Below are 144,179 nucleotides of genomic sequence, written 5' to 3' on the forward strand. Positions count from 1 at the left end.
TCCCCTAATGAGTGTATGCCTTGCTCTTCCCATATAGGGAATCTTATAGGACGTTTTCCCATTAAGAGTGCATTGTTATTGAATATGGGAGTGTGATTATGCCATTTTTGAGGGTTATATTATATATTGAGGGTTGAGATACGTTAGCGGATAACATATACCATAATATTAGTCACTCTTCTTTTGGTACGAGAATTCGAGGTGTAGCCATAGTCGTCAGACGTAAATTAAATATCGAATTAAAAGGGGTATGGTCGGATGCTGAGGGGCGTATAACTATAGCTAGGATTGTACATAATAACAGGAAAATAGCGTTGGCAGCGGTATATGCCCCAAATTTGTACGAAGTGGGTTTCTTCACTTCACTAACCGATGAAATGTTAAACCATCCCGAGTACTCATTTATAATAGGTGCGGATTTTAATGCCATTTGGAATCCAAGGATGGACAAATCTTATCTTGCCTTTTCCAGCGAACAAAAAAATTCATCTAAAGCATTAAAAGATTGGTCAAAGACTACAGGGGTAATTGATTTATGGCGTTCACTTAATCCCACGACCCAAAAGTACTCCTGTCGATCGGCGAGACACAACACATTATCCAGAATTGATTACGTCTTTGCATCCCCGAGACTATTTGATAAATATGAAGTGGAAATGATACCCAATGCGCTTTCAGATCACTGTTATTTAATCCTAAAAGCAACATTTGGTATACTATCTTCCCGGGCCCCAAGATGGCGTTTTAATACTATGCTGCTTAACAACAAGGAATTCATTACACAACTCAAAGAAGCTCTCACAGTATTCCTACGGGAGAATGCAAACGCGGTGCAAGACCCCAGAATAATATGGATGTCGGTAAGGTATGATCAAGGATTTCACGGATAGATTTTCCTCCATATTGCGCAAAAATCAATGCACAAAACTGTCTGAAATGGAAACGCTTTACTCAACGTTATTTAATTCTTTAAAATACAACAACTCAACTAGACTAGAAAATCAAGTTAACGTTCTAAAAACAGAGATCAATGCAATATACAGACAAAAATCGGAAATGCAAATACGCAGCACAAGACAACAGCAGTATTTCCAAGGTTCTAAACATAGTCACCTATTAGCCATGCGATTAAGAATTAATGCAAAATTTGCAGATATAACTGCCATTAGAAAACAACAAGTACTTGTAACAGACCCCAAAATAATAAACGATACATTCAAAGAATTCTACTCCGACTTGTATAATTCAGAAACAACCTTTGATCAAAACAAATTGGACACATATCTTAATCAAATTATTCTCCCTAAACTTTCGGAGGACGACGCTAAACAGTTAGAAGCACCGATCACATTAGAAGAACTCAAGAAGGCCATATCCGGAATGAAAAATGGTAAGGCTCCGGGAAGAGACGGTATCCCATCAGAAATGTACCTTTCTTGTTGGGACATATTTGGACCCTTATTACTAAATATGATCTTATACTCAGTCAAAGAGGGGAGCTTCCATAAACACCACAATATCGCACTCATTTCAGTCCTTCTCAAAAAAGACAAAGACCCCACCGAGTGCGGTAGTTACAGACCTTTAAGCCTCCTCGGAACCGATGTCAAACTGTACTCTAAGGTATTAGCCATCAGATTGCAAAAGCATACGACGTCTTTAGTTCATCCGGACCAAACTGGCTTCATAAGAGGTCGCCTGATCAATGATAACATAAGACGAATACTGCACGTACTAGATGCAGACAAAGAGGACACCACACCTAAGGCGATGCTATCCCTGGATGCTATGAAAGCATTTGACAGGCTGGAATGGTCGTTTCTATGGGCAGTATTAGAAAGGATGGTGTTACAAAGGGTCAGATTAAACCGAATATATGTATTTACTGATTGATATATATTGCATAATATTTGTATATCGTTTTGATATCCCTTGTATATTCTTTGTACATATACACTGAATATCCCTTTAGTCTACTACAGCCCATAATAGTTCATTCTCTCATTGGACAAGAACCTGGCGCCAGCAGACAGGCCCCTTGAGTCAAGTTCAATAGTGCCGACGAACATGTCCCAACTAGCCCCGGTTCCGCGTAGGAATACGGCTACCGAAATACGAATGGTACTATTTGTTCACCGTGCATATAAATAGGGCGCAAGAAATGTAGAATCTCTCTTAGTCCCTTGTCCCGTTCAGTCTCGTTCAGTTCCAGTTATCCAAGTGACGTCTCTCCCCACTACGCAACGTGGGCAGAGTAGGGCTCGCATCGCCCCAAGATAGAGTCTCGTGTTATCCTACTACGTTTGTTTAACGTATCGTTCGCTCCCTACTAGTAAAAGCCTTCATTACGAGTCAAAGACCACGTGAAGTGGGTAATTGTGTGTCTACATAGAGCACTTATTGCCGCGTGCTAATAAGGATAGTAACGTCAAGTTCAACCGTGCACCACGGAGGATACCTACACCGGTGATTGCAGAGCCACCTTCCGGCAGGATTATTGCTTTTGACTGTGGCTGCTGGAGCAGAGAACCGCCTACCCCACTGCTGTGGGATCTACACCTGCCCGTGAGGACATCACTCGAGCCCGTCTCTGTCGGAGCAGAGACTCCACGGCTTCATCTGCGGCGCGCACCCTAGGATTACAGCTGCTGCTTTCCCCGCTGACACAGGGGTGATATCGCCTCCGTGGACCCTTGACTTTGTATAGAGCATTGCCTCCCCCTGCTGGCTTACAACCGGTAGTACCCCCCTTTCAGTATCTCCAGTATCTCTCCTGAGTACCATAGATAATTACTAATATTCATTATTGATTTGCCTATGCACATTCTATTTGCCTTATAAGCGCAATTAAAGTAATGTAATAATACCCTTTTGATGTAATAAATATTCTAAACGAGTATTTGTGTGGAAACCGTGTTATTGTGGAGAAGTTCTCATCATATACTTGTGTACAGTAAGGCCAGTAATGTACATAATACGGTAGTGGTTTAATGATACCAATACTTGATTAATACAGTCAGGGAATTGTACCCCTCAGTTACAGATGGTGTTAGGAAAAGGATTCATTGATATGATTAAAGTATTATACAAGGACCCATCGGCCATGATTACAACAGGCACATTCATCTCCGAAATCTTTCCGGTATCACGCTCAGCCAGACAGGGTTGCCCTCTTAGTCCCGGACTATTCAATCTATCATTAGAGCCTTTAGCACAATATATAAGACAATCCCAATACATAGAACCAATCGTAATCAAGGGCACACAACATAAAATTAGTTTATATGCGGACGACGTAATATTGTTCATGCAAAACCCCAACACCACATTGCCGCATCTACTCAAGTTGATAGAGAACTTTGGTGATTTATCGGGATTTAAAATAAATTGGCCGAAGTCGGCTTTCCTTCCACTTAACATCCATGCAAAAAAAGACACAACCCTCCCAGGTGCGATACCCATGGTAAAACATTTTAGATGCTTGGGTGTGGAAATATTTCCCACCATAAGACAAACGGTGAAGCACAATTACACAAAAATACAGAACAAAATCAAAGACGACCTGGACAGGTGGGCAAAACTTAAAAACTCAGTACAGGCAAGGGTATCAATAGTTAAGATGGATGTATTACCAAGAATCAACTTCATCAGCTCAATGCTACCGTTACCCCCTCCAGAGGGCTACTGGAAAAGATTACACTCCTCCACATACAAATTTATTTGGAATAACAAACCACCTCGCATAAAAAGATCCACCGCACAGAGAAATAAAGCAGACGGTGGCATGGCAGTTCCAGATTTTTTACAATATTTTAAGGCTTTCACATTAAGACCATTGACAATATGGTTTGATCCCCAGGCTTTGGTATCTTGGAGAGAATTGGAAGAAAACATAGTAGCCCCACAGAGACTGAAGGACATAGCACACACTAAACTTCCAATCAAGCACTGTGAGCGGAAATTTGGCCCCATAATTACCCATGCAATCAGAACATGGCGGGAAACACAAAAAAAATATCCTAACCCTCAAAAATGAGTAGAAGTTCTTAAGGATCTTCTGACTGACTTGGAACTTCCTTAGGCGCCTGAGGAAGTAGAGGCGTTGTCGTGCCTTCTTCACAACACTGTCAATGTGTGTGGTCCATGTCAAGTCCTCGGATATGTGGACTCCTAGATACTTTTTAGGAGTCCATAAATACACACCAAAAGGGGCTATAGAAGGGGACATGGGGTGGGATTCTTGCTTGGTCAAGCAAAAAGGTGAAATGGTGAGGTTATGGAACCGCCTGGTCCAGCTGCCAAATGGCAGGGTGACTAAAAAGATTTTTAATTGGGACAGAGCACACGGTCATCCCTGGTCAAGAGAGATGTCTATGATTTTTTCTTCTACTGACTTGAGTATGATTTTTATGGACAATTTGCAGTGTAAGGTTCACATAATTAAAACAAAATTATCAACAATCCATCAGGATAAGTGGAAGGTGGAGATTTTGAAAAAACCTAAACTTAGAAAATATATTGCAATTAAAAATGAGTATTTTACTGAACCTTATGTAATGTTAAACTTAAAGAGAAGACGGAGGTCTCTGTGTGCCCAGTTGAGGTCTGGCACCCTGCCATTGGCTGTGGAAGTGGGTAGATTCTAGGGTAAACCTGAGGAGGAGCGGTTGTGTGTTCTGTGTGATCTGGGAGTGGTGGAGGATGAATATAATTTTGTTTTTTATTGCCCTTTGTACACCACTTTGAGGAGGGCTTTATTTGAAAAAATTCAAATTGTAAACCCAGATTTGTTTTGGCAGTCTGAGAGCTGTATGTTGACTTGTTTTTTTGTGGAGGACATCTTCGGTTTTGCAGGATTTTTGGAGAAGGCATGGCACCTGAGACAAAACACACTGTATCCTATATAATTGTATTTGAATTCACCTTGTTTTTCTGTTTATTTACATTGAGTACAGCTTGTGTTATATTACGTTTTATTGTATTTTCTTGTATTTTTCTTTTTTTTTATGGCCATCTTGGTCTATGTCATTTGTTAAGTAATTGGTAAAGTATATTATTATATACTTATTGTTATGTGTCTTGTAAGCCCATATGGGCTGGGCATACATCTGTATGTAAGACACGAAAATAAAAAATATCAAATCAAAATCAATCAAAATCAAATCAAATCCTAGGTACTTGAAACTGTTCACTCTCTCAATTGGTGCCCCGTCGATGCTGAGGGGGCTGTAGTCCCTGACCCCCGACCTCCTGAAGTCCACAATCATCTCTTTTGTTTTGCTGACGTTCAGGGAGAGGCAGTTCTCCTGACACCACTGCGACAGATTCTCTACCTCTTCCAGGTAGGCCCTCTCGTCATTGGCAGAGATCAGGCCCACCACTACTGTGTCATCAGCAAATTTGATGATTGTGTTGTTGTTCCGCTGTGCCACACAGTCATGTGTGTACAGGGAGTAGAGGAGGGGACTCAGAACACAGCCCTGGGGGGCCCCTATGTTGAGCGTGATGGATGAGGAGGTGCAGTTGCCTGCTCTTAGCACCTGGGGTCTACCCGTCAGGAAGTCCAAGACCCACTGGCAGAGGTCATAGTTCAAGCCCAGGTCCCTGAGCTTGGCTATGAGTTTGGAGGGGACTATGGTATTGAATGCTGAGCTGTAGTCGATGAACAACATTCTCACATAGTTCCCCTGCCTCTTGTCCAGGTGTGATGCTGCTGTGTGCAGCACATGGGCTATGGCGTCCTCCGTGGACCTGTTGGGGCGGTATGCAAATTGCAGGGGGTCCAGGTTGATGGGGAGGGAGGAACAGATGTAGCCCTTCACTAGCTTCTCAAAGCACTTCATGGCTATTGAGGTGAGAGCTACAAGGCGGTAGTCGTTGAGGCAAGCGGGCGTAGATTTTTTGGGTACAGGGATGATGGTGGACTTCTTCAGACAGGTGGGGATGACAGCCTGTTCTAAGGACAGGTTAAATATGTCAGTGAATACCGGGGCCAGTTGGTCGGCACAGACTTTTAGGACACGGCCGGGGATGCCGTCCGGTCCTGTTGCCTTCCTGATATTCACTTTTTTTTTTTTTTTAAACTTTGGCCATTCCCCTGGCTCTTTTATGTGTTTATCACATTTATACTGGTCAAGGATGACCGACAGAAACAGGCTGAAAGGGTTCAGATGGGGGGGAAGACACTCTGGGAAAGGCACGGCTGCAGTCGGGATTCGAACTCGCTAAGCCCCAGATCCGTGACGAGCACGGTTGTCCACGGCGCTGAAATAGCGCTTGCGGTACGTGGTGAGCTACTGGAGCTCCCCCGATATTCACTTTCTTAAAGGTCCTCCTCACCTCATGTTCTGTTATTCTGAACACTGAATCTCCATCAGCAGCGCCCCCCCCCCTCCATTGCAGTGGTTTGTAGGCTGGTGTGTGGTGTTGTTATTCACAGCCTCAAACCTCGCATAGAAGGTATTGAGATCATTTGCTAAGGAGATGTCACTGTTCAGTTTGAGGGAGGTGCCTTTGTAATCTGTCATTGTTCTGAGGCCCTGCCACATACCTCTAGAGTCAGCCTGTTCAAACTGAAGTTCAACTTTATCCCTATAACGCCGTTTTGCCTCTATTACTGCTCTCCTGACGTTGTATCTCGCCGTCTTGTGTTCATTCATGTTGCCTGTCACAAGCCCGGCGTTGTAGGCTGAGGTGCGCACTTTCAGAGCCTCACGGACGGATTTATCTACCCAGGGCTTTGGGTAAATTCTAATTGTGGTAGAGGGGATTGTTTCTTCTACCAGAGTACAGACAAAGTCAAGCACCGTTTCAGTGTATTCGTTAATATTGGCTGTGTTATCACGGAACACACTCCAGTTAACCGTCTGTAGTGTGATAGTGAAAGGGTTAACCGTCTGTAGTGTGGTAGTGAAAAGGTTAACCGTCTGTAGTGTGGTTGTGACAGGGTTAACCCTTTGTCGTGTGGCAGTGATAAAGGGTTAAAGGTAGAATTTAGTTATTGTTAGTTTTTGTCTGATGTGTGGGTTGGATTTCAGTGGGTATAGGGGAGTTGTGGCCACACCTCAGGCTCTGAGAGGTGTGGAGAAATCACAGTATAATAAGTTACTAAACTCTAACCCACACGTGAGACCAAAACAGAAAAGTAAACAAAGCACAATACCAAGCAAGACTCTTTTGCCTAGAGGTCGCTGTTTGACAGCATTACAGATTATACCTTTAACAATGAATGGAATTGCAATAATCTCATGTCAATCTAATGTATTTGTATATATTTAACCCTTTCACTAGCACACTACCAAATGGTTAACCCTTTCACTGCGACAACACAGGTTAACCCTTTGACTGCCACACTACACAAGGTTAACCCTTTCACCATCTGTAGTAAATGGTGGCTGCTTTTTTATATAGCGCTTTTATCCAAAGCGCTTTACAATTTGTTACTCACATTTTACCCATTCACTCACACATTCACACACCGACGGCGGAGGCAACCATACAAGGTGCCAACCTGCTCATCGGGAGCAATTAGGGGTTAAGTGCCTTGCTCAAGGACACATCGACACGTTGCCCGGGAGGAGCGGGAATCGAACCGGGAACTTCCGGATTGCCAGACGACTGCTCTACCTACCGAGCCACTGTCGCCATGTGTGGTAGTGAAAGGTTAACCTTCTGTAGTGTGGTAGTGAAAGGGTTAAATCTGTTGGTAGTCCATTGACATATTTAAAACATACAGTTTCATTTGTGGGATACTGTACCTCCAGCTGTGGCATAGGTTTTGGAAGGTGTTCAAGGCACTGCAGCATCTGGTCAAGAATATCAGCTCCTTCATGAATACAGCACACAGGTCACACCGTCAGCTGCATGGCTGCTTTACAAACTGTGTTCAACATTTTAAATGTAGATGAAGGATGGACCATATTCACAGGAGGCAAAATGGCCGCTGTGTTAATAATATGGTCAATTAACTGGGCGCTAAGGTATGAGGTATGGATTCATTTTAACCCACAGCTCCACTGAGCCTTCCGTTTTGTTTCTTCATGGCCAAATATTTTTATTTTATATTTTCCGTGGAACCTGAGGTGTTCACATGGAAACACACACACAGCAACAAACAATACATCTCTTTCACTATGACAATGCGCCAGCCCCACCATGTGTTTAAAAAATAAATAAATAAATTTAAATATAAAACTTATAAAACTTAGAAACTACATGCCATTACTATAATGCATATAATACATATAATCCAATATGTGATTGCTCCGTCCTCTGTTCCACTGTGTTTTCGCGTTCAATGTTAAATTATTGTGCAAGCTTATATACACACTACAGACAGTACTTAAATAACTAATTTGGAACTTACCCTTGTGTTTGCTATTTTATTGAAATAATGTTTTTAAATTGCAGGAAATTACAGCAAATGTTTTTCTTTATTGCACATTTGTTTGCCTCCCGCCCCGGACAGTTGAGACTCAGCACCATCTTGTTTGAAAATCCTGGGAAAAGTCCTGTCATGTATTGAGCTGAGGAACCACTAACACCTGATATTAAATGATAATTTGTCCTCTAAACTTCACAAACCTTGAGCCTGGAAAGTGTCCGTCTCCTCTGGGCTGCAGTCTCTGCTGAGCTGCTCCTGGAACTTCAACACAGAGGATAATAACATCACAGGAGAAATACCTGCACACATGTATGTATAGGCAATGTAGATCATTAGTAACTACACACACCACTGTCTTCTTGTAATCTCGTGTGAGATGGACCACATAGTGGCATGACACATAAATCATTAATGTATTATATACAAGATAAATGACATAATAACTACCCATCATCCGCTGTTGTGACATTTCATAAAGCTGACAAATATTATTTTTATAATCTAATGCACAATAAGTTTCCCCTACCTGATGCACCTGTGCCCTGATGATGAGGTCCAGCTGGCCACACAAACACAACATCTCCAACCCCACCTGCTCCGGGCTCAGCTGGATGGGCATCAGAGGTCTCTTCACCTGCAGCTCAACTGACCACAGATCAGTAAAGAACATGTTAATAATTTTTATTTATTTTTTAAATCGCGTGGTTTGTCGGGGGGGGGGGGGACTCGTTTCACTATCGCTCATCCCTGGCTTGAATCGCCTGATCTATGGAAGGTGTGCTTTCGACATGATCTGTGACATGATGCGATCGATGAGTGGCTGGAGAGGACCGTATAGTCTAAACATAATATACCTGTGCACTCGTCCAGTTAAATTCAGTTTCAGATATAAGACATTGTGCATGACATCATCGTACCGCATGAGGAAAAATATAAATAATTAGGTCACCGGACTTACCTTTAAATATGTCGTGATAAACGCACGGATGACGGAGCGGCTCAGAGATGCTGACTGCCATGATATCGGTGATCTGGTGGCTTTGAATGATCGCGCAATTCTGATTATCTGGACAAAATGCATACAAACATATAAAGAGCAGAGGCGATCGTCTCGAATATATCACAATGTGATCAGATTTGTTAATTTATTTTAGAAATACTTTTTTAGGTATCCGAGAGGAAATGTTTTGCCTAGCGCAAGTCAAGTGGCAGGCTACATTCAAGAGTAAAACGTTCATACGGGACATGTGAGGTAGGCGGTAGCCTATCATTCTTCATACCAGTGGAGGCTGCTGACCAAATTTTTAGGTGAAGCACAAATTATTATATTATATTATATTATATATTAAATAATATTTTTAAAACATCCCCCACTGTGTGTCAGTGGTCAGTGGACACAGATGAAAACATATTAACATTAGGTGACAGCGGACCTGACCAGATGAAAACATATTAGGTGACAGCGCACCTGACCAGATGAAATCATATTAGGTGACAGCGCACCTGATCAGATCAAAACATTTTAGGTGACAGCGCACCTGACCAGATCAAAACATATTAGGTGAAGGTGACAAGGAAGCCACAGACTCATACCCCCCCGACACTCAACTAACCGCCTCGGACAGTCCTTCATACCAGTGGCCATCAGGCTCCACAACAGTGGGCAGCGACTGCTGCCAGACATCGACCTAGAACTAATAGGAACCCAAGTAGGACAATAACACTACCTTATGCATACTGCACCTTATGTGGATACTGTGATACTGTGAATAATGAATAATGTATATTTCAGTTAGTTAGATAGTAAATTATATTGACCTATTTGTTTACACTGCTTGTGTTGTTTTCACTACCTGTACCCCACCCTTCCCCCATGCTGCTATGATGCCTGAATTTCCCCAAGGGGATCAATAAAGGAATATCTTATCTTATCTTAAAAGGAAAGATGAAATTACCTACCTGGGTTCCATCCTATAGAGGCAAATCTTTCCTGTGACAAAATGGGATCCAATGTAATAAAACTAAGTCAACCAACGAACTAGATTCCTGTACCGGATCTCCTCTCTGGTAAACAAGAATACCTTGAAGACTCTAACAGGAGCACTCATTCAAGGGTACTACGACTATGCTTGCACCTCATGGTACCAAAGCACCTCAAAGGCACTAAAAACAAGATTACAAACATCACAAAACAAACTGGTCAGACTACTGCTTGACCTTACTCCTAAAACCCACCTCACCCCTGTCCACTTTGACAACCTAGGATGGCTTAGAGTAGACGACAGAGTACAGCAACTTGCAATGGGCCTGGTCTACAAGATACACTACACCACTAAGATATCCATGTGCATGTCGAAATACTTCCCAAATGTCAGTGAATACCACGACCACAACACCAGAGGGAGTTCCACAAATCATGTTCAACCCAGATAAAATAATAATAAAAAAAAAAAAAAAAAAAAACGTTTTTTTTTAATAAAAGAAAATAGTCATAACTTAGAAATTAGATTGCATAGGTCTATGAATCGATATCGCGATTCTGTTTCAATTAATTGCCCAGCCCTACAGTGTGTACAGTAAGTTAGCTTGGTGATTATCATTGTGATGTAGGCTAAGCTGCCTAGCTACTGTTAGCATACAAGCACTGTAGCCTACTTACTTTTTCATCCACAACGTTTTTTCTGATCCAGATGCATAAATCCACTTCTTCATGTTGCTCAGTTGCTGGTTTATACTTCGGTCCTAATGTTGGCGCAAAGTTTAATTTAGCCTGACTTGTTATAGCTGTACAGCTTACTAACTACTAAACAACAACTTTCTCATAGTCTCAACTTTCACATAGTCAAAATGGGTCCAGCTGCATGTGAGGAGGATAGGTTTAGCTCGGGCCAATCTCAAGTTTCTCAAGTTTCTTTATTAGTTGTCATACAGAAGTACAGAATACTTTTATACAAAATGCTTCTTTATGTTACATTTTGTATAAAAGTATTCTGTACTTCTGTATGACAACTAATAAAGAAACTTGAGATTGGCCCGAGCTAAACCTATCCTCCTCACATGCAGCTGGACCCATTTTGACTTTGCAATGCAGAAATCTCTGATTGGATTTGCAAGGCTGCCAATCATATTCAACCTCCGTGTATTGGATGTCAAGGGCTGTCAATCAATCAATCCTCCATTCAATGGCAAGAGTTTAACTGCACAGACCGTTCTTAGATGAAGTTAATAGCCTATTTTGATTCGCTGTTATTTATTATTTATTTAACAATGGGTCACACCTGTGAAGTTTTCTTCACGAATAATTACTGCAGGCAATACTGCAGTGCAGGCCTGCTCAGAGCTGTCAATTTTGGCCATTTTTGAAGAAAAAAAAATTCACTGGCATTTTTTTTACAGAGGAAAACATTTATAATAAAAAAAAAATAATAATAATTTAAAAAAAAATATATATATAGTTTTTTTTTTTTATATATATATAGGTATATGTAAATTAATAATTATGAATTATGAGTGAATTTGTGTTTTACGTGTTGTCATAGAGAAACCTCCACTGCTTCATACGCAGTGCTAAAGTACAACATGTTGACCAAAGTAGACCAAGAATATAATATATAAACTTTTTTTAATGTGTCAAGAGACCTTGAAGGAAAACGCATCAGTTTACGCCCTTTACATTTTGTCTTCTTGAACGCCTCCCTTTACATTTTGTCTTCTTGAACGCCTCCCTTTACATTTTGTCTTCTTGAACGCCTCCCTTTACATTTGGTCTTCTTGAACGCCTCCCTTTACATTTTGTCTTCTTGAACGCCTCCCTGATCGAAGGCTACCCAACATTCAGCATGATGATGTCATCGTCTGGATGAGAGGCCCAGAGAAGCTAGTGATGGGACTGGGAGGATACTGTCCGCATCATCTGCTGTAGGCTGTTATTCCAGGACTCCATTCGAGAAAAGTATTCTTTTATCGCCACTGTTTAGCCTAATGCTTTATCCTCGCTCCTCTCACCTCCCATCAAATAGACCATTTAGCAAAACCTGTACAAGAACAACCTCAGTATGCCAGGTCATGGTTTAGGCTTTGTTTATTAAATAGTAATCAAAGACGGACAAGAGGCATCAGTCTTTCCCCTGGGACCCAGAAGCAGTTATAATAAAATACAGCTGGCTTATAAAGTTTGTCACAGTTTTACAGTATTCAAAGTGACAGTTGGAACTAAAAAGGTTTGAGGTCTTGAACATAGTAAAGGGAAGAAGACATTTAAATAGTGTGCTAAGAAAGAATATATCTCCATTACCGTAAGAGTATCAATCTGCGCGTTATAAAAAAGAATGTGAAGACAATCTCTAGCAAAAAAAATCAAACTCATTCAACTGTGTAGGATTCTTTTTCAACACTCAAAATATACAACAATGTACATCTCTTCTTGGTAAACAACCATTATTTTCAATTAGTCCATCCTTTGTCTTCGCAGTGCACCTGAAGGGGAAGAAAAATATTTTCGCATTGTTTCGCATCGAACGCCCCCGTTCAAGATACACCTCCATGACATCAACTGTTTACTTGAGTCAGAAGATAGCTTTTTATCAAGAATAAACATTGTGTTTTACAATTCTGCATAATTCACTCCCTTTTAGAACAGGAAACTGTACATCGACTTCGAAGTCCATTGGTTGAAGCAGAGAGGATATATGTTGCATTTTTGACATCTCGGAACCACAGTTAATTGTGTCCTTATTCCACTCGACTCCGGGGTGGGACCCCTCCTCTGTTTCAGAGTGGAAACGGCTCCGGGGTGGGACCCCTCCTCTGTTTCAGAGTGGAAACGGCCCAGTGAGAGAGTTCCAGTACCAACTGAAGAAAATGCGGCTGCTACTGACGACCACCAGGGGGCAGGGTGAGGCTGGCCATCAGCTCGTGAACGGAGGCAAATATAGTACACTCGCCTGAGGAGACAAAACACACGGCTATTGTCAAAAGACAATCTGACATCCTAAAAATGCATAAATGAAAAATCAAATAATGTTCTCATCAGCCTTCAGAGCCTTCTCTGTTGCCGCGCCCACCCTCTGGAACTCCCTCCCCCCCAAACATCCGCAATGCTACATCCCTGGACTCATTCAAATCTCAACTAATATCTCACCTCTTCACCAAATGTATTAATGACTCTGCTTGATTTCCCTCTTTTGCCTTTTTTACTTAATTGTTCCTCTGATCTCCTTCCCCTTAGTCCCACTGTTGAGCGCCTTGGGTCTCATGAAAGGCGCTATATAAATCTAAGAAATTATTATTATTATTATCAGATTTCCTGTTTAGCGGTGCTGTCTACACCCCCCCTGTGTGTGTGGGAGTGATGACAGCATTAGCAAGGAATCTGCAGCTTTCAACAAGTTACATTTAAGACCTTTTTAATACCACAAAACCGAATACCAATTTCACGACCATACTAGCAAACAATTTGAATAAAAATAGCGACACTAAACCACTAAACTGGTGGCTGCACTTGCGCGCCAATTTAAATTCTCATGCGTTCCATACAAGCTCTCACCAGACCGCACCGAGCTCCCGGTAGTCCCGCAAAAAACTAACTACTTGAATACAAAAACATTTAATATATTTCATATTATTTCATCTCCCGACTGCTGCCAACCCCCCCAAAGAAATACCTGTGCAAATGAAATTTAAGACTTTTTAATACCTTTGACGGCCTTACATTGAGAATTAGGAATACCTTTTAAGACCTTTTAATAGCCCTGCAGATACCCCGACTCGTGCCCTCTGTGTGTGGATGCAGCGTGTCTCACCCTGTCTGGCAGGCTGCAGCTCGCTGAACCTCTTGAGGATGTTGGACACCATGAGGGCCGCGGCCCCCGACGAGCTCTGCTGTCTGGGGATGTCGGCCTGCTGCGTGAGGCCCGTGGCCATGTCGTACACGATGGGCACGATGATGCTGACGGGCTCCTGGGGCGCGGGCATCCGCTGAGTGAGCTGGAGCTGTGGGCGGGGGGAGACGGAGAGAGGACACGGTCAGAGAGGATGTGGTCAGAGAGGACAGTCAGAGAGGACACGGTCAGAGAGGACACGGTTAGAGAGGATGTGGTCAGAGAGGACAGTCAGAGAGGACACGGTCAGAGAGGACACGGTTAGAGAGGATGTGGTCAGAGAGGACAGTCAGAGAGGACACGGTCAGAGAGGATGTGGTCAGAGAGGACAGTCAGAGAGGACACGGTCAGAGAGGATGTGGTCAGAGAGGACAGTCAGAGAGGACACGGTCAGAGAGGACACGGTTAGAGAGGATGTGGTCAGAGAGGATGTGGTCAGAGAGGATGTGGTCAGAGAGGACACGGTCAGAGGACACGGTTAGAGAGGATGTGATCAGAGAGGACACGGTTAGAGAGGACAGTCAGAGAGGATGTGGTCAGAGAGGACACGGTCAGAGAGGACACGGTCAGAGAGGACACGGTCAGAGAGGACACGGTTAGAGAGGACAGTCAGAGAGGATGTGGTTAGAGAGGATGTGGTCAGAGAGGACACGGTCAGAGAGGACACGGTTAGAGAGGATGTGGTTAGAGAGGATGTGGTTAGAGAGGATGTGGTTAGAGAGGATGTGGTTAGAGAGGACACGGTCAGAGAGGACACGGTCAGAGAGGACACGGTTAGAGAGGATGTGGTTAGAGAGGATGTGGTCAGAGGACAGTCAGAGAGGATGTGGTCAGAGAGGACAGTCAGAGAGGACACGGTTAGAGAGGACAGTCAGAGAGGACACAGTCAGAGAGGATGTGGTTAGAGAGGACAGTCAGAGAGGACACGGTCAGAGAGGATGTGGTTAGAGAGGATGTGGTTAGAGAGGATGTGGTCAGAGAGGATGTGGTTAGAGAGGATGTGGTCAGAGAGGACACGGTTAGAGAGGATGTGGTTAGAGAGGATGTGGTCAGAGAGGATGTGGTTAGAGAGGATGTGGTCAGAGAGGACACGGTTAGAGAGGACACGGTTAGAGAGGATGTGGTTAGAGAGGATGTGGTTAGAGAGGACAGTCAGAGAGGATGTGGTCAGAGAGGACACGGTTAGAGAGGATGTGGTTAGAGAGGATGTGGTCAGAGAGGATGTGGTTAGAGAGGATGTGGTTAGAGAGGACACGGTCAGAGAGGACACGGTCAGAGAGGATGTGGTTAGAGAGGACAGTCAGAGAGGACACGGTCAGAGAGGATGTGGTTAGAGAGGATGTGGTTAGAGAGGATGTGGTCAGAGAGGATGTGGTTAGAGAGGATGTGGTCAGAGAGGACACGGTTAGAGAGGATGTGGTTAGAGAGGATGTGGTTAGAGAGGATGTGGTTAGAGAGGACACGGTTAGAGAGGACAGTCAGAGAGGATGTGGTTAGAGAGGACACGGTTAGAGAGGATGTGGTTAGAGAGGATGTGGTCAGAGAGGACACGGTTAGAGGACAGTCAGAGAGGATGTGGTTAGAGAGGACAGTCAGAGAGGACACGGTTAGAGAGGACACGGTCAGAGAGGATGTGGTTAGAGAGGACAGTCAGAGAGGACACGGTCAGAGAGGATGTGGTTAGAGAGGATGTGGTCAGAGAGGACACGGTCAGAGAGGATGTGGTTAGAGAGGACAGTCAGAGAGGACACGATCAGAGAGGACACAGTCAGAGAGGATGTGGTTAGAGAGGACAGTCAGAGAGGACACGGTCAGAGAGGATGTGGTTAGAGAGGACACGGTCAGAGAGGATGTGGTTAGAGAGGATGTGGTTAGAGAGGATGTGGTTAGAGAGGACACGGTTAGAGAGGATGTGGTTAGAGAGGATGTGGTCAGAGAGGATGTGGTCAGAGAGGACACGGTTAGAGAGGACACGGTCAGAGAGGACGGTTAGAGAGGACACGGCTAGAGAGGACAGTCAGAGAGGACACGGTTAGAGAGGATGTGGTTAGAGAGGACACGGTCAGAGGACACGGTTAGAGAGGATGTGGTTAGAGAGGATGTGGTCAGAGAGGACACGGTTAGAGAGGATGTGGTTAGAGAGGATGTGGTTAGAGAGGATGTGGTTAGAGAGGATGTGGTTAGAGAGGACACGGTCAGAGAGGACACGGTCAGAGAGGACACGGTTAGAGAGGATGTGGTTAGAGAGGATGTGGTCAGAGGACAGTCAGAGAGGATGTGGTCAGAGAGGACAGTCAGAGAGGACACGGTTAGAGAGGATGTGGTTAGAGAGGACACGGTCAGAGAGGATGTGGTCAGAGAGGACACGGTTAGAGAGGACAGTCAGAGAGGACACAGTCAGAGAGGACAGTCAGAGAGGACACAGTCAGAGAGGATGTGGTTAGAGAGGACAGTCAGAGAGGACACGGTCAGAGAGGATGTGGTTAGAGAGGATGTGGTTAGAGAGGATGTGGTTAGAGAGGATGTGGTCAGAGAGGATGTGGTTAGAGAGGATGTGGTCAGAGAGGACACGGTTAGAGAGGATGTGGTTAGAGAGGATGTGGTCAGAGAGGACACGGTTAGAGAGGATGTGGTTAGAGAGGATGTGGTTAGAGAGGACACGGTTAGAGAGGATGTGGTTAGAGAGGATGTGGTCAGAGAGGACAGTCAGAGAGGACACGGTCAGAGGACACGGTTAGAGAGGATGTGGTTAGAGAGGACACGGTTAGAGGACAGTCAGAGAGGATGTGGTTAGAGAGGACAGTCAGAGAGGACACGGTTAGAGAGGACACGGTCAGAGAGGATGTGGTTAGAGAGGACAGTCAGAGAGGACACGGTCAGAGAGGATGTGGTTAGAGAGGATGTGGTCAGAGAGGACACGGTCAGAGAGGATGTGGTTAGAGAGGACAGTCAGAGAGGACACGGTCAGAGAGGACACAGTCAGAGAGGATGTGGTTAGAGAGGACAGTCAGAGAGGACACGGTCAGAGAGGACACGGTCAGAGAGGATGTGGTTAGAGAGGATGTGGTTAGAGAGGATGTGGTTAGAGAGGATGTGGTTAGAGAGGATGTGGTTAGAGAGGATGTGGTCAGAGAGGATGTGGTCAGAGAGGACACGGTTAGAGAGGACACGGTCAGAGAGGACGGTTAGAGAGGACACGGTTAGAGAGGACAGTCAGAGAGGACACGGTCAGAGAGGACGGTTAGAGAGGATGTGGTTAGAGAGGACACGGTTAGAGAGGACACGGTTAGAGAGGACGGTTAGAGAGGACACGGTTAGAGAGGACAGTCAGAGAGGACACGGTTAGAGAGGATGTGGTTAGAGAGGATGTGGTCAGAGAGGATGTGGTCAGAGAGGATGTGGTTAGAGAGGATGTGGTCAGAGAGGATGTGGTCAGAGAGGATGTGGTTAGAGAGGATGTGGTTAGAGAGGATGTGGTCAGAGAGGATGTGGTCAGAGAGGATGTGGTTAGAGAGGATGTGGTTAGAGAGGACACGGTCAGAGAGGACACGGTTAGAGAGGATGTGGTCAGAGAGGATGTGGTTAGAGAGGACACGGTCAGAGAGGACACGGTCAGAGAGGATGTGGTTAGAGAGGATGTGGTTAGAGAGGACACGGTCAGAGAGGATGTGGTCAGAGAGGATGTGGTTAGAGAGGACACGGTCAGAGAGGATGTGGTCAGAGAGGATGTGGTTAGAGAGGACACAGTCAGAGAGGACACGGTTAGAGAGGATGTGGTCAGAGAGGATGTGGTCAGAGAGGATGTGGTCAGAGAGGACACGGTTAGAGAGGATGTGGTCAGAGAGGATGTGGTTAGAGAGGACACGGTTAGAGAGGATGTGGTCAGAGAGGACACGGTCAGAGAGGATGTGGTTAGAGAGGATGTGGTCAGAGAGGACACGGTCAGAGAGGACACGGTTAGAGAGGATGTGGTTAGAGAGGATGTGGTTAGAGAGGATGTGGTCAGAGAGGATGTGGTTAGAGAGGACACGGTTAGAGAGGATGTGGTTAGAGAGGATGTGGTTAGAGAGGATGTGGTTAGAGAGGACACGGTTAGAGAGGATGTGGTTAGAGAGGATGTGGTTAGAGAGGATGTGGTTAGAGAGGATGTGGTTAGAGAGGACACGGTCAGAGAGGATGTGGTTAGAGAGGATGTGGTCAGAGAGGACACGGTTAGAGAGGACGCGGTTAGAGAGGACACGGTTAGAGAGGACAGTCAGAGAGGACACAGTCAGAGAGGATGTGGTTAGAGAGGACAGTTAGAGAGGACACGGTCAGAGAGGACACGGCAGGGTTCGAAATTAACGGGGGCTTGGGGCAAAATGCCCTCGAAAATTGACCAAATGCCCTCGAAAATCAGTTAAGGGGGGCAAAAAAAGCCCCAGACAGTTTACTAATTATATATATAATTATATATATGCTCTACAGTGCGAGCATTTCCCTCGTATTGCCCCTAATAATATGTGTGTGTGCAAACCGGAAAAATCATTTACTTGCAGTGTGCGAGACAGACGAGTGATTGTGAAGATTACAAAACAGCTCCGCTGTTAATAGTTCAGATTGAAACTGGACTGAAATTCAGTTTTTGGGTGGAATGTTTGTTCCAAGGAGGAGGGAGGCGGGGCCCGCTGCGTGTTACAGGCACTTGAGAGGTGCTGCGAACACAGAGAGAGCGCTCTGCTCTCATCAAGCATTACACTGCTATCTTAACGTTAGCAAGCTAAGCATCTGCATAGCGCGACCTGTGTAACGTTAAGTAACTTGTGTTCGGCGGGGAAAGACCATTCCATTTGTAACACAACTCCAAAAGAATAACATCCAAATCCGATCCCGATGCGCATTTCCTTCATTCCACAGCGCTGAGCGCGCAACGTATTTCATTGATCGATCTGGCCAGAGCCTATACTCAAACATTGCGTGTGTGGGGTTTTTCATCAATTTGAAACAAGCCTCTTGACTGTTGGAATTAGGGATTAAGGGTTAAAAATAAAATATCTAATAATATTATTCAATATTAGACATTCATTGATCCAGAGGCAACCGGTTATTATATCAAGACAACAACACAACTTGCCCTCACTCAGGGACAATAATATTTAATCTATTTAGATAGAGTATGTATGTATTATTTACAGATAATTGAAGGTACCTCAAAACATGAAACCAAGCCATGATGTCACACATCGTGTGCGTGTGTGTGTGTTACTTGAACAATTGTCACTGTGCTCCTAAATTTCTGTGTGCTCCTAAATTTGTATTTAGATTTTATTTATTAACATTTTATTTAGGAGCACATGTGCTCCTTGGGAAAAAGGTTAGCGTAGAGCCCTATATATGGAGACATTAACATTACGTTATCAAACATAGGGACGAAGACTGTAAAAAAAAGCGTCAAGAATGTTTTATAATCTTTATGTTAATTTTCATTATAAAAATGTTGTGCCCCCGAAATACAAAAAAAGCCCCCGAAAAGCAATTAACACTTTGACTGCCAGGGGGCGTCTTTAGACGTCTTTGCTGGCCATGCTAAAGTTGCCGGGGGACGCTGTACGTCGTCTTTATATCAATATTTCAAAAATCTGCGATCGGATTCATAATGTCCCTCCGCTGGCCTGAGACACAAGTGTGATCTCCTCTCAATCCTCTAGCGGTTCAAGACCGCCATCTGGTGGCCGATCGGCAGATCGAAACCGGATGTCAACCTTTAACCCGGTAGGACTCACTCCATATGGGGTCCGGGCACTCGCTAATGTTAGAGAGACTCCGTCTTCACACAGTGAACATCGATCGCTGCAAATAACTCGAAAAAACAACATGATTTGGACGTATATATTATTATACAACCTGGAAATGGACCGACTATTTCAACATCCCATAATGGAAAACTGTCTACCCCACGCTGATCGCCCAGCGGCCCGCGGAGACTGGGGTGAGTTTTAGCGTGTAATATTACCGTGTTCGACACTAACTGCTATGATGAACATTTGACCCACATTAGATGATTGGTATAACGCTGCCCACGGAATTATAAACGCCCCCTCGCCCATCCGGTCAACATCAGATGACGTGTAGTAACTTCTAGAAGTACGTCTAGTTGGAATTTTTTATATCGCGCTGATTGCCATCAAACTGTATTTCATCATCAATATAATGCATTTGGGGCTATATATCACGTTCTGGAGAAAGCTGCAGAAAGAGATGAAAACATACTTATACATTAGACCATACTTTACTATGAATATGTGAATGAAAAAGTTTAACGTTGCTACACAATGAACAATACATATAGGACTTTGAATGGGCCCTAATAATGGCAATGTAGCAATAGAATTTAAAAAGTTATAGCCCTGCAAAGAAGGGGACTTTCTCCATAGACAAATAGCGCTGGCAATCTATGGTATATCATTAATTTAACCTTAGGCAACCAAAGTGTTAAGGGGGGCAAAAAAAGCCCTTGAATTTTTTTTTTAATTTCTAACCCTGGGACACGGTTAGAGAGGACACGGTTAGAGAGGACACGGTTAGAGAGGACACGGTCAGAGAGGACAGTGAGAGAGGACACAGTTAGAGAGGACAGTCAGAGAGGACACAGTCAGAGGATGTGGTTAGAGAGGACAGTTAGAGAGGACACGGTCAGAGAGGACACGGTTAGAGGACACGGTTAGAGAGGACACGGTCAGAGAGGATGTGGTTAGAGAGGATGTGGTTAGAGAGGACACGGTTAGAGAGGATGTGGTCAGAGAGGACACGGTTAGAGAGGATGTGGTTAGAGAGGACACGGTTAGAGAGGATGTGGTTAGAGAGGATGTGGTTAGAGAGGACACGGTTAGTGTAACTGAGGGGTACAATTCCCTGACTGTATTGAGAGTATGGTATTATTAAACCACTACTTAGTTATGTACTTTAATTACTGGCCATACAGTACATGATATATCTGGTGAACACCCACACAAGAATACGGCAATGACAAAGAAAGTTCTGGTTAGAGGTATTTATTATTATTAGAGCAGCAACGGTAGGTTACAGATTGAGAATTATAATTGCGCTTGTAAGGCGAAGAACACTTAAAGTAGGTCAAGAGCGTAAGTCCATGAGAATAGTAAGATGGGTATAACTGACACCACCTGTAGCATAGTAATTGCATAAGGCACACTCGTAGTCAGCTGGAGACACTAGGGGGTTCCCTCCGGTTGTAAGCCGGCAGGGTAGAGGAATGTTCGGGAGCAAAGTCTGGATCAACGCGGAATAACGAGGCTCCAGATACAGGAGCCAGTGCAGTACTCCCTTGGTCCTTAGACAAAGCAACAGCTATAATCCAGTATGCACGACAGCATGGATGAAAGCTAGCCAGCCTCTGGTCCTAGAGGCGAGCTCGAGGGTGCTCCTCACAGGGGTAGATCCCACACGACAGTGGGGTAGACAGTTCTCTGCTCCAGCAGCCACGGTACCAAAGCAATATAATCCAGCCGGAAAAGGCTCTGCATTCGCCGGTGTAGGTTCTCCGGTGTACATATCCAACGGTTCTCGTCTAGGACTCCTCGGGTGGTGGCGCGAGTTTAGGCCGCCCAGCCTGGATGAGTGCACTAGCTATAGGTACGACGAACCGGTGGTAATGCTGGTCACTGTAGAACGGTAGCCGCACGATACACTATAAATAATAGACTATTACTTCACAATAGAATAAGTCGAACTCGACGATACGGCGTTAAACTCTGACACTTTAGCTATATATTCGCATGCGGTGCTCAAGGCTCTATTCAGGGGCAAAGAGGCCCACTTCACGGCACGTTGTATCGTGGTGAAGGCTTCAACGTTTAGGATACTCTACTGCTGTATCCACCTGCGACGTATTTATACGTAAGGTGAATAATCTAGTGCCAACCTCAGTTCTGTCTCGTATTACTGCGCAAACCTGGACATGTTGAGACATGCCTTGGCGTTGTCTTTGAACTTGCCATTGGGGGTATGGCCGTTGGCGCCTAGGGGTCGCTGTCCAATAGGAGAACGAGTATTATGGTCTGGTTTGTACCTAGGTAAAGGGATATTCCGTGTATATATACAAAGAATATACAAGGGATATCAAACGATATACAAATATTATACATGGGATCTCAAGCAATAAATATATATATTCGGTTTAATCTGACCCTTTGTAACAGTTAGAGAGGACACGGTTAGAGAGGATGTGGTTAGAGAGGATGTGGTTAGAGAGGACACGGTTAGAGAGGATGTGGTTAGAGAGGATGTGGTTAGAGAGGACACGGTTAGAGAGGACACAGTCAGAGAGGACACGGTCAGAGAGGATGTGGTCAGAGAGGACAGTCAGAGAGGACACAGTCAGAGAGGATGTGGTTAGAGAGGACAGTCAGAGAGGACACGGTCAGAGAGGACACGGTTAGAGAGGATGTGGTTAGAGAGGACACGGTCAGAGAGGACACGGTTAGAGAGGATGTGGTTAGAGAGGACACGGTCAGAGAGGATGTGGTTAGAGAGGATGTGGTCAGAGAGGATGTGGTTAGAGAGGATGTGGTTAGAGAGGATGTGGTTAGAGAGGATGTGGTTAGAGAGGATGTGGTCAGAGAGGATGTGGTTAGAGAGGATGTGGTTAGAGAGGATGTGGTTAGAGAGGATGTGGTTAGAGAGGATGTGGTCAGAGAGGACACGGTTAGAGAGGACACGGTTAGAGAGGATGTGGTTAGAGAGGATGTGGTCAGAGAGGACACGGTTAGAGAGGACACGGTTAGAGAGGATGTGGTTAGAGAGGATGTGGTTAGAGAGGATGTGGTCAGAGAGGACACGGTCAGAGAGGATGTGGTTAGAGAGGATGTGGTCAGAGAGGACACGGTTAGAGAGGACACGGTCAGAGGGGATGTGGTTAGAGAGGATGTGGTTAGAGAGGACACGGTTAGAGAGGACACAGTCAGAGAGGACACGGTTAGAGAGGATGTGGTTAGAGAGGATGTGGTTAGAGAGGACACAGTCAGAGAGGACACGGTTAGAGAGGATGTGGTTAGAGAGGATGTGGTCAGAGAGGACACGGTCAGAGAGGACACGGTTAGAGAGGACACGGTCAGAGAGGATGTGGTTAGAGAGGATGTGGTCAGAGAGGACACGGTTAGAGAGGATGTGGTTAGAGAGGACACGGTCAGAGAGGATGTGGTTAGAGAGGATGTGGTCAGAGAGGATGTGGTTAGAGAGGATGTGGTTAGAGAGGATGTGGTTAGAGAGGATGTGGTTAGAGAGGATGTGGTCAGAGAGGATGTGGTTAGAGAGGATGTGGTTAGAGAGGATGTGGTTAGAGAGGATGTGGTTAGAGAGGACACGGTTAGAGAGGACGTGGTTAGAGAGGATGTGGTTAGAGAGGATGTGGTTAGAGAGGACACGGTTAGAGAGGACACGGTTAGAGAGGATGTGGTTAGAGAGGATGTGGTTAGAGAGGATGTGGTTAGAGAGGATGTGGTTAGAGAGGATGTGGTTAGAGAGGACACGGTTAGAGAGGATGTGGTTAGAGAGGACGTGGTCAGAGAGGACACGGTCAGAGAGGACAGTCAGAGAGGACACAGTCAGAGAGGACAGTCAGAGAGGACACGGTCAGAGAGGACAGTCAGAGAGGACGCGGTTAGAGAGGACACGGTTAGAGAGGACACGGTTAGAGAGGACGCGGTTAGAGAGGACGCGGTTAGAGAGGACACGGTTAGAGAGGACACGGTCAGAGAGGACACGGTTAGAGAGGACACGGTTAGAGAGGACACGGTTAGAGTAAGTAATAGTAAGTAATTTAGGACCTGCTCCGAGGTCATCAATTTGCACACATGCGATGCATGCATGCAATTCGTATCTGCGATTAACCCATCCCGTCGTCCTTCCCCCCCAAGGGCAGCCGGGAGCAGACAGGCGTCAACGTGAGCCGTGCCAGGGGACCAATCCAAGTGCTCCTGTCCGTCTTCGTCAAGGACGCCACAGCGTTAGCGATCTTGTTGTTGTGCATGTTTTTCCATTGGGTTTATCTTATCGGGGGGGAAACCCTTGCGAGCACGGGGAGAACATGCAAACTCCACACAGAAAGGCCTGGGAGATACCCCACCTGGGTAACTGGCATCATGGAAACCTGGTCCCCAAGCGGGAATCGAACCCTGAACCTTCTTGCTGTGAGGCGACAGTGTTAACCACTACACCACCGTGTGAGAGGACACGGTTAGAGAGGACACGGTCAGAGAGGACACGGTCAGAGAGGACACGGTCAGAGAGGACACGGTCAGAGAGGACACGGTCAGGTCACACACTCATCATCACTTTCATTTTTGAGCTCCAAGCCTTGACATTTAGCCTTTATCTTATTTTCATACCAGCGCTCGTTTCCCTGTGCTTTTTCTTTTGTTGTTGTTGTTCTTAGCTCTATTTTATTTAAACTTTTCAAAAATGTTCTTATGTACCTTAGTTGCTATTGCATGTACATAATGTGTTTTATTGTGTGTGTGAGAGAGAGATAGAGAGAGAGAGGGGGGGGGTGAGAGAGATGAGGAAGGGGCAAGAGAGAAAGAGAGCTGGGAGAGTGTGTGTGTGTGTGTGTGAGAGAGAGGGGGGGGGGGCGGGGTGTGAGTCCTCAGCCCTTGTGTGGGTGAATGTACGTATGTTCCTAACGTTTTCTTTCCCCTATTATTTCATGCACACTTTATTCATTGTTTTAAATGATTATTTTCTTTAAAGTTATTTTGTGCATCACTGTTTTGAATTTGATGCAGATTTGCAATGCATGAGGGTCATCCTTTTGTGTTAAATGGCTGCATAAAGCAAGCATTTGGTGACTCTCGTGTTGATAAGAGTATTAAAACTTGGAACTTGAAAAAGATCCGTTTAAGGTAGATAAAAAATTAATAAAAATAAAATGCGATTAATTTGCGATTAATCGCAAGTTAACTATGGACAATCATGCGATTAATCAGATTAAATATTTTAATCAATTGACAGCACTATTAGCAACACTATATTATCTCAGACATCCAAGTTGGGGGATCCCCCTTTGAACAGATCTGAGGTTTCTCTCCTCCACATCGCTTGTGGTGCTTTTTTCCCCTATTGCTAGGTTTTTAGTGAGTTGTTCCTCATCTTCATTGGGGAATGTCTGGGAGTGTCGCATATTTAGATTTTATGGTGGTTTTTTGTATTTGATATATTGCAATGTTTCTTCTTGACTTGTTCAAGAAGACTTGTACAGCCCATGGGGGCATTACCTTGTGATTTCGGGCTTTACAAATACACTCAATTTGATTTGATTTGATCACAGCGCTTTGACACGAGTCGTGCGACTGGAGCCACTGACGGGAGGTCGTTTGGTCGGGTTTTACTACAGGTACCGTGTTGCTGCACAAATAATGTGACCATGTCAGTTCCATGAGATGTCCAACATTCTAAAAGATCAGCTGGTATAGGTATATTCTGTATAAGGCCATTATTGGTGATCTCCCACCCTACATCACTTTATTGCAGGATTGGAGCTCTGGACCTGAGTTGTATTAAAATAGTTACATTTGTTTCATTGTTGCTTCACCAAGCAGGTCTAATAATGACAACGATGTGTGTTATATTATGATATGTGTGTAGTGTTCTGATAACGACTATTGGTGAAGCAATGTCGAGATTCATTTGGGTTAGGCAGCGGGAGCTAGATTTGCGAGAAGCATGCAACTGCAGAGCCGCAGAGCTGACAGTTGTGCCCGCACAGTGCAATACTCCAATTCAGCCATTCGCAATTTAGCCGTTGGGTGGGGGGCGCTGCTGAGCGGGCCTGTGACCGGACCTGAGAGCGCCGAAAAAAATACTCCGGATCCATTGAGGCAACCGAAAGCAGTGTGGATTATCTGTTTCGAGGTCCAACGTTGGATCAATAAACGCGATCGATATTTGGAATGGCGATCAGGAATTGGAATAATCTTTTTGCAGAACATCTGATCTGAGGTAAGGAATCTATTTTACCAGTTTTGGGGTAATCAGATGTTTTTTTCACATATTTCACAACGTGCGTGTGTGTGCGTGTATGACGTTAGCGCTGACCAGGTCATGGATAATAAAATGTTCAGCCCGCTTCTCTAGCGTGCATAAGTACACATATACTATCGATAATCTAGCGTTTATTTGAAAACTATTCATAAATAGGCCGAAAAATTACAACATGTTTTGTGTATTCCAGTAAATGGCTATTTTCGCGGATTTTTCTGGAATCACTAGAAATCTTCAAAACTATACTCATATTCAAAACAGTATAAAACGGAAATGTACTGATGAAAGAACAATCCGTTTCGTACATGTTGACTGCAAGCAAGTCATTGATAAGCGACGGGCGTATTAGACACATAGCCATAATTTAAGATATAGTTTATGCGTTCGCAATAGACCTATCTCAAACCCTGCCCCTTTTCTTGATCCTCCAATCACAACTGTTGCTTACCTCGAACAAACAAAGTTTGTCAAAGTTTGTCCGAGGTAAGCAACAGTTGTGATTGGAGGATCAAGAAAAGGGGCAGGGTTTGAGATAGGTCTATTGTGCTCACCCTCTCATTGACTGGAGTGGTGGCATACAAGCGATAAATAGCGCACCCCCTGCCGGCACACAATGTGTTAAGGTTCCTAGAGTTTTCACTGAATTAGGAAAAAGTGCTTTTAGCTTCTGTGCCCCAGAAACATAGAATGTTTTGCAATGCCCTTTAAAACTAAACTCATTAGGATCTATTGGTCAGTTAAAATCTTTAATAGCAAACCACTTCACCACAGTTTGTTTTTAATTATTTTAAATGTTAAATTGATTGACTTTCTGTCTATATGTTCTTTTTGTATTTATTATGTGTTGTATTTATTATGTGTTGTATTTCTCAACGTCATTGTAAATAAGAACTTGCTCTCAATGATCCTTCCAGATTAAATAAAGATTGAATGAATGTATAGAATCGAGGTCCTGCGAGAGGGAAAAGTCTAGTCTCAACGTTTCCTTGACAAAGATGAGGAAAGTCCGCGCCCACAGGACATGGCCAGCCACGGCAGCACGGGGACCAGGGTTGTATTTAAGTGACTGAAACGCTGAGAACGCTGGTCCCAGTCAGCACTGCAGTGGCTGTTCACTTCTGCATCGGTGACCAAACCCTCGTTATATAAGAACCCTGCATATAATCCCCCAGGTACACAGCAACAGCCCTGGAGGAGTAGGGATTTTTTTAAAGGATAAACTCAAGTAAGGATTCCGGCATCAACATGGATTGCGACAAAAATCTTCATGAATGGCTCTGGTTGTGCTAAGGAGGTAGATGGTGCTGGTCAGTGACGAGCTGTACTTACAAAGAAGAGCATCTTGGACTTGAGCACGACGGCGATGGTTCCGGGAGGGGCGATGGGAGGAGCGCTGGGGGGGATGGTGAGACAGAACTGGACATTCCACTTGAGCTGGCCAGCCTGGTCAGGGAACTGTCACGGGGAGAAAAGAGTAACGTCAGAGACACACCTCGCATTTGATCAACGTTCAGAACCTCAGCTTTAGGCCAGGAGACACACTCACCAGTTCCAGCTTCATGATGCGCACGCAGTCCCTGAGGATGTTTGTGGGAGCCCCTAATAGCTTAGTGAAGGCATTCAGAGTGTTGTACTTGAAGGGAGGACCTGCCACCTAGTGGTGAGAGGAACACAGAGAGACATGTTAAAGACATAATGGTGTGTGTGTGTGTGTGTGTGTGTGTGTGTGTGTGTGTGTGTGTGTGTGTAAATGGACTGCATCTATATAGCAGCTTTTATCCAAAGCTTTACAACTTATGACTCACATTCACCCGTTCACTCACACATTCACACACAGAGGGCAGAGGCGACCATGCAAGGTGCCGACCTGCTCATCGGGAGCAGTTAGAGGTTAAGTGTCTTGCTCAAGGACACTTTGACAAGCTGCCGGGAGGACCCGGTGTGTGTGTGTGTGTGTGTGTGTGGGCGGTGGACCTACCCGAGTCTCAAAGAACTTCTCCAGAACTTGGAGCTCCTCCTGGGACCAGGGCCCTGCGTTCTCTGGGGTGACCTTGAGCTGTAGCGTCTGGTAGTTCTTTGGGTTGAGAGCCACGCGACACTTCAGCACCTCCGTCTTGAACATGATCACGCCCGGCTCGTTGGAGTTCACTAAGGACAACTGGAGGAGCGGAGGAGAGGAGCAGGAGGAGGAGGAGAGGAGCAGTAGGGGAGGAGGAGCAGGAGGAGAGGAGAGGAGGAGGAGGACAGAAGAGACCGTTTAGGAGGTGGGGATCTCTGAGATTTATTGATCTCCATTGAGTTTGGGCCGTGTGTTATAGAGAGAGACAGACGGTCAAAGAGACTCATGCTATAGTCTACCCATATAACTCTGTATGATAGCATGTACAATAGTGCTGTATATAAGTCTATATACATTTATATTTACAGCATATATATATATATATATATATATATATATATATATATATATATATATCCATATCCTTCCTACATATAATCTTACTTATACACCTGCATATAACCCATATAACTCTGTATGATAGCATGTACAATAATGCTGTATATACAATCTATATAAATGTATATTATATATATATATATATATATATATGGATTATATATATCCATATCTGTCTGAATATACCTGCATATAATCCTTCTATATACCTACTCATACACATGCATATAACACATAACTCTATGATATATTATAAAAAAAATTATTTTACTGTATGTCTATCTATCCGTCTGTACATACTTGCATATAATCTTTTTTACATATCTGTATATGGCCATATCTATTATCTGTACATATCCCTTACCTACTCTTACTAATTACGCTGCTGGCCAGTATGACTTACTACCAGTGTCTTTATAACTGTATCGCTGTACATATTAATACTACAACTCTACATACATCTGATTAGCACTATACTCAGTAGTACACATTTATATATCTTATACACAGTTTAATCACCTGTACATTGTATATTACTATTGTACTTTACTGTTACATTTGCACTCTGGTCGGATGCCAAACTTCTTCTTGTTGTACTGTACTTGTGTATAAAGCTTTAATGTAATCTAATCATATCACTAGTGAGACAGGTGAGTTGTTGTCTAGTGAGACAAGTGAGTTGTTGTCTTGTGAGACAGGTGAGTTGTTGTCTTGTGAGACAGGTGAGTTGTTGTCTTGTGAGACAGGTGAGTTGTTGTCTAGTGAGACAGGTGAGTTGTTGTCTAGTGTGTCAGGTGAGTTGTAGAGGTGCGTTGTTGTCTAGTGAGACAGGTGAGGTGTTGTCTAGTTAGACAGGGGAGTTGTTGTCTAGTGAGACAGGGGAGTTGTTGTCTAGTGAGACAGGTGAGGTGTTGTCTAGTGAGACAGGTGAGTTGTTGTCTAGTGAGACAGGTGAGGTGTTGTCTAGTGAGAGGTGCGTTGTTGTCTAGTTAGACAGGTGAGTTGTTGTCTAGTTAGACAGGGGAGTTGTTGTCTAGTGAGACAGGGGAGTTGTTGTCTAGTGAGACAGGTGAGTTGTTGTCTAGTGAGACAGGTGAGTTGTTGTCTAGTGAGACAGTTGAGTTGTTGTCTAGTGTGACAGTTGAGTTGTTGTCTAGTGAGACAGGTGAGTTGTTGTCTAGTGAGACAGGTGAGTTGTTGTCTAGTGAGACAGGTGAGTTGTTGTCTAGTGAGACAGGTGAGTTGTTGTCTAGTGTGACAGGTGAGTTGTTGTCTAGTGAGACAGGTGAGTTGTTGTCTAGTGATACAGGTGAGTTGTTGTCTAGTGAGACAGGTGAGTTGTTGTCTAGTGAGACAGGAGAGTTGTTGTCTAGTGAGACAGGTGAGTTGTTGTCTAGTGAGACAGGTGAGTTGTCTAGGGAGACAGGGGAGTTGTTGTCTAGTGAGACAGGTGAGTTGTTGTCTAGTGAGACAGGAGAGTTGTTGTCTAGTGAGACAGGTGAGTTGTTGTCTAGTGAGACAGGTGAGTTGTTGTCTAGGGAGACAGGTGAGTTGTTGTCTAGGGAGACAGGTGAGTTGTCTAGGGAGACAGGGGAGTTGTTGTCTAGTGAGACAGGTGAGTTGTTGTCTAGTGAGACAGGGGAGTTGTTGTCTAGTGAGACAGGTGAGTTGTTGTCTAGTGTGACAGGTGAGTTGTTGTCTAGTGTGACAGGTGAGGTGTTGTCTAGTGAGAGGTGCATTGTTGTCTAGTGCAGGGGTTCCCAAACTTTTCAGGCCAGGGCCCAGAAAATAAGGCGTCAGAGAGCCGCGGCCCAATGCACATCGTCTGGCTTTTTTTTTCTTTTTCTTTTGCCAGGCGACCGATTTTTTAAGCCAAATATCACTTCAATCCTATTAAGTTAGTTCAAGTTAGTTATTCATTTATATGTGCTATTTATGAGAGGGCTAACTTGTTGCAAAATAATAATGATAATAATAATAGCTTCATTAAAATACTATTGTTGCTTCGGTTGTTTTCAGCGTTTTATGTGCATAATCTGTTATTTAGTTTGAAATGTTCGTTGAAATAAGTAGATTTTTCGTTTTTGTTTATTTATTAAGTTAACACTTTGGTTGCCTAAGGTTAAATTAATGATATACCATAGATTGCCAGCGCTATTTGTCTATGGAGAAAGTCCCCTTCTTTGCAGGGCTATAACTTTTTAAATTCTATTGCTACATTGCCATTATTAGGGCCCATTCAAAGTCCTATATGTATTGTTCATTGTGTAGCAACGTTAAACTTTTTCATTCACATATTCATAGTAAAGTATGGTCTAATGTATAAGTATGTTTTCATCTCTTTCTGCAGCTTTCTCCAGAACGTGATATATAGCCCCAAATGCATTATATTGATGATGAAATACAGTTTGATGGCAATCAGCGCGATATAAAAAATTCCAACTAGACGTACTTCTAGAAGTTACTACACGTCATCTGATGTTGACCGGATGGGCGAGGGGGCGTTTATAATTCCGTGGGCAGCGTTATACCAATCATCTAATGTGGGTCAAATGTTGATAATATCAGTTATTATCGAAGGCGGTAACGTTACACGCTGAAACTCACCCCAGTCTCCGCGCGCCGTTGGGCGATCATCGTCGAGTAGAAATTTTATCATTATGGGATATATTATTACCCGGTCCATCTCCAGCTTGTATAATGGTATATACGTCCAAATCATGTTGTTTATCGAGTTATTGGCAATCGATCGCTATGTAGTGTGACGAGCTAGAGTGCCGGAAGCTATACCGAGTGCCTGGAAGTAATAGGGCCGACCAGCAAAACCTCTACAGCGCTTCCTGTTAAGCAGTTGCGCCGATCGGCCACCAGATGGCGCTCCTGAACCGCCAGAGAGCTCAGTGGGTCCTGCTGGAGGATCTCAGGCCAGCGGAGGGGGATTATGAATCCGATCGCAGATTTTTGAAATATTGATATAAGGACGCTGTACAGCGTCCCCCGGCAACTTTAGCATGGCCAGCAAAGACGTGAGAAGACGTCTCATGGCAGTCAAAGTGTTAATATAAAACCATATAGTCACATTTTAGAATACAATAGAATATAATTTTAGAATACAACTAGAAACACTGTCCTGGCCTGCTTCTAAGTTCAGTGGCCTGACAAAAAAAAAAAAAAAAAAAAAAAAAAAATTTAAATCATCTCGCGGCCCACCTGTGGCTGCTCGCGGCCCACCTTTGGGTCGCGACCCCGACTTTGGGAACCACTGGTCTAGTGAGACAGGTGAGTTGTTGTCTAGTGAGACAGGTGAGTTGTTGTCTAGTTAGACAGAGGAGTTGTTGTCTAGTGTGACAGGTGAGGTGTTGTCTAGTGTGACAGGTGAGTTGTTGTCTAGTGAGACAGGTGAGTTGTTGTCTAGTGAGAGGTGCGTTGTTGTCTAGTTAGACAGGTGAGTTGTTGTCTAGTTAGACAGGGGAGTTGTTGTCTAGTGAGACAGGTGAGTTGTTGTCTAGTGTGACAGGTGAGTTGTTGTCTAGTGAGAGGTGCGTTGTTGTCTAGTGAGACAGGTGAGTTGTTGTCTAGTTAGACAGGGGAGTTGTTGTCTAGTGAGACAGGGGAGTTGTTGTCTAGTGAGACAGGGGAGTTGTTGTCTAGTGAGACAGGGGAGTTGTTGTCTAGGGAGACAGGTGAGTTGTTGTCTAGGGAGACAGGTGAGTTGTTGTCTAGTGTGACAGGTGAGTTGTTGTCTAGTGAGACAGGTGAGTTGTTGTCTAGTGAGACAGGTGAGTTGTTGTCTAGTGTGACAGGTGAGGTGTTGTCTAGTGAGACAGGTGAGGTGTTGTCTAGTGAGAGAGGTGCGTTGTTGTCTAGTGTGACAGGTGAGGTGTTGTCTAGTGAGACAGGTGAGTTGTTGTCTAGTGAGACAGGTGAGTTGTTGTCTAGTGAGACAGGTGAGGTGTTGTCTAGTGAGAGGTGCGTTGTTGTCTAGTTAGACAGGAGAGTTGTTGTCTAGTGAGACAGGTGAGGTGTTGTCTAGTTAGACAGGGGAGTTGTTGTCTAGTGAGACAGGAGAGTTGTTGTCTAGTGAGAGAGGTGCGTTGTTGTCTAGTTAGACAGGTGAGTTGTTGTCTAGTGAGACAGGTGAGTTGTTGTCTAGTGAGACAGGTGAGGTGTTGTCTAGTGAGAGGTGCGTTGTTGTCTAGTTAGACAGGTGAGTTGTTGTCTAGTTAGACAGGGGAGTTGTTGTCTAGTGTGACAGGTGAGTTGTTGTCTAGTGAGACAGGGGAGTTGTTGTCTAGTGAGAGGTGCGTTGTTGTCTAGTTAGACAGGTGAGTTGTTGTCTAGTTAGACAGGTGAGTTGTTGTCTAGTGAGACAGGGGAGTTGTTGTCTAGTGAGACAGGTGAGTTGTTGTCTAGTGAGACAGGGGAGTTGTTGTCTAGTGAGAGGTGCGTTGTTGTCTAGTTAGACAGGTGAGTTGTTGTCTAGTTAGACAGGGGAGTTGTTGTCTAGTGAGACAGGGGAGTTGTTGTCTAGTGAGACAGGGGAGTTGTTGTCTAGTGAGACAGGTGAGTTGTTGTCTAGTGAGACAGTTGAGTTGTTGTCTAGTGAGACAGGGGGGTTGTTGTCTAGTGAGACAGGTGAGTTGTTGTCTTGTGAGACAGGTGAGTTGTTGTCTAGTGTGACAGGTGAGTTGTTGTCTAGTGAGACAGGTGAGTTGTTGTCTAGTGAGACAGGTGAGTTGTTGTCTAGTGACAGGTGAGTTGTTGTCTAGTGTGACAGGTGAGTTGTTGTCTAGTGTGACAGGTGAGTTGTTGTCTAGTGAGAGAGGTGAGTTGTTGTCTAGTGAGAGAGGTGAGTTGTTGTCTAGTGAGACAGGGGAGTTGTTGTCTAGTGAGACAGGTGAGTTGTTGTCTAGTGAGACAGGAGAGTTGTTGTCTAGTGAGACAGGCGAGTTGTTGTCTAGTGAGACAGGTGAGTTGTTGTCTAGTGTGACAGGTGAGTTGTTGTCTAGTGATACAGGTGAGTTGTTGTCTAGTGAGACAGGTGAGTTGTTGTCTAGTGAGAGAGGTGAGTTGTTGTCTAGTGAGACAGGTGAGTTGTTGTCTAGTGAGACAGGTGAGGTGTTGTCTAGTGAGACAGGAGAGTTGTTGTCTAGTGAGACAGGTGAGGTGTTGTCTAGTTAGACAGGTGAGGTGTTGTCTAGTGAGACAGGTGAGTTGTTGTCTAGTGTGACAGGTGAGGTGTCTAGGGAGACAGGGGAGTTGTTGTCTAGTGAGACAGGTGAGTTGTTGTCTAGTGAGACAGGAGAGTTGTTGTCTAGTGAGACAGGTGAGTTGTTGTCTAGTGAGACAGGTGAGTTGTTGTCTAGTGACAGGTGAGTTGTTGTCTAGTGATACAGGTGAGTTGTTGTCTAGTGAGACAGGAGAGTTGTTGTCTAGTGAGACAGGTGAGTTGTTGTCTAGTGAGAGAGGTGAGTTGTTGTCTAGTGAGACAGGTGAGTTGTTGTCTAGTGAGACAGGTGAGGTGTTGTCTAGTGAGACAGGAGAGTTGTTGTCTAGTGAGACAGGTGAGGTGTTGTCTAGTTAGACAGGTGCGGTGTTGTCTAGTGAGACAGGAGATTTGTTGTCTAGTGAGAGAGGTGCGTTGTTGTCTAGTGTGACAGGTGAGGTGTCTAGGGAGACAGGAGAGTTGTTGTCTAGTGAGACAGGTGAGTTGTTGTCTAGTGAGACAGGAGAGTTGTTGTCTAGTGAGACAGGTGAGTTGTTGTCTAGTGAGACAGGTGAGTTGTCTAGGGAGACAGGTGAGTTGTTGTCTAGTGAGACAGGTGAGTTGTTGTCTAGTGAGACAGGGGAGTTGTTGTCTAGTGAGACAGGTGAGTTGTTGTCTAGTGAGACAGGGGAGTTGTTGTCTAGTGAGAGGTGCGTTGTTGTCTAGTTAGACAGGTGAGTTGTTGTCTAGTTAGACAGGTGAGTTGTTGTCTAGTGAGACAGGGGAGTTGTTGTCTAGTGAGACAGGTGAGTTGTTGTCTAGTGAGACAGGGGAGTTGTTGTCTAGTGAGAGGTGCGTTGTTGTCTAGTTAGACAGGTGAGTTGTTGTCTAGTTAGACAGGGGAGTTGTTGTCTAGTGAGACAGGGGAGTTGTTGTCTAGTGAGACAGGGGAGTTGTTGTCTAGTGAGACAGGTGAGTTGTTGTCTAGTGAGACAGTTGAGTTGTTGTCTAGTGAGACAGGGGGGTTGTTGTCTAGTGAGACAGGGGGGTTGTTGTCTAGTGAGACAGGTGAGTTGTTGTCTTGTGAGACAGGTGAGTTGTTGTCTAGTGTGACAGGTGAGTTGTTGTCTAGTGAGACAGGTGAGTTGTTGTCTAGTGAGACAGGTGAGTTGTTGTCTAGTGACAGGTGAGTTGTTGTCTAGTGTGACAGGTGAGTTGTTGTCTAGTGTGACAGGTGAGTTGTTGTCTAGTGAGACAGGTGAGTTGTTGTCTAGTGAGAGAGGTGAGTTGTTGTCTAGTGAGACAGGGGAGTTGTTGTCTAGTGAGACAGGTGAGTTGTTGTCTAGTGAGACAGGAGAGTTGTTGTCTAGTGAGACAGGCGAGTTGTTGTCTAGTGAGACAGGTGAGTTGTTGTCTAGTGTGACAGGTGAGTTGTTGTCTAGTGATACAGGTGAGTTGTTGTCTAGTGAGACAGGTGAGTTGTTGTCTAGTGAGAGAGGTGAGTTGTTGTCTAGTGAGACAGGTGAGTTGTTGTCTAGTGAGACAGGTGAGGTGTTGTCTAGTGAGACAGGAGAGTTGTTGTCTAGTGAGACAGGTGAGGTGTTGTCTAGTTAGACAGGTGAGGTGTTGTCTAGTGAGACAGGAGAGTTGTTGTCTAGTGAGAGAGGTGCGTTGTTGTCTAGTGTGACAGGTGAGGTGTTGTCTAGTGAGACAGGTGAGTTGTTGTCTAGTGAGACAGGTGAGGTGTTGTCTAGTGAGACAGGGGAGTTGTTGTCTAGTGAGACAGGGGAGTTGTTGTCTAGTGAGACAGGTGAGTTGTTGTCTAGTGAGACAGTTGAGTTGTTGTCTAGTGTGACAGGTGAGTTGTTGTCTAGTGAGACAGGTGAGTTGTTGTCTAGTGAGACAGGTGAGTTGTTGTCTAGTGAGACAGGTGAGTTGTTGTCTAGTGAGACAGGTGAGTTGTTGTCTAGTGACATGTGAGTTGTTGTCTAGAGTGACAGGTGAGTTGTTGTCTAGTGTGACAGGTGAGTTGTTGTCTAGTGAGACAGGTGAGTTGTTGTCTAGTGAGAGAGGTGAGTTGTTGTCTAGTGTGACAGGTGAGTTGTTGTCTAGTGTGACAGGTGAGTTGTTGTCTAGTGAGACAGGTGAGTTGTTGTCTAGTGAGAGAGGTGAGTTGTTGTCTAGTGAGACAGGGGAGTTGTTGTCTAGTGAGACAGGTGAGTTGTTGTCTAGTGAGACAGGAGAGTTGTTGTCTAGTGAGACAGGCGAGTTGTCGTCTAGTGAGACAAGTGAGTTGTTGTCTTGTGAGACAGGTGAGTTGTTGTCTTGTGAGACAGGTGAGTTGTTGTCTTGTGAGACAGGTGAGTTGTTGTCTAGTGAGACAGGTGAGTTGTTGTCTAGTGTGACAGGTGAGTTGTTGTCTAGTGTGTCAGGTGAGTTGTAGAGGTGCGTTGTTGTCTAGTGAGACAGGTGAGGTGTTGTCTAGTTAGACAGGGGAGTTGTTGTCTAGTGAGACAGGGGAGTTGTTGTCTAGTGAGACAGGTGAGGTGTTGTCTAGTGAGACAGGTGAGTTGTTGTCTAGTGAGACAGGTGAGGTGTTGTCTAGTGAGAGGTGCGTTGTTGTCTAGTTAGACAGGTGAGTTGTTGTCTAGTTAGACAGGGGAGTTGTTGTCTAGTGAGACAGGTGAGTTGTTGTCTAGTGAGACAGGTGAGTTGTTGTCTAGTGAGACAGTTGAGTTGTTGTCTAGTGTGACAGTTGAGTTGTTGTCTAGTGAGACAGGTGAGTTGTTGTCTAGTGAGACAGGTGAGTTGTTGTCTAGTGAGACAGGTGAGTTGTTGTCTAGTAAGACAGGTGAGTTGTTGTCTAGTGTGACAGGTGAGTTGTTGTCTAGTGAGACAGGTGAGTTGTTGTCTAGTGATACAGGTGAGTTGTTGTCTAGTGAGACAGGTGAGTTGTTGTCTAGTGAGACAGGAGAGTTGTTGTCTAGTGAGACAGGTGAGTTGTTGTCTAGTGAGACAGGTGAGTTGTCTAGGGAGACAGGGGAGTTGTTGTCTAGTGAGACAGGTGAGTTGTTGTCTAGTGAGACAGGAGAGTTGTTGTCTAGTGAGACAGGTGAGTTGTTGTCTAGTGAGACAGGTGAGTTGTCTAGGGAGACAGGTGAGTTGTTGTCTAGTGAGACAGGTGAGTTGTCTAGGGAGACAGGGGAGTTGTTGTCTAGTGAGACAGGTGAGTTGTTGTCTAGTGAGACAGGGGAGTTGTTGTCTAGTGAGACAGGTGAGTTGTTGTCTAGTGTGACAGGTGAGTTGTCTAGGGAGACAGGTGAGTTGTTGTCTAGTGTGACAGGTGAGTTGTTGTCTAGTGTGACAGGTGAGTTGTTGTCTAGTGAGACAGGTGAGTTGTTGTCTAGTGTGACAGGTGAGTTGTTGTCTAGTGTGACAGGTGAGGTGTTGTCTAGTGAGAGGTGCATTGTTGTCTAGTGCAGGGGTTCCCAAACTTTTCAGGCCAGGGCCCAGAAAATAAGGCGTCAGAGAGCCGCGGCCCAATGCACATCGTCTGGCTTTTTTTTTCTTTTTCTTTTGCCAGGCGACCGATTTTTTAAGCCAAATATCACTTCAATCCTATTAAGTTAGTTCAAGTTAGTTATTCATTTATATGTGCTATTTATGAGAGGGCTAACTTGTTGCAAAATAATAATGATAATAATAATAGCTTCATTAAAATACTATTGTTGCTTCGGTTGTTTTCAGCGTTTTATGTGCATAATCTGTTATTTAGTTTGAAATGTTCGTTGAAATAAGTAGATTTTTCGTTTTTGTTTATTTATTAAGTTAATATAAAACCATATAGTCACATTTTAGAATACAATAGAATATAATTTTAGAATACAACTAGAAACACTGTCCTGGCCTGCTTCTAAGTTCAGTGGCCTGACAAAAAAATAAAAAAAAATAAAAAATAAAAAATAAAAAAAACATTTTTTTTTTTTTAAATCATCTCGCGGCCCACCCGTGGCTGCTCGCGGCCCACCTTTGGGTCGCGACCCCGACTTTGGGAACCACTGGTCTAGTGAGACAGGTGAGTTGTTGTCTAGTGAGACAGGTGAGTTGTTGTCTAGTTAGACAGGGGAGTTGTTGTCTAGTGTGACAGGTGAGGTGTTGTCTAGTGAGACAGGTGAGTTGTTGTCTAGTGAGAGGTGCATTGTTGTCTAGTTAGACAGGTGAGTTGTTGTCTAGTTAGACAGGGGAGTTGTTGTCTAGTGAGACAGGTGAGTTGTTGTCTAGTGTGACAGGTGAGTTGTTGTCTAGTGAGAGGTGCGTTGTTGTCTAGTGAGACAGGTGAGTTGTTGTCTAGTTAGACAGGGGAGTTGTTGTCTAGTGAGACAGGGGAGTTGTTGTCTAGTGAGACAGGGGAGTTGTTGTCTAGTGAGACAGGGGAGTTGTTGTCTAGGGAGACAGGTGAGTTGTTGTCTAGGGAGACAGGTGAGTTGTTGTCTAGTGTGACAGGTGAGTTGTTGTCTAGTGAGACAGGTGAGTTGTTGTCTAGTGAGACAGGTGAGTTGTTGTCTAGTGTGACAGGTGAGGTGTTGTCTAGTGAGACAGGTGAGGTGTTGTCTAGTGAGACAGGTGAGGTGTTGTCTAGTGAGAGGTGCGTTGTTGTCTAGTTAGACAGGAGAGTTGTTGTCTAGTGAGACAGGTGAGGTGTTGTCTAGTTAGACAGGGGAGTTGTTGTCTAGTGAGACAGGAGAGTTGTTGTCTAGTGAGAGAGGTGCGTTGTTGTCTAGTTAGACAGGTGAGTTGTTGTCTAGTGAGACAGGTGAGTTGTTGTCTAGTGAGACAGGTGAGGTGTTGTCTAGTGAGAGGTGCGTTGTTGTCTAGTTAGACAGGTGAGTTGTTGTCTAGTTAGACAGGGGAGTTGTTGTCTAGTGTGACAGGTGAGTTGTTGTCTAGTGAGACAGGGGAGTTGTTGTCTAGTGAGAGGTGCGTTGTTGTCTAGTTAGACAGGTGAGTTGTTGTCTAGTTAGACAGGTGAGTTGTTGTCTAGTGAGACAGGGGAGTTGTTGTCTAGTGAGACAGGTGAGTTGTTGTCTAGTGAGACAGGAGAGTTGTTGTCTAGTGAGACAGGGGAGTTGTTGTCTAGTGAGACAGGAGAGTTGTTGTCTAGTGAGAGAGGTGCGTTGTTGTCTAGTGAGAGAGGTGCGTTGTTGTCTAGTTAGACAGGTGAGTTGTTGTCTAGTGAGACAGGTGAGTTGTTGTCTAGTGAGACAGGTGAGTTGTTGTCTAGTGAGACAGGTGAGGTGTTGTCTAGTGAGAGGTGCGTTGTTGTCTAGTTAGACAGGTGAGTTGTTGTCTAGTTAGACAGGGGAGTTGTTGTCTAGTGTGACAGGTGAGTTGTTGTCTAGTGAGACAGGGGAGTTGTTGTCTAGTGAGAGGTGCGTTGTTGTCTAGTTAGACAGGTGAGTTGTTGTCTAGTTAGACAGGTGAGTTGTTGTCTAGTGAGACAGGGGAGTTGTTGTCTAGTGAGACAGGTGAGTTGTTGTCTAGTGAGACAGGGGAGTTGTTGTCTAGTGAGAGGTGCGTTGTTGTCTAGTTAGACAGGTGAGTTGTTGTCTAGTTAGACAGGGGAGTTGTTGTCTAGTGAGACAGGGGAGTTGTTGTCTAGTGAGACAGGGGAGTTGTTGTCTAGTGAGACAGGTGAGTTGTTGTCTAGTGAGACAGTTGAGTTGTTGTCTAGTGTTGTCTAGTGAGACAGTTGAGTTGTTGTCTAGTGAGACAGGGGGGTTGTTGTCTAGTGAGACAGGTGAGTTGTTGTCTTGTGAGACAGGTGAGTTGTTGTCTAGTGTGACAGGTGAGTTGTTGTCTAGTGAGACAGGTGAGTTGTTGTCTAGTGAGACAGGTGAGTTGTTGTCTAGTGACAGGTGAGTTGTTGTCTAGTGTGACAGGTGAGTTGTTGTCTAGTGTGACAGGTGAGTTGTTGTCTAGTGAGAGAGGTGAGTTGTTGTCTAGTGAGAGAGGTGAGTTGTTGTCTAGTGAGACAGGGGAGTTGTTGTCTAGTGAGACAGGTGAGTTGTTGTCTAGTGAGACCGGAGAGTTGTTGTCTAGTGAGACAGGCGAGTTGTTGTCTAGTGAGACAGGTGAGTTGTTGTCTAGTGTGACAGGTGAGTTGTTGTCTAGTGATACAGGTGAGTTGTTGTCTAGTGAGACAGGTGAGTTGTTGTCTAGTGAGAGAGGTGAGTTGTTGTCTAGTGAGACAGGTGAGTTGTTGTCTAGTGAGACAGGTGAGGTGTTGTCTAGTGAGACAGGAGAGTTGTTGTCTAGTGAGACAGGTGAGGTGTTGTCTAGTTAGACAGGTGAGGTGTTGTCTAGTGAGACAGGAGAGTTGTTGTCTAGTGAGAGAGGTGCGTTGTTGTCTAGTGTGACAGGTGAGGTGTCTAGGGAGACAGGGGAGTTGTTGTCTAGTGAGACAGGTGAGTTGTTGTCTAGTGAGACAGGAGAGTTGTTGTCTAGTGAGACAGGTGAGTTGTTGTCTAGTGAGACAGGTGAGTTGTCTAGGGAGACAGGTGAGTTGTTGTCTAGTGAGACAGGTGAGTTGTTGTCTAGTGAGACAGGGGAGTTGTTGTCTAGTGAGACAGGGGAGTTGTTGTCTAGTGAGACAGGTGAGTTGTTGTCTAGTGAGACAGGGGAGTTGTTGTCTAGTGAGAGGTGCGTTGTTGTCTAGTTAGACAGGTGAGTTGTTGTCTAGTTAGACAGGTGAGTTGTTGTCTAGTGAGACAGGGGAGTTGTTGTCTAGTGAGACAGGTGAGTTGTTGTCTAGTGAGACAGGAGAGTTGTTGTCTAGTGAGACAGGTGAGTTGTTGTCTAGTGAGACAGGTGAGTTGTTGTCTAGTGTGACAGGGGAGTTGTTGTCTAGTGAGACAGGTGAGTTGTTGTCTAGTGAGACAGTTGAGTTGTTGTCTAGTGTGACAGGTGAGTTGTTGTCTAGTGAGACAGGTGAGTTGGTGAGTTGTTGTCTAGTGAGACAGGTGAGTTGTTGTCTAGTGACAGGTGAGTTGTTGTCTAGAGTGACAGGTGAGTTGTTGTCTAGTGTGACAGGTGAGTTGTTGTCTAGGGAGACAGGTGAGTTGTTGTCTAGTGAGACAGGTGAGTTGTTGTCTAGTGAGACAGGGGAGTTGTTGTCTAGTGAGACAGGGGAGTTGTTGTCTAGTGAGACAGGTGAGTTGTTGTCTAGTGAGACAGGGGAGTTGTTGTCTAGTGAGAGGTGCGTTGTTGTCTAGTTAGACAGGTGAGTTGTTGTCTAGTTAGACAGGTGAGTTGTTGTCTAGTGAGACAGGGGAGTTGTTGTCTAGTGAGACAGGTGAGTTGTTGTCTAGTGAGACAGGTGAGTTGTTGTCTAGTGAGACAGGAGAGTTGTTGTCTAGTGAGACAGGTGAGTTGTTGTCTAGTGAGACAGGTGAGTTGTTGTCTAGTGTGACAGGGGAGTTGTTGTCTAGTGAGACAGGTGAGTTGTTGTCTAGTGAGACAGTTGAGTTGTTGTCTAGTGTGACAGGTGAGTTGTTGTCTAGTGAGACAGGTGAGTTGGTGAGTTGTTGTCTAGTGAGACAGGTGAGTTGTTGTCTAGTGACAGGTGAGTTGTTGTCTAGAGTGACAGGTGAGTTGTTGTCTAGTGTGACAGGTGAGTTGTTGTCTAGTGAGACAGGTGAGTTGTTGTCTAGTGAGAGAGGTGAGTTGTTGTCTAGTGAGAGAGGTGAGTTGTTGTCTAGTGTGACAGGTGAGTTGTTGTCTAGTGAGACAGGTGAGTTGTTGTCTAGTGAGAGAGGTGAGTTGTTGTCTAGTGAGACAGGGGAGTTGTTGTCTAGTGAGACAGGTGAGTTGTTGTCTAGTGAGACAGGAGAGTTGTTGTCTAGTGAGACAGGCGAGTTGTTGTCTAGTGAGACAGGTGAGTTGTTGTCTAGTGTGACAGGTGAGTTGTTGTCTAGTGATACAGGTGAGTTGTTGTCTAGTGAGACAGGTGAGTTGTTGTCTAGTGAGAGAGGTGAGTTGTTGTCTAGTGAGACAGGTGAGTTGTTGTCTAGTGAGACAGGTGAGGTGTTGTCTAGTGAGACAGGTGAGGTGTTGTCTAGTTAGACAGGTGAGGTGTTGTCTAGTGAGACAGGAGAGTTGTTGTCTAGTGAGAGAGGTGCGTTGTTGTCTAGTGTGACAGGTGAGGTGTTGTCTAGTGAGACAGGTGAGTTGTTGTCTAGTGAGACAGGTGAGGTGTTGTCTAGTGAGACAGGAGAGTTGTTGTCTAGTGAGACAGGGGAGTTGTTGTCTAGTGAGACAGGGGAGTTGTTGTCTAGTGAGACAGGTGAGTTGTTGTCTAGTGAGACAGTTGAGTTGTTGTCTAGTGTGACAGGTGAGTTGTTGTCTAGTGAGACAGGTGAGTTGTTGTCTAGTGAGACAGGTGAGTTGTTGTCTAGTGAGACAGGTGAGTTGTTGTCTAGTGAGACAGGTGAGTTGTTGTCTAGTGAGACAGGTGAGTTGTTGTCTAGTGAGACAGGTGAGTTGTTGTCTAGTGACAGGTGAGTTGTTGTCTAGAGTGACAGGTGAGTTGTTGTCTAGTGAGACAGGTGAGTTGTTGTCTAGTGAGAGAGGTGAGTTGTTGTCTAGTGAGACAGGGGAGTTGTTGTCTAGTGAGACAGGTGAGTTGTTGTCTAGTGAGACAGGAGAGTTGTTGTCTAGTGAGACAGGTGGGTTGTTGTCTAGTGAGACAGGTGAGTTGTTGTCTAGTGATACAGGTGAGTTGTTGTCTAGTGAGACAGGTGAGTTGTTGTCTAGTGAGACAGATGAGTTGTGGCTCCGCTCACATTGGGCTCCTGCTGGATGATCCTCTGCAGGTGCCGTCTCATGATGACCGAGCCCAGGAAGCGTTCAAGCGGGGAACAGAGGTAGCTTCCTGCCAGGCCTGGCACCAGGCAGGGCGTGGGCGAGGGGAGCAGCAGCACATGCAAGGCATTGTGGGTAAGGATGGTGGGGATGGAGGCGGCCCAGGGGCGCTGAGGTAGCTTACGTGGTGGAGGCATACTGGTGGGCATGACCTGGGAGCCTGAGACACACACACACACACGAAGGTTAACAATATATAACAGAGTATACAGACCGACCCTCATCTGCACCTTTGTTTACACAGTTTATTTTTTAATCCTCGTTGATGGAGCGCCGGGGGGCGTCCTGGTTGTTGTCCACAAACATGTTGAGGAACGTTTGCGGAGAGAAGGAGGAGAGTTGATGTTCTGGGCCGCGGCCCTCGTCTAACGGTTTGGCCACCCCTGCTCTAAAATGAAAAACATTGGCGATGTCTGGCACCTGCTGACCGCAACCGGTACAGATTTTTGCAGTGAATTCTTGGCCTACGTTTCATTAAGGCCGAGATATGCTTCGAGGTCGGCTGTCTGCAAAATATTGCGTGTGGGAGCTAGACCGACATACTTCCACGTTGGTTCAACACGTGGGTTGAAGTACACCGCCGAACCACTAGGTGGCTGTGCTGCGTTGTGTTGTACAAATGGCTATATTTTCGGACTTCCTATGCCAGTTCTTCTTCGATTTGGTCCATGTTTGTAATGTAGTTAATCACGATCGATAGTGGAACGCTCAGAGATGATAGATATGGACGTACGTCAGGCCCAGCCCGCCGCAGGCTCGCCGCAACCTTCGCAACCACTTGACGTCCGAGTATAAAGTAGGCATTAGTCCTTGAACGTGCCTTCGCTGACCTTCTCCTCTGCCATCATGAGGACCGTTCCATCACTATGAAAAACTCAACACTTTGTGAGATCCACCCTTCAAGGGCAGAGGGAGCGATGTGAACTTAGAAGTGCATTTTTTACCCTGAATGCATTGTGATTTATCATCGTTTCCTGTGCAAGAACCAATGACTGAACAAACTATATACAAGTGTAAGTAAACTAACAATATGAAGATAATTATAATAATCAAAATATGTGTGATGTTTTCTGACACTGATGAAGGCCGGATGGCTGAAAACGTTTTGTGCGCTATAACAACTTGAAAATAAAAACAACGATATTCCGAGTGCGGTCCCTACCTCCTTTTTTGATGTTTTCTGACCTCATTACTCTGTGTAATTACATCACCTTCACCCCCCTAGAGCTTTAGATTTCCCTGCTGTCTACATAAGGGCATGTGCGTACCCCCCCCCCCCCCCCCCGTACCCTGCCCTTCTGCAAGTGGCCACTCGCGTGACGCGCGGTACTACACATTATATGCTATGTCAGGGAGGGCATGGCAAGTGATTCATGAAACGATACTCCACTAACGGCATCGGCCGGTCCTTTGTGCCAGCGGCCATCAGGCTCCACAACCGTGACCGCTGCCAGCAGCTGGAGAACTAACGGCTGCAGAACTCGAGAACTATTAGGAATGTCTGACCACTAAGTGTGTCGGACTCTTACCCACCAAAACCTGCCCGGACTACAACGTATGAAGTATCACGCCAGTTAGGGTACCTTGTCTATACTGCACCTTGTCTATACTGCACCTTGTGTATACTGCACCTTGTGTATACTGCACCTTGTGTATACTGCACCTCGTCTATACTGCACCTCGTCTATACTGCACCTTGTCTATACTGCACCTTGTCTATACTGCACCTTGTGTATACTGCACCTTGTCTATACTGCACCTCATCTATACTGCACCTCGTCTATACTGCACCTTGTCTATACTGCACCTTGTCTATACTGCACCTTGTCTATACTGCACCTCATCTATACTGCACCTCGTCTATACTGCACCTTGTCTATACTGCACCTAGTCTATACTGCACCTTGTCTATACTGCACCTCGTCTATACTGCACCTTGTCTATACTGCACCTTGTCTATACTGCACCTTGTGTATACTGCACCTTGTGTATACTGCACCTTGTCTATACTGCACCTCGTCTATACTGCACCTTGTCTATACTGCACCTTGTCTATACTGCACCTTGTGTATACTGCACCTTGTCTATACTGCACCTCATCTATACTGCACCTCGTCTATACTGCACCTTGTCTATACTGCACCTTGTCTATACTGCACCTTGTGTATACTGCACCTTGTCTATACTGCACCTCATCTATACTGCACCTTGTCTATACTGCACCTTGTCTATACTGCACCTAGTCTATACTGCACCTTGTCTATACTGCACCTTGTGTATACCGTTTCCTTTTACTCTTACTCATAGTATATATTCAGATAAAGATAATTATATTATTACAACATATAATATAACTGATAGGGCATACAGACCCTCATCTGCACGTTTGTTTATACTGTTTATTTTTCTCATTTTTATATTCAGAGTTAATTATATAGTTTACACTGTTTATTTTATTGCCTATATGTATGTCATTCTACCATTTCCCTGCCCATATCTGTACCTCCCCTCCCCCCTTCCCTGCTATGCTGTGTGTGCTGTTGAGAAGACAGTTAGCCAGCACTGGGATCAATAAAGGAATGTCTTATCTTATCTTAGAGAGCAGTGTGTTGTGTGTGTGTGTGTGTGTGTGTGTGTGTGTGTGTGTGTGTGTGTGTGTGTGTGTGTGTGTGTGTGTGTGTGGGGTGTGTGTGTCACATAAGAGCGAGGTGCTTACTGGTGCCAGCACGCGGCGAGTGGGGGTCAGGGATGGGCGAGTGCAGAGAGGGGTTCCCGGGGGACATGCCGGGGATGCGCGCCCCAGGAGAAGGCCCTGAGACCTGGGGTGAGCCTGGCCACTGGCTCCTCTGGCTGGGCGACACCATGGCATACGGAGAGCTGGGGTCCAGAGCGCCTGTGGAAAGAGAGGAGAGCGGACTTGACTTACAACAAACACCGTTAGACGCGTCCACCGCTCACCCTCATACACCGGTCTGCTGTAACTAAAGGCCTTGAGGCTCTGCCCCGCGGGACGACTGAACGGCACCCCGAGATGACATCAGCTCGTCGGGACGGAGTTCAGCCCGGTCCAGCCCTAGCCGGTCCTCACCCGCCCGCCCCCCCCGGCCCAGCCAACCCGGAGATCGAGACGACCACCCGGCCAGCCGATACGGACCCACCTGGCCACTTACCGTGGGGGCTGGCAAAGCTGGTCTGGCCCATGGCTATCCCCAGAGAGGAGGGAGATGGGGTGGGCCCAAAGGGAGATGGTGCCCTGAGCACTCCGCTCGGGGAGCTGGAGGCATGGATGGTCCCTGCACACACATACGTACACACACACGTACGTACACACACACACATCAAAGGGCTCGTCAGACTCGGGTAGAGGTCGACAAGGTATCCTCATACACACTTGCGCACACAGTCATGTACACGCACACACTCGTGCACACACACACACACTAAAGCTGGGCAGTGGGCATTGGCTGGCGGGCGGAGATGGAAGCAGGATGGAGGGGCTGACTGCATGCTTGCTCCCCTCTCGGGGTATGAGGTGGGCCTTCAATGTGCGCATGACGGAAACACTTGATTTCAAGCGCTTGCAAAATCACAAAGGGCGCACTCAGTCGCATCATCTCTCTCTCTCTCTCTCTCTCTCTCTCTCTCTCTCTCTCTCTCTCTCTGCTATCACATGTAGACAAGGTGTAAGCAGGACAGGGTGGTGGGGTGATAGATGAGCGTCATTAAATGTATTCAAAGTCAGAGCTATTTGATATATTTATGCTGGTGGGCTGCCATGCTCAGGTGGCACAAATAGCAGACACCAATCTCTCTCTCTCTCTCTCTCTCTCTCTCTCACACTTAACCCCTGGCATCTTACCTGGCGACTGCGTGGGCATCATGGATGGCGAGGGAGCCACGTTGGCGTGGTACGGTGTTGGCGGCGAGGTGAGGGGAGGGTACACCCCTCCGGCGCCAGCTCTCATCGGCTGCTGCTGCTGGGCGTGCAGTTGGTTCATCAGGTTGTCCATCACGTCCGCGCCCACCGGCGAGGGCGGGTTGTCGTCCTCGTTGACGGAGCGCCGGCGAGCGTCCTGGTTGCTGTCCACAAACATGTTGAGGAACGTCTGCGGAGAGAAGGAGGAGCGTTGATGTTCTGGACCGCGACCCTACTGTCAGACGGACATCGTCGATTGCTGGAACCTGCTGTCGCCGAAAACGTGCGCATGGGAGCTAGAGTGACATACTTCCACATCGGTTCACATGTGGGTTGCAGTACACCGCCAAACCGCTAGGTAGCTGTGCTGCATTGTGTTGTACAAATGGCTATATTTTCGAGTAGGGTATATCTGCAGAGCCACAGAGCCCAACGTCTGGGCGGGGCTTCGTGGCGTGGACGGGTTTGAGGCGGGGCTTCGTGGCGTGGACAAGTATTGTGGCATGGACAAGTCTCTGTTGGAGTGCGCATGTGTGTGCCGTATATGTCACATGTATCGGTACTAAATACCTGTATGTCGATATGAATTGAAAATGGGGGACCCTGATGTAAACAAGACAAACGTAGGGGGTAGGGGTGTAACGATGCATCGATTAATCAAAATGCATTGATTCTAATGGGACTATTCAACTGCATCGATTTGAAAATGTTAGAATGGATTATAATCTAAATTAATTGAAAATAAATAAATAAATAAAATTAATGTGTGTATTGTTTTTATTGACCTATAGTCCATTCATGCTGAGTGAATCAGTTCCCCCAGCCACATTTGTGTATTCAAAAATTTTTGGGGAATTAACTGATAGAAAATTAATCGAATCGAATCGTGGTCAAATGAAGAGATTTCATGATGCATTGAATCGTTGCCTGAATAATCGTAATTTATCGTTGTGAGGTTGCATCGTTACACCCCTACCTTCCACTACCACACTACAGACGGTTAACCTTTTCACTACCACACTACAGACGGTTAACCTTTCACTACCACACTACAGACGGTTAACCTTTCACTACCACATTACAGAAGGTTAACCGTCTGTAGTGTGGTAGTGAAAGGGTTAACCTTCTGTATTGTCGCCGTGAAAGGGGTAACCATTTGGTAGTGTGGCAGTGAAAGGGTTAATTTGGTTGATGTTTGTAATGTAGTTAATCACGATCGATAGTGGAACGCTCCGAGATGATAGATATGGACGTACGTCAGGCCCAGCCCTCGGCAGGCTCGCCGCAACCTTCGCAACCACTTGGACGTCTGAGTATAAAGTAGGCATTAGTCCTTGAACGTGCCTTCGCTGACTTTCTCCTCTGCCATCATAAGGACCGTTCCATCACAATGAAAAACTCAACACTTTGTGAGATCCACCCTTCAAGGGCAGAGGGAGCGATGTGCACTTAGAAGCACATTTTAGCCTGAATAATTTCCATAATTTCCAGTGCAAGAACCAATAACTGAACAAAACAAATAATATCAAGATAATTATAATAACCCCAGACACATCTGTGATGTTTTTCCGACTCATTACTCTGTGTAATTATTTCACCTTTACCCCCACAGAGCTTTCGATTTCCCTGCTGTCTACATAAGGACAGGTGTGTTCTGTTTCAATCCCCCTCGTACCCTCTGCTCTGCGAGTGGCCATTCGTGTGACGCGCGGTGCTACACATTATACACTATGTCAGGGAGGGCATGGCAAACGATTCATGAAACAAGCTTTCGATTTCCCTGCTGTCTACATAAGGGCAGGTGCGTTCCATTTCAATCCCCCACTACCCCCCCCCCCCCCCCCCCCTGTACCCTGCCACTCGTGTGACGTGCTACGCTACATCAGGGAGGGCATGGCAAGCGATTTATGAAACGACACTCCACTAACCGCCTTGGCTGGTCCTTTGTGCCAGCGGCCATCAGGCTCCACAACCGTGACCGCTGCCAGCAGCTGGAGAACTAACGGCTGCAGAACTCGAGACCTATTAGGAATGTCTGACCACTAAGTGTGTCTGACTCTTACCCACCAAAACCTGCCCGGACTACAACGTATGAAGTATCACGCCAGTTAGGGTACCTTGTTTATACTGCACCTTGTGTATACTGCACCTTGTCTATACTGTTTACAGTTACTCTTACTAATAGTATATATTCAGATAAAAAATGAATGATTGCCTATATTTAGTGAGAGTAACATATAATATTACCGATAAGGCATGCAGACCCTCATCTGTGCCTTTGTTTACAGTTTATTTTTCTCATATTTTATTCACATCTAAATGTATTGCCTATATTAATGTCTTTCTACAATTACCCTGCCCAATCATACGTGTACCTCCCCTCCCCCCTCCGCCATGCTGCTATGATGCCCGAATTTCCCCAAGGGGATCAATAAAGGAATATCTTATCCATCTTATCTTATCTGAATCCCAACCTGAGCATGACATGAGAGCAAAGCGAACCTCCGTATGAATACGGTCGAGCCCCCCCCTACCTTGAGCCCCGGGGCGGGGTAGAAGCCCTCCACAATCTTGGTGTTGTCGAAGAGGCTGTAGGCCCCGTCTCGGATGGCCACCACGCCGCGACTGCGGCAGTAGATGTCTATACAGTACATGTTGCGGAAGGCGAGGCGTATGTGCGTGGGCGACTGGGGCAGGATGGAGAAGCACTGGTAGGCGGTGTTGGTGCGCTGGGTCAGGCCCAGCATGGGCACCGTCGGCAGCTTGTTGATGGCGTTCAGAGGGGCCTGCGTGTCCGATAGCACCTGGAGGAGAGGAGGAGGAAGGGTGTCTGTATCATATATACAGGGTATCTCGGGCTGGGCGATATGGCCTAAAAATATAACGATTTTAATGGATTTCTTTCTCTTGAAAACTAGAAACGCCAAGGAAATCATTCAAATAACCTTTGTTTTTATTTGACACAAAAGAATGATCAAACCAAGATGAATTTCCCTATTGGGATTGAAGTGCAAACCTAACTTTCACCAATCTTCACTTAATTTTTTTTTAATAATATATACATATAAAGGTTACTCTTGATCAAACAAAGATGAATGTCCCTATTGGGATTAATAGTGCAATAACTTGCTTTTTCACCAAACTTCACTTAAAACAAATAAAATGTGCCTCTTGATCATCAAACAAGAATGAATTTCCCTATTGGGATTAATAAAGTGCAAATCTAACTTTCACCAAACATCACTTTTTGTAAAATAAAAGGTGACTATAAAAAAAAGTATTATTAATTTGCTCAAATGTCGTGGCCTCACACAGTGCCAACTGCAGGTCTCGCCATCTCAGGTGCCAACTGCAGGTCTCGCCATCTCAAAGATGACAGAGCATGCAGCATCTCCCTGTTGGGGTTGCTCAATGCTGTAAAATATTACATAATGTGTTTGAGGAGCCTAATAATATTGCTACAGCGTGCAATTCTCTGAGGTGGGAGGCTCCGCCTCCGGGCGAAACCATCTCCGTGACGGCAGCAACAAAATGGCGGTGCACATGTTGATAAATGCTACATAAATGGACATAACAAATCGTTTTTTCTTAGAAACGCCTTATTTTTATAACGTGATTTTTTCTGTGGTTTATATAAATACTAATTTGATGCTATGACTATGTTTATATCGCTATGCTTCATCTCTCCCCTTTAAGGCCTTAAATTGAGAATTATGAATGTAATACTTTAACTCATTGAGCACCAAAAACGAGATATCTAGTTTCTGAAAGCCAACGCGTGAGCACCAAAAATGAGATATCTAGTTTTTTTTCCTGTTTTTCCTTTTATTTTTTAAACAGTCCCGCGGACCTTCCTGGCACCTCTGATTAAGTTAGAATTGAAATGATGATCGAATCCCGACAGGTGGCAGTATTGCCTACCTTTTGAACTGGGCTAGTTTAGTGTGGGGCCACTTTAGTGTGGAGAGTGTCTAGCACTCAAAGCACTAGATAGCGAGCAGCAGTGAGTACAGCTATGGAGACAATAGTAGGGCGATCGCGACTTGTGGAGACTATTATGAAGATGACAAAACAATCACACTTATGATAACGTGCGTTTTCACCAGACTACATTGGACTCAGCACTTCTGGTAAATCATAAAAATACTATAGTCAAACCAGCCGAGGAGGTAACTTTATTTGTCGCAGAGTTGAGAGCTGGCGATCGCCTAGAGCGAACTATTGGAGATTATTATGAAGAGGAAGAGGACAAACGGTGACGATCCATCCATAACATAAGGTGCGTTTTCACCAGACTATGTTGGATTCTAGTATTTTCAAACAGGCTGTTTGGATGTAGGTTTCTGTATGTAACGTTACCCTGGCGCTGCTAACAGGCCAGCTAACATTATATTTATTGATCCTGTTCTGACCTAAGACACTTGGAAAAAGAGTGGACAGGGTTTTGGTGGACCTGCTGACAAACGGTAACGTCTATTTTACCGAACCCCATCATAAAACATGCCTTTGTAATTATCCCAGCGTCGAAAAACGTAGAAACACATTCCATATAGTCATGTTTACCTTTGACCTGGAAATAATATAGGTTTCAGGCGAGCAACCCGCATGAAAATATGCATGCTGCACAAAACACGTCATAACTCGCGTTGCAGAGAAACGATACTGGATTATTATAATAGGACGATTTTTTTGCATCGGATAGCGCACGAACGAAGGCATGTAGAAATAAACGTTTTTTCCATGTTGGGGTATAAATAGTGCCTGTCAAATGAGCCATACTATTGTCTCCATAGCTATAATATATAGAATATACGATGGGTCTGCAAACATCGTGAAAATAGTCAAAAAAGCTGGCTCCAGGGAGTAAAGATGGAAAAACAGCGTGGCAGTCAAAGAGTTAAGATACCATGATATAGTTCTAGATAATATAGAGAAAACAAAAAACATTCACAAAGTATTTTTCCAATATATATATATCACGATATCTGCTACACAATTGATATTAATCGTATTGAACTGCGTGGCAATGAGAAGTAATTTTCCATCAACATTCTCACATAATTCAGAAATCATTTTGTGAGAAATTTGACATCTTTTCCATCATAAATTGCATCACAATTGACAATATATAAAATAAATAAAATAAGACAACTCAGATAGACCCTAAAACCATGAACATGGATATATTGCCCGTCCCCTCTTCATAACAATGGCTAGAGTCTGTCTAGAATTCAGCTGCTAGGGTTCTCACTTCTCACCCATACCAAGTCCTGGCACCACATCACCCCCATCCTCATCCACCTCCACCGGCTTCCAGTCAAGTCCTGCATCAATTTACGATCCTCCTCATCACCTACAAATCCCTTCACGCCCTTGCCCCCTGGTACCTAGCTGACCTCCTCCATCCCTACATCCCACCCCGGAGGCTGCGGTCCTCTGACTCCGGTCTCCTCTCCATCCCCACCACCAACCTGCACACTGTTGCCGCACCCACCCTCTGGAACTCCCTCCCTCCAAACATCTGCAACATCCCTGGACTCATTCAAATCTCAACTCAAATCTCACCTCTTCACCAAATTGATCAATGACTCTGCCTGACTTCTTTTCTTTTTTTACTTAATTGTTCCTCCGATCTCCTTCCCCTTAGTTTGCCCCCTCCATTGTTAAGCGCCTTGGGTCTCATGAAAGGCGCTATATAAATCTAAGAAATTATTATTATTAATTATTATTATCATTATAACGCATGCATTTACCAAACAGCGCCACAAATGCCTGCCTACCTGCAGCAGCTGGACCACGTTGGGGCTCTTGTTGAACATCTCCTGCAGCTGGTGCAGGATGATGTTGTGGCAGTTGGAGCAGCCCGAGTTGGGCCCCACGGTGCCCAGGGCCAGGTGGAAGCGCTGGGCGCCCGAGTTCCACTGGATGGTGACGGCGCTGCCCTTAGTGCTGCCATAGCACAGCACCAGCTTGCGGTAGTTGTACAGCCGGATCTCCAGGAAGAGGCCCAAGCACGACGGCATCTCTGCACGGAGAAGAGACGCCGGATGCGTTCGCTTAGACGGGTTTCTATCGAGGTCCTTTATTATTTTATTTGTTTATTGAAGTTTTTATGGCAATACAAAATGAGCAGTAGGTCAAACTGTACACATATATGCTAGACATATTGCACATATCTACATATAAAGTAGTCAAAATATAAGTCTATTGAACGTAGACTACATCGAATACACCACAATTTATTTTTTTATATATATATATATATATATATATATATATAATTTGTTCTGACATATAGCCAATTGGACAGATATTGATTGTATACTCAAGACAAGGATTGTACAGAAGAAAAACAGAAATAAAACATTAAAAATATTAGAAGGTAAACATCGGTTACACCTCACCACACATGTAGACAGATTAACCCAGCCAGATAATACTAGGTTAAAAGTGAGTATTGCTTATGGGGTGTCAATTGAACCCTGTTCCCCAACATGGGTAAAGAAACAACCCCATGTTTTATAAAAATCTAGCTGTCGAAAGCCTTATGACACACCTTATTTTCTCCATCTTAAGAAAGTGCAAAATATCCCTGAGCCACATAGAGTAAGATGGAGGAGTGGGTGACTTCCATCGCAGTAAAAAGGTCCTTTATTTGATCCGTTTGTGTCTGGCTCTTTTTATTTACTTACAGCCTCCTTTCCTGAATTTCCCCAAGGGGATTAATAAAGTATCTATCTATGACTTATGGGTTTTAATTAGAGGTGGGCATAGATTATTTTTTTTAATCTAGATTAATCTATATGCAATCCTGGAGTTAATCTAGATTAAAATGGCTCATTTGAAGTCTGCCGAAGGCATTCAAAATATGCGCGTTCTACCTAGGGATGGATATCGTTAGGATTTTATCGATACTACTACTATTATCGATACTGCTTAACGGTTCGGTACTTTATCGACATTGCTTTATTATTTATAACTATAAATAAATATTATTTCTTCAGCAACAGCAGCAGCAATGTTCTTTTATATAACTTTATAAATAAATTATAAATAAATATATTAAATAAATATTATTTCTTCAGCAACAGCAACAATGTTTTAAATGTGTCTGAATTATAGACTTTTTATAATAAACAACAAATGTAAGATAAAAAAAACTATATACACTGAATGATTAGTTGTTACCTAAAGCCCTTGGACTCCACTGTAGAGAAAGGGTGCAGGCCTTTGACAACAAACTGGGTCACAGCCCTGTGACACTCGTCCCCCCTATCCTCTGTCATCCTTCCTAGCTGCTAGGGTAAAGGGACTTGGCTTGGCTGGGACCGGTGGTGGAGGGAGAGGGAGGAGGCGTGGGCTGGGACATGGTGGCTGAATGACGATCTATAAAAAGTTGTCATCTTTCAAATATATTTGTAGCTAAACAATTAGCTAAGCAATTATATTTTATTTATTAGCCTATTCGTAATAATTCGTTATTAGCCTAGCTAACTCCGTATTATCTTGGCTTACCTGCAGTGGACGTGCATGGAGATGGAACACTGCGAGCAACGCAGTCGAAAATGCCACATTTCTGCAGACTAATGTTATGTTTTGACAACAGATGTTTTGACAAATTGCTTGTATTGCCACCCATACTTGCAAATGTTTTATTGCACTTGTGGCAACGTGCGTTGTCGGCATCGACTTTCGTAAAGGGTACCCAGACTTTCGTTTAGTTCTCTCCACCATGATGAGCGCAGAGCTATTACCATGCCCATACCTGTACCCCCTCCTCCCCCCATGCTGGCTGAATTTCCCCAAGGGGATCAATAAAGGAATATCTTATCTCATCTTATGCTGCCCTGCAGAAGCTAACCACAGTGACTACGCAAATAGTGAAACTGAGAAGAAAACGGCTTTAAAGTTATTTTGACCATCCAGTGATTTTGCAGTTACTGCAATTCTTTATACCATTTTTCTCCAAAAGAGAGCAAGACTGAACTGTGAAAAACGTTGTCACAAGATAAAACGGATATTGAGACGTAAAATTTCAATTATAACTAAATTTTGAAAAGAACTGTAATTACTGCCATTAGCTTCTGCAGGGCAGTATAAATAATCTACAAATAACGGGATGTCATTGGTGTGCAAGTGCGCACACACACACGCACACACACACCTGGTAGAGCTCGTGAGAAGTCGAGGACACACTGGTAGAGTTGACTGATGGAGCTCCAGTCATTGAGAAACATCTCCACCACCTTCCTCCCACCCACCGGCTCCGACAGGGGGTTCTCGTAGGTCAGATAGACGTGCCGCGTGTTGGCTAGCAGGATGGAGGACAAAGGGACATTTAATACAGGGAACATATAGAAATGTGGCACTTGGAAATGTTATTTAGGCGCTTGTGGGAAAAGATTACACCGGTAGGTACGTTTGGCCTGGGGTTTGAAGTCTTCAGATTAACAAGCCGAAACAACCTGTTCAGAATTATCGCCCTTTGTGATGTCAAGCAAACAATTAGCAGAAATTAATCAATTAGTTGTGCTTTTTGGAACCAGGAACACTGCCTCCCTAATGTACTGCCCAGTTTGTAAAGGTTTTTAACTCTTAGGTGTGGGGTAGCGAGGCAAGTGTGAACCAGACTCATCGATCTTCATGATCAATATAGGTTTAATAGTGAAACACAATAGTACAAAGTACATGTAGATTAAATTAGCTTGAGATGAGGAGTGTTTTCCAGTGGCCACCTGGGAGAACACTGAGGTGGAGAAGGAGACACTGAGCTTAAGAGTAGAGAGGGTGGGGGCTTTAGCTCTTTGGCTCTCACAAAGGTTTGAGATTTAAAGGAACACGCCAACATTTTGGGAGATTAGTTTACAGTCTTCTCCAGAGAGAGACAAGAAGATAGATACCAGTTTCCTCTCTGTGCGTTCAGTAGAAAGCTATCTGGCTGCTTGTTAGCCTAGCTTAGCACAATGAATGGAAGCGGACATGGCCAGTTAGCCTTCGGGAGAGGTGTTAGTTGGACAATGCCTAGGCTAACCGGCCATATAAAAAAAATTAAGACATTTTTATTTTTAATGTCCCCTTTAACACTTTGAATGCCCATCACGAGATATCTTGGGTTATCAGTTGAATGCCCATCACGAGAATTCTCATTTTATTTTTTTTATTAGCGATCTGAATTCATATTTCATCAACCGAGTCTACCGTTGGTAACCCTGCCCCGCCAGGCGCTCAGATGTGAAAAAAGCGCCGCCTATGTCTCCCAGATGGTAATGCACCCTTTTGGATTGGACCCAATGAAAATGGATGAGAAAAAAAAACTCCGGAATCCACATTTTACTTCTCACGCATGTAACCGGAGCCGATCAGATTAATTCTGGACCCTCAGCACAGCGTGTAATATGTGTTTTACAGTATACACGTTGGATCAATAAAAGGATAGATTTTTGGAATGGCGATCAGGAATTGGAATAATCCATTTGGATACCATCTGATCTCAGGTAAGGAATCTATTTTACCAGTCTTAGGATAATCAGACCCGTTTTCACAGAGATATAAGCTTTTCCCCTATATGTTGATATGGCTGTTTGACTGTAAGAGCGATCAGGAACTGAGAGAATCGATGTTCAGCTCGCGGCACCAGCGTGCACACGTACACATATACCATCGATAATCTAGCGTTTATTTGAAAACGATTAATAAATAGGCCGAAAAATGACAACGTTCTAGAATATTACAGTAGGCCTACAGGGCGATTATCATGGAATCTTTTTTTTTTTTTTTTGAAAACGAGGGCTTTTCAAAATGCTATAAAACGGAAATGAACCGATAAAAAAACAATCCGCTTCGACAATGTTGACTGGAAATGAGTCATTGATAAGCGACGGGCAGATTAGACACATAGCCATAATTTAAAACATAGATTCGGCCTTCCTCCCACTTAACGCCCTGCAAAAAGAAATATAACCCTCCCAAAAGAGATACCGATGGTAAAACACTTTAGATGTTTGGGAGTTGAAATATTCCCTACCATAAGCCAAACGGTGAAGCACAATTACATAAAAATCCAAAACAAAATCAAATACGACCTTGCCAGGTGGTCAAAACTTAAAAACTCAGTACAGGCACGGATATCAATAGTTAAGATGGACGTCCTACCTAGAATCAACTTCTTCTGCTCAATGCTACCGTTACCCCCTCCAAAGGGTTACTGGAAAGAATTACACTCCTCCACATACAAATTTATTTGGAATAACAAACCACCACGTATAAAAAGATCCACCGCACAGAGAAACAAAGCAGACGGAGGCATGGCATTTCCAGATTTCTACCACTACTTTAAGGTGTACACTTTAAGACCACTAACAACATGGTTTGATCCCCAAGCATTAGTATCCTGGAGAAATTTAGAAGAAAATATAGTAGCTCCACATAGGCTGAAGAGCATACACCAAATTATCAATTAAGCAATGCGAACGGAAATTTGGCCCCATAATCACTCATGCGATCCAGATATGGCGTGAAACACAAAAAAAATATTCTACCCCACATAAATGGCATAATCATACTCCCTTATTCAATAACAATGCACTCTTGATTGGAAAACAACCTATAAGATTCCCTAGATGGGAAAAGCAAGGCATACACTCATTAGGAGACGTTTTCAACAAACAGGGTTTTTGTAGTTTCAATGAAATACGCAAAAAATTTAATCTCACCAAGTCCACATATTATTTTTACGCACAGTTATTGGCATGTTTGAAGGCTCACTGTGTTCCATTAAGGATACCAATTGTACACCACAGATACCACAAATTTTTCTATGAAAGAGAGACATCGAGAGGTTTCGTTTCAGATTTTTATCATCAATTACTAACGGCCTCGTATGAAACCCTCCATCTAGACTCAGTCTGGAGGAGGGATATACCAGACCTGGAGACAGACTTTGACTGGCAAGAGGCCTGGGCAAATGTACGACTTGCATCAAGGAACCCGGACCATCAACAAATCAATCTTAACTATATTCACAGGACATACTTAACTCCTATAAGACTGAACAAAATGGGTCTTAAACAAGACTCCAAATGCTCCCTATGTACAAATGGGGACGAAGGGACATTTATGCACATGTACTGGGACTGCCCACCAGTTAAGATATTTTGGAAAGAAGTGACCCAGCAATTATCAAATCTCTTAACTCTGGATATACCTGTACACCCCTCTGTATTACTGCTGAATGATGTCTTTGAACATGCAGTACCTCCACAGCTAAAGAGATTGGTTTTATCCGGTATCACAGTGGCTAAAAAGCTGATAGCATCACGATGGTTTCAACCGGAAAAAATTTGCCGGAAGGTCTGGACTCTTACATATCTCGATGTGATTTATCAAGAAATATCTACAGCAAGAATTTTGGGTCTCAATGAATCCAAAATGACAATGTGGTTAGAAGTGGTGGAGAGAATAAAAGCTAGCATATAATGGTAGTGTCTGGTTAGGAACAAGTTATAATGGTTGGATTATCCAATGGGGGGTCCGGGAGGGGGGGGGGTACGAGCTGGAGCATATGTGTGTAGGTTTTTAGATAACAGGTATTAGGGGTATATCCTGTATAAGACATTTGACTAAATGGTAATTTCATTGGATATGCACTGTAATTAATGCTTGTATATCTTATCGTGTGTTGTCATGTTTGTTTATATGTTTGTTTAAAAAATAATAAAAAAATAAAAACAAAAAAAAAGATTAGGCGATATTAATGCTAACATTGAAGTGGATGGTGGGCATTCAAGGACTAAATGTGCGCCCCCTGCTGGGCACTGAAAGTGTTAAAAGGATGATACTGAAGATAATGAAGGAATACCCGCTCGCACGCTCAATCTTGCTCACAGGTAAAGCTTCAATTGTGCAACGTTTCAGCTCACAGTGGGTCTTTGACGAGCAATACAGCTACAACTGCTGTACACACACTCTGAAGTCAAGGTGTTAACCTCATTAATATGGTCAACTGCTATAGAGTTATGCTATGATATATACTCATAGTATATATTCAGATTCAAATTCCTTATCTCTCATATTAGGCCTGTCCCCGACTAAGGATTTCGGGTAGTTGACTTTGATTGGCCAAAATGTGCCGATAGTCGACTGATAGTTATACAATTATAAAATTATAGTAATTATCAGGGCTGTCAGTTTATAACGTTAATTAGATTAATTAATTATACAGCAAATTATCGCATTATGAAAATTTACTCAAAATTAATTATTACTTTTTTTTATCTCATTCATTAAAACGTAGAATAAACATTTACAGTATTTTTTTTTTAAATTGTCCATTTGCATGTTCTTGGTATCTGATTCTAGGGACATCTTTTTTTTTTTATCCACTTTTTCTCCCACTTTTCTATATTTTCTCCCATCCCAATTTCGTATCATCCAATTCAACCCTCCCCTGTCACGAACGCTGTTTCTTGCCTCCCACAAGCCGGCTGCAATGTGGACTAAGTCATACATAGCACAAGTCCCCTCCGGTACTTGAGGTAACAGCAGTCGCATCTTTTCACCTGCGCAGCTCGATCTCTCAGTGGCGAGGAGTAACGCGTGGGAGGCTCACGCTGCCCCCGACACTTCCTGATTCTACTGCGCAGGCGCACCAACCGACCTGTAGGAGTCGCTGTCCACAACGCCCGATCCCCACCCTTCAGTTTCCCTCCCCGTAATACGGCCAATGTGTATTACTGTGGACGACCAGCTAAACTGAAAGCAAATGTGGAGTGCTGGGCTCGAACAGGCGAGCCCAGCGTCTCCAGATTTCGTGGCGAGCGCCTTGACCACCACTACGCCATGTAGCCGCCCTATTCTAGGGACATCTATAGATCTCAGGGAATGTATTCCCAGTGTCAGAAATACCGTGTCTGTTACTAGGCTTGAGTAAATTGTAATGAACCAAATGAGTATCAATTCAATTATTTTAATTTTTTATTTATTTATTTATTTTAACTGTGAATAACACCATGCTAAAATTGACCAGACCTGAAAAATCTAAGCAAATGAATAAAGGGAAGATGATTAAACAGATTTTGTAAATACAGTACTGAATTCTGCCATCCGGACACATGCAATTTGAAATATGATTATATAAAATATCAGGCCTAAAATGGTTATGCGATTAAAATGCGATTAATTAGATAAATTGTTTTCATCGCCTGACAGCACTAATAATTATGCTTAATGTCTGAAAGCATGCAATTGGTCCACTGATGGATACATCTTGATATTAGTCTAGTCTAGTGTGTTCATTAGACGGGTGAAATCCTCTTTCAGTGCCTCTGTGCCCGTTTTCTTAGGCAGTTAGCCTCGCTGGTATGCGCGTCATTAGCTATTTATTATATAGATTTTTTGCATTCGACTAAGAGGTTGGCAGTCGACTACGGTTCCTTTCAATCAATTAGTTGACTATTCGACTAGTCAAGGTCAGCCCTACTTTCTACTATTACCCTGTCCATACCTGCGTGTGTGTTTGTGTGTGCACCTTGCTCCTTGCCGTGCGTGCTGTTGAGCGGACAGTTGGCCAGCACCAGCTCAGCCACCCAAGTGCGGTTGTTCCTGCCCTGCAAGCGGAAGGTGCAGTCCAGCAGGGAGCGATCCAGAGCTCTCCTCGTCTCCTCTCCTACTCCCTTACTGGGAGGGATTCTGAGGGGGGGGGGGGGGGGGGGGTACAGAATATTGATATATACAAAATATCTTAATAGTTGGAAACAGACTTTGCCGTCATCTGCTGTGTATGAGAGAGAGATAGCGAGAGCGAGAGCGTGTGTGTGTGTGTGTGTCTGTGTGTGTGTGTGTGTGTGTGTGTGTGCGTGTGTGTGTGAGAGAGTCTCACCTGAGGAGGCGGATAGCGTGACTGCAGCCGTCTCCCTCCACTTGGACCCCCTGGTTGGGGATCTCCATGTTGGATAACTAGCACCCAGAGGGAAACGAGAGACACAAACAAACGCACACATTAGTCTGACAACATGTTTTGTGCGCGGGGCAGGAAGGAGGACGATGACACGACGGGAATAGAACGCGACAGGAAACGCGGAGGACGGATGGATGTCACACGCAGATAGAGCTGTGGTTCTCAAGCTGAGGCTCTCAAGCTGGGGGTCATGACATTATAAAAGATATACAGATATATTACATATATTATACAAAGATATACAAATGCATCATGTTTATAATTTTTTGTATAGATGCCTTTTTCTTGTGAAATAAATAATTATTTAAGTCCAACGCAGCATTAATCATGAATCAAGTTATATAGCCTGAAAAGGGGAAATTAAAAGAAAAAACAACAGTATTTTGTATCAAAGATCACTATTCCGTCTGCGCTCGACTAACTAACAGTGTTTAGGGGTCGCAAACCAAAAACGTTGAGAATCTAAATGTATTAATTAATTAAATAAATAAAATAACTCACATTCTTACTGTCTTTTACTCTTTTTTTTTTAAACTTTGACCAGTCAGCTGGTTCTTTTTAGCGTTTATCGCTTTTTTTCGTCGCATTCATACTTGGTCAAGTTCGACCGACAGAAGCAGGCTGAAAGGGTTCAGATGGGAGGAAAGACACTCTGGGAAAGGCACGGCTGCCGTCCGGGATTCGAACGCGCTCAGCCCCAGATCCGCGCAAGCGCGGTTGTCCACGGCGCTGAAATAGCACTCGCGGTACGTGGTGAGCTACTGGAGCTCCCCCTGTCTTTTACTCTTATGTACCATACTACTATGCTACTACACTTATACTACTACCATGCTAGTATGTCTATACTACTATTCTTATACTACTACCTATCATGCTAGTATGTCTACACTACTATTATTATACTACTACCTATCATGCTAGTATGTCTATACTATTATTATACTACTACCTATCATGCTAGTATGTATATACTACTATTATTATACTACTACCTATCATGCTAGTATGTCTATACTACTATTATTATACTACTACCTATCATACTAGTATGTCTATACTACTATTATTATACTACTACCTATCATGCTAGTATGTCTATACTATTATTATACTACTACCTATCATGATAGTATGTCTACACTACTATTATTATACTACTACCTATCATGCTAGTATGTCTATACTATTATTATACTACTACCTATCATGCTAGTATGTCTATACTATTATTATACTACTACCTATCATGCTAGTATGTCTATACTACTATTATTATACTACTACCTATCATGCTAGTATGTCTATACTATTATTATACTACTACCTATCATGCTAGTATGTATATACTACTATTATTATACTACTACCTATCATGCTAGTATGTCTATACTACTATTATTATACTACTACCTATCATACTAGTATGTCTATACTACTATTATTATACTACTACCTATCATGCTAGTATGTCTATACTATTATTATACTACTACCTATCATGCTAGTATGTCTATACTACTATTATTATACTACTACTACCTATCATGCTAGTATGTCTATACTACTATTATTATACTACTACCTATCATGCTAGTATGTCTATACTATTATTATACTACTACCTATCATGCTAGTATGTCTATACTACTATTATTATACTACTACCTATCATGCTAGTATGTCTATACTACTATTATTATACTACTACCTATCATGCTAGTATGTCTATACTACTATTATTATACTACTACCTATCATGCTAGTATGTCTATACTACTATTATTCTACTACTACCTATCATGCTAGTATGTCTACACTACTATTATTATACTACTACCTATCATGCTAGTATGTCTATACTATTATTATACTACTACCTATCATGCTAGTATGTATCTTTTTTTTTATCCACTTTTTCTCCCATTTTCTATATTTTCTCCCATCCCAATTTCGTATCATCCAATTCAACCCTCCCCTGTCACGAACGCTGTTTCTTGCCTCCCACAAGCCGGCTGCAATGTGGACTAAGTCATACATAGCACAAGTCCCCTCCGGTACTTGAGGTAACAGCAGTCGCATCTTTTCACCTGCGCAGCTCGATCTCTCAGTGGCGAGGAGTAACGCGTGGGAGGCTCACGCTGCCCCCGACACTTCCTGATTCTACTGCGCAGGCGCACCAACCGACCTGTAGGAGTCGCTGTCCACAACGCCCGATCCCCACCCATCAGTTTCCCACCCCCTAATACGGCCAATGTGTATTAGTATGAACGACCAGCTAAACTGAAAGCAATGTGGAGCGCTGGGCTCGAACAGGCAAGCCCAGCGTCTCCGCATTCGTGGCGAGCGCCTTGCCCACTACGCCACGTAGCCGCCATCATGCTAGTATGTCTATACTACTATTATTATACTACTACCTATCATGCTAGTATGTCTATACTACTATTATTATACTACTACCTATCATGCTAGTATGTCTATACTATTATTATTATTATACTACTACCTATCATGCTAGTATGTCTATACTATTATTATACTACTACCTATCATGCTAGTATGTCTACACTACTATTATTATACTACTACCCATCATGCTAGTATGTCTATACTATTATTATACTACTACCTATCATGCTAGTATGTCTATACTACTATTATTATACTACTACCTATCATGCTAGTATGTCTATACTACTATTATTATACTACTACCTATCATGCTAGTATGTCTATACTATTATTATACTACTACCTATCGTGCTAGTATGTCTATACTACTATTATTATACTACTACCTATCATGCTAGTATGTCTATACTATTATTATACTACTACCTATCATGCTAGTATGTCTATACTACTATTCTTATACTACTACCTATCATGCTAGTATGTCTATACTACTATTCTTATACTACCTATCATGCTAGTATGTCTATACTACTATTATTATACTACTACCTATCATGCTAGTATGTCTATACTACTATTATTATACTACTACCTATCATGCTAGTATGTCTATACTACTATTATTATACTACTACCTATCATGCTAGTATGTCTATACTATTATTATACTACCTATCATGCTAGTATGTCTATACTATTATTATACTACTACCTATCGTGCTAGTATGTCTATACTACTATTATTATACGACTACCTATCATGCTAGTATGTCTATACTATTATTCTTATACTACCTATCATGCTAGTATGTCTATACTACTATTATTATACTACTACCTATCATGCTAGTATGTCTATACTACTATTCTTATACTACCTATCATGCTAGTATGTCTATACTACTATTATTATACTACTACCTATCATGCTAGTATGTCTATACTACTATTCTTATACTACCTATCATGCTAGTATGTCTATACTACTATTATTATACTACTACCTATCATGCTAGTATGTCTATACTACTATTATTATACTACTACCTATCATGCTAGTATGTCTATACTACTATTATTATACTACTACCCATCGTGCTAGTATGTCTATACTACTATTATTATACGACTACCTATCATGCTAGTATGTCTATACTACTATTCTTATACTACCTATCATGCTAGTATGTCTATACTACTATTATTATACTACTACCTATCATGCTAGTATGTCTATACTACTATTATTATACTACTACCTATCATGCTAGTATGTCTATACTACTATTATTATACTACTACCTATCATGCTAGTATGTCTATACTATTATTATACTACCTATCATGCTAGTATGTCTATACTATTATTATACTACTACCTATCGTGCTAGTATGTCTATACTACTATTATTATACGACTACCTATCATGCTAGTATGTCTATACTATTATTCTTATACTACCTATCATGCTAGTATGTCTATACTACTATTATTATACTACTACCTATCATGCTAGTATGTCTATACTACTATTCTTATACTACCTATCATGCTAGTATGTCTATACTACTATTATTATACTACTACCTATCATGCTAGTATGTCTATACTACTATTCTTATACTACCTATCATGCTAGTATGTCTATACTACTATTATTATACTACTACCTATCATGCTAGTATGTCTATACTACTATTATTATACTACTACCCATCGTGCTAGTATGTCTATACTACTATTATTATACGACTACCTATCATGCTAGTATGTCTATACTATTATTCTTATACTACCTATCATGCTAGTATGTCTATACTACTATTATTATACTACTACCTATCATGCTAGTATGTCTATACTACTATTATTATACTACTACCTATCATGCTAGTATGTCTATACTATTATTATACTACCTATCATGCTAGTATGTCTATACTATTATTATACTACTACCTATCGTGCTAGTATGTCTATACTACTATTATTATACGACTACCTATCATGCTAGTATGTCTATACTATTATTCTTATACTACCTATCATGCTAGTATGTCTATACTACTATTATTATACTACTACCTATCATGCTAGTATGTCTATACTACTATTCTTATACTACCTATCATGCTAGTATGTCTATACTACTATTATTATACTACTACCTATCATGCTAGTATGTCTATACTACTATTCTTATACTACCTATCATGCTAGTATGTCTATACTACTATTATTATACTACTACCTATCATGCTAGTATGTCTATACTACTATTCTTATACTACCTATCATGCTAGTATGTCTATACTACTATGCACTATATTACTATGCAATAGTGTAACACACTATTCTACGAACAACGCCACTGACCCTTAGCTGCCAGAGATGTACCACTCCTGCTGACTTGTTGTTCACAATCTCTAGGTCGGCTATTTAAATGTAGAACCAATTGACGTAAGAGGAAGAGGAAGAGAAGACAGGGATGAGAGGAAGAGGAGGGTGTGGTGAAGCCAGAAAAAGGAGCGCTTACCTCTGTTCGGAGGCCGATGAAGGGCATGTTAGTGTCGCACATGGCCACCAGGTGAGCCAGCTCCTTGTTGAAGGCACACATCTCCCCCGAGCGCTTGGGCTTCTTGGGTTCCAGGGCCCCTGGGTCTCCAGAGAGCTGCGGCACAACAGACACACAACAGACACACCTCAGCGCCACTGGAAACCCAAACTCTGGAACGAGTTGCCTCCCCACATTAGGCTGGCCCCAACGCTCCCAATGCTTCCCAATCCCATCTAAAAACACATCTGTTCTCCCTAGCCTTTAAAAAAATGTACAGTATGCTGCCGTAACCGGTTTGTAGTTCTGTGTGCATTGTATTGTGATTAGTCTGTGTTTTTTACTGTACTGATTGCTTGTGAAGCACTTTAGTCAACTTTGTTGTTTTTAAACGTGCTATATAAATAAAGTTGGATTGATTTGGATGTGTATACCATTTCATCACTATTACTACTGTCTGATTGAATCCTGCCACTCGCTACTGTTCACTACCACTACTACTGGTATCACTATTATCATTACTACTTTGCACTTTGTTCTATTATTATTACTATCCTACCTGTACCTCCCCCCCATGCTGCTATGATACTTGAATTTCCCCAAGGGGAAACTATGGGTCTTATCCTATCCTTTAGGGCAGGGGTCAGCAACCTTTTTGACATGGAGTGCCTGGTTGAAATATAGTTGTAACTAGTGTGCCTCAACAATATTCCATGCATCGTAATTTTTTTTTCTAATAATCAGGTATTTTTAATGATAATTTTTACATTATTACATCATTATTGTTATTATTATTAACAATATTATTATGATGGTTGTATCAACCCTAAATCTGAGTTGGGGGGGGGGGTGAATGCAATGCAGACAAACAGCTGCATACAGTGCGACCATTTCACTCACATTTGCCCATTCATTTGTGGACACATCACACACCATCGGTGTGTGTACTGTACGTGTGCTGTCATAGCTCCACCTACAGGCCTAATGGAGAACACCAGGAGAACCAGTTTTCAATCCATAATAAGTTAACAGAAAAATAAGTACACAACCACATTATTTCAACCTAATAAAACTATGTTTATTGTAATTGTTTTAAGAACACAAATACTCACATTTTGAGTCAAAAAAATTGCTTTTAACATGTGCAATGTTCAATGAAATAATAGAAAAATTAATAATAAAATGTCACAATGGTGACCTTAATAATGTTTTTGTTATAAGGCTCTGCAAATGTTACTGAATGATGTAGCAATGTATTTCCAGCTAAATTGAAATAAACAAATAAAGGGTCTCAATTAAATATGTGTAGTGTCACATGACACAGCACACAGATCAGAACACAGATCAGCACACAGGACACCTCAGAAGAACACAGCTTCATCTAACGAGGCGTCGCAAGGTTTAACTGAGGCTAACATGATGGCACACACAAAGCACACCCTCCTCCTCCTCCTCCTCCTCCTCCAATCTCTCCACCAGATCTCTCTCTCTCTCTCAGCTATAGAGAGAGAGAGAGAGAGAGAGAGAGAGAGAGAGAGAGAGAGACATGACGCAAGGTTCAGCACCACACACAGTGGACAGCTCCCCTAGCCCTACACATACGCATGCATAATAATAATATATGCGCGATTGTGCGTATGCTCTATTATGCGTAGAGCCCTGCATATGCACGTTCAAGTTAACAAGCAAACCGATGTAAAGGAAAATAAACAGCAGCCTACCTGTCGCGACAGTGAGATCCCTGGCCCTGTTTTGCCTGGCTGAGCTCCGTTATTTGGGGGGTGTAATTAGTCACTTTAAGCTGGCTGCTGGACACATGCTTCGGAGTGGTCGGTTGTCAATCGACTCCGGGATGTTTTCTGACATTTCATTGATGCGTCGCTCGACACTTCGAGCTGACACTGGGATATCTTTTATCCTTGCTTTTATTTTCTCTTTATTTGGCAAGCCTTCAAACAAAACATCTGAGGTACAGATAAAAGCCTCCTTAATATACTCGCCATCCGTGAATGGCTTTCCACGTTTTGCAATGCAATGAGCAATGCGAAAGCTTGCTTCAGTTGCGTGGTTTTGAGCACGCGTGAACACTTTGAGGGTGCTGGCTTGCTTCCCATACCTGGCGACGGCACGTTTAATAGATTCTGCCTTATCCGCCTGATCCTTGAAACTTGTTTTATGCTTAGTCTCGAAATGGCGTTTCACAGATGACGTTTGGCAAACTACATTTTCCAAACAGAAAGAACACATAGCACGGTCCTTCTGAAGGTCCACAAACCCGTAATCGTCTGTCCACGAGGGCTGGAATGTCCGAATTTGCTTTGATTTCTTAGCGGGGGTTGCCATCATGACACTGCACAGAATGCAACCTCACTGTGTGTTACCTGGCGCGACTGCTGCGGGAGGCCGGCGGGAGGCCGGCTACAGCGGAGCACATGGGAACAGCTGATTGCTGTCATAATATAGGGGTGTGCAGAACAGTCGACTTACAAAAAAGAACCTGTGGGAGGATTTCAACAAGAGATATGCGACAACAGTGCAAAACATGTCACTATAATATTTCAAAGCGAAGTAAAAAAAAAAAAAAAAAAAAAAAAAAAAAAAAAAATTATTTTTATGCTGCCCCCCCCGCGTGCCTATGGAAATGGTCCCGCGTGCCTAAGCAGGCACGCGTGCCTAGGGTTGCCGACCCCTGCTTTAGGGTCTTACGTACATAAGAGTAAGCATCTAAAAAGTATTAGGAATGAGTTAAAATCCAAATCCGAAGTATTGTTCTTAACTGATATTGGGTTTGTATTGAGTTTTGATGACAAATTCCGCTAATGTTAACATTTCATATATGTGAATTAGGGCTGACCTTCTCAAATAGTGTGTCAAGGACCCCAGATTGATCATTAAACGCCTGTTTGATAAGACTGTGTCTCAGGGACTGCCATCTCAAAGGTTCTGGTTGTTATGTGATTAGGTACAGAATTCTACAGCTGTCTACACTGTAGTTGGGGAGATAGCGGTGGAGAAACGTACAATCAGAATATAGTCATATATTCTCTCATTGGGCTCGACTTCTAGTGAAGGAAATGGTGAAATGTAACTATTACATTCTTCTGGGGACCCCTTCAAAGGGCCCGGGGCTCCCCAGACCCCACGTGACAGCCACTGCACCAAATCAATAACAAGTCTAAATTCCAGCCTCGATAGTTTGCAGTTCACTTCGCGAACAGACACCGTGTTCATGTTTATCACAAGAGCTTCTAGTTATTATACACCGCTATATAACATATCAAAATAAAATATAGCTGGCGTGCTTTTTAAACCGTGTAAGGGAAGTACAAAAGCACTACTTTTGTATTGATTGTATTGTATTGTATTGACTATTGATTTATTGCACTAAACGAATAACAAGTCTAAATTACAGCCTCGATAGTTTCCAGTTCACTTCACAAACAGACATGGTGTTCATGTTTATCACAAGAGATTCTAGTTTTCATACAGCGTTATATAACATATCAAAATCAAATCAAATATAGCTGGCATGCTTTTTAAACTACTAGCACGGCGGGTGACATTGTCACACTGTCCCACTGTTTCCATTTCAAATCCGCTCACCTTCCTCTTGGTTCCAAGCCGGGGCCCTCTTCCCGCCGCCGCATCCTGGACGAGCTGCTCCAGGTTGGGCTTGAAGTGCTGCAAGAGCTGGGCACACGGCGGGCCCTCCTCGCCCTCCAGCTGGGACACGGACAGGAAGGAGTACTTGTACTGGAGCGCTGTGGGGCAGCCCGACACGTCCAGCATCTCTACCACCTAGAGAGAGAGGGGGGGGGGGGGAGAGGGGGGAGAGAGAGAGAGATGGGAGAGGAGAGAGGACAAGAGATGAAGAGGGAAGGATGTAGTGGCGAGTGGGATGTGATAAATATCTCACTAGGAAAGTGTATATATACAATGGTGCATTTTCTTGTAACTTGTTACTTGACATTTTAATTTGCCCTGCTAGGCAGAATATAAGACCTTTTTTCTTTACGGTCCCAGAGGGGGAATTGAGTCATTGTGGACGACAACATCAGCAGACAACACACACAGCCAGAGGACCAGGAACACGGGCAGGAACTCACAATGTAGTACTGCGGTAGCCGCGTGAGCTTGATGAAGAGCTTGTGTTTTGACAGGCTTCCTGCCGGGTGTGTGGCTGCGTTGGAGAGGTGGAGGATGTCTGTGCAAACAGTGGGGAGGTGCTTCACTGACTGTCGACATCGCTGCTCCCCCAACCAGAACCTGGAGACAGGACAGAGACAGAGTGAGACACAACCAGAACCTGGAGACAGGACAGAGACAGAGTGAGACACAACCAGAACCTGGAGACAGGACAGAGTGAGACACAACCAGAACCTGGAGACAGAGTCAAACACAACCAGAACCTGGAGACAGGACAGAGACAGAGTGAGACACAACCAGAACCTGGACAGAGGACAGAGTGAGACACAACCAGAACCTGGAGACAGAGTCAAACACAACCAGAACCTAGAGACAGGACAGAGACAGAGTGAGACACAACCAGAACCTGGAGACAAGACAAGACAGGGTCAAACACACGTTTGAACTAGGGATGTCGGATATTATCGGCCTACCGATATTTTCGGCCGATATCGGCATTAAAATGTGATATCGGAAAATATCGGTATCAGTTTTCAAAAACTGATATTATCGACCGATATCGGCATTAAAATGTGATATCGGTTGATATTGGTATCGGAAATTAAGAGTTGGACAATATCGGTATCGGTAAAAAAGCCAATATCGAGCATCCCTAGTTTGAACGATACAAAACTCGTCTCCTACTGTCGGGCGGGACCATCTCCACATATCTCTACTTACTGACAAGCTATCTCAGTTCACAGGTCACATTTAAAGAACATCATATCTACAGTGTCAGAACAAGGGGGACTTACTTCAGCTGCTGAAGCCAGGTTATGATGCGCTTCATGTCATCATTGATGGTCTTCTCTATATCGTCCAGCATCGGCTGATCTGAGGAGGGAGGAAAGCAGAGTGTTTGGTTGTGAAGGTCAGCAGATATTCCCAGAGATACATCATAAATGCATCTAGTAGTGTTTCTTAAACCCTTTCAGCTCCGGGCCAAATAAGACATGTAGTTTGATGTATTGGGTAGCGCCACTGATGTCCTGAATTATATCCATTCCGATTCATAACGTCCCGATTCGATCCGTTCGGTAAGGGATATTTCCGTTACAATACCAATTTTGCTTGGATATGAAAGAGATTCTCAAAGAACTAATGATGTAAATTGTACAAGGAACCCTCTAAAATATTCATGTTTTCATTATAAAATGAATGTTTACAGTGGCGGCTGGGTGGCGCAGCGGACATTGCGCTCGTCACCAACGCACAAGACACCGGTATCGAATCCGGCTGTCGCCGTTGCCTCTGGCTTGGGCCGGCCGTCATACTAACTCAATTGGCAGAGTTAGCGGGTGGGAAGTCGTTGTAAACAGCGACTCCTACAGGTCGGTTGGGGCGCCTGCACAGCAGAGACAGGAAAATGGCGGGGGCAGTGTGAGCCTCCTACACGTTACTCCTCGCCAAATGAGAGTCCGCACTGGCAGGTGAAAAGATGGGACTGGCTGCCTACTAGGGCTGTCCCCGACTAAGGATTTGGATGGTCGACTAGGATTGGCCAAAATTTGCCGTTAGTCGACTATTGGTCGACAAAAAAAAAAAAAAAAAAAAATTATAAAATGTTTACATTTTTTTAATTTATTTTTGATTTTTTTTAAATGTTTTATTTGACTAAGAGGTTGGCCAGTCGACTACGGCTCCTTTCGACCGATTATTCGACTAATTAATAATTAATCGATTAATAGGGGTCAGCCCTACTGCCTACACATGTATCGGAGGGGACATGCGATGGGCTTCTAGTTCTATCCTCCCTACAACCGGCCAGTGGGTGGCACATGCGAGCAACGTTCAAGACAGGGGAGGGGAGAATTGGCACGGCTAAATTGGGATGGGAGAAAAATAGAAAAGGGAGAAAAAAGTGGATTAAAAAAATTCACTTTTTATTTAACATTATATATATATATATATATATATTTTTTTTTTTTTTTTTTTTTCAAGATCGATCTATGAATTTTATGAATCAATGTCGGATTATTAAAATTAAAATAGATAAAAATCGGGAAATCTATTTATTTTAATCCAGTCCTACTAAAAACCCAAGCTCATGAAAACAAACTAAAACTCTTTGTCATGTGCTTACCAAGAGACATACCCATGACCCAAGGTTTAACAAAAACAAAAAATACTGTTATAGGGCTGGGAGGAAGACAAAATATTAACACATGGTCCGCCATGCATTGTACCCATCCTTGGGCACAGTCTGCCAGTGCTGTAACCCTATGGAGATGTTTACCTTCTTTGCAGGGCTATAACTTTTTAAATATTATAGCTATATCGACATTACTATGGCCCATTCAACATCGGGTATCTATCGTTCCGGATGTGGGAACGTTATATTTTTTCATTCATAGAGTCAAGAGTCAGAGTCAAGAGTTTTATTTGTCACGGCATACAAGTATACAATGAAATGCGGGTGGTCTTGCCCGCAACGATGTGCAATACAGTAGTACAACATATAATAGTATCCAATAAAACAACATTGTGCAATAAACAGATAACATACGGTAGTAGGGCATATCGGTATTTGTACATAAGTTATTTACAGAGCATGGAGGACATGCTAGGTCCTTTGGTAGTGCAATACACTGTTACTGTTGCTATACTATTTTTAAAGTGACCTTTCCTTTGTGGCCATAAGTGTGGGCGTGTGCAGCATGAGTGTGTGCTTGCTCATGTTAAAGTGGCTGCTAGTGTGCTTGTGTGTGGAGAGTTCAGTGTTCTGTGGCACTCAGTGTTCAGTGTTCAAGGCTCTGATGGCCTGGGGGAAGAAGCTGAGCCGAAGCCTCTCTGTCCTAGTAGCTGGGGTTCGCAGGCGTCTGCCTGACATCAGCAGCTGGAACAGGCTGTTGTTGGGGTGGTGAGGGTCTTTCATTATTCTGCAGGCTCTGGATTTGCACCTCTTGTTGTATAGAACCTGCAGGGGAGGTAGTGCAATACCCGTGGTACGCTCGGCTGAGCGTACCACTCTCTGTAGGGCCTTCTTGTCCTGTGCCGTGCCGTTTCCATACCAGGCAGTGATGTTTCCAGTCAAGATGCTCTCTACAGCTCCGGAGTAGAAGGACTGGAGTATCTTCCCAGATACTCTGAACTTCCTTAACTGTCTCAGGTGGTAGAGGCGCTGCTTCGCCTTTTTTACGACTGAGTCTATGTGTGTTGACCATGTCAGATCCTCTGAGATGTGGACCCCCAGGTACTTAAAGCTGCTCACCCTGTCCACGGTAGCCCCGTTTATCCTCAGTGGTGTGTGTGTCTCCTGCTGTCCTCTCCTATAATCCACGATCAGCTCCTTGGTTTTACCAATGTTCAGGATTAGGCTGTTGTCCTGGCACCAGCGTTCCAGTACCTCAACCTCCTCCCGGTAGGCCTTCTCGTCGTTGTGAATATAAGTATGTTTTTAAGGTTTTCTGCAGTAATTCCTAAAACGTAAATTATAGGCCCTGACGCATATGATAGATTATCGATTGGCGTTTCTTTCCTATACACACTATATTAAAAAATTCAAATGTATATGATCGGTATACATTATGCTTCATCATGCGTGAAGGAAAGGGGGGGGGGGGGGGTCGTTTATAATTATTTAATAAAATTTACTATGGGTTGATACGTTGATCAGATGGATTGCCGTGAAATGAATAAACAATTGGGCTGAAAATAACGTTAGTTTCCTCTTAGTCCTTAGTCGATCTGCTAGATCCATTTCCAGTTTGTATGACGCAATAAACGCCGAAATCATATTGATTATTGCGTTTCGAAAGCGATCCCAATGCACTCGAGTGTGTATCTAGACCCACGTTACAAGATATTACTGCCGGAGGAATTTCCTCGATGCACCGAGCTCGTCCGACATCCGCCAGGCGGCGGTATTGAGGCGTTGCAATATCAGACAGGGTCCAGCTGCAGCAGCGGAGGGAGGCTGGATGAATTATGAATACCATGGCGAAAAAAATTTATATTGATCCCAAAAACGAGTTAACTCGTTTCTGGCGCACAACGCATGGCGGGCAATAACGAGTATACTCGTTTTTGGCGTCCAATGGTAATGGTATGAATTTTTACTATATCGTCATCAACAATATATTATACAAAATTGTATATATATGTACACAAGACATTTATTTTTCAAGTTAATCTAAAGAAATTTCCTTGCAGCAGTAGTATAATGATTTCGGTATAAGAAATGTGATTAAAATAGCCCCTTTTGAATGACAAAGCCCAGTGACAAAAGGACAACAAAAAGAAGTCAAATAATACTGTAATAAAAAAATATTTAAATAAAAAGTGAATATCGTTACGTCAAAAATAAGAAAAGACATTGTGATCTCATATTCTGACCATATCCATATTTCAGTGGATACCGTGATACTGTGAATAATGTATACTCAGTAGATAGTAAATTATAACACTACCTTATGCATACTGCACCTTATGTGACACTGTGAATAATGTGAATATTTCTTCAGCTAGTCAGATAGTAAATTATAGACCATATTGACCAAATTGTTTACACTGCCTGTGTTGTTTTTACTACCTGTACACTGTGTTGTTGTTTTACTACCTGTACCCCCCCCCCCTCCCCCCCATGCTGCTATGATGCCTGAATTTCCCCAAGGGGATCAATAAAGGAATATCTTATCTTATCTTATCACTCAGCCCTCAGATGTTTGTTCCTCCTTACCTATTCCATACAGCATAGGCTGGAACATGCCCGAGTGCAGATCTACAAAGATGTGTAGACACTCTGAGCGACCACAGGGCTCCAGTATAGGAATAACCAGTGTGGGAAGAGCAGTCTCAATGAAAGCTGAAACACACACACACACACACATAGCTGCATCAACTCAAATACCTCTTTTTCTGTGTATCATATGCCTGAGAATGTGTCCAAAAACCTTCCTAGGAAGTAGAAGAAACAGCTTACAGCTATCGTTGGGATTACTGGCCTTTAAAATGGCCTTTAGTTCCTGGAGCTTTTGATGGGAGCGGGCGTGCACGCTGTCAATCAAAAGCTTCTCCACTGACAGGTGGTCAATCTGCAAGATGGGGGCGGGATCAGCAGGAAGACGTTTAGTCAGAAGATACTTTTTCGGCAGGGTTACACATATAACGTGGCAAAAAGCATAAACCTAGAACGTGTTTAACCTTCATAGCTCTCTCCATTAGTTTAGAGTCACAGGCGGGGAGAGGAGGCTCATGGGAGATCTGCAGCGGCTTGGAGCCGTCCGTTTCGTCGATCTTGACGGTGACTTTGTGCACCGATGCTGTGCCAGTTCTCCTCCCCAAGACCTGTTGGCTGGAGGTAGAAACATGGAGGATAAGAGGGATTTGATTACAGCCAACCAGTGTAATTATTAACTAGCAACTCTCATATTTGCAAGAGACAAATATGTATTGTGTACATGTATGCATACTGTGTGTGTGTGTGCAGGGGAGGAAACTAACTTTTTGGCTTACCAGCCAACTGGCGAGTATCTGATTTTTTTTACCAGCCAAACAGATTTTTTACCAGACAAAAAAAATCGCTAATTGTGATAATTACTTCTTTGTATGTCAAGCCGTGTCAATGTTGTGTATGCATCTGGGTAGGCACACTGTGCCTTTAAGACAGCACGGTGGTCTTACGACAGTGCTGTGAAGTACCGTCAAGTGTTGTGGTAACGTCAGTTGGGTTGGTGTGCTGTTGTGCACAGTGCACTGGTTGAGCTAGCCCCTTTCGTGACTGCGATGTGCAAGCCAGGGGCTTTTGAGCAAGAAATAAAATGTCTAACCTTACGTCGTAGTCCGGTGCTTTTTTGGAAACATTATAGTCATAACAGATACACCTAGCTGGCTGCTTTGAGCACACGGGGCTAACGTTAGCTAGCAAGCAGCTATAGCTAAAACGCTAACTAGAAGCTAACCACTGTATACAGTTCCAGTAGACTAACATTACACCTCTGTGATTTAAATGTGTCCTTAGTAACTTATACTCAAGGGTTGTACTAGGGTTGGATGCAGTTCCCCGTTGGTCAGTCTGTCTGTTTTCCATCTTCTGCTGTGTTTAACGTTATCTGTTTGCGAGTGCTCCTGATGGCTAGCCTAGTACCGCGGGACTTTTATTATTATATGTCCGCGGGTTGGCCAGTACTGCGCAAACGTTTATTAAACATTATATGTCCGCGGGTGGTCTTGTGCAGTGCTCTCGTGGCACTGTCAACTAAAGCGAACACTCAGAAGACGCGCACCGTTTGCCAGTGCAGTGATTGCAGAATGTTTTATTTTTTTGTATACTCGCCAGCAGGGGAGGAAACTAACTTTTTGGCTTACCAGCCAACTGGCGGGTATCTGATTTTTTTTACCAGCCAAACGTAAAAAATACCAGCATTTGGCCAGTAAAGTGGCCTAATTTCCTCCCCTGTGTGTGTGAATGGTAAATGGACTGCATTTATATAGCAGCTTTTATCCAAAGCGTTTTACAATTTATGCCTCACATTCACCCACTCATTGCGAGGTGCCAACCTGCTCGTCGGGAGCAGTTAGGGGTTAAGTGTCTTGCTCAAGGACACTTCGACACGCTGCACGGAAGGAGGAGCGGGATTCGAACCGGGAACCTTCCGATTACCAGACAACCGCTCTACCTCTTGAGCCACTGTCGCCCCCCAGTGTATGCATGTGTATGGGTGTGTGTGTGTGTGTGTGTGTGTGTGTGTGTGTGTGTGTGTGTGTGTGTGTGTGTGTGTGTGTGTGTGTGTGCGTGCGTGTGTGTGTGCATGCTGGCTCGTGTCTTACTTCCAGACAGCCAGTGTGAGGAACTTGGCCGGCAGGTATCTCTCCACCTGGACCAGGTCTCCCCAGCGCTCTCTGACCAGCATGAGGGTCTGGGAGTGAAGCACCTCTAGCTGCAGGGACAGACAGAAGGAGTCTGGGAGCCACGGGGTTAAGGACGATCAACCAAGACCAGGACACTGGAGCTATGGGATCCGTCCATATCTCACCATTAATATTCCACACACACACACACACAAATATCCCCCAAACACATACATCCGGTTTGTAAAACTAGAGGCATCAAAAGGGCTATTTGTGCTGAACACAGGACACCCATTGAGAGGATGCGCTGCACTACAGACTGGGAGGCAGAGCAGGGATGCTCTGATTAGCATTGTGATTAGCATGGCCGCGCTCCGCTGCATGCTTGATGAAGGCCTTTGATGTTAGCATGAATGCTAACAAGTTGCTGTCGTTTTTCCCATGTGCCAAGAGACCTTTACGACAGTTTCTGACTTGTGATATAGGCCTCCATCTGCCTGCCTGATGAAAACAGATCCTCCATTTCCCATAGATATCGAGTAGGACAGCACGACAAACGGTACGATTACCACCGAGACAGTGCGACAATATAAATGCTATCTGGTGATTTTCTGAGGCAGACATGTTGGTAGCGGTTCAGTCAATACAGCGGCGGTAATTCCCAACTGTAGCTTTCCCCACAAAGCTCGAAAGAAATGGATCGATTTCCCATTAGCGACGGGCGTCGGCTCCCAGACAAAACCTCTGCAGAGAATTTATTACACCTCACATTCTAACCTCGCCGGGCAGCAGGTTAAATCACACTGGCCGCCGTTTAACAAGACGCTGTTGTTTCACTCGGGCAACAAGAGGGGAGACGGGGGCTTTTTCTGCAGCTGCGCGGCTCATTAGGATGCAGCCGGAGTCTGGCCTTGGCCACTGCATGGCCCGTCAATACTGTGCTCCGACTAGATGCTCCAACACAAGCAGAGCTCTGCTGCAGCAGTTCACACACCGGGCTAGGCCCCACGCCAAGAGTCTGCAGAGGAGAGACACACACACACACAGAGTCTGCAAGGCACAGAGACGCGTGCACACACACACACACACACACACACATATGCATACATGCACACACACACACAATCTCTCTCAATCTCTCTCTAACGCACACGCACACAGAAAGGATACGCAAGCAGTTGTACATATCCTGTAGGGGCTTCTCGTCTGCAAACAGGCGTGCCTGGACCAACTCGTGAATGAAGTTCACCTGCATACTGTGGACCAGGGCTCTGCCATCTGTCAGGGGGGAAAGAGGGAGGATGAGGGGGGGGGGGGGGGGGTAGTTGAATAATGAAGAGAGGGATGATGGAAGATGCCCGTGATGAAGTAAATATAAGACAGGTATAAATCTGTAATATAATTAGTGGTAATTGTGCATGTCAAAGCAGGGTATCTGCAGGTTTATTTTAAATGTAAGACTTTTTAAGACCTTTCTAATACCACTTAGAGCAAAATGTAATACAAATTTCACGACCATACTATAATTTTTTTTAAATAAACACAAACTGACACTGCCCCCCCCCCCCAAAAAATAATTGAATACCTGTGTCAATTAAATTGAAGACTTTTTAAAGTCCTAAAAATTGAGAATTATGATTTTAATACTTTTTAATACTGTGTTCCCTCTAAATGTTGGAGCCGTGTGTGCAAGTGTGCGCGTGTGCGCGCGCGCGCGTGTGTGTGTGTGTGTGTGTGTATGCATGTGTGCGTTTGTGTGCATGTCTCACCTCCCGTTTCCTTGTCCTCCACCAGGATCTCCAGCTTCAGTAGCCGCCAGGGAATATCAGGGTCGTCTCCCATTACCGTCAGGGTGGCCTCGAACTCCCCCTCCACACGGAACTTCACACGCCCATTAGCTGCGACAGACCGGAGACGTGTTACAAACCGCACCACGCCGCCGTAATTGAAAATAAACACGAAAATAAATGCTTCGAGTGTCCGGTACTAATGTCAAACACGGCGTGTGGCGCCATTGACACGCAGGTGTGTGCGAGAGCCACTTACCCACGGTGAGGTTGGCCAGCTGAGGGGGCAGGTCTGTCGTGACGAGCCGGTGTCGGAGGATCTGATTGAGCTGGTTCAGAGTGGTTTGCTTCTCCACCTTAGTGATGGGGTCTGGAGGAATGATCTTATCCTGTAGTGGAGATGAACACAAAGGCACGCTTACATGGGAGGATAGCAAACTGGATATTTAACATTTAGTTAACGCTTTTTTTATTTTTATTTTTTTTTTATTATCTTTTTCCTCCTTCTTTTTCCCGTTTTTCTCCCATCCCAATGTTAGTCGTTATGCCAATTCCCAATCCCCTTCCTGGTCGTTGCGCACTCTACCCCCTACCGTCGGTCTGGGAGGGCCGGAGACTATCACATGCTTCCTCCGACACATGTGTACCCAGCCCACCGCTTCTTTTCAGCGCGGACCCTCACTGGGAGAGTGTAACGCATGGAAGGTCACACTACCTCTCCCAGATCCCTCCCTTACTGTGCAGGCGCCCCGACCAAACTGTAGGAGTCGCTGTTTACAACGACCAGGACCCACCCTCGCCGGGTTTCCCACCGGTTAACACTGCCAATTGTGTTAGTATGGATGGTCGGCCACCCCGGAAGCACAACAGCTGGATTCGATCCCACTGTCTCTGTGGTGGTAGACAGACGCTTAGTCTGCTGCACTACCCGGCCGCGCCTTTAGTTAACGCTTTTATCCAAAGTCAAAACAAGTCCGCGGGAACGGTACATCTCTGGCAGCTAAGGGTCAGTGCCGTTGTTTGTCAAATAGTGTCGAACTTGAGTGTTACACTGAGTGCATAGTAGTATAGACATATTAGCATGAGAGGTATATAAGTATAGTAGCATTGTAGTAAGGTACAGTAAGAAGGTTATTGTTTAATTTCAGATATTGATTGAATAAGTGTGTTTGTCGACGGTGGAAAATTGGCCGGGTTTCAGTGGTGGGAAGTTTGTTCCACCATTGTGGAGCGAGGACCGAGAATAGCCTACTTCTCTTTGATGACCCCCCCCCCCGAAGCTCGGATAGTAGAGTGGGTCTGAGGCGGCCAGAAGATGCAGAGCATAGGGGTCTTGAGGGTGTGCAGTTAGAGACCATTGACCGGAGGTAGGAGGGAGCGGTTCCCCTCACTGCACAGTAGACTAAGCCTGTTAAACCAGCCAATAGTTTATTAGGTAAAGACGACTTTGAACTGATGAACAGTAATCCAGAACTATTTTATTGCACTGTAAAATAATTATATTTTATCTATTCTATTCTACTATTTTATTGCACTGCACTATTTTACTCTGTGTCTATTTTATCTTACTCTTTTTATCATTGTCTATTTAAAACTGAATCAAACCATAAACAAGGTGGCCTGTTGGGATGTTAGATCCTAATGTGAAAAACTGTGATTTTATATGTTTGCACTTTATGTGCTCATTTTATGCCTGTCTCTTTTCTGTTGTGAAGCACTTTGAGATGCAGTTTCTGTATGAAAGGTGCTATACAAATAACGTTTATTATTATTATTAGAGCAGTGGTTCTTATCCTGGGGGTCAGGACCCTCAAAGGGGGTCACAACATGATTTTGGGGGGATTGCGAAAAGATGAACAAATACATCATCATGTTTATAATATTTGTTATAGGTGTTTTTATCCAACTAAAATGGAAGGAGTCTCCGTCTGTCCTTCACTTTTCTCAACAGCTGTTCGTCCGATCGATGTCAGACTTGGCAGGTGTATTGCTGAGGACCCATTTGCTGGACAGACTGAGGTGACATCATATTCTAATTTAAAAATAAATAAAGCACTACACAAACACTGCAAATTATAGTAAATAAATAAGAACTAAACTCAAATCGCGCGGATATAGCAATAGTGGAATAGAATGGACACATCTACATTCTGCTCTCAGCACATCCCATTCCTTTCATGTAGGCTATATATTTAATAACATGTATTATAAATCTATAGTTTATTAGCAGCCTCCTCTCCTGACACCACGTTAAACCTGTTATCTCGTCCCAATGTCGCTTTTTTTGGGTGGCCTTGTACCCGTATTGACACTACTAAATAAGATGTCACACTAAGATGTCATGTTCTACAGCAGGGGTGTCAAACTCATTTTCACAGAGGGCCACATCAGCATTATGGTTGCCCTCAAAGGGCCAAAGACCGTATAAATGTTAATGTAATGTAAAATAAATGTAGCTACACATTTACATATTGTTAAACATGTTGTTTCTGTATTTATTACTTATTCAAGTTATACATATTGCATATGCATTTGCATAAATGTAAAAATATATGTTAGCTTATGTTATTTTAACAAATAATTTTAGTTTATCAGAACCCCATATTACTCCATCAATCAATGATCAAACCATTCAAGTAAATAACAAAGAAGAATATCATCAAATACAAGCTATGACATTAAGTTTGTTCAAAACCTTTGTCACAGTCAAGAGGGGCAGAACTAACAACTGTGAGCTGCAAAGAACACGTGGGACAGATGTAGCAGATGTTACAAAAACAAATGGCTGCACACAACCTTGCAGAGGCCATACATCCAACTAATGGAAGATAGTTTAATTAACTTGAATTAACAGATTGCAGAATGGGTACAGTACAGTACAGCTCAATACACACAATTGTTAAGGGGATGCAGACCAGAGAAAGACTTTCGACTTGTTTACATCAGGGTCCCCCATTTTAAATTCGTAATGAAATTGCTATTATGTGTCTGCATGAACACACAACTGTAACTGTACTCAAAAATAACAAAATAAGGGTTGTCTCAGTTCACAACTATATTGGTCAAGTTTTGGGTGGGACTTGTTTGCGTCCCTACAGCTTCTTATTCAATTGAGCGAGATGCTCGGTTATGTCACACAGCCAGTTTGCATCTGACAGTTCAGACAATATTTCTTCAACCCTTTGTTACCTATTCCGCCTGGATCTTTTTTGTATTTTGGGCTGTAAAATTGTCAAAGAATGTCTGAGGAGTAAGTGCTTTTGGCTTTTTTCCTTTGTTACTTCATCAATACCTCAGATGTTCAACAAACATGTATGTGTAAGAATGTGTAATAACTAAGGCTGTCAAAGTTAAAGCTTTATTAACGCATTAACCCACAATTATTTTAACACTGCTATTTTTTAACCCAATATTAATGTAAAAAAAATGTTTTTTTTAAATTTTTTTACCTGAGCTCTTGGGGGGCCACATCAAATGACGTGGCGGGCCGCATTTGGCCCGCGGGCCGTGAGTTTGACACCTATGTTCTACAGTATGACTTACTACTGTAGGGTCTTTATACCTGTATCACTGTACATATTAATATTACAACTGATATGATGAGCACTATTACTCAGTAGTATTTATATATTTTATACCATCACCTGTGCATTGTATGTTACTATTCCACTTTACTGTTACATTTGTACTCTGGTTAAATGCCAAACGTATTTTTGTTGTAATGTACTTGTGCTGTATAATGACAATAAATGTGAATCTAATCTAATCACATTTTTATCAGTCGCAAATTGCTTTCGCGCTACAGTACCTGTTGAATCTGTTTGGTCCTGTGCTGCCCTATAAGGAGCTGGCGGGGCGTTTCATTATGCAAATTCAGGTGTACGAGAGTTTAAGAATGAGTGATGTTCTTCATTTAGGGGATCGCAGCTGAGACCACTTTGGCCATTTACGAACACCTTTTCACGCGTTCAGGAATCCGGACATGATCTATCGTAAGTTTCTTCTTACGAACTTCTTACAAGGTTATTTGCGAGGAAACTTACGAGACTGTTTGAGAATGAGGTCCATTGATGGATCAATGACGGATCAATGTAGCTGCAGCCTTATTTAGCGCATCACGCAAACATAGTGTTGCTGGTCTAGACTGGTCCTCAGCTCCTCTCCAGTTGAGCTGCTGCAGGGTTTAATCCATCGGGTCATCTCTATAGCTCCTTTCTCTCCTTCACGCAAAGTAAAATCTACTCTAAATGAACGTGAAACTTAAGCTACTCTGTACTGCGACCTATGAAATGGATCTGCTGTCCACGCAGACACATTTAGTTTATAATGTTGTCTAACTAAGTATTGATAACACACTTAGTATTTTAAAATTGGATTTATTTTTTTTATTTGATGAACGTGGGCACCGAAATGCGAAAATTAACTAAATGGGTGTAATTTATATAAAAAAATATTTAATTAAACATTTTAATTAAATTAATTGAATAAACATTTTAATTAAATTAATTGAATACAAATTTTAATATTTTTTAATGAAAATAAATACAGCGGTGGGGGCGGCGGGCAAGTAATGTACTTGGTGGATGCCTGAATACTGAGTAACACCAGTATCACCGACTACCGCGGCAAGCCTAGTGGGCAGCCGCACATAGTGCGACGCCCAGAGACCAACTCCAGCTGTAATGCCAGCACCTTGGTCAAGGGCAAGGGCAATGGCTGGAAACCTAGCCATAAACCAAATTACTGTCCGTTGATTTATTTTTTATTTAGAACATAATGTCAACTCTGTGTGTCCAACAAATGGATACTCCTCATTGAAAATGTATTACAAAACAGACTTAGATGGACACACGGTGGATCAATGCAGCTGCATAAAGTTAAAGATCAAAGTAAGCGTTCCATGGATATTGAGCATAATTTTGGTGTAACCGGTAATAACGGTGTTGTCATGAGTTTATAAGTCATGGGAAATTTCACATGACCACGGCAACCCTACTGCCCACTGCTCCTAAATAGTTAGGATGGGTCAAATGCAGAGAACGAATTTCCCCAAGGGGATTCATAAATGTACAACTTAACTTTAAAAATGTAAAGGTTTAGAACCACCTGTACTGGAGGACAATAATAAAAGTTTGAACCACAGACGGAATAAAACAAGTGACTTACTCGTATGCATGTGGGCAGGCGTGGGTAGGACCCGGTGGTGAGCACATCGATGGCGAAGGGGATGGCGAAGCTGGGTAACCGGGCGTGGACCAGAGCATCTCGAGCCAAAGATGCCAGCCTGTCTGCCGTGTCGACAAATAGGAAGGCCTGCTGGTCCAGGAAGCTGGAGATCATCTGTTACCATGGAGACCAAGGGTGGAGAGATTAATATCAGCTGATAATGTGTTATGACGGAGAGAAGCCTATCCCTGTAGTGTTCAGGAAGGTTCCCTGCATGGGGGTCATGTGTGAATGGGAGCAGGGATTGATATTCCCGGGAAAACTGTATATCCAATTTTCCCACCTCAAGACAACATTTCTGGAAATTGTCGGCACGATGCTGTTGAACAGGCATGTAAAGCGAGCGAACCAATCACAAGACAAGAGATGTTTTGACAGCTGGATATGTGACCAGTAAACATACTTGGATAACTTTCATACCAGTACTTTTAAACAAATGTGTTTCTTTGAGAGGAAAAAAAGCATATAGCTATCCATAATTAAGTGAGGCATGTAGCGTTTTGCAGCCAGATGATGAGGTTAAAACAGCATGGGACCATGAGGATGAGCTGATTTCTACGTTGCCTATCAAAGCCGAGAGGAAGGCTATTAGCTTCACTTCAGTCTCCTACTTGTGTTTACTAAGTCTGGTGCATGGGGTGTAAAGATACACGTATCCGTACAGAACCGTTTCAGTGTGTACCGTACCGAACGGCTGTGTAGTGTACCGAACGAATACAACGGTATGTTAACCACTAACGACCGCCCACCGGGGGCTGTTTTTTTCACAATCCATATAATTATTATAAAAAAAAAAAAAAAATTACAAGTCGATTATTAATTTCAATATAGAATATTCGTTGACAGCCCTACAAGTACAATTAGTTACTGCACATTACATCACCCCTGAGTGGAACATGGAAAGCCAAACTTTCCCCCACTGTACCGAAAACCCGTACCGAACCTTGACTTCAAAACCGAGGTACGTACCGTACCATGGTTTTTGTGTACCGTTACACCCCTATGCATGACTGATTGATTTTTGGAGATTAACATTATCTGTATTCATTTCTGGACACTACACTAGCTTGAGCCTATCCTGCTATACGAATTTCATCAAACATCATTACATACCTGGCCCCCTTCATCAACGAAATTGTACACACTTTTGCTAGCGCACTACATTCACAAAACCTCACAAATAAACACTTTCCCTTTCGTCGTCATGAGAAAGGAAAAAACACCATGTTGTAGACTGTAGCAGATATGGAAGAGGCTGAATCGTTTAAAAAATAAAAACATTCCGAGCTATTTTGGACCATTACCATTACCCATCTACAGTATACTGACGTTATGGCATGTGTGAATATGCGCAAGACGGAACATTCCCTGAACGTAGCTGCATGTGCGAATAGCAAAGATAACTTTTTTTTTCTCCTTTTTCCGATTTTTCTCCCATCCCACTGTTAGTCGTTATGCCAATTCCCAACCCCCTTCCTGGTTGTTGCGCACCCCCCCCCCTACTGTTGGTCCGGGAGGCCGGAGACTGTCACATGCTTTCCTCCGACACATGTGCAGCCAGCCGGCAGCCACCCTGGTAGCACAGACTCTCACTGGGAGAGTGTAACGTGTGGAAGGTCACACTACCTCGCTCCAGATCCTTCCCTCGCTGTGCAGGCGCCCCGACCGAACTGTAGGAGTCGCTGTTTACAACGACCAGGACCCACCCACCAGCTTTCCCACCCCTAATACTGCCAATTGTGTTAGTATGAGCGACCAGCCAAGCTGGTAGCAACGCAGAGAGCTGGGCTCGAACCCAGCATCTCCTGCGTTGGTGGCGAGTGCCTTGCCCACTACACCACCTAGCCGCCCAGCAAAGATTACTTGTGGTGACTGAAAGGTTATACATTTACATTTAGTCATTTACATTTAGCTGAAGCTTTTATCCAAAGCGACTTACAAGTTCTGTACGACAAGTCAGCAGGAAGGGTACAACTCTGCAGTGATGAGTGCATAAGACATTAGTATAGTAGGAGGAGTGCATGGTAGTATAGGACAGTAAGAAGGTTCGTGTTTTTTCTTCTTTCCATTTCAGATATTGATTGAAGAAGTGTGTTTTTAGTCAACAGCAACAGTGTTATCCCAGTAATTTACCAGGAGGTATGTGTGAAAGGTGCTTAAATTGGCAATTTCAAGATCCTATTGATATCCATCTCTGGCATGTTGAGAGTACTGTGTTGAACATACCGCACACTTTTCAACCTTCCCAGCATTGCTCGCCCACTTCACCAGTGCCAAGAGACGCACAAAAAGCTGTCTGGTACGACTGGCGAACTGGACAATCTCAATTTTCCTATGAGAGAGAGAGAGAGAGAAAGGGTTAAATTAAAAAAATAAATATCAAAAGGTCAAACAGGGAGGATGAATACTAGGGACATTTGTTCTGGATCAAACCTGAGTAGAAACCTACCTTTCCATGTCTGTTTTTCTGGGAAGCCTGAAACAGAGAAATCAAAACATCAGTGTCATAATCTCTTCACACCATACAGCATCAGCTGACCAAAGTCTGTGTATCCCTGCTTGGTAGAAGATTAGAGGGCAGCTTGAATAGTTTCACTTGCATTCCTTAAGCACATCAGCAAAAGGGAAAGGAGGACCGTTTGGACAGAAGACCATTCAGACTGAGTGGTAGATTTTGGAGACAGGCTGGCCCCAAATGAGCTATGATTATCACACCAAGACTTCTTAAAAGCACTAATCTAGCCTTAAATTACACCACCAACATGGTCTGGTTTTAACAGCTCTGCCTTCTTCCTTCTGCCATTCATTTATTCTCAATCAAACCCCAAACTAGCTGACTAACACTGAATATCATAGTTGCCAGTTCCACACATGTCTATAACACATGTCAAATGCACCCCCCTTTAACTAGAAGACTACATATGAAAGGCGCTAATGCTTTAGGCCTGGTCTACAAGATACACTACGCGACCAAGGTACCCATGTACATGTCAAAATACTTCCCAAAGGTCAGTGAATACCACGATCACAACACCAGAGGGAGCTCCACAAATCATGTAAAACCCAGATTCGGATCAAACAAGGGACTAAACACGTTTCGCAATTATGCCACATCAATGTGGAACGCCCTGCCTAAAGCTGTAAAGGAATGTGAATCACTACCCACCTTCAAAAACACTCTCAAAAAACACCTACGTGAGACTGCAATTCGAAACTGGCCCCTACAAATGTCCTAACCTAGTTGTACAGTAAATGACCAAGTAAGGCTTTGTCAATATTCCAATGTACAGTGTAAAATGTGTGTGTGTCCCCTTCCCAACCCCCCCCACCTCCAATGTACAGCCCTCACCCAACCCACCCAACCCCACCCCACCCAACCAACCTCCTCCAATGTACAGTTTCTATGCCAAATGTATATACACTCCTTTTCTGGACACTTTTGTATCACAAACAGTACTGTATTTGCAAATCTGATATGTCATAAATGTATAGATGTAGCAGTACTGTCTATCTGTATGTCATGTATGTCATATATGTTATGATGAATTGAAAATGGGGGACCCTGATGTAAACAAGTCGAAAGTCTTTCTCTGGTCTGCATCCCCTTAACAATTGTATGTATTGAGCTGTACTGTACTGTACCCATTCTGCAATCTGTTAATAAACTTTTCAATCAATCAATCAATTAGTGGCTAGGGTAGTGGGAGGGTGTTTTTATTAGTGGAAGTAGTAGCAACAGTAGCAGTAGTAGTATAGCAACAGTTCAGTTAGCTGGTTAGCTTGCTTATTTAGCTTGGCCGGTTAGGCCTACTTACAGTTCAGCCAACAGGGTGATTTCATGGTAGGTCCTCTGCAGGAGAAACTCAATCAGCAGACTCAGCCGTACCCCCTGTGTGGCCGGGGCACCGGGGGGCTGTGGCTGGGGACCCGAGGTGGGACCCCCAACAGGGACCAGTTGCCCATCTGATCCAATCTGCACTGGAGCCATTTTACAATGACAATACGAGCTTCAGCGATGCACACCTAACGTTAAAACAAAACTGGCGAGTCGTGATCACTTCCCCGTTAAAACAAGTTTCACTAATACTACAACATTTCTTCCTCGAAATAAGTTTCGTATGTGTTTATTTCCTCGATCTGCAGAAAAGTCGCTAAATACAGCCAATCTAATAACTCATTGCGAAAAAAGGTTCAACGCTGTCCACCCGCCATCTTTGCTGCTGTCGGGAAATGATCACAAGTCAGGTAAAACGGAGAACCCGGAGCGGAGTGGGAGCGGGAGTCATCAACAACCCTCCCTGTCTCTTGCCCCCTCTGTCCAGGCAGGGACAGATACATGGACAGGGTCTATGGCAGGGACACTGCAATTGAGTGCATTATACAGTAGAATGGTGTTTCTCAACGTGGGGCCCTTGAGGGGGTCCGCAGGGGAAAAAGAAAAAAAGTTTAATTTCACTATTTCATTGACTAGAGGTTGGGGCCAATGAGAAAATATACAATAATTTTGATCATACTTTCCGCTTTCTCCACTGTTATCTCAGCTATATAATTCTGGACCAAAAAAATCGTATCAGATGGGGGTCCCTATGAGGGCCGATGTTCCACTCTACTGGTTAAAGTTGCTTACTCGTTAGTAAGTTCATTGATAAAGAAAAATAATGTCCACAGCCGCTCCAGTGTAAAACAAATATATCCAAATGGTTTATTTCTCTTCCACAGCGAAGTCTTTCTTTACAGAAGTGATCGGCTCAAACAAGGGACTAAACACGTTTCGCAATTATGCCACATCAATGTGGAACGCCCTACCTAAAGCTGTAAAGGAATGTGAATCACTACCCACTTTCAAAAACACTGTCAAAAAACACCTACGTGAGACTGCAATTCGAAACTGGCCCCTACAAATGTCCTAACCTAGTTGTACAGTAAATGACCAAGTAAGGCTTTGTCAGTATTCCAATGTACAGTGTAAAATGTGTGTGTGTCCCCTACTCAACCCCCCCCCCCCCCCCCCCCACCTCCAATGTACAGCCCTCACCCAACCCACCCAACCCCACCCCACCCATCCAACCTCCTCCAATGTACAGTTTCTACGCCAAATGTATATACACTCCTTTTCTGGACACTTTTGTATCACAAACAGTACTGTATTTGCAAATCTGATATGTCATAAATGTATAGATGTAGCAGTACTGTCTATCTGTATGTCATGTATGTCATATATGTTATGATGAATTGAAAATGGGGGACCCTGATGTAAACAAGACGAAAGTCTTTCTCTGGTCTGCATCCCCTTAACAATTGTATGTATTGAGCTGTACTGTACTGTACCCATTCTGCAATCTGTTAATAAACTTTTCAATCAATCAATCAATCCTAAAGCTATTTTCCTAAATATTCACATCACTAATACAAGGTAAGAAAACTGTATTTTCCCAGTCTCCAAAATCACAGCCGACTCGACACATGACAAAATTCCTCCACACCTGAAAGCCGTAAAATCAACTTGCAAGATGCACACTGACCTCTTCTTCTTCTTCTTCTTCTTATATGAATTTCCGGCAGAGTAGACGCATCGTGGCGTATTACTGCCCTCCGCAATTCTTTTTATGGGCTCTTCTTCTCCTTCTTCACCTTCTTTTTCTTCTTCTACTGGACCCCGTCATCAACTACATTGTCCATTGGAGTGCAGCTACTGCTGCTACTTCCTGCCTGAGCCCCCCTCCGCGGGACCCTCCTTGCCCCCTGCTATCTTATCCTGGGCTGCTTTGTCCCTCGCAGCCTTGTCCCTCGCAGCCCCCTCAGCCAATTCACTATACACCTCCTTCCAGTCCAGACCTTCCAATCCCAGATGTTGAACCGCTATCCTAACAATCATCTTCACCATCTCTGTTCTACCCTTAGCCTCTGCCATACCAGTAACTACCCCTGCCACGAAGGCCACAATACCTAATTTCTCCTCCCTTCCCCTCTCTCTTTCCACCTGCTCTACCCTCACTGCCAAATGCCCTCCTTCAACCCCCTGCACCCTTTCTTGGCTACCCTGTCCTGCCCTGCTAACCGCCCCAGCATACGTCAACTTACCCTCCCTTCTCTCTCTCCGATCCGCGACCTCCTTCATCATCACCTCGCACCCCCTAAACGCTACACTATGCTCCCCACCACAACTACAGCACTTCGGCTTCACTCCCTCTCCACATTTCCCATATTCATGTTCCCCGCCACACCTAGCGCACCTCAGCCCCTTCCTACACGTGGCAGCTATATGGCCAAACTCCTGGCACCTATAGCACCTAAGAGGATTATGAACAAATTCCCTAACCCTATACATCCTACGCCCTACAAACACCTCCCTAGGAACAACCCCACCCTCAAACGTAATCACTACCGTCCCCGTCACTGCCCTCTCTGCTCCCCTCTTCATCCTTTCTGCACTCTTAACTATGCCATTACGCCCGTTCTCCATTAGCTCATCCACCAGCTGCTCTACTGTAACCTCGACCGGTACCCCAGCTATCACCCCCTTACATCCCCCCCCCCTCTTCTCCCCTACTCTCGCCACCTTACTTATACCCACCCCCCCAATGCTCCGCATCTTCCTAGCCACCTCCACCTGCCCCTCACTACCACACCCTACGGCCAGATTCCCATCCCACAAAACTCTCGCGTACTTTACCTCCCCTAATTGCTCGGCAATGAGTTTGGGCCACTCGAGCCTACCTACTTTCCTCTCACCCCTCTCCCCCTCAAGCCTGACCACTATATGGATCACTTCCGCTTTTGCCACATCTTTTCCAGCACCCTCGTCTCCCGGCCCACTTGAGCTATCGTCCCCCACTTTCTTCCTCTTCCCCTCTTCTCCCCCACTCTCCTCCCCCCTACTCTCACCCGACCCCTTACCCTTGCCCTGGCTATCCCCATCACTGTCGTCCCTCTCCGTCTGCTTCTTCCTCTTCTTCCCCACCGTTTCCCACACCTCCTTCTCCATCTCTTCTTTCTCCCTCTCCTCCCCACTGTACTCCATTCCGTCATCGCTATCTTCCTCGCCCTTCTCACACCATTTACTTCCATCACACCATTTACTTCCATCACCTTCCTCCCAATACCCTGGACAGCCGCTCACAGGCCGGGGCCACCAATCGCGAGGTCTTCCCTGTTTCCGATCCTCCATATCTACTCCGTTCGCCTCCCACCACCGACTACTACCCCTACACATGTCTTCGTTGCACCGTTCCGGCGGACGCAGACGCCGCCACTCTGCGCACCTCTCAAAATCCATCTTTCCACAGCTTTCCACAGCCCTGCACAATGAGATCTACTGCACCCTTCTGAGATAAGAGCCCTTCTGAGATAAGAGAATTGTTGAATATATATAGATACACAAATGTTCTATAATGTTTGGTTATGACATCATACTGTGACATCACAAATGTTCTAGAATGTTTGATTATGACATCATACTGTGACATCACAAATGTTCTAGAATGTTTGATTATGACATCATACTGTGACATCACAAATGTTCTAGAATGTTTGCTTATGACATCATACTGTGACATCACAAATGTTCTAGAATGTTTGATTATGACATCATACTGTGACATCACAAATGTTCTAGAATGTTTGATTATGACATTATACTGTGACATCACAAATGTTCTAGAATGTTTGATTATGACATCATACTATGACATCACAAATGTTCTAGAATGTTCTATTATGACAAATAAGATGGTTCAATGACTTAATCAATATTCCTAATGCCATTTCAATGTAAGGTTATAAAAAGAAACATATAAACATTCATATAATACAATAACCTAAATATATAGCTTTGGCTCCTCTACAGTCCCTAAAACATTCGGCCTGTGCATGGCCTAATGTGTAACAAATTGGGGGTCCTTGACATAAGGAAGTTTGAGAACCTCTGCAGTAGAGCATGCTATATAATATAACTCTGTCTTTGAGAGCATGTTGATGAAAGACAATAAAGCAAACTGGATGGGGAAGGACTGGGCCCTGTAGCTGTTCTATTCGATTATGTTGGCAGATTATGCATGTTCTTGGGGGGATGGCTGCATCATCTGGGGAATATGGATGAAGTAGGCACTGATCTGGTGACATCCCCATAGAGCTATACAGTCAGCTCACACTCCCCTCTGCTTCCGGAAGAGTTTTCTCTATGGCCATAGCCTCTGGCCAAAATTAAGATTAGCTACAATTTTACAATACAACATTGTAACACTAACCCATTTTCAGGGTAACATGCTGTGCATTTTGACTGCATTGACCGAAATGAACTGTTATCCAAACATGTGTGTGTGCACCTATGATTAGCAGAAAGAGAGTTGTTGAAGCAGTGTTGATCCTGTCTGTTCTGGATTACGGAGATGTGATTTATAGAAATGCTCCGGCTTCCACTCTTAAGCCCTTAGACTCCGTTTATCATTCAGCCATTAGATTTATCACCTCACCGGTGATAGTTATGGTACTCACCATTGTATCCATATAATAAGGTCGGTGGGTAAGTTGCATTGGAATCTGTTTATTTATGAAGCCATAATGACTGTCCAAATGATATTGCTTCTTTATTGGAATGGACCACTGGACCCTGTCGTACACAATCCAGTGATTGGCTTACACTTAGAGTGCCTAGAGTTTGTACTTAACTTGGTAGATCTGCTTTTGGCTCTGCCCCTACCTCATGGAATACCCTGCAGGAAACACATAGTGTCTATGGGTCGGTTTGGAACCTTGATGACCAATCAGGTCACCACAATAGGTAATTGTTTTTAAATTGTTACCTCTGTTTTATTTTTTTTTATTAATTACTGTTTTAATAATAATTATTATTATGTGTTTTTTAGGGACCATAGTTACGCATTTGTTACATGCATGACCACCATAGTTATGCATTTGTTACATGCATGACCACATGAACATCAAATGTTGCTTGCAGTACGGACGTTGTTCAATAATGTCTCATAATGTCGGTCACAATGACACCAACAGTTTGCAGATGAGTTCATAAATGCCAGAGATACCGCCATTTAAATTTTTTATGAATTCTGTAAATTCTGTTAATTTAATAACTCGGCCATAAATGCATAGAGTTTGATGTGGTTTGGCATGATAGAAGACAATGCCACGGCACACCACCACCTTGTACAGGCTGTGTTATGGTTTGTAACCGACCCCAATCGCACAACACAAGACAGGTATGAGAGTAAGCCAAAACAGGGCATTTATTCATTACATAACAAAAGGCGGCACTGTCCCTTTAAGGGAGAACACAAAAACACTGGAGTCAAAGAATATAGGGAAAATGCGGCACTGTGCCTTTAAGAGGCGAGCAGGCTAAGGGGCTAAGGCTAAGGGACAGGGCCAGGGCAAAATGTCAGGGCAGGACCAGGGGCACTGGAGAGGGGGAACAGGGACAGAGGCCCGGAGAGGCGGGCTGGAGACAGGGACAGAGAACAGGGTTAAGGCCTTGGACAGGGCGAGGGCCAGAGCTGCTTACAGGGATGGCAGGGTTCCGACGGCGGAAGCCTGGCACGGAGATCCTCCTCGGAAGCTGCCGACGGGCAGCGCAGAACACCGGGGTCCCAGAGGACCGGGGCGAAGAGACGCATCCTCCCGTGGAACTAGGAAGCGATGCGCGCCGGCTTGACGTCTGGAGTGGGAGCGCGCCGGCTTGACGTCTGGAGTGGAAGCGCGCCGGCTTGACGTCTGGAGTGGGAACACCACTCCAGGCCTGGCACGGAGATCCCCCCTCGGATGCTGCAGACGGGCAGCGCGGAACACCGGGGTCCCAGGGGACCGGGGCGAAGAGACACATCCTCCCGTGGAATAGGAAGCGATGCGCGCCGGCTTGACGTCTGGAGTGGGAACACTGGAAAACCTCCCGTAGAGGATTAGAGAGCGCAGACGGTGTCCCACTCCAGGCAAACGGCGACAGGTGGTGATGGCTGGCATGTCGTCTCACGCCGGAGACGCGGCAGGTGATGGTAACGTCCAGGACTCCATGAACACTGAACACAGATAAAGATACAGAGTCCAGAACACAGAACCAGCATACAGAACGACCCGACCAGGACTGGAGGGGAGGTCCAGGTATTTAAAGCCCTCTGGGGCGCTAATCATAAACTATCACAGCTGTGAAAGGTAGTCCAAGGGTGGGGGCTGGTGAAGAGTAGAGGAAAGTAAAACATCGCAAGGGTGGGGGCTGTTGAGGAGAGTAGACAGGGAAAGTCCAAAGGTGGGGGCTGGTGAGGTGAGGAGACAGGGAATTAAAGGTCCAGGGAACAGGCGAAACCTCACAGTACCCCCCCCTCCACGGGAGCCACCGGGCGACCCAAAAAATCAGACAGCGGGGCAGGGGACATGACAAAGCAACAAACAAAAAAAATTGGGCCATGCTAGCAGGGGAAGCTACACCTAAAGTGGGGCTAGCAGAGGGACAGGGTAGCTGCCAGGGCACTCCTAGCTACAGGGCCTATGCTAGCTGTACTGCTACATTAACATAGAGGCTGCGCTAGCTGCCGGAGCTAGGCTAGCAGACAGGGCTGGACCAGCATGAGAGAACAAGCTAGCTGGAAGGACAGTCCTAGCTGTGGGGAACTGACCTTGCTAGCTGAAGGGGCAGTCCTAGCAGTGGGGAGACCGACCTTGCTAGCTGAAGGGGCAGTCCTAGCAGCGGGGAAACTGACCTTGCTAGCTGAAGGGGCAGTCCTAGCAGCGGGGAGACTGACCTTGCTAGCTGAAGGGGCAGTCCTAGCAGTGGGGAAACTGACCTTGCTAGCTGAAGAGGCAGTCCTAGCAGCGGGGAGACTGACCTTGCTAGCTGAAGGGGCAGTCCTAGCAGTGGGGAAACTGACCTTGCTAGCTGAAGGGGCAGTCCTAGCAGTGGGAGACATGCTGGTGGTAGAGGCTACATAGGCAACCTGGAGTACTCAAGCAGGGGCTGAGCTAAGTGCAGGAGCAGTACTAGCTGCAGAGAGTCTGCTAGCAGTGGGGGATGTGCTAGCTGTAGATGCTACACTAGCAGGAAGGACTATGCTAGCCTTCTTAGCTTTGCTAGCCTTCTGAGACCTGCTAGAAGTGCATGCTACGCTAGCAGACGGGGCTCTAGCGGACTGGACTGAGGTGGTAGCTACCAAGGCTACACTAGCGGCAGGGGCTGTGCTAACCACGGAGGCCATGCCGGCCGAAGGGGCGGTCCCAGCATCTGGGGCTACGTTAGCTATAGGGCCTGTGCACGCGAGGGCAGCTAGGTAGGTAGCTACTGCAGAGGCTGCTCTATCACCAAATGTTGTGCCAGTTGCATAAGCCTCGCTAGCAGTAGCAGGAGGGAGTAAGCTAGTGGTAGAGAAGAAGCCTACCCTGAGCCTCCTAACAGAATAAAACCTTGACTTAGCTGTGGGGGCAGAGGTTCTGCTAGCAGTGCAAGCTACGGGAGCTAGGCTAACCACAGGGGCCTTGCCGGCTGACGAGGCGGTCCCAGCATCGGAGGCTTTGTTAGCTATGGGGCCCGTGTCTGTTGAGGGAGCTAAGGGGGTAGCTGCCAAAGCTACATTGGCTACAGGGGCTAAGCTAACCACAGGGGCCTTGCCGGCCGACGGGGCGGTCCCAGCATCAGAGGCCTTGTTAGCTATAGGGCCTGAGCTGGCTGTCTGGGCAGTGTTAACAGCCTGGGCAGTGAAGGCTGCGGAGGCTAACTGCTGCAGAAGCAGTACTAGCTACTGGGCTTGTGCTAGCTGCCGGGGCAGTGAGGGCCACGGGGCCTATGCTAGTAGGACTAGCTGAGGTGCTAACTGCTACAGGGACAGTAAGGGCCGCAGGGCCTATGCTAGTAGGACTAGCTGAGGTGCTAACCGCTACCGGGACAGTATTAGCTACTGGGCTTGTGCTAGCTGCCGGGGCAGTGAGGGCCGCAGGGCCTATGCTAGTAAGACTAGCTGAGGTGCTAACTGCTACAGGGGAGTGTTGTGGAAAATGTGTATACGGGGGTGGAGGTAGGAAAGGGGTTAGTCTTGACTAGTTTAATATAGGTCAACTAGCAGGGCTCAAAGACACTAGGGCGACAGTCTGGCTGATGTTCTTAAAACAACCTCAAGATAGGCAGATGGACATTTCAGTACATCATATCGTGTGCTCTAATCTTGTGTCTTTTCTCTCTTTCATACATACACAGCACACACACACAGACACACAGACACACACATACACAGCACACACACACAGACACAGCACACACACACAGACACACAGACACACACATACACAGCACACACACACAGACACAGCACACACACACAGACACACAGACACACACAGTCACACAGACACACACACACACACACACAGACACACACAGTCGCACAGACATACACACCGACACACACACACACACACATTCCCTGTGTCGCAATACACACATACAACACACACACGTCTGTACACAGACGCACACACACACAGACACACACACACAATACACACATACAATACACACACGTCTGTACACAGACGCACACACACACAGACACACACACACATACACACACACACACACACAAACACACACACACACACACACATCTCACTAAATCTTTATCTCTCTTCGATGTTCTTAATGTTTTACATCATATCGTGTGTGTACATCATATCTTGTTTATCTCTTATCTAAATCTATGTTCTGCTTAATGTTTTTATCTCTCTCCGATGTTAAATCTACGTGTCATCTTAATGTACGTCATGTCATATCTGACATGATATGACACGTCATCATATCTGTCATGTGGGGGCAGGACTGAGAGGGGATTTAGGGGACAAGCAGAGGGATTGAGGGGTAGAGTGTTTTTGTTCAAGCTGTGGTGATCCTCTGCTCGATCCATAGCTCTGCTGTTGAAACTTCTTTTCCTAAATAAATTACCTACTTGTTAAAATTGGAAATATCGTCTCCTGCTGTGTTAAACAACCATCAGCCACAACATTTGGTGACCCTTGACCTGTAGACCGCCCTGCCGGGCCCCCTCACACGGCCAGCTCCGGACCTCTCCCGTAGAAATTCTGGCGGTGTCGACAAACAAACACAGGTGAGCATTTTTGCTTTTGATTAGAATATCCGTAAGAGATTCTGAGGGAGGAAAAAGTTGAGCTGACTGTGTGACGAGGTCTGGATGGACGGCTAAAACGAACACGAATGGTGAGGTGTTTACACTAGGGCGATTCCTCTTTTAACAGGCTATAAGTGCGCCACTAATCAATTTTAATTGCATGTTTTCGACCTCTGGTCAAATTTTTCTCCATCTGTTCAAACTTCTCCCTGATCCCTTTCCCTGATCCCTTTACGACACTCTCCACATTCCCCACTCATTTGTTATAACTGTGCCTTCTGTCCTCTGTAGATAAGACTCTCAATTTTCAAAACAAAAACCGGTGCCGCTCTGCTGTTATTCAAAACACACTATTACAGCTGGCATTCTCTGTGTCAAACTAATTACGTTTACGGATACACTATTGTTCGTTTTCTTATTGGCTTGTGAAGTTGTTGCTACAGAGAGGCTAGCTGTGATAATATGAGCAGAGAGTAAAAAAAAAAAAAAAACAATTTGGGCAGCGTGAGACGAGACTCTAGCTTGTTTGCACTATTGGGCCTACACACACACACACACACACACACACAGTCACACACACGCACACACACACAGTCACACACACGCACACATACACAGTCACACACACACACACACACACACAGTCACACATACAATACACACACACACACACACACACACACACACACACAGTCACACACACGTACACACACACAGTCACACATACAATACACACACACAGTCACACACACGCACACACACACAGTCACACACACGCACACACACACAGTCACACACACACACACACACACACAGTCACACATACAATACACACATACAATACACACACACCCCCCCATCGCTTAAAAAGTTAGCTATTACACCCCAATAGGACGCACCAGGTTGGGAAAAAAGTAGGGTTTGGATCAGAGATCAGGCCCCTGATCTCTCTCTCTCTCTCTCTCTCTCTCTCTCTCTCTCTCTCTCTCTCTCTCTCTCCTGGGTTTGCTGACCCCTGTTGGTGGGCCAAGGTGTAGCATACAGACTCATCACATCTCTTTCTCTCTTGGGTTTGCTGACCCCTGGTGGTAGAAAACACACACACACACACCGACATACACACACACCGACATACACACATACACACACACACACACACACACACAGTCACACACACACACACACACACAGTCACACACACACACACACACAGTCACAAACACAAGACACACACACACACACACAGTCACTACACACAGACACACACACACACACACACACACACACACAGTCACACACACACACACACACAGACACACACACACACACACACACACACAGACACACACACACCGACACACACACACACACACACACATTCCTGTGTCCCGGTAGACAGCGGGTTGTGACGCACACACACACAGTCACACACAGACACAAACAGCACACACACACACACACACACAGACACACACACACACACATTCCTGTGTCCCGGTAGACAGCGGGTTGTGACGCACACACACACAGTCACACACACACAGTCACACACACACACACACACAATCACACACAAACACACACACACACTGACACACACACAGACACACACACACACACAGTCACTACACACAGACACACACACACACACACACACACACACACACAGTCACACACACACACACACACAGACACACACACACACACACAGACACACACACACCGACACACACACACACACACACACATTCCTGTGTCCCGGTAGACAGCGGGTTGTGACGCACACACACACAGTACGCACACACACACAGTCACACACACACACACACAGTCACACACACACACACACACAGTCACACACACACACACACACAGCAAAGACACACACACACACACACACACACCGACACACACACACCGACACACACACACACACACACACATTCCTGTGTCCCGGTAGACAGCGGGTTGTGACGCACACACACACAGTCACACACACACAGTCACACACACACACACACACAATCACACACAAACACACACACACACCGACATACACACATACACACACACACACACACAGACACACACACCGACATACACACACACACACACACACACACAGTCACACACATACACACACACCGAGTTGTAGTAGCGTTGTAGTTGTAGATCTAGGTTAACTGTGTCTTGGAGTAGTAGTTGTAGAGTAGAGTAGTAGTAGAACCAGGTTAACTGTGTCCTGGAGTAGAGTAGTAGTAGATCTAGGTTAACTGTGTCCTGGAGTGGTAGTTGTAGAGTAGAGTAGTAGTAGATCTAGGTTAACTGTGTCCTGGAGTGGTAGTTGTAGAGTAGAGTAGTAGTAGATCTAGGTTAACTGTGTCCTGGAGTGGTAGTTGTAGAGTAGTAGATCTAGGTTAACTGTGTCCTGGAGTGGTAGTTGTAGAGTAGTAGTAGCTGAAGTACAACCACACACACACACACACAACACAATAAACACACATACACACTAAACAACGATGCATACAGCAGAGGACATACTGTTAGACCGGAACCCGCTCATAAAGAACCTAATTCTCAAGGTTGGTGTCCGTTGGCAGAGGCGTACAAAGGCCGGGGACACAAAATGGCCTTCCGGAGGTACTTTTGATCTCGACGTATGCGAAGAGATGAATGTAATGATTCGTAACCACAAGCCAGGCGACAGCAGCAAAAAGAGGTTGAAAAAGAGGACAGAAGAGTTGGGGGTAATGAAGCTCTACGCCCAGAAGGGGAGAGCATACAGGCAGGAAGCTTTAGCGCTAAATCAGAGAGAGACGGATATAGGGAAACCAACATCCCCACCTTATGTCACGCAATTGCCGGTGGGCACTGTGACAATAAGAGGAGAATATGAGGAGACGGAATTAGGGACCCCCGCTAGGTCAGAAACCCCCGCTAGGTCAGAAACCTCCGCTAGATCAGAGACCTCCCTTAGGCAAGATACCCCCCCCCAAACTGACCCCGCAGGATCTCTATCCGAAAGTCCTGGCGGCATATGGCGAGACAGTACGTCGGAAGTTGTATGATGCAGAGGAAGAGGAGGTAGAGAACCTGGGCAGGCAGAGGGAGGGAGTCGGGAGGAAGATAGAGGAAGAGGCCCGTCAAAATGTGGCACAGCAGACATCAGGGAAACACGGGGCGTGTGGCCACACCAAACTGTTGACTGAGGAGGAAGATGAGAATGACACGAAACCAGCACAGGAGAAAGGAAACATTACAGGAACCCTGACTTTCGCCCCTACATTCCTGGGAAGTGTGACAAGTACAGGCCAGTTTCCCCTGCTAATAAAGGGGAACGATATCTTTCACATGCCATGGTCACCTCTAGACATCGATGGCATAATAGCAAGACTACCGGACCTTTCAGAAGGAGCCTCCAGGTGGATCACGCAGTTTGAGGAAAATACGTCATCTTTTCTGCTAGCAGTGGGTGACGTCAAATCCCTGTTGACGCGCTTGCTAGGAATTGGTGCCTGCCGGGACATCATGGGTGATACATCGATGCGAGTGGCATGCGACACGCAGGCCCATGATGGAGACATATTCAACGCGCATAGAGCGGCGTTGTGGTACAAACTCAGGAATCAATATCCATCACGTATTAATCCGGCAAAACTGGCGGGCAACCCCATAATGGAGACGGAAGGGCCTGGCACCTATGTGAACAAAATACTGAAGGAGTGGAGAGGTGAGCTAGGACACAACCCAGAAATTGACCCGTTGCAGAGAGCGATGTTTAGAGAAAGTGTGATGAGAGGGCTTCCAGAGGTGGTTAAGAATAGACTGGAAGACGTGGTGGGGTTAATGGACATGACTTATCCTTTGTTCTGTGCACATGTAACACATAGTGTGGAGAAGCAAAGGGCTCAGGAGCAGAAAGTCAGGGATCAGGATAGAAATGACTCAAGGAAGTTAACTCAGCAACAACTGCAGCCCCAAAGGAGGTTGCAGGCAGTAATGGTGTCATCTGCTACCTCTCCACCCATGCAGGACCAGGGACCCCCGCCTGCACCTCAGGTAGTGAGAAGCTATGGCTATAGTTCACAGAACCAGGCGTCCAGGCGGCAGGCAGGGAATGGGCAATCAGGCCCACGGTTTACACAGGGACCGGGGAACGAACAACAGTTTCCCCGTTTCCACTGTTGGAACTGCGGCATGCAGGGACACAGGGAAATGAGATGTAGGCAACCATACCGTCCCGGCTCGGAGTATGGAAGACCCGTGCGCCAGGGGGAGTCACAAGGGCCCCACGACCAGGGGGAGACAGGAGGGCCCCGAAACCAGGGGGGTAATCACTAGGGGTGCCCAGAGAATGCGACGGGGGGAAATCAAATGATTGTGGTTTCCAAGGGAGCTGAGCAAGAACCTATTCTGCAGGTCCTAGTGGAGGGCAAATTAACAGAGATGATGGCAGACACTGGAGCAGGTTTTTCCTGCATAAAGCAAAAATACGCCGCTCACTTACCCCAGTCTGGACAGTATGTTCGGACGGTCGGATTCTCGGGAAAAACACAATTAATACCCACATCAGATCCAATCTCTATGACGTATAACAACAAGACCATAACAATACCTGTATTAATTTCGGACAGCACCCCGCGCAATCTCTTGGGACGAGATGCGATGTGTAAACTAGGCTGTAAAATCCTATGTACGCCTGAGGGGATTCAAATTGAACGAGACGTGTACCAAATGATGCTACAAGGGACGGGGGAGAAAGAGGCCACTGTGTTCTGGCTGGGCAACATAGATGCAGAGCTGCAAAGGGTCTGTGACCCCTGGGAGCCATTTCTGAAAACCCAACTGCCTCAGTCTAGACAAACAAACATGGAGGCACATTGCACACTACAATATTTGACGAATAGTGACCTAGTTAGGAACAAGGCATGGTTGCAGGGACAGCCCGAGCAGGTGCAGATTAACTCATCTACGATAATTGTAGGGAGACAGGGCGCGGCGTTGAGGGTTAACACGGGTAAGTATCTACGGGAACAACATAGACTAAGAGACGCCGCCCCACACATCACTCTGAGAATAAATCCTGGTTACGAATCCGAACATCTAGGTTCAATGATACAGGAATCCGAGACTCAAAGGTGGGTCTCCACGGAATCTCCGCTAATTTGGAACAGCGCAGATGGGAGTTTCATAAAAATAATGATTTCCTTTTCAGTTTTGGCAAAACCGCAAGTAATCAGATTACCAGGAGACCCTTGCGTTATTCCAGAGGCGGATGCTTTGCTGGAACAGGACATGTTGGCGCGCACCCCGGAACGGTTGTGGTCAAAACACGACACAGATGTGGGTCTAATATTGTCGGCACAGCCAGTGAAGGTCAGGTTAAAGAAGGGTTGTAGACCACCCTTTATCAGACAGTATACAATGAAGCCAGAGTCGGAGGAAGCTATATCACATCAGATTGAGGGACTGTTAAAGGGGGGAGTGCTCGTCCCTTTCAAATCCAGATGTAATACACCTATCCACCCAGTGCTAAAGGCGGACAGGGCTAGGTACAGACTGGTACACGATTTGAGGGCGGTGAACGACGTGGTGTCTGGACCAGAGGCGGAAGTCGCTAATCCACACACCCTCCTGACAAACATCCCGAGTAGCTCGCAGTACTATACGGTCATTGATCTCACGCAGGCATTCTTCAGTGTTCCATTGGAAAAAGAGTCTCAGTATCTGTTTGCTTTTACCCACAGGGGGAAACAATACTCTTACACCTGGTTGCCACAAGGGTTCGCGCACTCGCCGCATTACTTCTCGAAGGCGCTCAAGGAAGACTTGCAAGGAGTGTGCGACACACTACTCAGCACGGTTTTACTGTATGCAGATGACATTCTAATCTGCTCGGATACACGTCAGCAGTGCCATGAGGACTCCATCAAAGTTTTGAGTGGATTGGCCGTGGGAGGCCACAAGGCATCCCGTTCAAAACTGCAGTACTGCCAGCCAAAAGTTGAGTACTTGTCTCGCGTCATTCAAAAGGGCATAAAAAACATCTCACCCACGCAACTCGAAGCTGTATCCAAGGCACCTAGGCCATTGACGGTCCGACAGATGATGACGTTTTTAGGGATGACTGGGTACAGCTCTGAGTGGGTGGAGGACTATACGATAGCGACAGCGCCGTTGAGGATGATGATAAAAGAGGCGGGTACAGACAAGCTTCGCGCTCCCTTGACATGGACCGAGGAGGGGGAGGACGCGTTCATAAACATTAAGCGTCTGTTGTTACAGGCCCCTGCCCTGGCGCTGCCGGATTATGAGAAGTGTTTCCACCTATTCGTCTCACATAGAGCGCAGCATGCGACAGCTGTCCTGACTCAAACACAGGGGGTGAGTGTGAAAAAACAACCGATAGCATATTACTCTAGAGCTCTTTCGCCGGTAGAGCAGGGTCTGCCACCTTGTTATCAGGCCCTGGCCGCAGCACATTTGATGTATGAGAAGGCAACGGCCGTGACAATGGGATATGACATTTGCATTTGGACACATCACAAATTGGCAAACTTGATTGAAAGAGGCAAATTTGTTCTGACCAGCCAACGGCAACAGGCTTACATGAGGCTCCTGCAGTACTCGGACGTTACGATAAAAACATGCCACGGCAGTAACCCGGCGGATCTGGTACCACTCCCGAGCAAGGGTCAACCGCATGAGTGCGAGGTGGAGGTACAGGCTTTCGTGAAACTCCGTCCTGATTTGGGAGTCGACCCGCTCGCGATAGCAGAACTCTCACTTTTTGTGGATGGGTCCTGCTATCGGGAGGGGGAAAAATTTAAGGTCAGGATACGCCGTCGTACAGTGCAAACCTAACGGAGAAACACTAACAAGAAAGGCCGGACAATGCATGCAACCATGTTCGGCCCAGCTTGCAGAACTAATAGCACTAACAGAAGCATGCATAATAGCTAAAGATCGCACGGTTAACATCTTTACAGACTCTGCGTATGCGCATGGCGTATGCCACCTATTCGCGGCCATTTGGAAGGCAAGAGGCTTTAAGAAATCGGACGGCTCACCGATCCTTCACCACAAGCAGGTTGTGGCGCTTATTCAGGCTGTAAAGTTGCCCAAAAGCATTGCTATCGTAAAGTGCCAGGCACACAGAAAAGACCTGTCCTTTGTGACGACGGGAAACAACGCGGCGGACGAGGCCGCGAAGGCGGCGGCTGCGGTGCCGTCCACGGCTGTTCTGATGTTTGCGGCCGAACTGACGACTGAGGTAACTGAGGATAATTTGAGTGATCTTCAGGACTCAGCCACGCAGGCCGAGAAACAGTCGTGGACGGAGAGGGGGGCTGTAAGGGGGGCAGATGGTCTGTGGAGGAGTCATAACGGTTTGATAGTCGCCTCCATCGATCTTCTGTCCTTGGTGATACCTGAGGCTCATGGTGTTGATCACTGTGGAAGAGCAGAGACCCTGAAACGAATCACGAAAATGGGATTTTGGTCCCCAAAGCTTCAGGCACAAATTGACGTTACACTAGCCAGGTGTTTAACATGCTTACAGGGCAATGTGCGCAAAGGAGTACCGACAGTGGCGGCTTACACACCCCTCCCTGAGGGACCATTCAGACATCTGATTATGGACTACACGGATATGATAACGCCAGTGCAGGGCAAACGATACCTCCTGGTAGTAGAAGACTGCTTTAGTCGCTGGATTGAGGCCATTCCATCTAAACACAAGAACGCGGACACAGTGATCAAGTTCCTGTGTCGCAAGGTCATTCCGAGATTTGGAATTCCCACGATATTACAAAGCGATAATGGCCGCGAGTTCATCGACAAGGTGGTTAAAGGGCTGATGCAGAAATTAAGTATAAAACAGCGCCTTTCCTGTGTCTATAGTCCCGGGTCGCAGGGAAAGGTGGAAAGGGCCAATCTGGTCATTAAAAACAAACTGTTGAAAATCTGTATGCAAACTAAGCTTAACTGGATTGATGCTTTGCCACTTGCTCTGATGGCTATTAGAAGCAGCGTAAACCGCCAAACACAGCTAACACCGCATGAAATGCTTACAGGCCGCAGCATGCCAGCACCGCCATTTAGACACCTGGCTAGGGGCCCGGCATTAGATATTTTTGAGCAATATCTGAAAAAATATCTTCAGCAAGTGACTAAAATACATGAAGCTGTGTTTCGACAGGAGCAGAGAAAGGAGAAAAAGGGGGTGAAGGAGGCGGAGAAGGAAGCCACCAAACCGAGACTGATCCCTGGGGACCTGGTCTTCGTAAAGGTCCACAAGAGAAAGTGGTCATCACCCCGGAGAGAGGGCCCGTACGAGGTGATCCGATCGACTGGAACGGCAGTCCAAGTCAAAGGATCAGCGACCTGGTTCCACTTCAATCACTGCATAAAGGCCAGCGGCGATCTCTTGGGGGATACAATCGATCGCAGTTATGCAGAACCCGACATGGAGGGTCCGAGACGGCAACTGGAAGGTGCAGTGCCTGCTGATGCTCCCGCAGATGTTGGCAGCAGTGTGCGGACGGTCGGCCGGGCACAACGACGTCATTGAGAACCGTCACGGTCGACCCGTCCTTGAGGATGACGGGTTTGAGTGGGTAGGAGTCCCACGGGGTCCCGCTCAGGCTCAAGTACCGGCAGGCTTTCATGACCAGGCTCAGAATCAGGCGCCCCCTCTGCCCTCCATCGAGGAAGGGGGGGAGAAGATAAGACTATAACCAAAAGGGGTGTTTCCCGTAGGACCGCAAGGGCATGTTTTTGATTTTGACCATTCCCCCGTTACAGGCGGGGATACTTACCATTATACTAACGAGGATCGGGTTGTGGGGGTAGATAGGAGGGTTGAGCCTGTCCCGAACCAATCACAGGGGACAGGGGTGAGGGGAAAAAGGGAGGTCAAGGACACTGAGTCGGAAGAGGTGGGGGGACAGGATATGTTCCAGAGGACAGCCGGAACGTTGAGGGACTCAGTGGGCTCACTCTGGGCCAGGTTGAGGGGTTTGCTTCCTTCCGGGGAACAAGATGGGGGCGACTATGACTATGACGAGGAAGACCCGGAGGCTGACCCGATGTATAGGGCGGCTTTAGGGAATGAGTGGTTTAAGTGGGTCCAGTACACGAGCGCGCAGAATCAGATAGAGGATTGTTATGTCTGCTCCAAGGCACGTCCGGATAGGCTGCTGGTGAAGGGCACGAAGTTCAGTTGGGCTCAGTGTGACAGGGACGCAGAGGCATGGGAGGGGCCCCATAATAGTCGCCCTTGGTGCGAGGCAGAGTGTTTGGGGTTTCTCGGCTCTAGTCGTTTTAAGGCGGCAGGAAACGTCACGGATTTCAAGGATGTCACTATGCGGGAACGTTGTAGGAAATTGGATGTACGTGTGCAGGGGGTAGCGACGGGGTTGCCAATACCCAGAGGTGTCAAACTATGGCTGACCAAGGATTTCGAGTGCTTGCAAAAGGAGGGGACCCGGGACGTAGGGGAGGTGGCAGAGGGGCGGTGCACTACTATTTGGAGCATCACGACTAACTGCACGAAAGAAGGAAAGTGTGGACACGGGGTCGTGTTAAAGGGAGTGGATACCAACCCACGGCCTGTAGCTTGCCCTTTTCATGTCCAGGATATGGCACTGGCGGACCAATACTGGCTCTGCGGCGGTAGGAGGTTGAGGAATACACTTCCTTTAGATTGGTCAGGTAGATGTGCCCGGGTTCAGGCGATCATGCCAATGGTGGTCCTACCATTATCAGTGACGGAAGGACCTTCTGAGTCTCCTATCTCTCGAACGAAGCGTAGCTACAAGGCAGACCCAAGGGTGTATCTGGACAGCATAGGACAGCCAAGGGGCATTCCAGCCGAGTTCATGGCTAAGAATGAGATTGCGGCAGGGTTTGAGTCTATTCTGCCATGGATATCGGTCAATAAGAACACCGGGTGGATCAACTATTTGTTTTACAATCAGCAGCGGTATCTCAACTACACCGAGGAGGCGTTGGATGCAATGGGGGACCAGATGCACGCGACCAGTACGGTGGCGTGGCAGAATAGACAGGCTCTGAACTGGTTAATGGCGGAGAAGGGTGGAGTCTGTTCCATGTTTGGACAGTACTGCTGCACATTCATTCCGACGAATGTGGGGCCAGGGGGAAAGTTCTCCGAGGCCATGGCTAAGCTGAAGGATTTGAGGGAGGAGTTGAGGGGGAATTCTGGCCGGAATGAAGAATGGTGGGGGAGTGGGGTGTTGGAAAGATTGGGACAGTGGGGAAGCATAGTGATGCAGACGGGGATATCCATTGGGGTGGCAGGGTTGATATTGGTTCTCCTTTTCTGTTGTGGTATGCCTCTCTTGGGTAGGCTGGTAACTTCACACGTAACGAGCCAAATGCTGATGGTGGGACAGAAAGAGATTGAGCCACAAATCGGGCCATGTCCTCAGCTTTATGCTGCCTTAGAGGGAGACGAGGGGATAGAGGATTAGGGGTGAGGTGAGGTAGGGACATTTTCTTTTTGTTGGTTCTTTCCTTTAAGAGTGACGGGGGATGGTCTGAGTGCAGTTTTGTTGGTTTATTCCTTTAACTAGGAATTTTAGTCTGATTTTCTAATGATCCTTCGGCATAGAGATTGCAACCATTGAAAATCATTGCATTATTTTTTATTTTTTTTATTATTTTTTGTTTATTTTACTCGTGGTCCTGGTCAAACCGGAATGGGAAGGGGCATCGGCAGAGTGTCGGTTCTGAGCCTGAGGAAGCATTGAGAAGAAGTGGTCTGGGGATCGGTTCTGGGGACTGGAGGGACAAAGGGGGGGGGCTAACGCAGTGGGCAAGATGGGCACCTCCCGTCGAAGATGGGGGGACACGTGGTGAGGTCGGGACCAGCGCCTCCCGTCCAGGCATGGGGACATGCTTCTACGGGGACTGGAGGTGTGGCGTGGTGGTTGCGGTATTGGCAAAATGTGACTTTTTGGCAATACGGTGAGGAGACTATGGCGTGGGCATGGAAGGGGGGCTGAGCGATGGACACTAGGACTCAATGTTATGGAAGAGACAATGTCATTTTTTTTTGGGGAGGGATGTTCTATGTTTAGTTCTGACGGTCAACTTCTCCTTTCCCTGATGAGAGTCGCGGTTTCCGGCCGGAACTGTGGCTCATTTGGTAAGCGGTGGAGGTTGGGGGGATTTGTCTGTCAGGTTAGGATTATAAATTGGGGTATTTTTTTGATGTTTTATTATTACTCTTGTTTGGAACGGTTTTGTGTTTTGGTAAGAACGGTAGTCAGCCTTTGTTGGTCCGTTAGGGGTCCAGTGAATGAAGTAAGGTTTCTGGTTTAGATTAGGCATTTAAACTTTTATTATATAATTGTGGTTTCTCGTTTAGTTAGACGTTCACATTTTCTTGGTTATATGATTTGGGTGGGACTAGGGATAGCCCCAAATGGGGGAATGTTGTGGAAAATGTGTATACGGGGGTGGAGGTAGGAAAGGGGTTAGTCTTGACTAGTTTAATATAGGTCAACTAGCAGGGCTCAAAGACACTAGGGCGACAGTCTGGCTGATGTTCTTAAAACAACCTCAAGATAGGCAGATGGACATTTCAGTACATTATATTGTGTGCTCTAATCTTGTGTCTTTTCTCTCTTTCATACATACACAGCACACACACACAGACACACAGACACACACATACACAGCACACACACACAGACACAGCACACACACACAGACACACAGACACACACATACACAGCACACACACACAGACACAGCACACACACACAGACACACAGACACACACAGTCACACAGACACACACACACACACACACAGACACACACAGTCGCACAGACATACACACAGACACACACACACACACACACATTCCCTGTGTCGCAATACACACATACAATACACACACGTCTGTACACAGACGCACACACACAGACACACACACACAATACACACATACAATACACACACGTCTGTACACAGACGCACACACACACAGACACACACACACATACACACACACACACACACAAACACACACACACACACACACATCTCACTAAATCTTTATCTCTCTTCGATGTTCTTAATGTTTTACATCATATCGTGTGTGTACATCATATCTTGTTTATCTCTTATCTAAATCTATGTTCTGCTTAATGTTTTTATCTCTCTCCGATGTTAAATCTACGTGTCATCTTAATGTACGTCATGTCATATCTGACATGATATGACACGTCATCATATCTGTCATGTGGGGGCAGGACTGAGAGGGGATTTAGGGGACAAGCAGAGGGATTGAGGGGTAGAGTGTTTTTGTTCAAGCTGTGGTGATCCTCTGCTCGATCCATAGCTCTGCTGTTGAAACTTCTTTTCCTAAATAAATTACCTACTTGTTAAAATTGGAAATATCGTCTCCTGCTGTGTTAAACAACCATCAGCCACAACAGGAGCTAACGAGGCTAACAGGGGAGCTAACAGGGGAGTCAACAGGGGTACTAACAGGGGTACTAACAGGGGAACTAACGGGAGCTAGAGGGAGCTAGAGTGGGTTAGAGGGAACTAAAAAGGGCAAACTCACATACACTGTCTGTGCTGGCTGGGGTCGTCGACGGGTCGGGTCGTACTGTTATGGTTTGTAACCGACCCCAATCGCACAACACAAGACAGGTATGAGAGTAAGCCAAAACAGGGCATTTATTCATTACATAACAAAAGGCGGCACTGTCCCTTTAAGGGATAACACAAAAACACTGGAGTCAAAGAATATAGGGAAAATGCGGCACTGTGCCTTTAAGAGGCGAGCAGGCTAAGGGGCTAAGGCTAAGGGACAGGGCCAGGGCAAAATGTCAGGGCAGGACCAGGGGCACTGGAGAGAGGGAACAGGGACAGAGGCCCGGAGAGGCGGGCTGGAGACAGGGACAGAGAACAGGGTTAAGGCCTTGGACAGGGCGAGGGCCAGAGCTGCTTACAGGGATGGCAGGGTTCCGACGGCGGAAGCCTGGCACGGAGATCCTCCTCGGAAGCTGCCGACGGGCAGCGCAGAACACCGGGGTCCCAGAGGACCGGGGCGAAGAGACGCATCATCCCGTGGAACTAGGAAGCGATGTGCGCCGGCTTGACGTCTGGAGTGGGAGCGCGCCGGCTTGACGTCTGGAGTGGAAGCGCGCCGGCTTGACGTCTGGAGTGGGAACACCACTCCAGGCCTGGCACGGAGATCCCCCCTCGGATGCTGCAGACGGGCAGCGCGGAACACCGGGGTCCCAGGGGACCGGGGCAAAGAGACGCATCCTCCCGTGGAATAGGAAGCGATGCGCGCCGGCTTGACGTCTGGAGTGGGAACACTGGAAAACCTCCCGTAGAGGATTAGAGAGCGCAGACGATGTCCCACTCCAGGCAAACGGCGACAGGTGGTGATGGCTGGCACGTCGTCTCACGCCGGAGACGCGGCAGGTGATGGTAACGTCCAGGACTCCATGAACACTGAACACAGATAAAGATACAGAGTCCAGAACACAGAACCAGCATACAGAACGACCCGACCAGGACTGGAGGGGAGGTCCAGGTATTTAAAGCCCTCTGGGGCGCTAATCATAAACTATCACAGCTGTGAAAGGTAGTCCAAGGGTGGGGGCTGGTGAAGAGTAGAGGAAAGTAAAACATCGCAAGGGTGGGGGCTGTTGAGGAGAGTAGACAGGGAAAGTCCAAAGGTGGGGGCTGGTGAGGTGAGGAGACAGGGAATTAAAGGTCCAGGGAACAGGCGAAACCTCACAGGCTGCCTGCAGCTATATTTATACCGTGACTTTCTCCAGACCTCTCTTGGTAGAGCCTGAGGTGTGGCCAGCACTAGCAGCCCCTCCCTACCCACTGAAATCCAATCCACACAGACAAAAAATGCAAACTGCAAACAAAGCGCAGTACCATGTTGTCATCTTTTGCCTAGAGGTCGCTGTTTGACAACATCACAGATTCTGGCTTTAGCAATGTATTGAAAGCCCATTTAGTCTATAGCAGCGGTTCTCATCAAACTACGGGTCGCAACCCAAAGTGGGGTCGTGGGTAGGTGACAGTGGGGTCACGCATTGGCAAGTAGTTATTTAATTTTTTTTATGTTCTGGCAACATATTTTGGCTAAATATGCCTCGTTTTATAAATGTGTATTGATAACATACATAGTGCTGTAATAAAATGTTCTAATAAATATGCATGATCAAGTTCCACAACATGTGCTTTTATTTTGATATTCCTTAATTCCACGTTGAGATTACACAATACATAAACACTTTGATTGCCGGAAGACGCTTTTAGGCGTCCTTCCCCGCCATGCTCAAGGTGCCGAAGACGCCGTAACTCGTCTTTGATATCAATATTTCAAAAATCTGTGATCGGATTCATATTTCCCATCCGCTGGCCTGAGACCCACCAAAAAGCCCCACAGAACCCTCTAGCGGCTCAAGAGCGCCATCTGGTGGCCGATCGGCGCAATCGCCAAAGAGGATGTTACATGGACGATGTGCTATTCGCCCATATTACTTCCGGGCACTCGCTATAGGTTCCGGCACTCTAGCTCGTCACAATACATAGCGATCCGTTGCGAATAACTCGATAAACAACATGATTTGGACGTATATACTATTATACAAGCTGGAAATGGACCCGATATTTCTATATCCCATAATAGGAAAATGTCTGTTCCACGCTCATCGCCCAACGGCGCGAGGAAGATACGGTAAGATTCAGCGTTATTTTTTAACGTGTTCGATATAAACTGCTCTGATGATCATCACCCACACTAGATGAATGATATAACGCTGCCCACGGAATTATAAACTATCCCCCGCCCATCCGGTCATCATCAGATGATACGTAGAAACTTCTAGAAGTACGTCCAATTGAAATTTTTGATCTCGCACAGATTCCTACCAAACTGTATTTCATCATCAATATAATGCATTTGGGGCTATAAATCACGTTCTGGAGAAAGCTGCAGAAAGAGATGAAAACATACTTATACTTTAGACCATATTTTACTATGAATATGTGAATGAAAAAGTTTAACGTTGCTACACAATGAACAATACATATAGGACCTTGAATGGGTCCTAATAATGGCAATCTGGCAATAGAATTTAAAAAGTTATAGCTCTGCAAAGAAAGGGAATTTATCCATGTTAAATAGAGCTGGCAACGGATGGTATATCATGAATTTAGCCTTAGGCAATCAAAGTGTTAAGTGTGGGGTCGCCAAAAAAAATCCTAAATAAAATTGGGTCATGGTATAAAAAAATGTAAGAACCCCTGGTCTATAACACATAGGCTGCATACACATCTGAGTCAGACGATCTGGATTGACTATGATATAGTGATGAATCAGTAGCGTTGTCCTATGGCAAATTCACAATATTTCAATATTTCACTGTTTATTCAGGAAATAATCATTTTTGAGAAGCATGAGGGAGAGACTAAATATGAGTATATTATAAATATAATACAGTCCTGTTGAGCTTTATGCGTGATGCACCAGTCTCCCTCTACCTGTAACCAACTTCATTCAACACCAGTCTCCCTCTACCTGAACTCAACTTCATTCAACACCAGTCTCCCTCTACCTGTAACGTTAGGTTATGACTATAACCAAGTTCTGTTAGTTAGGGGCGATGCTTGGCATCACCTACTGCACTATCTCGCGTACGTGCACGCGTACTGAATAAACCACAAATGTACCTCTAATACCAGTATTAGTCTGACCACACCCCTCATCAGCTTACCTTCATAAGCAGGTGTGTGGTCACCTGCTCTCCTCCTTCCCAAGCTTTCACCACAAGGTGAGGTCAAGGGCTGCAGCGGCCGTCTGATGCCAAGCATCGCCCCTAACTAACAGAACTTGGTTATAGTCATAACCTAACGTTCTGTATCGTTAGTGGCTTAGCTTGGCATCACCTACTGCACAAGGGAGGCCAAGCGGAGCCACTGGCTGACAAATACACCCCGCTGACAGCCCCCCAAAACCATCAGAACAGGGAGGGCCGAGCCCCCCCGACCCCCCCTAATGGAGGGTATCCCCCCTATTAGAGGCTTCACGGGAAGGCGACGGACCCGACCGTGCGAAGAGGCACTCAAGCAACTTAACGCACAGGGTGAGCAGACCGTGGCTTGACCCCACGACTACACACACGCACAACCCGCATGCCACCCGGGAACGAACGGAGGAACAACCTCGTTACTGCCCCCAGAAACACGGGGTCAAGGGCAAACCCAACCCCGTGGCAAGGCCGTAGCAGCGGAGCGCGAAGGAAGACCCAGACCCACCAAAAGGACTGGACTCCCTGGAATGGGGGCCCGGAGAAGTCCATGATGCCAGCATCAAGACCCCACCAGGGGGGCACCTAGTGACCCCGCCCCTCACATCGCCAGCGTATTCGGACAAAGGCCCCTCAGCCGAGCGGGCCCTGTCCCCCCCAACAGCACACCGCCTGGAACACAAGCCCTGCAACAGGCAGACAGCATGGTCATAACATACAAGAGTTAACCAACGGAAACAGGCAGTGCACCGGGGAAGACCAGGCAACAGGTCGTCAACCCAAGCCTGGAAAAAACTGCGGACGAGGCAGGCGCCAGAAAGGACAGCCGAAACAGCCGCCCCGGCGGAAGGGGCGTATGCTGGCGTTGTCGCATAACCAAGCTTTCAACAGCACGTCAGAAGCGGGATCCGTAGACCACACGGCCCCTGACAGCTGCCCACAGAAAAGCCCATACGATCGGCAGACGTCATGAACGTGCAGGGGCACCCTCAACCGGAGAACCGGGAGTTGACACTGCAGCAACACACCAGAGAACCAACCACCCAGGCATTACCCCATGTAATGGTTGGTCCTATAACCCCTCAGGAAAAAACCCCGAAACGCACCTGCGGCACCGCCGCAGCCCGCGTTCCGGTTCCCAACAGGGCTATCCCGGGCCTACAGGTCAACGGGCATCACCCCGGACCGGGCCCGGCGATACGGGGAGCACAGGATCCCAAAGGAGGTTAACCCCACCCAACAGGCTCCTCAGCGCCAAAACGCAAGAGAAGAGCGTAATATGGAAGACCAGCCCCCAGCACCCCGCACTCGGTATTCCCAGGAGGTCACCCAACCAAGTACCAACCAAGACCAACCCGCACAGCAGCCGAGATCCGACGAGATCGGATGCGTACAGGTCGGCACGGCCATAAGCCACTATGACAGTGCAGAATACATCAAACAAGGGGTCCCATAACGCACAACCCTGTGACACCCGGATCGACCTAGCATTTTTCCCCCCTGAAAAAACCCTAAGTCCCTCAGGGTACCAGAACAGCAGATCTGCATCCCCAGCGGACAACGGGTGCACTGATCTGGACCAGCGCGACCAGAACCAGTCCCGTGCCCTAATCACGCCGACCTGCCAACCCCAGGAGAAGGGGCAGATATGCGCGTCTGATCCCAACATAAAAAGAAGGCGCCACCCAGACGTGTCGGTATGAACCGCGTCCGGCGGCCCACCCCTAGGGCGTGAGACCCTTCCCATATGCCCAGACCCATTCCGTCATCATCCCCTGACATGAACGGGAACCCATCGACAACACACAGGATGTCGGAAGAGGAAAAACCCCCATCCCAATTGCTCCATAAAAACGCTGTTTTACCAAAGCAAACGAGGCGCGCCAGTCAGCAACGGCCAAAGCACATCCTGAGCTAGCACTATGTGTGCGTTTGGACATACCCACATCAACAATAGGCCGTTTAGACCACCATATTGAATCCCCAAGACGCCCAGGGAAACGACAAGAGGGGCGAGATGCAATCAACTCCATGAATGAATGAATGAAAAAATATACCCAACAGACTGCAGTACAGGAATACATACAAAAAGATAAGGGGAGGCAGACCTGAGAAGACGTTAGTCTTGTTCCATCAGGGACCCTCATTTCATATCCATCAAGACACATTCAACTCTTTATAAAATAAAGAAAAGGCATCACATGTATGACCTAACTGCACAGCTGGGAGTAAAAAACCCTGTTTTTCACATGATTTTAATCCAGTCACTCTTTTTAATCAGAGTGTAAGACCAGATTCCCCCAGAAACACCTTCCCACATGAGACCACGGTCAAGAAAAAGATATGTAAACTGTGAGACACGTGACCAACAGACTCAAGTTTGACACAAAAACGAGCGCAGCAGGTTAAGTCCTGCGCTCTAACCTCGACATCTTTACGACACCAGCTCATGGAAGGCGTCGCCATAGCAACAACGCTATAACGGGCGGGGAAAACCCACCGGATCCTGTCATAACAGGAGTCGGTAGAATACCCCTCCCCCCCCCCCTCCCCCGTCAAGCACTGGCTTGGCCCTGACTGGCTCAGCAGGAAGGTCAACAAACCCTCTAAACCAATCAAGTGGGAAAAAGGAGGGGTTTATCCGACACCCCCTCCCGAAAAACACACCTTCTATCCCTACACACAGAAAACAACCGTAGCCATTTTGAAAACCTCCGGTAGAACAAAATATATATAGCATAAGCTAATACAATGTTAGCTACCCACAAAGTGTAAAAGGGTTTACAACAAAACACAAGTCGCCTGTGCGTGAATCCCATACCCGCAGCCTATGCTACACATAGGAAGACGTTGAACGAGAGTAATGGCTAGGCCATGAAAAGTGTGTACGAGCATTACTGCAACTAACAACACAGCGTTGTGAACACATATACTTAGTTAAAGCAATGGAATATCACCAGTTCTAATTGCATGTGGAGCATCAAGCTAATAGAACCTATTACCGAGTGTAAGTTGCAGACCTTGCTTAAAAACTCGTAACACAACACAACTCATTCCCCCAACGTAACAGGGTAGATTCATAAAACACAACCCCACCACATGATTTGTATTGAAGAAACACACAGTTTGTTCGGCCAAACACAGTCCCCCTTATATCAGGGAACTTTTTATTAATAAATAAATATGTGTTCAAGGCACAAAATCATAGAGGGGCCGGGGAGGGTGTAGAGGAGGGGACACAGAGGGGGAAAAGTCACTCTCAACGGCGCCTGCCACCTCGCGCCGCTCGAGTCTTGCCACCCCGGGGAGCCCCGGAGGGACGGTAGGTTACAGTCTGCTGGACACGACGTTCCCTACCGTCTCCTCCGGTCTGGGATGGGCCGGCGGTGGCCGAAGCGTCGTTTCGTCCCCTGGCCCTCTTGGCAGGGCCAGCAGCGGCGGCGGAGGCAGTGGTAGCGGCGACGGAGACAGCTCGACGTCGCGGAAGCCTTCTGCCCCCACCGGCAAGGACGGGAGGCGGAAAATGGGGTTGGAGAATGGACCTCTCCTCTGCCATCTCTCTGCATGTTGAGGTCATCAATAGCAGGGCCTTCCCGAACAGGCCAGCGTCGGAGAGGGCGGCCGTCAGAAGAGGGGTTCTCTTCCGTTCCGGCACACGGGCCTGCTCCAGCCAAAGATGACGCTGGCCCAGGGTGGCCAGGGCGCGCACTTTACCCATGGCTATGGCTAGCACCTGGGAGAGGTGCAGCACAGCTCCCGCAGCCTGGGTGATCTGATCGCACCTCACCTCGTTCAGATCCGCGCCGCCCGTCATTATCCCCGATACAAATCTAGCCAGGTGGGCGATGTTAGAGGCCGCAGCCAGCGACTGTGTACCGGCGATAAATGACTGGTCACCCCAATAAGCCAATCGCCTAGCCGACCTCCCCTGGAGGACCGGCTTGCATAGGGGCTCCCACACCATATCCGGACAGAGGAGCGCGGCCATCGGATTGTCAAGCCGAGGTACGCCCTCCCCCATACCTTTGACCAACCCCGACACCCGCGTAACTGGTACGTAGGCGGGAGTTAGTCCCATGATGTTGGAGACCGCCTGACCCCGACAAACATAGGCCCCCATCGATGGGAAAAATGGGTAGACAACGTCCACCCCTCTCACCGGGGGACGCTGCCAGGGATGGCCTATGAGGTCATCAGGGACAGGTGCAGGCAATGGCTGCGGCAGCGGCACACCGTTTGCAGCGGCGGCTACCGCCATGAGCTCGGGAAACAAGGCCCGCAGTTCCCTTTGCGGACCCTCCTCCACCGACCCCGCATCCCTCGCATACAGCAGGCTGCGACTGGTCAAGGAGCCACAATCCGATGCGGCTGACAGTAGGGCATCCTGTCGATGAGGCCAAGGTGGTTCCCCGACATCCTCGAACAAGGCGCCCCGTGGAGCCATTTCTCCCCCCTCCGGGGTCTCCGGAGGAGGGATACTCCCCTCCACGGGACCATCATACAAGAATCCGTCCGCCTCCTCCATGAAGTCTTCAGTTTCCATCAGAAATCCAGAGTCGGACGCGGCCTCGCTGGTCTCCAGCAATTCCCCAAACTCAGGCCGTTCGCGTCTGCACGCCACCATGTTACGACGTGAGCGAGCAGACGCAAAAAGTTTTCGTCGCAAATCCTCTGGCTCTAAGACAATCCCCCGTTCATCAACGGGCGATTCCCCAGAAACAGAGGAACCAGAGTCGAGATCAGGCCATCGCCGGAGCGACGGCACCGAACCCTCGGCTCGTCGGTGAGAAAAACTATCCACCGGCAGTCTCCCGGGCTGGGTCGGCAACCACGAGAGTGGCAACAGCCCAGCACCGGAACGCACGACGGAGGCGGGAATGGAGAATTGGTGGTGAAGAGTAGGTCTAGCGGGTCTACTCTCCGCGGAATACATTATGACCCAAACCTTTTTCTTATATAAACAAGTGAGAGAAGAAAAAGGTTAGTCACAATGTAAACCTAGTCACAACTCTTTTCAACTATCAACGACACGTCAAGTGGGGTACTACCGAGGCACTTCCTTGTGGTGAAAGCGAGAAGGAGGAGAGCAGGTGACCACACACCTGCTTATGAAGGTAAGCTGATGAGGGGTGTGGTCAGACTAATACTGGTATTAGAGGTACATTTGTGGTTTATTCAGTACGCGTGCACGTACTCGAGATAGTGCAGTAGGTGATGCCAAGCTAAGCCACTAACGATACAGAACCAACTTCATTCAACACCAGTCTCCCTCTATCTGTAACCAACTTCATTCAACACCAGTCTCCCTCTACCTGAACTCAACTTCATTCAACACCATAGTCTCCCTCTACCTGTAACCAACTTCATTCAACACCAGTCTCCCTCTACCTGAACTCAACTTCATTCAACACCAGTCTCCCTCTACCTGAACTCAACTTCATTCAACACCAGTCTCCCTCTACCTGAACTCAACTTCATTCAACACCAGTCTCCCTCTACCTGTAACCAACTTCATGCAGTCTCCATGAACTCAACTTCATTCAACACCAGTCTCCCTCTACCTGTGTGGTAATATTGACCTTGAATTCCATAACTAATATGTGTGAATAAAAGAAATGAATCCATAATGTAAAAACAGGGCTTAGCCAAAAGTGCATTCCAAACAAACCCCCGCTCAGGGGTAAGACTGGATTAGAGAACAACAGTTGCCGGTCATAAAAGGCCACAGGGGAAGTCACACCCCACAGTAAACAGTGGCTCACTTTAAATAGCAGAGGAACAAGTGTTATTACACTCTTGTTATGGAATCCTGGTATATGTATCACAGATAGACAGAGTTTCAGTCTGGTGAATAAAGGTTTGTGTGGTTTCATAGGATGTCTGGTATCAGTCTGGGAAAGCACTGACTGTACTTGGGTGATATTAGACATCTATAACCATATAGAAGGAATGTTTATTCAGTCAGAGGAGATTTGAGCAGCCAAAGGAGGGGGGCCATCAAAAGCGCCCTCCTCGATACTCATCAAAGGAACCACACCGACGGGGGCCATCAGGCAGCCCCCTCTGTTTACTGAAAGAAGACTCACACAGCAACCACACCGACGGGGGCCACCAGCAGAACCCCTCTGTACTCAGCAAAAGACCACACCGACGGGGGCCACCAACAGACCCCCTGGACTGAGAAAAGACCTGAGCAGCAAAAGAAGGGGGGGGGGGGGGGGGTCAAAAGCAGACCCCTCGGTTTACTGAAGGCCGACACCCACCCAGGAGATCGATTGGGGACGGCCCCCACAGAAGACCACCTAATTGGACCAAAATGTACTACTAGAATGTTATGATTGGTGGGAAGTTATAGTATATAAGAGCGAACATAGTGTTAGTTCAGGAGCCCAGACCCCCTCCCCAGGTCTGCGGCTCCACCGCCACCCATCCAGAGACTACTGTGAGCTGATTGCATTTTACGTGAGTAAATCATGGGAAACACCAATTGTTGTTTAGATTAGAGTAATGTACAGATCCCTGATCTGTAAACCAGATTTACTCAGGTGTAATGCTTACAGTATTTTCTCTAATTACATTTATGTTAACACTGACTGTTGTATGTACCTACATGGTGGGGTTTTGAGATGCAAACCTTGTTGATCCTGTGTACAAAACAGACATGATTAATGTATTCTGATAATCCTTGTATGTGAAAAGCAACCTTTTTATTCACTCCTGGCCGCCGAGACAAATAAATCCATGAGTTGAATTCGAACTCTGTTGTCTGGACTGCACATTTATTCCTTGCTGGCTATATTGGGAGTCAGATGAGGAGACCAAATTCTATCACTTATGATCCTTTTTCCTCCTCCAGTTAACGACCTCCTTGTACTGTACAATAACCTTAGATTATTGTTAGGATTCTACTACAGAAATGGTGCCGTTTCGCCCGCCCTGTTGTGCCCCCCCTGAAGATGTACAGTGAGGTTTGTGTGGCTGGCTGCTCAGAGCCACGGCCCTGCTTGCATGTTGGGGACATCCAGGAAAAGAGCCAGGGGTTGAGGCGTTTCATTAAGGGGTTGCAGTGCAGGGTTTTGCTGTCTGGATGGAGGACAAAGGGACAGGATGGAGGCTGGTGTGTAGGCCACTAGTTGGGGCCCGGGGTGAATATAGCCTTTGCGTACAGGGATGGGGGAGCGGTGTTTAGGTTAGACTGTCCAAAGGTAAAGGGATTGCGCTTGTTGTGCAGTGAATATACAATCATGAGCTTTTGATGTATTGTGTGGTTATTTAGACACAGGAGGCCGTTCCCGGCCTGTTCGTTTGAGGTTTATGGCATTAAGTACGGGCAGCGTATTTGGTGCCAGGCCCTTGCGGACAGGGGGATAGTATTTTTTTTATTTTTGTTGAAAGTAGGTTAGGTTAGGGGATAGGTTAGGGATAGGTAATTTACTTGAAGGCGAAGGCGTGGAGCGGTAGAACGTGGAGGATAGTCACAGAAACGCAGGAAGTGGGACTGTGAGGTGACTATGGACAGTGAGGGTCAAAGCGTAGTCAGATCTTAAAGAGAAGATTATAGGGTAAGGTAAAGAGTAGTATGAGAAAACCGTGATTGTAGTACAGGTTGTTATGAGCCCTGGTTCCACGGTGAGAACAGAGTACAGGGAATAGAGATGATTACCTCAAATATGTCTCTCGGGGAGGGATATAAATGAGGCGTTGGGGTGCGTAACACTGTTATCATATTGATTAATTCAATCAGCCAACGGGGGTGTTTTTTAGTACGCTTCTCGCGAATTGAAGTGTCGGGCTGCATTAAGATGAAATGACCATTGAATCGTGGTCTCGGTAGTCTGGTGTCAAGAAGGTCCGATGGGGTGTATCCCGTTTAATGGACAGACCCAAGTCGTTTTTCCCGGGAACGTGCACAGATGAGGTGTGGTAATTTTTTCGTGTCTGAACAAATGGGTGGGTTATGGGTCTACGCTTGCGGGGTGAAGCAGATCTCCGCTTGGAGCCGTCTTTAAAACGGCGACAAGCGGGGATCTGAACCATCGGCGGGACATGGTGTTGTTAATACTCTGAATCCAACATTGTTCAGGTCACGTAATTAGAAGATGTGAGTATGAAGGGCGTCGATGTGATAATGGGAGTTACGGGTCGCAAGATTATAAACGTGTTATGGTGAAATAGGTGGATTGGGCTTGTTCGAAGCATATCGCGTAGGCTTTTGAAAATATTGATCAGATTAGCCGGACACCTCGAAAGTTTTAACGGGGAGGGGATTTTTTCTGAAAATATCAGCCGATCTAACTGTAGTCGATCCGATATTGAGGGTTGATTAGAAGGGTAGGCGGGATTTGCTTGTTAGCCGTGAGAAGGGTAATTACAGAAAGCAAAAAGCCGCAGCAAATCCGATTAGAACGCGTTTGGCTTCGGCGTCCTATTTCGACACGTTCGTCGCGGCAAAACGGGGACAGTAGCTCTTAGCAACAGATCGTTTCGTTAAAACGGTTTACAATGTAAATGTTCATTGCGTGTATTGTGTACTAACGCTCTTAGAGCAACGGGTGAGGAAGTATTTGGCATTGTGTTAAAATGTTTGTATTTGTATATTGTACATGGTATTTTGTGTAAACAGTAGAAGTGATATGTAATGTATGATGATTAGATTATGGGAGGAGGTCACGGTTTACTTAGGCTGCACACAATGCAGTGAGTGGATTAGGAATGGATGGATAGGAACAGATACACATTAGGCACAAGGGGATATTTTTAACCAAGGGGGGATTGAGTGATTGATTGATTAAAAATAGTACAGCTAAATACATACAATTGTTAAGGGGATGCAGACCGGAGACAGAGTCCCCCCGTTTTCAATTCATCATAACATTTATTGCATACATGATATACAGGTAGGCAGTAGTTTGGGGGTAGTAATGGGCGGAATTTGGTAAACCGCTCTACACTGAAAAGGACATATTGCTTGCATTATATTTAATTAATACATCTACAATACATATCACATGTCACCTATATACAGAGTTAACGTTCCCAGACAATCCTGTTTACAGTTTTTGAGTCTTAGCATGATTGGAACTGACCACTAGTAATGTTTTATTTCTAATGAGTGGCTTTTGATAAAATGCTTAGGTTTGTAAATTAATTACTTTAATAATGTGGTGTTAAATTGTAGTTTTTAAATCTGTTTAGCTTGTACAATTGTAAGTGTGGAATAATGATGTTGTGTTTTACTGGAGCTTATTATTTAGCTTGAATTAAGATGCTTGTATAGAAGGTGTTGTGAAGGGCCAGATTAAACCGAATATATATATTTATTTATATATATATATTTAATTGTATTTGTATATTCTCTAATATTCCCTGATATCCCTTGTATATTCCTTGTACAATATGCATTGAATATCCATTCTAGCCTACTGAACATCCCATAATAGTCTCCATTCTACTATTGGTCGAGACCTTGGTGCCAGGCTGCCATACCCCCCAGACCCAGTTCAAACGTACCGCTCAACATGTACGAACAAGTCCTAGTTCCGCGTAGGAATCTGGCTACCGCACCACTAATGGTACTATTTGTTCATAGTGCGTATATATACTGCGCTACTAAAGTAGGACTTCCTTTTTTAGTCCAGTTTCTTACCCTCCAATAGAGTGACAGACGTAAAGCCTCCCCGCGACGCCACGTGTGGGAGTAAGGCCAAGTTCGGCCTACCATCGGTATTGAGACATCGTGTATATTAATATTTGAATAGTCATATTTGGCACTATATCGTCGAGTTGGACGTAGTCTATTAAGCTAATAATAGTCTATTCATATGTAGTGCTTCGTGCGGTGAGAATACTATCGTAGTCAGTACCCCCATCGTTTCGGGTAGAACTGGCTGCTTATCCAGGGTGGCCGACCCCATGTGAGGCTGCACCCGAGGAGCCCCAGAGCCGACGAGCGAGTGGACCTGCATACCGGATTATTCTACCGACGACAGCCCGCCTTCCCAGGCACGGATTATGCTTTGTATACAGTGATTATTCTATGGATAAAGACCAACACTGCCGTGTGTTGGAAACCCCCCCCCCGGAGAGGACGACAGGTGAGGAGACGCTCTACACGACGAGGTCGCTTCACGTCTCTCCATCGTGGACCGGAGGAAGCCGGCCCACAGAGAGTCCAACTGCTTTCATCTGTGGATCGAGGATCGCTGAGGCACCGAGCCGCACAACCGTGGGTTCTCCCAGGATACCCTCGGCCAGACGGATACAGCCAGACTCTACCCCCCCCCCCTTCTCCAGTTGTCTTACAAGCGACCGGAATTCCCCCCTAGTGTATCCAGTTCTATAATCATTAAAGTATCATTGCTATTATTCCTTAAATATTCCAGGTTGTATATTTACCGCCTGCGCCACCAGAGATTGGACGTTCTCTATTGATATACCAACGAATACTCATTTGCCATAAAAGTGCATCCTATTTCAAATCATAAATGTAATTAAGTGATTGCTCTACATACCTTTTGCTATGTATTAATTATTATTAAACGCAGACTTTCGACTTGGTACATTTGTGTTGGATCGTTTCATCTACGTGGGAGTGTTTACCATAATTATTTATGCCTAGTACTGGGTGGCCAGAGTCTAAAGTACAAGAGGTAGTGGTAGTAAGTATCATATCTAACAATACAGTCAGGGAATTGTACCCCTCAGTTACAGAAGGCATTGATGTTAAGAGTTCAGATTTTAATGGCACTGTTGAATTAATGTTGCTGCAAGTCTTTAGATCATGGGGGGTGATAATTTAATGGAGTAGGCTTGATGGCATATATTTTGTTGCATTGCTATGTTGAAATACTGTTTATGCTTGTTTTAGATGAGTTAGATCTTTGATACACTGTTAATATGGATGGGACATTTAATGCTTGATACAAGCCTCAGAATTGTAGGGGATTATAATTTATTGATGGAGGCTTGCTGTCTGTGTTAGAAAACAATTTTATTGATACATAGGCGATTTAATGGTTATGATTGTGTTTACAGTAGTTGAAGAGATTATTTTTCTTTAATGCCATTGGTTTATATAGGCTGTTTTGATTTTGATATGATTGTGTTTACAGTAGTTGAAATGATTGTTTTTATCTGTATTTAGGACACTGTCTGTGACTAGGTGTAATTGGAGACAGTAGGAATGTGTGTTTTATTCAAACCTAGGGGGCGGCTTGCACCAGGATCTGTGTAATGATTAACCTTTTGATGGAGGTGCAGGGGGGCCTGCATATGGGACAATGGGGGTGCAAGGGCTTGCACCAGGTGCCAGTAGCGAAAGAGACAAAAGTTGAGAAGGTTATATTGCCCAGGGGGGTAGAAATCCTTTTGAGACAGGTCACGGAAAGCCACAGGGGTTGCTAGAACCTGTTGTTTATGATCGCTGTTACGCTCACGAGAGGGACCTAGAATATCTTTACAGCAGGAGGAGCAGGCCTGGTCAGATTAGATGCAACAGGAGAGAGGTCACAGCTGGTGGAGAGTGTGATAACAGATGCAGCTATTTTTACGTGGTTTTGAGGGGTCAATGCAGGATCAAAGGTAGCATGAGGAAGTGACAGAGAGGTGTGACAGGAAGAGCGCTAATACAGAACACAGCTGGGTGAGTGAGTGAGAAAATCAATAAGGTAATCATTCAATTGGATTATGACTTTTGAATGGCTAGCTTTTTGATTAGAGGGAATAGCGGTAGACTCTCAAGGTACTAGGAATGCTTTGAGGTTCTATCGTTGAGAAAGAGTTCCTAGACTCTTTCTGGCAATGGGTAGGAGTGTAGAGGTTGGTGTAGATTGTGTTAGCCAGAGGTTGAGTACAAAGAAAGCTGAGAGCAGGGGAGAAAGAAAAAACTAACATTGTCTGTGGTCCTGAATGATGATTAATGAGTTATGTTGTGTTGTATGTTGAATGACAGTTTTTGATGTAGGAGTGAAGCAGGCGTGAATGTTTTTTTTCTTTGTGGATGTTTCACTAAAGTAAATCTGTGGATGATTGTGTGCCAGGTGGTATGCATGAGTGAGGCAAGCGTGAATGGCTTTGTCTTTGAGTGGTTACCTGGTAATGTGAGGATGAATTGAGTGGCGTGTGAGTGCATGTCTGAGTGTTGTTTGATTTCAGTGGGTGCTTGAGGCTGTGAGATATTGAATGAAAGAGTGTATTTTGTTTTTTTTAAAAGAGAGAGAGTTTAAAAGCGGTGGTGGTTTTGATACACTGCTTTCATTCAAGTTTATTTCTTTTGAATGTGTGTGGATGAGCGTTTAAGTCTAGATTTTTAGGTTTCTTTTCTATTGTTTAATCTGTAATTTTCTGGACGGATGGTGATGAGTTAAAGACAGAGCTTTCTCTACCGCAGCGCCTAGATTGTGGAACAGCCTCCCCCTCAGCGTACGGACCGTCCAGACCGTGCAGGCTTTTAAATCACTCTTGAAAACCTACCTGTTCTCCTTGGCCTTCCCCCCTACTTAATCACCATTAGACCCCTGGCCCTTCTATCCTCTTTGTTTTACTGTGTCCTACCAGTTTTTATTGCTTTCATTGCTTTATTATGTTTTTAATCTTATATCTTGCACCATATTGTTTTGTTTTTGTTGCTTTCATTGCTTTACTATGTTTTTAATCTTATACCTTGCATCACATTATTTTGTTTTTATCAACTTGCTTGTGAAGCACTTTGGTGCCAGCTGCCGCTGCCTGGAAATGTGCTATATAAATAAAACTGACTTGACTTGACTTGACTTGTTCTGTTTCTTATCTCTTGAATGGTTCTTGCTTTTTATTTTTATTTTATTTAATTTCTGCTGTATGTAAAGCACTTTGTGAGTTGTCTCTGTGAAAAGTGCTATATAAATAAACTTTACTTACTTACCAATACCATTGGTTTAATATTCCCTCTCCCTCTTAAGTTATATTCTCCTTCCCTGTCTCTGAACCATCTTTGAATGTTGCCTGGGATTAGTTTAGATCTGGCTTTGTATACAATGAGGGCAGTTTTGAAATCAACTAGGTCAAAAAAAAATTAAAAAAATCAACTAGGTCCATAAATTTCAATGTTTGTAGCTTTATAAATAAGTTATTGGTGTGTTCATAATATCCTACATTGTTGACTATTCGTATTGCTTTTTTTGCATGGTGCATATTGGCTGTAGAGTGCTTTTGTATTACCCCACACCTCTGCACAGTAGTTCATATATGGAAGGAAGAGCGTACAGTACAGTGTATACAGTGTTTTTTGGTTTAGAATGTGTCTTATCTTACATAAAATACCAACACTCCGGGACAATTTTGTCCTGACATATTTTACTTGAGGGTTCCGGACTTCCGGTTGAGTTTGTGGTCTATTATTACACCCAGAAATGTATTCTCAAATACCCTTTCCATCCATACTATCAATCATTAGTTCAACCGGTGTGTTTTCTTGTATATCACGTTTACCATATATCATGAATTTGGTTTTATTTATATTTAATGATAATTTATTTGCATTAAACCACACTTTCAGCTGGGATAGCTCAGCTGCGACATTCTTTAACAGCTTTTGGAGGTTCTCTCCCTCACAGACATTTGTATCGTCAGTAAAAATTACATGGCTGTCAAACAACTGCATGATCATTAAAAACAGCTTTTCTGAAAATCACAAAATGCTAATCTGAATACATCACATTATTATTTCTGTTATTGTCCTGTGATTTATTGTTGATTATTACTGTTACTGTATTGTTTGTCTTGTTTCATGTAAAAAAAGAGAAAATAAAAAACATTTGTTAAAAAAAAAATATCACAGTGTGGCGCCAAAGTTTCTCATGCAGATGCTGGCGATCACAGACAGACACAAACGTTGATTGAAATAGCTTCTTGCGTTTATGTAAGCTTTGGTGGAGCTAGTTCAAAGAGTTTTTTTTGACAATGTGGGAAGGTTGTGTGATGTCACAGCCTGTAACGGTAGCTTGTTAGTTGTTTGCTAGCCAGTTAGCATTTTGTGATCTCCATGACAAGGTATTATTTGTGAAAAGCAGATGTTTGACAACCATGAGGTAATAAGCAATTAACATGAATTTTCCGTGAGTATTCATGAATCCTAGAAGAAGAAACCTGTTGATTTTGATAACTCTGTGACCTTTCCTCTAGCACCATGGATTTATAGTCTGGGTCTGTTGAGACTGGCAATATCGGCAACTGTTTCTGTCATCTACCCAGTAAAATGTTGCATGTGAAAGTAACAGCAAAGTAGGAGATTGTTAGACATTGGTGGAGATCTGCACTCTACGGAGTGCATTATTCTAGGTTATTTTGTGTTTTCCCAGTGTTTCTTGTTTACCATTTTTATTTATTTTATTTGTATTTAACCAGGAAAATATTAAAGAGATACACAATTTATTTTAAAACAAAAGCACAATTAACAGGATTACAGACATAAAAACATATAACAATTTACAATATAAAAAATAAAAAAAAGATAATTACAATACAGTAGAGAATATATATATATTCTCACATATTAAGACCCTCTGCTTATTTAACACTTTGACATTCTAAATTTGACAAAGACTTTAAGGCTCTAAATATCAGTTTATTTTGTCTCCAGTTTCATGAAATTTGCTAAGATATTTAACAAAGACTATACTTCATTTTAAATATTAGCCTAAGAACCACCTTGTCACCAAGCATGTATTATAGTATTTTGAGAGATTAATAAATAATATTTAGAAAAATGTCCTTCCAAATTATGCTATTTAACATAACCACAAGCTGCATTTCTGGGGTTCAAGCCCAAATAGAAAGGCCAGGGGTCAAAGATCTTTATTTGAATGTCCATTTGCAGCAAGTTGAATAGATAAATGAATAGATATATGGACATCAATAAAATCAGATTGTCACAGTTAATGTGACAATTAATTTAACATGCAACGGCCCGCCGGCGGAACAGACGAAGGTCACGGCACTTTGTGAGCGTCTAGCGGCTCGGGGCTGCATTTTTCACAGAACATATAAATGACCGAATTACAGCTCTATTTGTTGCCTCACTCGACAAAATCCGTGCCTCGGTTCTCGAGTTATATGACGATATGTCAGGCGTGCGGTGCAACTTTTTACGAGCAAGCATCAGATTACCACCCCAGACTCCCGACGCTCTACGTCTGCCAATCATCCGTCGATTGCGAAAATGATTGGTCAGGGTTGTAGACAATGAGTGCAGCTGCCCAATGATACCCCACATGGGGGTGTGTGAATAAAGGGATCTATGTGAAAGGTGACAAGTGAAACCCAGAAGTAAATTTCTTTCCAATGAATGGCTGTGGATAAGGAAATGGAATACCTGAGAGCTTTTTTCTTGGCACACAGTTTACCCGGATCTCTCTAGATAGAATCATTCTGAATGGATTATTATCAAATCTGGACCTGTAAGACTGCAGGCTATGGATTCGTGGTGTTTTCCAGCTTATACCAATTTTTCTTATATATTTTCTTTGAATATTGCAACCACTACAGAAACAGTTTAGTACACAAGTTCAAGTTCAACTCTAGTTCAGTGTTACTTTATTTCATTAGCACTAAAAGTGTTTTTCCTTATTGTGTAAGAAACCTCAGAATGTTATCTTTCAAAAGAGACCAGACTTATGCATATGCTATAAGCATGAAGTATAAAGATAAGCTTTTCAAAAAAAGTATGCAGAGAAAAAAGAATTGCCGCTTTTCTGGGCGCATGTTAAGAGGTGCTGAATGTAAAACTATTTGCTAGCTTGCAGAAATATTTTGTCAGTTGAGAACATTGAACATAATCACAAACTAACGATAGGTTATGACTATAACCAAGTTCTGTTAATAGTGGTGACGCTCGGCGTCACTCATGCACTGTCCTCGCACATGTGCATGCGCACTGAATACAATTCCACAATGTACCTTTATCCCAGTATTCGTCTGACCACACCCCTCGTTAGCTTACCTTCATAAGCAGGTGTGTGGTCACCTGCTCTCCTCCTTCCCAAGCTTTCACCACAAGGTGAGATCAAGGGCTGCAGCGGCGTCGGACGCCGAGCGTCACCACTATTAACAGAACTTGGTTATAGTCATAACCTATCGTTCTGTATACATAGTGGCTCCGCTCGGCGTCACTCATGCACAAGGGAGGCCGAGCGGGAGCCACCGGCCGACAAATACACCCCGCTGAAGGCCCCCCACAACCATCAGAACAGGGAGGGCCGAGCCCCCCCGACCCCCCCTAATGGAGGGCACCCCCCCTATTGGAGGTTTCCCGGGAGGGCGACGGACCCGACCGTGCGAAGAGGCACTCAAGCAACTCAACGCACAGGGTGAGCAGACCGTGGCCTGACCCCACGACTACACACACGCACAACCCGCATGCCACCCGGGAACGAACGGAGGGAACAACCTCGTTACTGCCCCCAGAATCACAGGGTCAAGGGCAAACCCAACCCTGTGGCAAGGCCGTAGCAGCGGAGCGCGAAGGAAGGCCCAGACCCACCAAAGGGACTGGACCCCCTGGAACGGGGGCCTGGAGAAGTCCATGATGCCAGCATCAAGACCCCACCAGGTGGGCACTTAGTGACCCCGCCCCCCATATCGCCAGCGTATTCGGACAAAGGCCCCTCAGCCGAGCAGGCCCTGTCCCCCCAATAGTACACCGCCTGGCACACTGACCCTGCAGTACAGACAGTCAGCACGGCCGCAATAACAAGACTTACCACGGAAGCAGGCAGCGCACCGGGGAAAAAACCAGGCAACAGGCTGTTAACCCGAGCCTGGAGACTGCGGACGAGACAGGCGCCAGAGGGGACAGCTGAACACAGCCGCCCCGGCGGAAGGGGCGTATGCTGGCGTTGTCGTCACCATGACAAACCTCCCTCAAAGCGAAGGCTGACACAATTGGCAGACGTCACGAACGTGCAGGGGCACACTCAACCGGGCAACCCGGGTGTCGACACCGCACCGACACACCAGAGAACCAACCACCCAGGCATTACCCTATGCGGTGGTCGGTCCCATAACCCCTCAGGAAAAAAACTCCAAAACGTACCTGCGGCACCACCACAGTACCCGCGTTTCAGTTTCCAACAGGGTTATCCCGGACCAGGCCCGGTGATACGGGGAGCACAGGGTCCCCAGAGGAGGTCAAAGACCACCCCAACAGGCCCCTCTTCACCACGCGTAAGAGAAGAGCGAAAGAAATGGAGAACCAGCCCCAAACACCCCGTACTTGGTATTCCCAGGAGGTCACCCAACCAAGTATTAACCAAGACCAACCTGCGTGGTGGCCGAGATCTGACGAGATCGGGCGTGTACAGGTTGGCACGGCCGTAAGCCACTACGACAGTGTAGAATACAATGTACCCAACAAGGGCTCCATAGCGCTTAACCCTGTGACACCCGGACCGACCTGGCATTCTTCCCCCTGAAAAAAGCCCAAGTCCCTCAGGGTACCAGAACAGCAGATCTGCATCCCCGGCGGACAACGGGTGCAACTGATCCGGACCAGCGTGTCCAGAACCAGTCCCGTGCCCTAACCACGCCGATCTGCCAACTCCAGGAGAAGGGGCAGACATGCGTGTTGATCTTAGACATGAAAAGAAGGCGCCACCCAGACGTTCGGTGCGAACCGCGCGCGGCGGCCCACCCCCAGGGCGTGAAACCCTTCTACGTATGTTCAGATCCATTCTGTCATCATCCCCCGATATGAACGAGAATCCGTCGACAACCACACAGGTCGTCGGAAGAGGAAAACCCCCATCCCAGTTGCTTTATAAAAACGCTGTTTTAACCCCAAGCAACCAAGGCGCGCCAGTCAGTTGCTTAATGTCCAACAGAACATCCCGAACTAGCACTATGTGTGCGTCGGGTATATCCACATCAATAAATAGGCTATTTAGACCTTTCTTGAATCCCCAAGGCGCCCAGGGGAACGACAAGAGGGGTGAGATGCAACCAACTCCAACTCTTTATAATAATAAAGAAGAAGCATCAACAGTATAAACCCAACTGCACAGCTGGGAGTAAAAACTGTTTACATTTTTACATCCAGTCACTCCTTTTGTCAAAGAGTATAGACCGAACTTCCCCAGAAGCCTTCCCACACGAGTCGCAGTTATGAAAAAGACATGTCAACTGTGAGTCACGTGACCAACTGACTCAAGTTTACACATAAAATCAAGCGTAGCAGACCCGTAAGCCCTACGCTCTAACCCGACACTTTAACACCACAAACCTTACGTAAAGATCTTAACTCATGGAAGCCGTCGCCATAGCAACGTATATGCTATGACGGGGGGAAACCCTGTACACGACTCCTGTTTGTAATAGGAGTCGTGTCAAGATAACCCCCCCCCCCCCCTGCCAAGACGTTGAACGGCTCGGCCCCGACTGGCTCAGCAGAAATGAGAAAAATCCCCTAAACCAATCAAGTGGGAAGGAGGGGTTTATTCGGCACCCCCTCACACAACCCCTTCTTCCCTACACACCAAAAACAACTGTAGCATTTTGAGACCTTCGGTAGAATGCCAAAGTATAGCATAAGCTAATACAATGCCCGCTACCCACAGAATGTGAACAGAATTTTTATCAAAACAAGTCGTGTGTGTGTGAATCCTACACCCGCTTTCTATGTCGTACATAGCAAAACACTGACAGAGAGTAACGGCCAAGCCGTGGAACGTGTGTGTACGAGTATTACTGCAACTAACACAACAGTGTTGTGGCTCAACATTACTTTGCTCAAGCAATGGAACATACCACCAGCTTCTACCTGCATGTGGAGCGTCAGGCTAATAGAACCTTTCTATGACTGAGTGTATGCTTGCGTCTGCCGCCTCGAGCCGCTCGGGTTTTGCCACCCCGAGAAGCCCCGGAGGGACGGTAGTGGATCGGCTGCTGGTCACGGCGTTCCCTACCGTCTCCTCCGGTCGTGGATGGGCCGGCGGCAGGAGAATCGCCGTCTCTCCTCCTGGCCTTCTTGGAGGGGCCAGCAGTGGCGGCGGAGGCAGTGGTAGGCACGGCGGAGGGAGCTCGACAAAAAAACGGAAAAAAAACTCCATCGGCAAAAACGGGAGGCGGAAAATGGGGCTGGAGCACGGACCGCTCCTCTGCCATCTCTCTGCACGTTGAGGTCATCAGCTGCAGGGCCTTCCCGAATAATCCAGCATCGGAGAGGTCGGCCGTCAGAAGAGGGGCTCTCTTCTTCTCCGGCACTCGAGCCTGCTCCAGCCAAAGGTGGCGCTGGGTCAGGGTGGCCAGGGCGCGCATCTTCCCCGAGGCTATGGCCTGCACCTGGGTAAGATGCAGGACAGCTCCTGCCGCCTGGGTGATCTGATCGCATTTTACCTCGGTCAGACCCGTGCCGCCCGTCATTATCCCAGATACAAATCTAGCCAGGTGCGCGATGTTAGAAGCCGCAGCCAGCGATTGTGTACCAACGATAAATGACTGGTCACCCCAATATGCCAATCGCCTAGCCGATCTTCCATGGAGAACCGGCTTGCATAATGGTTCCCACACCACATCCGGACAGAGGAGAGCGGCCATCGGCCTATCAAGCCGTGGCACGCCCTCTCTCATACCTTTGACCAACCCCGACACCCGCGTAACTGGTACGTAGGCGGGGGTAAGCCCCATGATGTGAGACACCGCCTAGCCCTGACGAACATAGGCCCCCATTGAGGGGAAAAATGGGTAGACAACGTCCACCCCTCTCACCGGGCGACGCTGCCAGAGATGACCTATGAGATCATCGGGGGCAGGAGCAGGCAATGGCTGCGGCAGCGGCACGCCGTTTGCAGCGGCAGCTACCGCCATGAGCTCGGGAAACAAAGCCTGCAGTTCCCCCTGCTGACTTTCCTCCACCGAACCCGCATCCCTCACATGCAGCAGGCTTCGACCAATTGAGGAGCCACAGTCTGATGTGGCTGATAGCAGGGCATCCTGCCGAAGAGGCCGAGGTGGTTCCCCGACATCCTCGAACAAGGCGCCCCAAGGAGACATTTCTCCCCCCTCCGGTGTTTCCTGGACAGGAGGGATACTCGCCTCCACAGGGCCTTCAAACAAGAATCCGTCCGACTCTTCCATGAAATCCTCAGTTTCCATCGGACATGCAGAGACCGACGCATCCTCGCTGGTCTCCAGCAATTCCCCAAACCCAGGTCGTTCGCGTCTGCAGGCCACCATCTTGCGACGTGAACGGGCAGACGCGAAAAGCTTGCGTCGCAAATCCTCCGGAACCAAAAGAACCGTCCGCTCAACAACGGACGATTCCCTGGAACCAGAGTCGAGATCATGCCACCGCCGGGGCGACGGCACCGATGCATCGGCTCCTCGGAGAGGCAAACTATCCATCGGCTGTCTCCTGGGCTGGGTCGGCAACCACGAAAGTGGCAGCAGCCCCGCACCAGTACGCACGACAGAGGCGGGAATGGAGAACCGCTGGTGAAGAGTGGGTCTACTCTCCGAAGTAGACATTATGACATAGCTTTTTCCTTTTGAATAGTTATGAGAGAAGAAAAAACTAAGCACAATGTAAACACGTCTCAACTCTTTTCAACTAACAACACGTCAAGTGGGATCTACCGAAGGCACTTCCTTGTGGTGAAAGCGAGAAGGAGGAGAGCAGGTGACCACACACCTGCTTATGAAGGTAAGCTAACGAGGGGTGTGGTCAGACGAATACTGGGATAAAGGTACATTGTGGAATTTTATTCAGTGCGCGTGCACATGTGCGAGGACAGTGCATGAGTGACGCCGAGCGGAGCCACTATGTATACAGAACTGGGGAGATGGGTAATGGAAAACACATTGGCCTCACATTTATTTATTGACTGGCCCTTATGGAAATTCATTAGTTAATGGTTGCCATATTTTCCCATCCAAATTACCTTGTTTATGATTGTGTATCTCAATCCTCTAATGCACTAGACCAAGTCTGGTGCACATAATACCACATTTGCCAAATTTTATATAGATCCCACGGTCAACTTTGGATTTTAATTACAGCATACCCATAAGGATGGGTTAATATGTAAAAAAATAGGTTTTATTTTGCTTGTGACAATCCACTGAAGGTTATGCACCTGCACACACAAACACATGCATGCACACATGCACACGCACGTGCACACACACACAGGCACACACACACACACCTCATGTACTGAATTTAAATGAGAGGGGATGAGTAGGGAGAAAATAGATGGCAGATGACTGGTCTGGTCAATGCACATGATGTTATAGTGCAAGGTTTCTATCATGTAGCATGTAGGTAAACTAAGCAGCAAAGCATTACCCAGTTTGGGACATACCAATAAACTTGACCTTGACCTTGACCTTACTACAAGCTCTGAAGAAAAATCTCCATGAATCAAACATTACATTTAGCAGTAATTGGTTCAACATTCAAAGTGCAGACATTTGCTTTCCTTGGATGGATTTGCATGAAGATTGGCAAAGGTAGAGGTAGGCAAAGAAGAATGCCTAGCCCACCTTTAATTTCATGATCATTTCTGCCAGATTCAGAAATATTTCTGTATTTGAAAATTGTTAGTTGACCAAGAGAAATGTTTTCTAAACTGGTGAATTTGCTAGTTTCTGACAAAAATATCAAAATTATTTATTATTTTCTTGTATTTATGTATATTTTCAATTGGTTAAGTTATGTTCCTTTTTTCTTATAGGTAGGCTACCTCCTATACTGTGGCACGTACCAGCATGGACACAGAGAGATTGGTGACTGAGAGGTTAAAGAAATATCTCAAATTGGAGACAAAGGTGTTATTCATGTGCTTTTCTTTTTTTTTAAACTTAATTTTTTATTTTCAATTTTGATTTACAAACATACAGGTACAAAATACAAAATACACATACAAAATTCACAATACTATTAAACAGACAGAAACAATAGAGAAAAAATTATAATATCTGCAGGCCACTATCTGAAATATTTCACTATCTGAAATAAAAGACAGGGTGTTACATGGGTTCATTGGTCATTTCTATCTTTACATTTTTTATTTACATTTCAATTTATTTTCTTGTTTCCTTTTCATCCTTCTGTGATGTCGTTTCTTTTCTTCCTATATTCCTCCCACTTTTCCCATTTTTACTCAAATTTCTCCTCTTGCAGCCTCAGCATATGCGTGATTCTCTCAATTTCCTGTATCCCCTCTATTATCTCTGTCCATTGTTCCTTCGTTGGTGCTTCTACACTGTACCACAGCTTAGTCAGTGCTTTCTTGGCTGCTACTAATATCTTAATCAAATATTTGTCTTCTCCCTGAATGTCTTTCTGTGACAAGTTCCCGTACTAGACCTGTCTGGGGTATTTCATATCCTACTATTTCATTTATTATCTCTCCTATCTCTTCCCAATAGTTTCTTATTTTCTGACATCCCCAGAATATGTGTGTGTGGTTTGCTACTTCTTGTCCACATTTTCTCCAATGGTTTCTGTGCTGGTGTGTAATTGCCCTGTATTTCTGGTGTTATAAAGAATCTAATTATGTTTTTCCACCCAAACCTCTCCATATCCATGATCCTGTGGTTGATTGTTGTATCTTACATGTGTTATACCATTCCTCCTCTGTTATCTCTATTTCTAACTCTTTCTCCCACTTCTTTCTTTTACATACAAGGTTGTAATTCCCTTACTGTCCATTATTGCCTGATATAGTGCTGATATAACCCTCCCCTTCCTTCCTTCATATGATTTGACCATTATCCTAATTACCCCATTCTATTCTTTGTCTCTGTCTTGTTTTATTTCTTTGTTATAGTAATCTCTAATCTGTAAATATCTAAAGTGGTCTCTATTCTCTAGTCCGAATATTTCTTTACATTTTTGTAGAGTCTGCATCTCCCCTCCTTCTATCATTGTACATATTGCTGTTATCCCCCCCCCCCCCCCCCCCCCCCCCCCCACCCCGTTCCCATCTTTTGAACCCATGGTCGTCTATCCCTGGTTTGAATTTGTTGTTGTGTGTTATCCATCTCAGTATCTTGGATTATTTTTCTAGCTTTTATTTCTTTACTATTGTGTTCCGTATGCTTATAGTGAATTTGGTAATTGGGTCCAGTAGTTGTTCCTGTCTTCTGAACAGCTCCCTATATCTCCTATTAGTGCCTGCACTTCGAATCCCTCTCTTTTGGTTTCTATATCTTTCCATTTGGCTTCATAATTCACATTGCACCAGCATGCTACTGTCCTAAACTGTGCTGCATAGTAATAGCCTTCTAAACTGGGTACTGCCATTCCTCCTTTGGTAGTTGTAGAGTCACATATCTGATCCTTGGTCTTTCACCCCCCAAATGAATCTTGATATCTGTCTATCCCATTCCCTGAATTGTTTTTGTGGTATTAATATAGGTAAAGACTGAAATAGGTATAATAACCTTGGTAATATGTTCCTATTAATGATTTCGATCCTTGAGCTGAAATCTAGGGGCATTACTGTCCATCTTTCTAGGTCTTTTCTGATTAATCTGTGTATAGTTTGTGTTATGGTTTGTAAACAACCCCAACAGCACTACACAGACAGGTAGTTCAGAGTTAGCCAAAAACTAAGGGCGTATTTATTTTCAAACAGAAAGAGCGAAAAAACAACATGAAGCATTCAGGGGGAATGTCCTGGAGCAGAGAAGACTCTGCGGCTCTGCAGCTCGGCCCAGAGCAGAGTTGGCTCTGTGGCGCTGCGGCCTCTGGCTCTGCGGCTCTGCAGCTTACTGTCTATCCACTCGGAGAGGAACAGAGAAACAGAGGAATGTCAATAACCGAACGCAGGTATTACGAGGCAGTCCAGTAATAAAGCTGAATCCAGAAATAACAAAAGGAGATATTTCTTCAGTGTTAACGAAACACACAAAAAACAGAAAGGTCTTGAGTCCAGGAAAAACGAGGAAAAACAGAGCATCAAATATATACTTCCAAACTCACCAAGGGGCAAAGTGAGATACGGGGCGCGGGTCCACGGGAGCAGAGAAGAGCAACAGCGGCGAACTCGAAGGCGTACTGGAGAAACAAATGGAGAACAACACGGGAGGAACAAGCTGCAGGCGGAGGTAAGCAAAACGACCCGACAATGAACCTTCAGAAACCCCGAGTATATAAGGGCTCCCTTCGAGCTGATTCGAAACTCCCTTCAGGTGTGTGGAGGTAATTGGTACCTGGAAGCGTGTGGTAATGGACCAATCCTCACAGTTTGCCTCGTATAGCCCCTCCACCCCTCTTTTTTTTCTTTTTTTTTATCTTTTTCCCCCTCCATTTTCCTCCGATTTTCTCCCATCCCAATGTTAGTCGTATGCCAATTCCCAATCCCTTCCTGGTCGCTGCGCACTTACCCCCCACAGTCAGATCATCTGGGAGAGTGGAGGCTATCACGTGGTTCCTCCGACACACGTCCAGCCAATCAACCGCTTCTTTTCACCTGGCAGCGCGGATCCTCCCTGAGAGGGCGTAACGTGTGGAAGGATCACATTATCCCACTCAGGTCCTATCCGCGCTTAGCAGGCGCCCCGACCGAACTGTAGGAGTCGCTGTTTACAACGACCCGGACCCACCCCGCCAGCTTCTCCCACCCTCTAATACAGCCAATTGTATTAGTGTGAACGGCCAGCCAGGCTGGTGACAATCCAGCTGTGAGCTGGATTCGAACAGGCGAATCCAGCTCACAGCTTCGGGGTTGGTGACGAACGCAATATCCGCTACGCCACCTAACCGCCCCCTCCACCCCTCTTGTAATGTTCACCCCTAAGTACTTGATCCTGTCCATGTCCCATTTAATTTTGTATTTTTCTTTGATCTCTATCGTTGGCGTGTAGTTCAGTGCTAAAGTCTGTGTCTTCGTCATGTTGAGTCTATACCCTGAGTAATATCCATATTCTGTCAGTAAATCCATCAGTGTCGGAAAGCTTATTTCTGGTTGCCTATACTATCACGTTGTCTGCGAACAGTCCCAATTTATGTTCTGTTCCCCTTATCTCCACCCCTTTGATGTCTTTGGTCTGTCTAATTAGTTGAGCCAGTGGTTCGATGAATACATCGAAGAGCGTCGGCGAAAGACAACAACCCTGTCTGGTAGCTCTCTCTAGTTTAATTCGGTCCGTCAGACTACCATTTACCTTAATCCTTGCCGTCGGTTCTTGATATAATGCCCTAATTGTTTTCATAGTGTTTTGTCTAATCCAAATTTCTCCAATACTTTATATAGAAATATCCAGCTTACACTGTCGAATGCTTTTTCTGCATCTAGGCTAACTAATACTGCACTTCCTCCTTCCTTTTGTATCTCCTCTACCACCTGCACTGTCTTCCTTATGTTATCCTGTGTCTGCCTTCCTTTAATGAATCCGGTCTGGTCCTCGTCTATAATATCTGTCATAAATGTCTCAAATATTTTGGATATTATTGATGTATACATCTTGTAATCTATATTAAGTATGGACACAGATCTGAAACTGCTACATAGTTCTCTATCTTTCCCTTCTGTTGGAATTGTAGTAATTATGGCTTCTTTCCATGAAGGTGGCATTGTGCCTTCTTTCATCATGTGTCTGAATGCTGCTTCTAACATGGGGCTCAGTTCCTGTCTAAATGTTTTGTAGAATTCAGAGGGGAATCCGTCGCTACCCGGTGAGTTACTGCTCTTTGCTTTACTGATCGCATTCCCCACTTCTTGTTCTGTAATCTCTGCGTTTAATATTTTGTTCTGTTCCTTCCCTATTGATGGTAGATAAGATTTTCCTAAACATTTCTCTATCTCCTCTTCTCCTGCCGCTATCGGTTGTAACTTGTGTGTATAGTTTCTTATAGTATTCTTCAACTGTCTTCTCTATTTCAGCTGGTTCTCTCTCTTAGTATTTTCTTTGTGTTCGTGGCCCTTATTGTGTGTATTGTGTTCAGTTTTTGTTGTGTCCTGATTCGTCTAGCTAAAAGTCTGGTCGCTCTCGGTCCTCCTTCATAGTATGTCTGTTTCATGTATCTAGCTTTCTTCTCTATTTCTGTCAGCAGTTCTTTGTTTATCTTTCCTCTAACTTCCTTTACCTCTCTAAGTGTATTTTGGTTCTTTGAGCTTTGGTGTTCTTTCTCTAATTCTTTCAGTTTCTTTATCAAGTTCTGGTATGTCTCTATTCTGGCCTTCTTGAGTAATGCCGTCTTTGCTATCAATTTTCCATGTATTACTACCTTTAGTGCATCCCATACAATTTTTGGGTCTACCTCTCCATTATAATTTTCTTCTCTGTATCTAATTATGTCTCCCTTTACTTCATTAACCAAACCTTTGTTATTTAATAGTCCTACATTCAGTCTCCAAACTGTATTTCTCCACCTACTTTTAAGATTCACTGTCAGATATATTGCGCTATGGTCTGATATGTCGTCACTCCTATCCTGCAGTCTTCTACCCTGTATCTGTCCCCTGTTGTCATGAGAAAATAGTATATCCTTGAATATGTTGTGTGTGTGTCACCAGACCCCCATGGGAAGTATCCTCTAGGGTTAAAGTGTGCAAACGCACGGATACACTTCCCAAAGGGCTCAGCTGACCTACCACACATGAATTTCCCCAAGACCACAAACAGACACGTGACGGGAGAATGTTTAAGAAACAATAAGAAATACTTTATTACAGGAAATATATATATATAGCATACAAGTTCATAAACCTAGATAAATAACTACTAACTAACCTAATCTAAAAGACCAGTGCCCGTAGGCCTAGGGTGAATAAAAGAGGAAGCGCTTCTCTGCACTGTAGGCCAACCCCAAGCTGCTACTCCCACCCCCACTATCTGTTCTGCCCCTGAAGCACTGCACACGTGGGAAATGGTGCCAATACTGCACCCAGGTCTGGAAATGGTCACGAACTAATCCAGAATCACACTGCACACTACACTACAAACATAGCCTGAGAATATAAATACCACACATCTGGTCTCAGGGAGTCACAGCACATAATCAAGTACTATTAGGAACAATACACACTGGTGGCACACAGCAAAGATAAGGGGGCATGTCTAGGGTAGTGGGTATGGGGTGCTACGAGGTTTAGGTCTGGGGCCAGAATGTTCCTCCCACATCCTAGCCTAGGTTTGGGCAGTGAAAAGCGCTGGTCATAGTTGGTAGACAATACGACAAAAAGGATATAATGCCGCCCGGAGGCGCGTGGGCGGGGAGGGTCTCTCCCCCCTCCCTCTCTCTCCCACGGCCCCGGGCTGAAAAGCGTTCCGACTGGGACCGGGAATAGGGTACTTCTTAGTACAGAGCAGACCAGGGTAATGCGGTAGTGTCCTCCTGGCTGGCGGCAAGGAAATAGCACAGTTAATTACACACATCGAGCTCCTACGTTCATTTGTTAGTCAAATGGCCGCCCCGTTGTACTGCTCTCCAACGAGCGGGCCCATGTTAATAGTAGCAGCGTTTCAGCATGCGGTGCTCTCAATTCTCTTCAATTGTAATGTCAGTTTGTATTATCCAAAGTTCCTTATAGCACAGTTCATACATTCCTTTTACTGATAGCTCGGGAAACAGTACATTCATCCGGCGCAGATATACCGATACTTTGTGTTTACTCACGGCGTGTAGCGTGGCTACAATGTCTCTCTCTTGGTTTCGGCTCCACTCGTTCCCCAGAGAGAAAGTGAACACAGCAGGCTTGGAGCAGTAAGTGTCTTCCGTGGAACAAGGCACGAGAGAAGGGTAGCGTGTCCTCGTATCTCCGCAGTTCCGCGTTCCTGGTGTCGTCCGTGCGACTCTGTTCTGCCTACTGCCAAACACAATCCTCATTTGAACAGTGCCCCGTCCTTCCGGGCACCGCCCCTCCATGCCAGCCAGCCAATCCATCTCCTGCTCCCTCCAGCGGCACACCCCGGCTGCGTAAGAAAGAGGGACCACGGGGGTTCCGGTTCCGGGTCAAGAATGGGGTGAACGTCTTAGAGCCACGCTGCCACTCCCGTACTTTTATTTTACTTTAAAAAGCCTATATTTTTTTTATTTCAAGATAATTGAACCACTAATATACAACATCCGGATCTCTGCCTGTATTATTCGACCCAAAAGAAAAAAGAATAACGAGCGTGATGGCTGCGCGAGTCATGAGAAGCGAGACCAGCCCCGTGGATGGGGCTACCATGGCTAAGCTAATGGAGGAACTCAAACAGGCCTTCACCACGGAGTTCAGAACGTTTACTGCCTCGCTCGAGTCTAGACTCGACGGCTTCCAACAGGAGATTGCAGACCATACCCAACGCCTGACCTCCGTGGAAGGCGGCCTGGATATGTGGTCGGGTAGGATGGTGGAGCTGGAGGCAAGATGCACAGCTCAGGACGTAGTCATTGACAAGCTAAAAAACAAGCTAATTGATGTTGAATCACGCAGTCGGCGTTCTAATATACGCATCCTAGGCCTGGACGAATCCCTACACAGCAACCGTCCTAGTGTCTTTTTCGCAGAGGTTCTGGTGGAAATCATGGGGAAAGATATCCTCGCTACACCACCGGAGCTCGACCGATGCCACAGGACGCTAACACCCAAACCAGAGCCAGGCTCCAGGCCTAGGGCAGTGATCGCCCGCTTACATCACTACAAGATTAAGGAGACTATTATCCTGGAAGCTCGCAAAAGGAGAGGGGATCTGACATACAGAGGGAAACCAGTCTCGATCTTCGAAGACTATTGCCCCGAGGTGGTCGAGCAACGATCACAATATCGAGATGGCATGGGGCCCCTGTACAAGCGTGGATTTAAACCGTCGCTCCAGTTTCCTGCAAAGCTGATCATCCGAGCCAAGGATGGCAAAAGGATGCATCTACCATCGCCCAAGGACGCCGTGGACTTCCTGAGGACCCGGCCCAGAGAGACCCCGACACCGGCTTCACCAGAGCGGGACGTGGACCCGATGCTGGCTCCACCGGGGCCGGACACGGATCCGATGCTGGCTCCACCGGGGCCGGGTGCGGACCCGATGCCGGCTTCACCGGAGCTGAACGCGGACCCGATACCGGCCTCATCAGATCCAGACGTGGTAGTAGCTCTGGGCCGTTAGCATCCTGCTACGGCTATCACACAGAGAGGGGTTGCATTTAATGTTTTATTACATATGTGATTATGGATGAATACTTGACGTTAGGCTTCGCCTGGAAGGTTATCTTTTTCTTTTCTCTTGCTATCTGACATAAGGGGAGGAGGGGGACAATTCTGTTGTATATGACTGTTGTACTGTTGCACGACTATAGCCACAGGCTAGGATGCTAACTGCTAACGTTCCGTTTCGGAAGGAGCGGGACCTATTATATTTTGTTTCGGATATTTCTGCCACGCTTATAACTTTTTTTTTTTTTTAACTTTGACCAGTCAGCTGGTTCTTTTTAGCGTTTATCGCTTTTTCGTCGCATTCATACTTGGTCAAGTTCGACCGACAGAAGCAGGCTGAAAGGGTTCAGATGGGGGGAAAGACACTCTGGGAAAGGCACGGCTGCCGTCCGGGATTCGAACGCGCTCAGCCCCAGATCCGCGCGAGCGCGGTTGTCCACGGCGCTGAAATAGCACTCGCGGTACGTGGTGAGCTACTGGAGCTCCCACGCTTATAACTTTTATGCGCTATACCAGCTCCCGGCCATGTTTTTTGTTCATTGCCACCGGGACGCCTTTACTGTTGATTACACGTCGAACGAACTGGGATCTCGTGGCTGCGCCAACCGGGCCGCGGCTATTCGAACTCCAACCGGTTCATGCGACCCGCATGGCTCCCATCAATGTTTGCTGCTGACAATGTGCTCGCTGGAGCGGCAGACGGCCCCCTGCACAGCGCCCTCCTCTGGCGGGGAGGCCTAATTGTGTAAGGTCAAACCAGCGTCAGGGGAGATAACAGACTCACGGACAAGGTATCGCCCCCTCCCGGCCAGGTGGATGTACTGCACGCCTGTTCTGTCCCAACATGCCTGGAAGATACCCCCCCCCCCCCCCCCCCTTTACCAATAGTTCTGGGTTCCAGCCGTTGACCTTACTAATGGCTTATGGTTCAATTTGATTTTTTCTTGTTTACTTTACATTTTGAGGCACTTTTGCATACAGGGGAATGTGGCAGTTGGCCACTGAGATGGTTCTACGAATGGTAGGTTTTAAGTCTCTGGAAATGTTGGTGAGTCCCTGTGATGTTGGGGAAAGACCCACCGGTCCCACACTTTTTTTTTTTTATCCACTTTTTCTCCCATTTTCTATATTTTCTCCCATCCCAATTTCGTATCATCCAATTCAACCCTCCCCTGTCGCGAACGCTGTTTCTTGCCTCCCACAAGCCGGCTGCAATGTGGACTAAGTCATACATAGCACAAGTCCCCTCCGGTACTTGAGGTAACAGCAGTCGCATCTTTTCACCTGCGCAGCTCGATCTCTCAGTGGCGAGGAGTAACGTGTGGGAGGCTCACGCTGCCCCCGACACTTCCTGATTCCACTGCGCAGGCGCACCAACCAACCTGTAGGAGTCGCTGTCCACAACGCCCGATCCCCACCCATCAGTTTCCCACCCCCTAATACGGCCAATGTGTATTAGTACGGACGACCAGCTAAACTGAAAGCAAATGTGGAGCGCTGGGCTCGAACAGCCGAGCCCAGCGTCTCCAGATTTCGTGGCGAGCGCCTTGCCCACTACGCCACGTAGCCGCCCTCGGTCCCACACCTTTATATGTTTATATGTTTTTTATGTCATTGATATTTGTTTTATGTATGGCTCAAAGTACGTGTGCATAGTGTTTAAGATAAGTGAATTCTGCATGCCCGCAAGCTTGTCTAGGTCTGCCCCGCCTACACACCCCTCAATATTCTATGGCTACGGCTAACTCTGAGAGCTTCAAGCTCTGCTCCTGGAATGTTCGAGGTCTTCAGAAGTCAGCTAAGAGGAAGGCGATTCTGACCTTTTTAAAGAAGGAGAATGTCTCTATTGCTTTTTTACAAGAAACCCATATGGGGCCCAACGACACTGCTAAACTCCAAAAGAGTTGGGTGGGACAGGTCTTCGCCACAAACTATTCTACATTCAGTAGGGGAGTGGCCATATTGATCAATAAAAATCTCCCCTTTAGACTCATAACTTCCTCCTTGGATAGCCAGGGTCGCTATGTGATTATCAAAGGGGTTCTTAAGGGTAAAGAAATGACATTTATGAATGTATACTGTCCCCCAGGCTACTCCCCTGACTTTCTATCCAAATTATTTACTGAATTTAATGGCCTGGGCCCTCATTCATCAACGTGTTCTACGCACAGATCTGTGCTTACCCTGTGCGTACGATCATTTCTAAGCAAAGAGTGGGATTCATCAATTTCGATTTGAACTTGACTCCGTGCTTACATCTACGCACAGGTCAGACCAGGCGTACCTGGCGCCCAGTGGTAGAATATATTATTACAACAAGGAAATGAGCTTCTGTGCATAATAACACTGGCATGTTCTGTACGAACCGTAGTTCATTATAGTTCATTGTAAAATAGCAACAGTAGTGTAATTATGGTCAAA

General features: G+C 45.5%; 1 protein-coding gene across 4 annotated transcripts; it reads right to left on the bottom strand.

The window, feature by feature from the left end:
* Nucleotides 1-12,446: 12,446 nt before the first annotated feature.
* med14 (mediator complex subunit 14) lies at nt 12,447-87,916 on the bottom strand. 4 transcript variants are annotated; one of them, XM_084310914.1, is made up of 29 exons: nt 87,521-87,916; nt 86,155-86,181; nt 85,932-86,037; nt 83,646-83,819; nt 78,739-78,868; nt 78,462-78,590; nt 77,863-77,970; nt 76,672-76,804; nt 75,046-75,196; nt 74,825-74,936; nt 74,582-74,707; nt 70,659-70,737; nt 69,825-69,984; nt 69,322-69,516; nt 65,701-65,835; nt 60,674-60,750; nt 60,323-60,483; nt 54,962-55,108; nt 52,578-52,822; nt 49,332-49,601; nt 46,741-46,987; nt 46,052-46,174; nt 45,598-45,774; nt 42,803-43,041; nt 28,277-28,456; nt 27,845-27,952; nt 27,628-27,753; nt 14,185-14,374; nt 12,447-13,326 (listed from the first exon to the last, which is right to left on the bottom strand). In XM_084310914.1, the coding sequence occupies exons 1-29, from the start codon at nt 87,691-87,693 to the stop codon at nt 13,253-13,255; spliced, it is 4,302 nt and encodes a 1,433-aa protein (XP_084167040.1). In that variant the 5' UTR covers nt 87,694-87,916; the 3' UTR covers nt 12,447-13,252. The 4 variants fall into 4 exon arrangements, with proteins under 4 accessions (XP_084167040.1, XP_084167039.1, XP_084167042.1 ...); XM_084310913.1 differs by having other exon boundaries at nt 60,299-60,483; XM_084310916.1 differs by lacking the exon at nt 46,052-46,174.
* Nucleotides 87,917-144,179: the final 56,263 nt, after the last annotated feature.

Source organism: Notolepis coatsorum (assembly GCF_963971535.1).
Source record: "Notolepis coatsorum genome assembly, chromosome: 3".
NCBI classification, from domain to species: domain Eukaryota; kingdom Metazoa; phylum Chordata; class Actinopteri; order Aulopiformes; family Paralepididae; genus Notolepis; species Notolepis coatsorum.

Coding starts and splice junctions, on each gene's coding strand:
- med14 (XM_084310913.1), bottom strand. CDS start 87,693: ATGGCTCCAGTGCAGATTGGATCAGATGGGCAACTGGTCCCTGTTGGG. Junction 78,869..83,645: donor GCCTGCCCACATGCATACGA/GTAAGTCACTTG, acceptor TCTCCACTACAG/GATAAGATCATTCCTCCAGA. Junction 46,988..49,331: donor ACCCCGCCCCGGGGCTCAAG/GTAGGGGGGGGC, acceptor TTCTCTCCGCAG/ACGTTCCTCAACATGTTTGT.